Source organism: Miniopterus natalensis, chromosome 13, assembly GCF_054644295.1.
Source record: "Miniopterus natalensis isolate mMinNat1 chromosome 13, mMinNat1.hap1, whole genome shotgun sequence".
Classification (NCBI taxonomy): Eukaryota; Metazoa; Chordata; class Mammalia; order Chiroptera; family Miniopteridae; genus Miniopterus; species Miniopterus natalensis.
The window spans coordinates 39,324,762-39,451,461 of NC_142093.1; the positions used below are offsets into that span (position 1 = coordinate 39,324,762).

The 126,700-nt window shown below is 49.9% G+C and overlaps 7 protein-coding genes across 7 annotated transcripts in view; 4 read left to right on the forward strand and 3 right to left on the reverse strand.

Moving 5' to 3' along the window:
• The window catches only part of CLEC4F (C-type lectin domain family 4 member F), a 9,035-nt gene extending 5,967 nt beyond the window's left edge, over positions 1-3,068 (reverse strand). The window contains exons 1-4 of the mRNA XM_016202524.2: positions 2,993-3,068; positions 2,068-2,184; positions 1,756-1,851; positions 1-415 (exon numbers count right to left, since the gene is read on the reverse strand). The exon at positions 1-415 is cut by the window's left edge and continues 704 nt beyond it. Coding sequence (XP_016058010.2) covers positions 1-415; positions 1,756-1,851; positions 2,068-2,184; positions 2,993-3,068 — 704 coding nt within the window. The remainder of the gene's footprint in view (positions 416-1,755; positions 1,852-2,067; positions 2,185-2,992) is intronic.
• Positions 3,069-7,585: 4,517 nt separating this feature from the next.
• CD207 (CD207 molecule) lies at positions 7,586-12,327 on the reverse strand. The gene is made up of 6 exons (XM_016202523.2): positions 12,252-12,327; positions 12,039-12,155; positions 10,070-10,444; positions 9,333-9,484; positions 8,220-8,338; positions 7,586-7,736 (listed from the first exon to the last, which is right to left on the reverse strand). The coding sequence occupies exons 1-6, from the start codon at positions 12,325-12,327 to the stop codon at positions 7,586-7,588; spliced, it is 990 nt and encodes a 329-aa protein (XP_016058009.2).
• Positions 12,328-48,034: 35,707 nt separating this feature from the next.
• VAX2 (ventral anterior homeobox 2) lies at positions 48,035-72,406 on the forward strand. The gene is made up of 3 exons (XM_016202503.2): positions 48,035-48,260; positions 65,458-65,645; positions 71,927-72,406. Exons 1-3 carry the CDS (start codon positions 48,035-48,037, stop codon positions 72,404-72,406), a joined length of 894 nt encoding a protein of 297 aa, XP_016057989.2.
• Positions 72,407-74,574: 2,168 nt separating this feature from the next.
• Positions 74,575-97,583, forward strand: ATP6V1B1 (ATPase H+ transporting V1 subunit B1). Its single transcript, XM_087823850.1, has 14 exons — positions 74,575-74,692; positions 81,517-81,572; positions 90,586-90,684; positions 90,888-90,981; positions 91,575-91,652; positions 92,564-92,703; positions 93,674-93,775; positions 94,313-94,410; positions 95,427-95,550; positions 95,717-95,867; positions 96,081-96,163; positions 96,879-96,983; positions 97,190-97,319; positions 97,420-97,583. The coding sequence occupies exons 1-14, from the start codon at positions 74,575-74,577 to the stop codon at positions 97,581-97,583; spliced, it is 1,542 nt and encodes a 513-aa protein (XP_087679976.1).
• Positions 97,584-100,669: 3,086 nt separating this feature from the next.
• On the forward strand, positions 100,670-105,404 carry LOC107529207 (ankyrin repeat domain-containing protein 53). The gene is given in 7 exon segments (XM_087823752.1): positions 100,670-100,854; positions 101,071-101,281; positions 101,620-101,819; positions 103,091-103,255; positions 103,684-103,804; positions 105,243-105,275; positions 105,277-105,404. Coding segments are annotated over 7 exon segments (1,038 nt in total). The 3' UTR covers positions 105,400-105,404.
• A 7-nt stretch (positions 105,405-105,411) lies between these two features.
• LOC148091657 (ankyrin repeat domain-containing protein 53-like) lies at positions 105,412-107,043 on the forward strand. Its single transcript, XM_087823625.1, has one exon. It carries the CDS (start codon positions 105,705-105,707, stop codon positions 106,395-106,397), a length of 693 nt encoding a protein of 230 aa, XP_087679751.1. The 5' UTR covers positions 105,412-105,704; the 3' UTR covers positions 106,398-107,043.
• TEX261 (testis expressed 261) lies at positions 107,030-115,092 on the reverse strand. The gene is made up of 6 exons (XM_087823626.1): positions 115,014-115,092; positions 113,995-114,074; positions 112,697-112,850; positions 110,793-110,860; positions 109,958-110,060; positions 107,030-109,788 (listed from the first exon to the last, which is right to left on the reverse strand). Exons 1-6 carry the CDS (start codon positions 115,081-115,083, stop codon positions 109,673-109,675), a joined length of 591 nt encoding a protein of 196 aa, XP_087679752.1. The 5' UTR covers positions 115,084-115,092; the 3' UTR covers positions 107,030-109,672.
• Positions 115,093-126,700: the final 11,608 nt, after the last annotated feature.

The window sequence follows — 126,700 nt, forward strand, 5'->3', positions numbered from 1 at the left end:
ACCTGAATTTCAGTGTTGGTATTTTCTAAGCTTCTGCTCAACATGTTGAGTTCAAAGCTGGTGTTTTCTAAACTGGTTTTTAAGAAACTCTGGGCCTGGGAATTTAAAGCATTTGCCTTTTCCAGATCTCCCTTTTGTCTCTGGATCTCAGCACTGGCCCTCTCCAAGGAACTTTTTAACATCTGGGTCTGGAAACTCAAGGTATTTGCATCCTTTAGAACTCCTTTTACCATTTGGATGTCAGCACTGGTATTTTGCAGATCACTGCCGAGCGTCTGGATCTGAGAACTGACATTGTCCACTCTGCACATCAACATCTGGATCTCCATGGTCCAGGTGCTGGAGTTCTCCACATGGTCTTTAAACATCTGGAGGGTCTCTTGTAACTCTGCCACCCTTTCAAAGTGGCAGGAATCTGGAGGGAGGAGTTGGAGAAGGCAGCCAAAGAGGCCTGTTGCATAGGTAAACGTTAATTATATGAGCCAACCAGAGTGTTCTTAAAATTTCCAAGGGGAATGACTACGACACAGCCCTGAGTACTCCTCAAGCGACCTGCTGCTCACTGCAGCCACCGAGACCCTGAGGATGGGCCACCTGAGAATGTGGGCCAAAAAATGAAATAAATATCCCACATGAACTGAGGGGCAGAAAGAGTGAAATACTTGCCTACTGTAAACTAGCTACCATCCAGAGTCATGCTGATAGACAAATAGATCAATGGAACAGAATAGAGAATCCAGAAATAGACCCACACATATATGAACAATTGATTTCAATGAAGATACAAAGTAATTCATGGAGAAAGGACAATATTTTCAACAAATGGTGCTGAAACAATGGTATGTCCATATGCCAAAACAAAATTTAACTCAAAATTAATCATAGAGCCCCAGGTGTGGCCCAGTGGCTGACCGTTGACCTAGGATGTAGGCGATCAGGATTCGATTCCTGGTCAGGGCACATGCCCAGGTTGTGGGCTTGGGCTTCATCCCCAGTTGGGGGCGTGCAGGAGGCAGCCGATCAATGACTCTCTCATCATTGATGTTTCTCTTTCTCTCCCTCTCCTTTCCTCTCTCTGAAATCAATAAAGTTTTTTTTTTTTTTAATTATAGACCTAAATGTAAAACCCAAAACTATCACATTTCCAGAAGGAAACATAGGAGAGTATCTTTGTGACTTGGCATAGGCAAAGATTTCTCAGATATGAAACCAAAAGCATGACCAGTAAAAGAAAAAATTGATAAATTAGACTTTATCAAAATTCAAATCTTGTTAGGAGAATGAAGCCATGGACTGGGAGAAAATATTTGCAAATCATATGACTAATAAAAGACAAAAAAGAGAGTACACACGATATGATCCCTTTTATATGAAACTCTAGAAAAAGCCAAGCGCTGTATATTACAGCAAGTAGATCAGTGGTCACCTGGGGATGAAGGGTGAGGAGAGGGAGGGTGACAAAGGCCACAAGTAAACTTATGGGGAGGAGGATGAATACGTTCATTATCTTGATTGTGGTGATGGTTTCACATATATCAAAAGTTCTTAGATCGTATGCTTTAAATATGTGTACTTTATTATGTGTCAATTATACTTCAATAAAGCTGTTTTCTAAAACAAAAATCATGCTTTTCTGTGAAGATAGTGACGCTCATTCAAGAGCATGGAAGTGTTAAGGGAGAAGCTCACCCTAGGGTCTGGGCACCCAAATGCCCCAGCTCCCTCCCACCCATCGGCCCCACTATGGTTACTCACTGTCGGTTTCCACAGGTAACTGCCCAGTAGCGTTGTCTCCCAGAAACTTCTGGGAGTAGGCATAGGCCTCCGGTTCAGGTCTTGGTTTCTGTAGAACTGAGACACCCCATTCCTGGGTCAGCACAATCCCTCAGCATTGAACCTGGGGAACAGGCTGCCCCACCCCCGAGTCAGGGTTCCAGAAGGAGGGAGGTGGCACCAAGTACCCCTCTGCTTTTCCCTCATGAGCCTCTGCTTTTGGAGGCTCCCCTTGGTCAGTGACCTCTATGCAGGAAAGAGAGCCAGTGGGATTCAGATTACCGAGGAGCTTACCCACAAAAAAGAGAGCTATGAGAGAGGTGACAATGGTGATGACCATAAGTGCCAGGGTGACCCGAACAAGCTTTGACGTCTTCGGGGCTGCTGGAGCCAGGGCCGAGGAGTCCAGGCCTGCAGGGGAGATACCAATGTCCAGGAGGAGAGTGGGGGCTGGGCAGAGTCAGCTGCTTAGGCTCAGTCTCCTGGCCTGTCTGACCAGGGTGAGAACACCTGCCACGCTTACCACAGAGAAAGGAAACGAAGCCCTTTGAATAGTTCACCAGAGCGCACTGGGGGCCGTGGTGGCAACGCAAAGGCTGGAGAGGATGCACAGGACACAGAATGTGGCCCCGACAAGGAGAGCAGAAGTGTGGTTTGAATGAAAGAAGAGAGAAGGGGCGAGGAGAGGGACAGAGCAGGAACCCTGACCATGGAGTCCCAGGGCCAGTCTTGCTCATGAACCCTGAACAGAGCAAGACTAGCAGGCCTTTGGGGCTGCTGCCTCCTCCACAAACTGACACGGATCAGTCCTGGAGACTCCCTGCCTGGGTCAGAAGGTCCCCTGTCAGTGTCCTAAGAAGGGCTGTGCCTGGGAGTCTGGGGGCTGAGCCCCTGAGACCTCATGGGTCATCCCAGTTCACGGAGACAAGATTCAAAACCAGGTCCCTCTGAATTCAAAGGTCACCCTTTTTCTTGCCAGGTTGCCGTTCTCAAGAAAACGGTCTGGGGAGATTTCATGCCGAGACTGGAGGTGTGCCCCAGGCTCTCTGTCCTAGCCGGACCCACCTTCCGCCCTCACCTATTTGTTCTGGAGGCTGAGACAGCAATGGGCCGAGGGAGCTCTGGCCTGCCCAGGGGGTGCTAAGAAACATGGCTGAGGGCTGGGGGACAAGCAGGCCAGCCCCTGACTGAGGATGGGCTCAGGCCCCAGTTTCCTCACCTTGGGGGTGCAGGGCGACAGCCTGGTTATCTGTGAAGAAGTAGACCATTTCACGGTTCATCTCTGCCTCCTGCATCCGCCAGTGCTGCTCCACGCCTTAGCCCCTGAAGGGTTGTGCTGTGGGCCAGTGGTGGTGGGAGGGAGGCTGAGACACCCTGGGCTTTTATGCTCCTGAGTAGGCCCTGACCACACTTAAGCTCTGCCTCCCCAGCCAGCTGACTGTGCAGAAGCGCCCCAGGCACCCAGGCGCCGGCCTGCCCAGGCCCTCTCCTCTTCCTCTTCCCGTCAGCACCCCTTGCTCCCCCCTCAGGCCCATCACCCCAACATCTGCACTCCAGCATAGCCCCCAGACACTAGCCTCTGCACCAAATCACAAACACTTTCATCAGCAACTTAGGAGGAGGTCAGAGGCTCCTCCTCAGCTTTGCAGAAAAAAATCCTGTGACTCATGGATGACTTAATCCCAGCCCCAGCCCCTGCCCCAGCCCCAGCCCCAGCCCCAGCCCCAGCCCCAGCCCCAGCCCCTGCCCCAGCCCCAGCCGCTCTCTGGGTCTCACTGCCCACTCAGGACCTCACAGCTGGCATAGCAGGTGCAGGTCTGGGTAGATAAAAAATATATTGGTCTCTGTCCCAGTTCATAGAACAGAGCTCCTAAGCTCCATGAAATTTCCTGAGCAATAGGAGTGTGTATTTTTTTAAATATGTTTTTATTAATTTTAGAGAGAGAGAGGAAGGGAGAGGGAGAGAGAGAGAGAAACATCAGTATTGATTGGCTGTCTCCTGCAACCCCTCCCAGCGGGGATCAAGCCCACAACCCAGGCACGTGCCCTGACTGGGAATCAAACTGGCAACCTGTTAGGGCAATGGGAGGATACCCAACCACTGAGCCACACTAGCTGGGCAATAGGAGTGTTTTTTGTTATTCATAACAAACCCCTTTCAACCACACTTGAGTTTATGCTAATGAGGTGACTCAGGGTAGACCCCTAGATGACTTCAGAAGGGGAGCTGGTCCCAGAAAGACCAAACTACCACCTTGGCAATCCCACCCCAACCCTTGACCTCCAGGTAGGAGATGGAGTCTGGAAATCAAGTTATAAAAGCTCACAAACAGTGAAAGAGATTTGAGGGGCTTTCAAGGAATTTCCTGGTAGGTGAACACATCCATGTGCCAGGAGGTTATTGTTCCCAATTTCATGGGGACAGAAGCTCTTGTGCTCTGGACCCTTCCTGACCACACCCTATGTACCTCTTCGTCTGTTCGTATCCTTCATCATAAACTGCAATAGTAACTATAGTGTTTTCCTGAGTTCTGTGAGTCATTCTAGTAAATTATTGAACCCGAGGGGGGCCATGGGAGCCCCCAGATTTGCAGTCAGCTAGGCAGAAGTGTGAGTTTCTTAGAGACGTCATATGCAGTTAGCATCTGAAGTTGGGCGGGCCTTGTGGGACTGAGCCTTTAACCTGTGGCATCTGCACTAACTCCTGGAGTTAGTGTCAAAATTGAATTGTAGGACACTCAGCTGGTATCAGAGAATTGGCTGCTGTCAGAAAACACCACACGACTGGTGTCAGAAATGATGTCAGAAAATACCAAATAGGACCTACCCAGATCCAAGATCTCTCCTCTAGCTGATTGGCTTCGTGAGCCCCTGAGTTGATCAGGTTGGGACAAACTCAAAAGGAACTGATGGACAAGCAAATGTGCTGGTTTTAATGAGAACTTCCAGGAGAAACAAATACTGCTTCAGGGGGTTCCTGCTGCTTGTGGACCTAGACTAAGAAGCCAGGGAAGTGAGGCGTCCCACTGGAGCTGTGTGAGCCTGAGTCTCCATCCCTCTAGGCAGGTAACCAGCTAAACAGAATCAGTATTCCCACTGGCTGGTCAAGGTACCGCTTCCAAAGTCAGTTCTGAGGATACTAGCAGGTTCTCATTCCCATTACATCGGATAATTGCAATCTTATCAAAATTGATCACATTTTCTTTAACTCATAGAAATCTAATTACATATTTTTCCCCCTAGCTCGCCAGCAACCCATTTACAAGATGTCAGTTGCAACCTTGCAAATGGCTTGTTCTACCCATATTGTGTTGCTTTTTCCTACGTTCATTTTCAGTTCCTACATCCTGTTCCCATGGCTTTTCCTCAAATCTTGGAGTCAACCTCCAGTAGGTCCCCTGAGCACTAACTAAGAAGCTGGCAGCCCACTCCCATGGTAAAGCCCTCCTGAAAGTGCCTCCTCCTGAGGTTGGGCTGGGAGAGCAGCTGCGGTCCAGAGCCTGTGTTGTGGATGGCCACGTCAACTCAGCCTGCAACTAGCCGAGTACACACTGATCTGCAGGCTAAGAAAGGGGGTGGTTGTCTACACCCAGTTCATGATGCCATGGCTTTGACTGTGTGTGTGCATGCGCGTGAGCGTGTGTGTAGTACAGAGCCACCATCCATTGACCAGTTACCGCCTGTCCATGAAAGCTGACCTGAGAGGAAAGGAGTAGGAGGAATGTGAGCGCACCCATTGCTGGAGTAGTCAACAGCTCTGCCTGAGACCCCGGAGCATCTGCCAAGCCCCTTTCCCTCCATATGGGAGGGGAGCTGCTGAAGGTATCTCCCGGAGGCCCATAAGAGGCCCCGGGGTGGTGGCAGAAAAGAAAGGACGTGTCTTGGTTTCTATTTCCCCACGCACAGGAAGGGCCCAGGCCTGACCCACTCAGGAGCTACTTCCTCCTAGGACCTGAGAAGCTGAGGGAGCCTCAAAGCAGATCTTTGGGGATCTCTTGTCCAACTGAAAGGGTGGAGTCTGGGCCAGGAGAGAGCATAGTCCTCCAGATGTGGTGGCCTCAGAGGCATGATCAGCAGGACTCCTCTGGCCCCCTCTTCCCTGTCCCCATTCCCCCCAACTCCTGGCTCCCAGCACTTACTTCTCCCATAAGAACAACACCTGCCAACAGGAAAGAAATGCCAGGAGGTCTCTTTGCTCTCTGGCCAGAAAAAAATCAAGTGGTTATTTTATACATTAACATCAGAACCACTCATTGGCCGGGACCTCTTACACATTGGCTTTTCCTGTGCCTACTAAAGGGTATGGGCCATGCTCCTAGAGGTGCAGACCCCAGAAGTTTTTCAGTCATCCACGTAAACCCCTAACAACACAGGGTGGTCAGCTGTCTTCCAGAGAGTGCCTAGATCCAGCTGACAGCTGACAATGTCTCTTCTTCAGGCATCTCTCCTGGGACTTGTCTTGAGGACCACCCTTCTCTCATGCTCAGTCTGCCTGGTAGGGCAAGGTTGAACCCATACCCAATTCCCAGCCCTTGCGGCTCTGTCAACATAACCACTTCCCTGTGAACAGGGTCTCTGGGAAGAGTGGGAAATCTAAGGAGTCTCCCCCTTGGGAGTAAAGCCAGAGAATAGAAGACGGATCAGTGAACATCTGAGAGAAAGATCACCAAGAAAGTCATGACACTGCAGGCCTCGCTCTCCTTCGTTTTGATAAAACCAGGGGTAAGCGCTGCTCTTATTCTGTAGCTTTTCCAGAACTGGGATTTCCTTACTGCATGTTAATTTGGAACCCCTACTGGTTCCTGAGGATACCCCGGGACTTTTTGTCTAGCAAAACAGATGGCTTTTCCGGCACATCCACCAGTACACCCAGGAATAAAACGTGCACACAGAGGGAGGCCTTTACCCAGGCAGATTTTATTCTAATGTTCTTGGAGGTGAACTCTTCAGGTAGTGAGGGCCACACGGGGCGTGGGAAGACAGGACGTGCAGAAGTAAGAGGAGGTGCAGGGCGGTGAGGCAGAGGGGCTGGGCCTCAGAGTTACCGAGTGAAGGGAGGGGAGGGATCAACGGACGCCAGCCCCTGACCTGAACCAGTTGAGCCTGTCCCAGGGAAGAAGGGGTTCAGACCTCAGAGGATGTGGACAAGGAGGAGGATGGGAGCATGGCATGGACAGGATCCCCACGAGCAGAACTCTTCCTAGAGAACACTGCCGTCTAAGCAGGTAACTGGGAATTTAGGGGGTCAACTGGAATAGCGCTGAGTATCAGTATCAGGAGAAGCACTTGCATGTCTGGAGCAGCTTTCCTGGATAAAACTGAGGCTTCTCTGGAGGGCCTTAGTCTTCCAGTGGTTCTCCCTGCCTCTAGTCTTACCTCCCTCAAGTCCTGTCACCATATTGCAGGCAGAATGCTCTTTTCAAAAAATAATTAGTTATACACACATCATTACTAGCTCAGCCAAGAAGAAGCAGCAACACCCCAACAGCAGCGGCACCCAGATCTTGGCAAAAACCCCAGAGTGTTGCCCCACATTATGGGTCCTGATCCATCTAATGAGGCAATTTGAATTTCGAAATTCTCCCTACCCCACCCCCTCCCATTTTAACCCAAGATCTCCTTTCCATTCCAGCTGCTTCTTGGGGTCTCAGAACTTCCAGCCAAGGCAGACAGACTCCAGATGCCTTTGGGACAATTTTGAAGCAAGGAAAATTAAGGTGCAAAATCACCCTGGAGCATGGAGAAGGAAGTGGCACATCCTTGAGTTTGACAAGCACTGGAGCTCTAAGTGCCAGCTTGGAGACCAGTCCTGTCATGGTTCTGATGGAATATAAGGACGTTTACAGATGAAAAGGTACTTATTGTCACAGGAGGCATCATTCCATGACTGAATTGAGGAGGCCTTTATATTGGCACAGTGTTCATTGTTCCCATAATTATTGGGTTCACCTGGAATCCAGAACCTACCAAAAGAAAACACAAAGAAAAACTTATTTCCAATGAAGAAATGAGTAACTTCAACCCCAGCGTTGGTCCTAGGTGATAATGTCACAAGATTTTGCTCCCAGGCCCAAGAAAAGGAAATTGGTGAGCTGTCCACCTCTCAGGCCGCAATCACCCCCAAATTAGGACCGAACCAGCCCACCTCTCTCAAGGCTCTACACAAGCCCACAGTACAACACCTAGAATAGACCAGGCCCCCTGCCGGAGCTGGCTGGACAGCCATGCTGCCAAACGCCAGAGGGTACAGGGAGGCCACAAATTTGTCCCCGATCCCACAACCAATTAGTGGCAGAGCTGAGCTGGATTTTGGTTTAGTGCTCCTGCCACTCGTGGACAGGGAAGAATCAAAACCCTGTAGTCAGAGGGAAATATCACCTCATACTTCTGCCCTGGCCCTGAGCCAAAAAAGTCAGACTGGGAAGGGGGGCTTTGGGGGGCCTTACCTCATACTCCGGACCTTGTCGAATGGAGTGTCATCCACCCAGTGCCAGTCCGCATCACTCCCTGCTTTGGTCAGGCCGATCCAGTAGAAAAGTCCACCTGCTGTCTTGTACAGAAACTCCTGTAGGGAAGACAGGATGAGCAGAGACGCTGCCATCACTCGGAGTTAGAGCACCTGTCTCTCTGGGTGTTTCTCACCTGTCCTCAGTGACAACCTCTGAACCCACAGATACGCCTGCACACTGACTTTTCTCAAGCTTCTTCCTGTCCCTGCTCAGAGCCCAGAGTCCATCTTCCAAATTCTGATTTGTCTTTGCTCTGCAACTAACAGACTCGGGACTCGGGCCTTTCTGCCCCTCAGGAAGCAGATGCTGGAGCACAAGCAAAAAATCAGCTAAACCCTAGAGCAGGGACCCCAGGAGAGTGGCTCAAATAATAATATCTAAGTTTAGTGAGCGCTTAATATGTACAAGGCACTATACATTTATATGCCCTTACTTGGGTATGGTTGTTTTTTGAGACAGGTACTATTACTACTTGTGTTTCATCTGGGACTAGTTAGAGGCAGGGTTGGGACTCTAGACTCTGACCCCAGAGCCCATGCTCTTGCCTGCACTAGCACACCACCCAGATGGAAGGGGTTTGTTCAATTTTCTGTCTCACCAGGTAGAAGACTTCTTGGGTTCTGCAGTGTCATTAATGCTGTTTACAAATATTTCTGTTTTCTGGGCACCCAGAAAGATGGTACCCCCCCTTCCCTGTTTGAAGCTAAGAGTGTTACATCATTTGCTTTGCAAAGGAAATGTGAGTAGAGGAGATGTCTGTTATTTCCAGGAAGAGCCAGCACACAATTTGTCATGCTTCCTTTTGCTGCTTCAGCAACTGTGGAAACATACATGAGATTAAGTCTCCTTTGGCCTAGATCCTTGAGTAACCACAATGAGCAAAACCCCTTGTCAGCCCTTGTTGGAAACATAGTATAAGTGAGAAGTAATCCTTCATTGTTAGGTCACTGATATTTGGGGATTTTTGTCACTGCAGCATAACCTTGCCCATCCTGCCTAATACAGCTACTATTCCACCTCCTTCCTAGAACCTGTAGTAACAGCACTCACCTGTTCACTGTCCGAGGTCACTGAGGTCAGTTGTGAATTCCTGGACGTGCAGTACTGATGGGCACTGTACCAGGTCTTTGGGACACGAGAAAAGTAATAGAAATTGTTCTTGAAGTACTTCCAGCCTTGAGAAACCATCTGTAGAATGTCATCTGGAGAACAAGGGTGAAAGGTGAGCGCTGGTATTCCTGCTTCCTCTGGGTGCTGGCTAGGTGGGGGCACTTGAGTGGGATCCCATAGACAGCAATAAACGGGGCTGGGCTCTGGGGTCCTTGTTTCCTTGTGTAGGGTTTGGGGACACTCTCGCATCCTGAAAGTCTGACTGAGATTAGTGGAGTCTCTGGGCTCAGAGAGCGGAGAGTGAGGGGGGGATGGATCAAGAATCTGGCTCCATGAGAGAAGCAGTTATCCACTGTCCATCACAAGTGGCTGAGACTCTGGGCTCTAGGTAAGAAACTTCGTGGAAAATAGCTAGGTTTGGGCCAGGACAGAGACTCCCTATATTCTGTGCTTTTGTGTGGGAGCCCGAGCTGGTTCCTGGTCCCCTGTCTTTTGAAAAGCTCCTAAGTCTTCCCCAGCCCCCATGCTGAGCCCCCTTGTCTTAGCTCTCCAGCCACACCTGCCCTGCTTCTCTCCCACTTCCCTCCACACGCACCAGCCCAACGGCCTCAGGCCTAAGAACGGCAGGGTCCCACGGGCCACCATCAGCCTGCAATATTCTTTTCTGGGCCACTTACTTTGCTGTTTGAGTAACTTGCTGATATTCTCCAAACTGCTCTGGAGTCCACGGACCTTTACATTTAAAGCACTGGCTTTATCCAAATCTCTTTTTAATTCTGGGATCTGGGTATTTAAATTATAAACTTCCTCCCAGCTTCTCGTTAATGTGTGAATCTGTGCATTGGCTTCCTTCACACCGGTTTCCAGCCTCCGGATCTGAGAACGCACATGATCCAGGCTAACATTCACCATCCGGACCTGAATGCCAGCTGCCTCCACACCTCCTCTATTCCTCTTGATTTCAGAACTCAGGGTGCTGGTGTTGTCCACACGACCTTTCAGCAACTGTGCATTGGTCTTTACATCTGATAGTGTGCCCATAAACCAGGGATCTGGATTTGAGAAAGTCAAGAGGTCAATCAAGGGGATCCCTGGGAATGGGAGTGGGGGTGTCATCAGAGTGATAAAAGGGAAGGAAGAGAAGGGAAAGGAAAGGAAAGGAAAGGGAAGGGAAGGGAAGGGAAGGGAAGGGAAGGGAAGGGAAGGGAAGGGAAGGGAAGGAAAGGAAAGGAAAGGAAAGGAAAGGAAAGGAAAGGAAAGGAAAGGAAAGGAAAGGAAAGGAAAGGAAAGGAAAGGAAAGGAAAGGAAAGGAAAGGAAAGGAAAGGAAAGGAACAGACTCAAGCTTCTCAAGGACCCAACCCAAAGAGCTGTTTGTAATCTATTTATTCAACAAACATGTGATGGCACCTGCCATGTGCCAGGAACTATGGTAGATGCAGGTAATACAAAGATTGATAAATATGGGCTCTCTATTAGAACACCTCACAGACAAACAGAAGCAGGGATTGGAACCCAGTCCTAAAGTTTCTTTGAGTGTTCAGGGCACATTTTGTAAAGGGATGCCCCTCAACCACCCTTTGGCACCCTCCCCACATCCTTTTAGGCCCTATCACTTGATTCCCAGCCCTCTCCTTTCAGAGACTCCTGCAGTGGCCATCAGGGAGGACAGCACCACCTGTCCCACACCTGTCCACTGGCTCTTCCTGACCATAGGAGGAGCCATGCAGACTTCTAACCTGGAAGTGACTTCTCCAGAGAACACAGAAAGGGACAATCATGAAACCATTTGTCTCCTTCCCTTATCCCTTCTACTGTCACACTCTGATCGGGCCACAGGTTTGGTGCCAGAGAGGAGACCAAAAGTAAACCAAGAGGGCTCCAAGCAGAGGAGACTCTGCTCAGAGGCTCCAAATCTGAGATGAAATATGTCCTGAAGCCACGAAGGAAGATGATAGACATCCCCTCCCTCTGCTTTCTGTAGAGCTGGTGGAAGATGAAGGCTCTGCTAGCAGCAGAGGCCAAGGGCCTCAGCAAAGAAGAAAGATAAGTCACACATTCAGTAAGTCACACATCCAATAGTCACACATCCAATAGTCACACATCCTTGACATGATCTTCACAGGAACAGAATGAAGAGAGCACGAAGGGGTCCTGGGGAGGGGAGGAACCTTGGAGATTTGTTGGCTTGTTGGGCAGGTTCTCCATCTAGTCAGCTGGGGCTGAGGATGAAGTTAGGACTCCTTCCCTTGTGGGGTTGGGAAACATCTCGCTCACTGTTGGGGGCATCTCATAAGGCTCTGGATCGAAGGGATACAGAGCTAGAGAGGGAGGAGAAAAATGACATGGGATAAAGAAATAGGTGAACATTTCCTGGGAACAAAAGAGTATATCTTTGAGCACAAGTATGCAAGTGCTTATTCCATTCAGAAAAATCTCCCTGGATTTGGGAAGGAAAGAGTGGCAGCTCATTCTACTGAGGCCAGGGACCCTGTGACTGCACACGGAAAGAGGCAAATGAAAGGAGGCACACGAAAAAGCCACAGGAGGGAGAGACCACTGGAGAACAGGGAGAAAGGTCTGGATGCCGTGGAAGCTGACTGGCCCTGGAGAGGAGCAGGCCCCCATGATGGAGCCAGAGGACTTACAGACAATGGCCTGCAGCAGGATGGACGCGAGCAGGACCAGCGTCAGGATGACCACTGCGGCGCGGACTGTGCAAGGGTTCCTCAGAACAGGCGATGAACCCACCTTGGGCGGAGGCTCTGTTGGAAGAAGAGGGGAACATCTGTTGAAAGACCAGCAAAAGCGGGTTTGGGCACAGAGCACTGAGCAGGTCCTGAGCAGGGACTGGTGCTTACCTCGGGGCCAGAGGGAGATGTTTTGTTTATCGACAGTGAAGTGAGCATCGGGGACCTCGCTCTCTCCAGCCTTCATCCTGCACGCTCACCCCTGCAGCACAGGTGCTTCTGGCTGCCTGGTTCCCCAAGGAGCTTATATCTAGAGGAAAAGGGAAGTGAGTCCCACGAAAGGTCATCATGTAAGTCCCAAATTCCCCATGCCTGACTTGGACACCTCGCCTGGCCTAAGCCACAGTTCCGGGCTTCCCTCAAAGGTCTGAGCTTCCAGGAAGGGCCGTCTGTCTCCTTCTTTGGGGGTCTGTTACATGGACACTAACCATCTTGTGCCCAGACTATCTTCCTTCTTTAATCTCCTCCCCTATCGTCCATCCGCCCCTCCGTTCATCCCACAAATACATACTTACTGCCTTCTAAGTACCAGGCACTGTACTAGGACTGGGCCACAAAGATGAATAAGTAACTCAGCCCTAGCCGATTTGGTCAGAGTTGGCCTGCAGACTGAAGGGTCCCAGATTCGATTCCAGCCAAGGGCACAGACCTTGGTTGCAGGTTTGATCCCTGGCCTGGTCAGGGTGCATGTGGGAAGCAACCAGTTCATGTGTCTCTCCCACATCGATGTTTCTCTCTCTCTCCCTTCCACTCTCTCTGAAAAGCAATGGAAAAAATATCCTCAGGTGAGGATTAAAAATAATTCTTTTTTTAAATGAGTAACTCAGAGCCTTTGCACTCAAGCACCTTACAGTCTGGAAGGAAAGACAGACCCGAGCAAATAAATTACAACGCAGGGTGATGATTAAAAATAGAAGAATATGCACAACTGAAAGAAAGTACAGAGAATGGAGTAATGGTAAGGAGTTCCAGATAAAAGGATTGGCACATTTAAAAGTATAGACCGGGTGGAACGGGCCATTGGGGAGAAAAAGGGACATCTGTACTATTTTAAACAAAAATAAAATTTAAAAATATTTTTAAAAATAAAAAAATTTAATTTAATTTAAAAAAGTATAAAGGCATGCCCAGCAGGCATGGCCCAGTGGTAAAGCATCAACCCATGAACCAGGAGATCTCAGTTTGATTCCTGGTCAGGGCATATGCCCAGGTTGTGGGCTCGATTCCCAGTGGGGGCCATGCAGGAGAGATCAGTGACTCTCTCATCATTGACGTTTCTATCTCTCTCCCCCTCTCCCTTCCTCTCTCTGAAACCAATAAAAATATATTTTTTAAAAATAAAAATAAAAGTATAGAGGCATAAAACAGCATAGACTGCCTGGCCAACTGTATGTAATTTGGTGGTGTTGGAGTGTAAAGCATATGACAAGAGAGGGGAGAGCATGGGGGCTAAAGAGACACCTGGGGTGAGATCGTGAAGATCCTTGTGGATCATGTTAAGAAAATTGAACTCTGGCTTATGGGTGACATGCAGCCAATGAAGGACTTCAGGCAGGAAAGAGAGAAAGACAGGGACATTGTGGAAAGATTGCTCTGTGGTGGGAAGCATAAATTGGGGGGTAGAAAGCCTGGAAGCAGGGAGACCAGTAAGGAAACCACTGCAATAAAATATTTTAGCTTCTGTTATCAAGGCCTCTTAGATGATACAGAGTTCCTTTATAAAATGGAGATGGCTTGGAGATTCAAAATGTAAATGTAAGACTTGGGTTCTCTTCCGTGCTTCCTGCACTTGTGAGCTTCTCAAACTGGGGAGACTCAGCAACATCAGACCAGGAACTGTTTTTTCATATATAGGAGTTCCTCAGCACAGAGAGAGACTGATTTGGGGCTCAATGAAGGACTAAGAGTTCTCCTGGGTAGCTTCTCGTGTTTTGAAGAAGTCTTCCAAATCTGAGAAACCTTATACATAACAGATTCTAAACAAATATTTCTTGGAAGGTAGGAAAGAGGTGAGGGAAGAAGGGGAGGGAGAGAGGAAAGGGGGAAAAAGGAAGTCAGTCCAGATAATTGGATAGATGGATGGATGGATGGATGGATGGATGGATGGATGGATGGATGGATGGATGGATGGATGGATGGATGGATAGATGAATGTGTGAATGGATGGATGTACCCATTCATTGATTATACACCTATCAATGGATGGGTACATGAAAAATAAATGAATGGAAGAATTGATGGCTAATCATTTCTCAAGTCTGAAATCTATAGCCTGTGGACAGGGATCTGTCTTCCAGAAGCTACTGCTTCTTCCCACTGCCTCCGGAAGTTCCCATTCATTTCCACAGCAAAGGCTTAAGTGTGCTTGATACCTTATCCAAAATGCAAAAAAAAAAAAAAAAAAAAAAAAAAAACCCTAGAAAGCTAACCCAGCCTTGCTGAGGCTGAACCAGTGGAGCTGGATGGCAGAGTAGTGTCAAGGACCAGTGTTGGAAGCCAAATGAGTAGGGTCAAGGAAAGACTTACCTACACTTTCAGGGGATATTTGAGAGGATCCTAATTCCCTGCTCAGCCCAGCCCTGTCTGGCCAGCCCATTTTTCTCACAGGCCCTTGCTGCTCTCTCTCCAGCTGGCTAGGCCTCAGACTGGAGCTGCGTCTCTGACTGGATGAGGGAACTCGGCACCACACTGCTCAAGTGCTGAGAAGGAAGCTGGGAGTGCAAGGATGGTGTCCCGTTCATCCTATCTCACATCCTCCCTACCCACATTCTGTCTACAGCTTCCAGAACTGCTATCTGTTCTAGCCTTTGACATTAGCTAACCCACAAAACTGAAGACCTCACGCTAACTCACTGCCTGCCTCTGAACATTTGTAACTATACCCATTTCTTCAGGCTGTTCATCTAGTTGCAGAGCCTTGGTTCCCCGGTTAGAATGTTTTGCTCCTGGACTCTCATGCTTGGTACACAGTCTAACCCCAGAGTCATCTAACCCCTGGCTCCTGGCCCTGCATTCCCAATCTGTCATAGTTCAGGGCCTAGGGGTGGAAAAGAATCCAAGTTACTCAAGACCCTGGTAGAAGGTGCCCTTGGGGTCCAGGTTTCCTCCTAAGGCATTTGAAGGTGAGAAGCTGACACATAACAGAACTTGGGAGGGTCTGGCCCCTTCCCTCTCTGCCAAAAAGTTGACTTTCCCCAAACCTCTGCTGGCTAGTAGTAGGAGCCACTAATGGCACATTCATATACCCTCTCAGTGGTCCCAGGAAAGGATCAAGAGCTTCAATATGCTGGCACCCCCTGTGGAAAAGGGGCTGGGGTTGGGGAGCATTTACCCAAGTGATAGACATGGAGGCCTCAGCTAGATATTCTACTTATCACTGAGCAAAAGTTTAATCCAGTAGGAGGAAGTTAAACGTAAAGCAACCAGAAATCTGGGCTGTGGGTCCTGTGGGATTTCAGAGGCAGAGGGAGTAAAAGTCCCGGAAAGAGTTTCATTTCCCACTTACAGAGAAAGAGTGAGTCACATGCTATTTTCCTATGGCCATGCTCACCTGTAGGTGTTCACTAAGCGCCAGCACCTCTCCTGTGCCTCCCTCTGGGTGCTCTATGGCCCCTGGCCTGACAGCCTGGGAGAAAGGACAGAGTAGGAGACAAGTGCTCAGCCATGCTTTCCAGCCAGCAATGCAGGCAGTTCTCCTGGACACTCAGGAGATGCCAGCTCTTCCAAAAGGAAGAACTTCGGACTAGACCAGAAGTGACAAAAAAATCACTGCTGTCATGAGAGAAAGAAAGTCCATGCTCATCTTTCTGTTTCCTTCTTGGCCATGCTCCTGAGGTTCTAAGACCTTCTCTGAATAAGGGTGGAGGAAGGAAGCAGTTTGGCCACTTTTCCCCCTTCTCTGGTTGGGACCCACCTTATGCTTAAAGGTGGACCATGGACATAATCAATGGTAGTGGAAAAGAGACCAAGCAACGAGAGTGGACAACTAACCAGGGAGAGGGGAAGGGGAGGAGCAGAGACACAAAGAGGGGAAGAGAGGGAAGAATAACTATGAAATGAGAAAGGAGCTGTTACCACTTGTCAGGTGGTCCACAGGTCCCAGAGAGGACTTCTGCCTACAATGTGATGAGGGAATTTGACAGGCAGACCCCAGATAATGTAAAAATTCCATAGCACACTCTGGATGTGTGCCTTGGGAAGTAGGACAGAGACACCAAGAAGAGTGGTAGGTGGGATGATTCACCCATCCATTCCTCTAGAATGCCTGCTCTGCCCCAGGTATGAGGAGAAAGACAGCCATAGACCTTACCTTCAGAAACAGGCTTCCTCTTGTTGGAAAAAAGTTCTTATTTTGTTAATTCTGGGATGAAGGGAAGACTCTCCCAAGATGGAAAGGGGCCACAGATACCGTAGGGGGTTTCCCCACGTCTCGCTTGAACCTGGGAATGGGTTCCTCTTTTCAAGGGCATTATGTGGAGGCAGGTTTCTCTGGAACAGTGACAATGGGCCAGACCTCAGGGAACAGGCCTACATCTGGTGCCATCATAAGCAGTGGCCTGGATGTGGGTGGGGGGCCTGGCTGCATGGAAAGGTGGCTGAGTCCCAGGTAGAGGAGGCTGCTCTGAACCATCCAATGCAAAGAGCACTTGCCTGTGGTCTTAGTGCGAAGGGCAAATTCATGTTAGAAAAGTAACAAAGGGTTCTTGGAAAAAGTATGTATACTTGCTTTTTTTTATGTCTTTTGTTTCTTTATTATGTAAATAATAATATTCATTATAGAGAAAAAAATCCAGCCCGGCTAGCCTGGCTCAGTGGTTGAGCATTGACCTATGATCCAGGAGATCGATGCTCGATTCCTTGTCAGGGCACATGCCTGGGGTTTGTGCTCGATCCCCAGTGGGGGGCATGCAGGAGGCAACCAATCAATGACTCTCTCATCACTGATGTTTCTCTCTCTCTCTCTCTCTCTCTCTCTCTCTCCTCTCTCTCTCTCTTTCTCCCTTCTTCTCTCTGAAATCTATAAAAATATATATATTTTTAAATTCCAGGTAAGCAAAAAAATAAAATAAAATACTACCTGCCATACAGGAAAAAAACAGCTATATATACCAGTTCATTCTTCCTATTTTCATGTATTTGCATATACATCTACATTTATATTCATAGCTGTATTTAACTAATACTGTGTATAGCTTTTTATAAGTATCAAATGGGACAACTCCTGTTTATTTTCCCCAACATCCTTCCCGAGCTCATTTCTGACACCAAGAACCCCCTTCCTTCGAGAAACCACTCCTCCTTGTCAACCCCCGTACTCCTTGGCTCACAGGCAGCATCAGCAGGTTGAGTTTTGATCCCATCCCATCACTGATGCTGAGCCTTCTGCCGCCTGCTTCCACTCCAAGGGCTCTTACATTGGGCCCACCCAATTAATCCAGGATAATTCCCCTAACTGAAAGTCAGCTGATTGGCAGCCTTCATTCCACTTTGCCATGCAACTCAATATACTCCCAGGTTCTGGGGATTCGGACGTGGACATCTTGGTGGCCATTATTCTGCCTAAAACACTTCCTCACCATATTGAGTTTGAGTGGCCTTAATGGAATCATCTAAAAAGTTTGGTATGTGGCCTTGGAATTTGAGAGACATAGAGTCTGGTACTTGACACATGGATGAAAAGTCTAAGGCCTTCGGCAGGTAAATGGAAAAATAAATAGAGGTATATTTAGACAAAGGAATATTATTAAGTGCTAAAAAGAAATGAGCTGTCAAGCCATGAAAAGATGCAGAGGTACCTTAAATATACTAAGTGAAAGAAGCCATCTGAAAAGGCTACATACTATATGTCTCTAACTATATAACGTTCTGGAAAAGGCAAAACTATGGACACAATAAAAAGATCAATGTTTGCCAGGGGTTTTAGGGGAGGGCGGAATAAATAAATGGAGCATGGGGGGTTTTTAGGGCAGTGAAACTATTCTGTATGATACTGTAATGACGGATACGTGTCATTTTACATTTGTAAAATATATAGAATGTATACCACGAGGAGTGAACCCTAATGTGAACTATGGACTTTGGGTGATAATGATGTGTCAATGGAGGTTCATCAGCTTTAACAAATGTACCATTCTGATGTGGAAGGTTGATAGTGGAGGAGTCTGGGGGGCGGGGCAGGGAATATATGAGAATTCTCTCTACTTTCTGCTCAATTTTGCTGTGAACTGGAAGCTGCTCTAAAAAACAGTCTATTTCAAAGGGGGAATGCAGGGAAATCTTAAGGCAGGAAGCTTTAACTAGCTACCGCCTTGGGACAGCAGAGTGGGGAAGAAAGGCAAAATCTGCTCTTCCAGAGTTTGGTGGGGAAAAGACGTGTGTCAATGGACCAGACTTGGGCTTTCCCCAGGAGGAAGCTATTCTTAATTGATTAAGAGGAACTGTGCCAATAAGGACCACTTGGAGGAGTGTGTGGTGAGACCACAGGAAAGCAGGGGCTGAGGTGAGGCCATAAGCAGGCAGCCAGAGGAGGCATCGCCTGTGCCGAGAGAACGGCCAGTGAGAGATCCCCACAATGCAGGTCTCCTAAAAACCCCAAAAGCATACCTAAGAAAATGAATTGGCATTTAGAATATGCTCCACCTAGACACTGTAAATACCAGATTTCAAATCTTCCAAGCAAGGCTGACTTTTCTGCCACCTGGAGCAAGGTACAGTTGCGGGGGTGGAGGGTAGGGGTGAGAAGAAGAGAAGGGAGGGGAATGAGTCAAAAAGTCAAGCCCTCCCTCCACCATCTCATACTTCCAAGACTGAGCCTCTCTGGGGAAGGGCAGGCAGGGATTGCATTAGATCTGCATGTTGCTTTAGGTAATATGGCCTTTTAACTCTGTGGATTCTTCCAATCCATGAACACGGAATATCTTTCCATTTCTTTGTGTCTTCTTACATTTCTTTCAACAATCTTGTTGTTTTCAGTGTATAGGTCTTTTACATCTTTGTTACATTTATTCCTAGGTATTTTATACTTTTTATTGCAACAGTGGCTGTTTGGGGCCTCCTGTTCTCCTTTTGAATTGGCCTGTTTATTGGGTGGCCCTGTCCCTACTCTGCATGTTGGAGATGAGTGGTGGCAAGGGAAGGGACACAGACAGTCTCTCCTTTGTTCCACAGGTCTCCAGAGTAAGAGGAGCTTTATCCAGATCTGACTAGAATATGCGATTCTAGAACTGTAGCTTGATGCCCTGACTGGGTGCCTAGGGCAGGAGTGAATGTATTTTGCAAGTGGAGGAGTCTTGAATAATTGTGTCCAAGAGGGCCAATCTGTGTTAGATGAAGGAATGGATAAGCAAAAGGTGATATATACAAACAATGGAGTGTTATTCAGCCTTACAAATGAAGACAGTTTTGACACATGCTACTGCGTGGATAAATTTTGAGGACATTATTCTAAGTGATGAAAGTCAGTCACAAAAGGAAAGTTACTGTCTGATTCCACATATGTGAGATACGTAGAGTGGTAAAATTCATAGAGAGAGAAAGCATAATGGTGGTTAGCAGGGGGTGAGAGGAGGGAGAAGGGGAAGTTACTGTTTAATGTGTATAGAGTTTCAGTTTCTAAGACAAAGAGACTTCTGGATATGAATGGTGATGGTGAATATACTCAGTGTCAATGAACTGTATACTTAAAATAGCTGAGATATTTGTTTTCAGTGAACCCACCAGCCCTGGCTGGTGTGACTCAGTTGGTTGGTCACCATTGCTTCCTGGCACATGCCCAGGTTTCGGGCTCCATCCCCAGTCAGGGGGGGGTGCAGGAGGCAGCCAATCGATGTTTCTCTCATTGATGTTTCTCTCCCTCTCTCTCTAAAATCAGTAATAACATATTTTAAAATACATAACTACGATAGTAAATTTTATGTGTATTTTACCACAATTAAAAAAAAGGTGATTGAGGGGGAAAAAATATATCCATGTCCAAATCCCTGGAAACTGGAATGCTACCTTATATGGCAAATAAATAAATAACTTTGCAGACCTCATTAGGTTAAGGATCTTGACATGGGGAGATTGTCCTGGATTATTATCCAAGTGGGCCTGATATGCAATCAATGTGTTTCCTTATAAGAGGTAGGAAAAGGGAGGTTTGAACACAGAAATAGAGGAGAAGGCAGTCACATTAGGGAAACAGATATTGGAGTGATATAGTCACAAGCAAAAGAATGCTGGTAGCCGCCAGAAGCTAGAAGGGGCAAGGAACGGAGGTGCCCCTAGGGTCTCCAGAGAGAGCATGACTTTGCAGCACTTTGAATGTTGGTCCATTGAAATTAATTATGGCCTCCAGGACTGGGAGAGAATACATTTCCTTTATTTTAAACTTCCAAATTTGTGGTAACCGTTACCACAGTCATGGGATGCTAATACAGTGACATTTACTATAGTGGGGGAAACTAAAGTAGAAAGAGGTTTCAGTGTGAGATGGAAATAAAATTTTTTATTTAGACATTATTTCTGAGGTGCTTATTTCTGAGATACATAGGAGACATTTGGTAATTTGCATCAAATAAACATGGACAGCAGTGAAGCTAGATGTGATTCCTTAGGAAGACAGTAAAGCATGGAGGAGAGCAGGCCCTGGCTTGTGCCCACATTATGGAAATATATTGTATATAAATGCACACGTAGGAAATAAAGCATACCCAAGCCCTCCAATGAGAATGAGTGTTTGTTTTAGCATGGACTAACATGTGGAAGCAATTAATAATACCCCCTCCAAAACACATAGACAACCAGATTGCTTTGCTCCTGGGAAATCCCGGGGAGAGAAGAAAAGAAATTTCTACTTGATATAAGAGATGCTTCCTGGGACGTTCACACATGTAACTAGAAACAGATTGACAACCTTGTCATCACAGAACTCTCAGGGCAGGGAGCTGGGCTGTGCTTGGATGGGCTCTGTGTCTGTAACACAAGTTACATAAAGAGCTGTGCCAGCTTTTCCTCCACGACATAGTTTCTTCTTGCTCCAGTAGGTGTCACCAGCACTTCCATACAAGCTGTAAGAGTCAATAAAACATGAAAAAATCTCGAGTTGTTATAAGATTTCTTTTCGTTTACTTGCCCTTTCTGCTTTTGGTTTGTTTTTTGCTGTGATATTTCAATTCCTATGGAAAGAAAAAAAAAATTTAGGTACAGAAGCTGTCATAGAAGCTTTTGAGTGGCGAAGTTTCTTGGAAAAATGTTAAGCCCAGGGCACTATCAAGGGCAGATAGACAATTGCATTTTACATCAAAAGCTCACTGATATCTCATGAATTGTGAGGAGAGAAAAAGCACAATGGGACAGCCCAGTTAGAAACACAGTGGATCTTGAAACAGAGCAAATAACCTCAGACTCTGCTCATGAAACTCCTTCAAGTGGGAAAGTGAGGGGAAGGAGGAAAGGGAGCCGGCAGGGGCTCAGGCCCTTGGAGCAGCCGAGCACAGGCCGAGAGAAAGCAAGCACCCCCAGAGGAGACCAGTGAGGGTTTGGAAGGGAACTAGGCCAGTAAGTGTAAGGCCGCACCACGCAATCTAGTGTCACCCAGGAAGGTCAGACAGCTAGAAGCCAGACACAGTTAGTCGTTTCTGAGGCAAGGTTTTCAGCATTGTTTTAGGAATGTAAAGCTTGGTGTGAAATAAGATGATAAGATAAAGTGGAACAGAACAGGGAACGTGCAGAAAATGTCAAAATCAAAACTTCATTTAGTGCAGAATAGTATAAAGTAGATGCCTACTTTGGGCTGAATAGGTAGGCTTTAAAATTATATTGAAATAATGTTTTATTAATATCTGATAGAACGGCACAATAGTTCATCCCAGAGTTGTCTGCTGTTGATTAATTATTCAAATTCCTGAAATTATTTTGATCATTTGGTGTTTACCAAAAAGTAGCATATACCCCACCTGGTGGCAGCGGCTGGAGTTATGCTTTTAGAATGAATTTCCATGAACAAGCACTGCTTATCCAGTTCGGCCCCTTTTGGTAATACCGAACCATACAAGCATGGAGAAGAAGGAGGGGCTGGGGGCAGGGCAGTGGAGTCCCCCTTGTCCCCCCTGCCCTTCCTTCTCCATGGAGGATCCCCTTTCCCCCTGCCCTGCCTTCTCCAAGAGGGTTCCGTCTCCCCTGACCTTTCCCCTCTCAGGGTCCTTGTCCTCCCTGTCCTGCCCCCTCCATAGATGGTCCCCTTTCACTTCTGCCCTGTCCCCCCCTCCTTGGAGGGTCTTCTGTTTCCTTGCCCTGTCCCCTCATTCCCAAGCCTCTGAGGGGCGTGTGCTCCAGTCTCTGGTCTTCATCTGTCCTGTCTCCAGGCACGTGCCCACCCTTTGTACCTGAAGCACATCTCACCCTCTTCATCTGTCTAAATGAGCAATTTTCAGCTGGTGCTTCATGGCACACTGGTGTGCTGCGAGGACTTTTTCTTTTTTAATCTTCACCCAAGAGTATTTTTTCCATTGCCTTTCAGAGAGTGGAAGAGAGAGAGAGAGAGAGAGGGAGACATCAGTGTGAGAGAGACGTCGATTGGTTGTCTCCCACATGCACCCGGACCAGGGCCCGGCATGGAACCTGCAACAGAGGTATGTGCCCTTGACCGGTATTGAACCCAAGACTTTTCAGTCCACAGGCCGATGCTCTAACCACTGAGTAAAACTGGCTAGGGCACTGCAAGAATTTTTAAAACATGCAATACACCCCCTGCCCCCAGCCAGGTAGCTCAGTTGGTTAGAACATAGTCCCCATATGCCAAGGTTGCGGGTTCGATCCCTAGTCAGGGCACATACAGGAATCAACCAAGGAATTCATAGATAAGTGGAACATTAAATCAATGTTTCTCTCTCTCTCCCCTTCTCTCTCTCTAAAATCAATCAATAAATTAAAAATTTTTTTAAAATATGCAATGCCTGACTATTTAGTTGGGGCACTGACCTCTTTTGCCTTAGATTGTCAAATATAAAAATGACTACAGCTTTGAAAAGAGGTGAGTGCTCCTGAATAAATAGTCAGGTATTGCATATTTTAAAAATCCTTGCAGCATGCCAGTGTGCCAAAGCACACTGGTTGAAAATTGATGGTCTAGGGGGCTGGATGGAGGTGGAAGAGGGGATAGAGGGGATAAATGGTGATGAAAAAGTAACATAAAAATAAATTTTAAAAATAAAATCGCTGGTCTAAATCTTACCTGTGCTCTCAAGACACATCTCAAATATTTCAAATGTCAAATCACAGAATAATCTCCAAAAGGGGAAGGGGGGCAGAAGAGGGTATAGGGGAAATAAATGGTGATGGGAGGAGAAGCCCATCCACCCCATTGAGAACAATGCACTACTACTCCATAACATTTAAAAAATAATTCCTAAAAGCCAATTAGCTCTATTGATTTTCTCAGTAAAACTTTAAAACTGCTTTTGAATTATGTACTGTAATATCAAAATTTTTGAATTAAAAAGAACCTACAAATGCAGCCAAATTTAAATGTTTTTTTAAAAACTTACAGATTAAGCGTGTTGGCTGAATAAAAACATTTGGTACTTCATAGTTGCCAAAGCTTAAGACCTGAGACAGCGAAGAGGCTCAGTTTTTGCCGAAACACAGTTTGATCTCAACTATTGTTATAAGTTAGAGAAGAAAGTTGCATTATTATTATTATAACCTTGCTGGGGGGGCGGGTTTAAATCCTCACACTCGCAGACCTGGGATTGAACCCACAACCTAGGTATATGCCCTGACCAGGAATCAAACCTGCAACTTTTGGTGTATGGGATGACGCTCCGACCAACTGAGCCACCTGGCCAAGGCTAAACTTGTTGTTTTTAATTAAAGTAGAAGTTACTGATAATTTAATTAGCAAAAAAAACTAGTACATTAGAAACAAAATTAAGTTTATAAACTAATTTTGTGTTTAAGATTGAAAAATAAAATGAAGGATGAGAATATTAATATTGTCAGGTAACATTTCTTAAACTTTGTTCTGCAAAATCGGCACTCATATCCCAAGGAGAATAAACTGTTCCTCTTCCATGACCACAAGAGGCCTGGCCACCCCAAAGCCACAAGTCCTTGACGTGGACATGGCTCCTCTTCCTGGCTGTGGTCATCTTCTAAGGAGTGTATGACCTGATGGGAAACCCCTGGTTCCTGGGTACTTTCCCTGGAGCAAGAACCAGCAGGTCCACAAAGGTCCCATGTTTGGCCACAAGAGAGGTGGGTGGAGGAAACAACAATGTGCAAAAATTTTTTCCATACCATATGAAAGTAAATTACAGCATAGTAGATTATTGGATATTTTAGCATTTATCTTCTAAAAGCAAGAACATTCTCCTCCATAATCATACCATTACCACACCCAAGAAATTTAATGTGGATACAATATCTATATTGTACATAGATGTCTAAAAAAAAATTAGTTCCTTATCCCTGGGGGTGGGGGGGGAGGTTCCTGACTCTAGGATCCAATGAATGTTCGTACATTTCATGTTATTGGCAGGACCCCTTAGTGCTCTATAACCTAGAACAGTGTTACTTCCTCCACCATATTCACACACATACCTGTTTTTATCTTTCAAGCCATTGACATTTTAGAGAGTCCAGGCCAGTTGTTTGTAGAATATTCCCAATTCTGAATTTGTCGGTTTCCTCAGGATTAGTCTTAAGTTATGGTTGTTGTTTTTTTAAAAAAGAAATGCTGTTAGTATAGCTTGACGGCCTCTCATGGTCTGGGTGCTGAGTGGTGATTGAGCTGGGAACCCAGCAGGTATGCACCGTTCATGGCGCAGTCTGGCTTCCATGTGTCCCCTGGGCTCCACAGCCCTGATGCTGGTCGGGTTGGAAGCCCTCCCCAGTTAAAACCACAATAAAAAATTTTCTGGGCCAGCAAATGCTCTGGAGCTCCTGGGACCAAGTGTTGCCTTCTGATGGCAATACCTGAACCCTTAGGGCAAACATGTCTTGATGGAAAACATGGAAATTAGGAAGTAACTATTCAGAAACTCATATCCCACGGACTCCTGGTCAATGTCAAGAAGATGCCCCACTAGGCAGAGAGACTATTTCCTGCCAGTATTGGAAATACATCCCTGAAGACTCACTATGGGACCACAGAATAGGACAGGTCACACACCTATAATTCCACCCACACACAGCTGGTGCATGGACAAACAATGCCTTCGCGATGTAAACCCTGAGAACACAGGCTGGGCCCAAATCTACTGAGATGCACTGGGACTCTTCTAGTGGTGTCTCCAAGGACACACACACACACACACACACCCCAAAAAAGTTTTCATTAAATTTGGCTTGGCCTAGTAACTTAAAACTAATGTGATCAAATAAAGACTTCTACTTCTGGCCAAGATGGAGTGACAGAAACCATGTTTACTCCCTTTCAAGCCAGGGGTGGAGGGGGGGTGTATAACATTTCAGGAATAATGGTCTTTAAGACACTGGACATCAGGCAATGAAGGGCGTGATTCCTGAAATTAAGGAAACAAGTGAAGTGAGCCCTGCCACTTCCCCAGCTTACTGTCTTGAGAGTTTCTACTGCAAAGAACAGGCAGATCCAGGCAGACTCCCTGAGCTGAGGGAACAGAGCTGAGAGTCCAGGGAGACATAGAGGGAGTAGGACGGAGCCCCTGAGAGGAGAGAGCTGCATGGATAGAGAACTCCAGAGATCTGTGGAGGTCCCCTCCAGCACCTAGCAGAGTACTGACGGTGCGTGTGGATGAGGGAAGCACGCGAAACTGGGGAGAGGACTCTCTAAAAGGTTAAAAGGAAGAGTGGCTGGCGCTCACACAAAGCTGTGGCTGGGGCATGTTCCTGCTGGCCAGACTAGAGAAACTCGTCATTCACAAGGCACTGGGTAGAGTCCTCAGGGAGGTATTATCTCAACTGTGAAGGATAGTTAGCCCTGGACCGGGCACTTCTCTGGACCCGCCTCACATACAATAACAGCTAGACCTGAAAGGACCTAACTATCGCCCAGGAACTTCACTGCACCCAGAATAAAGCAAAGAAGACTCATAAATATACAAACATACAGTGTCCCACAGGGAAAATGTATAATGTCTAGCATCTTATCAAAGATCAACAAGTATGCAAGGAAGCAGGAAAGCAAGACCCATAATGAGGAGAATAGTCAGTCAGCCCACTTAAATCAACCCAGAACTGATATGAATGTTAGAATTAACAGTGAAGATGAAAGCAGACATTTAACTATATTGCATGTGTTCAAAAAGTGAAGTAGAGGCATGAAAGATTTAAAAAAGACCCAAATAGAACTTCTATAGATGAAAACTATAATGTCTAAGATTTTGAAAACAAAACACAGGATGGGATTAACAGCAGATTAGACATTGCAAAAGAAAGGATTAGTAAACTTGAAAGCATAGCAATAAAAACTATTTCAAATAAAATACAGAGGAAAAAAAGAATTTAAGAAGTGAAAAGAAGAAGAAAAAAGGAAGTGAAAAGAGCATCAGTGAGCTGTTGGACAACTCTAAGCAGTCAACTGGATTTCCTGAGGTGAGAGAACTGACAAATTTTTGAAGGAAAATAGCTGAGAACTTGTCAGATTTAAACAAAACTATAACCCACAGATTCAAGTTCAACAAAACGGAAGCACAAGAAACATGAAGAAAACTACACCAAGACACATCAGAGTCAAATTGCTCAAATTAACATGGTCATTATTAAGGACCTTAAATACATCTTAACCAAGCTAGAAGGTGAAGACCCTTTCAAGATAGTTGTCAGGACGGCCAAAGAAAACATGGGGAGAAGTGAAAGAGACAATACTAGCATCTATGGAGACACCAGCGAGGCCACCACCGGGTAACAGTGCAGTCAGCCCACTCCCTGGTTTGGCTGGGGCCCTTACCACGACTGCCCCAGCCCATCTGACAGTCTGATGTGACCCCCACCCCCACTCCCAGGCCTGTGCCCCGGTTGTACTTTGTCATGAAAAGTCAGCTTTCAGTTCTATGTACTATTTAGGGGGTGTCCTGTTTTGCATCTAGAGCATATCATGCATTATTATGTGGCCTCATACCATCCACAACACCCTCTCTGAGCTGGACCGACTTAGCCTCCTTGAGCAGGTGAGAAAATGGGAGAAAGAGAGCCACTATGGTCTGCCTGGAATAAGAAACAGTATATGACAGAGCAAGGGTTCAAGCCCAGCCTGACTCTGAAATCAACGACATTCCTGGCAGAGACAGTTGGTGAAGCACAGTAAGGCCTTGACTATAAGCTCTACAAGGTCAAGAATCTCTGTCTGTTTTGCTCTCTGTTGCATCCCAAGTGCTCAGAACAATGTTAGGCGTTAGTGTAAATATCTGCTGACTGAATAAGGAGCTCTGAAGTCAGACTTTAGTTCAGATCTCAGATCCACTGTTTCCTAGCTTTGTGTCCTCAGAGCAAGTCATCTGAGCCAAACTGGCTTAATAATTGTACCGACTTCCCAGAGTTGTAAAGAATGACTATGGAGACTCATAAAAGTGACTAGCAGTGTCTATCACAATAAACATTCAGTAAATGTTTAAAAATGAAATAAGTAAATAAAGGAACCTGGTGAAGGCTCCCTGGCCACCTAAATTGACTTTATTCTTGTGGGAGAATTTCTTCCTTTGCAGTTCTTTGCTTTTCTGAATCCGAGGTTACTTGGGCCTGTCATTTTCTGGTAGGCCTCCAAAAGGGAGGCTGACTATGGGTAAGGAGAGGGCTGGGAAGGAGTACAGACACCACTGGAAGCTCCTCACTGTCTTACTTACCCACCACCCAAAATGAGGCAATTTGGGAAAATGACTGAAGTCAAAGAGCAGTGAATGAGGGGAGGAAAGCAGACAGAGTGCAGGGCATCGGGGTCCTCCATCCACAGCCATGGCCACAACAGACCAGCTGCCTCCCTCAGCACAGGATCTTCTGGCTTTGGAGGTCCCGAAAATGGAGACTGGAGGGCAAGCCTCTGTTCGGAGAGTACCAAGCAAGTCCTCTGCTCCCTATCACCCCTCACTCCCAGCAACTCAGCAAAGGGGGGGCTGTGCATTAGCACCCAAAGGAGGCTCCCATTCTTGAGCAAAGGGGGTGTGTTCATCCAAATCCTCCAAGAAACAGATGCCGAGATAGAATGAAACTTGCAGTACATTTATTGGGGAATTGCCCGGGGTGGTGGGGATCTGGAGGAAGCTGGAAGGGGCTGGGGAGCCATCAGTCTGTGATGCAAGTCTGACCCCAGTGAAGGAGAGAGGAGGGGAGGTTGGGTGAAAGCATCCAAGGCTGATGGTCATCTAAGGAGCGTTGCACAAGACCAATGGGAAGTTCTGGAGCCAGTGACCCATCAGAGGAATCTCCCATCTCCCAGGCATCCCCTTGGTATCATGCCTTAGTATCCCCACCTCTGCCTTTGCCTGAGAGCAGTTGTGGGAAGCGTGGCCTCGGCACCAAGGAGGCGACGGGTTTCAGAGGGAGCAGCTGAAGTCCTCTGTCAATACACTGTCTGAAGCTGGAGATCTGACAGGAGCATTCTCATGATCACCACAGGGCGGATCTAGCAAAGAGCAGAGACTAAGGACAAGAAGTGAGTAAAAGGGTCCTTGCAGAAACCCCAAAGGTCGTGAAATTTCTCTGAAGGTCGCTGTGAGCTTCTCCTCAAGCTGGTGGCTCAAATCTTTCTGCCAAATAAGTGCACCTCCTCCTCGCTCTTGGAGGCCTCACTTGTTTCAGATTCATGCCGCACACAACAAAATGAGAGAGAGAAATAAGATGACCATTCCAGAAAGAACCTACAGGTCATCTCATCTAGCCTTCTGCCTGTGGCCAGCAAACTGTTGCTATGGTTATGGGGGTTTGGGGGTGGGCAAAACAGACCTCTCCATGTGTGGGGAAAATATACCTCCCTGAGGAGACCACAGCACTTGGCGATGGAGCTCATGTCTCCCACCCCCCCCCCACCCCACCTTCAATGAGGGCTCTGCACCCAGGACAGGGAGAACTGACCTCTCAAGAAATTCTGCAAAAGAGCCTTTCCTCCAAATCTACCTTTAACTGCTGCTAGATCCTTCTTGAGGTCAGCAACATCTCCCTTCTCACAATCTTCCCCTCTCTGCACTTTTTTAAAAAACAAGTTTTTATTGATTTTTAGGGAGAGAGGAAGGGAGATTGAGAGAGAGAGAGAAACATTGATGTAAGGGAGAAACATCAATCAACTGACCTCGTGCACACCCCAACCCAAGATCAAACCTGCAACCCAGTTATGTGCCCTGATCAGGAGTCGAACCAGTGACGTGCACAGGATGACATTCAACCAACTGAGCCACACCGACCAGGGGCCTTCTCTGCACTTCCAAACTCCTGCCCTCCTCCTCTCCGTGTCCCCAGCTGAACCCGGTGCTAGAATGGCAGCTGCTAAGCTGCTTAAGCACAAGGCCTAAATTGTCCCCAGTGGACTTCCTAGACAAATACCAAAGCAGAAAGGGGTCGAGAAAGGAAAGCTGTGTCCAGAAGGCACCCCAAGGGAGGACCATGCCTGAGAGTACTTCAAGAAAGGAGGGGAAAGAGGCAGTGCCTGGCCAGACTCCCCCTCCTGAGTGTAGTCCTTTCCTGGTCCCCTGGGCCTTGGACCAGCCTGCTCTGAGGAGTCCCCCCTCATAGTTCCCATCCCAAGATTGCTGGAGAAACCAGCAGGGCTATTTGTGTGGGGCTCTGTGCTCTCTTAAAGGCTTGGCAGAGCACCTGAAAGTCTAGGAGGTAAGGCACTCTCCAGGGTACACAGCCCTGACAGCTGGATCTGCCCCATCAGGCAGGCACAGCCCCACCCTACATCTCCAGTCAGTAGTGCCAGGGTAACCCAGGTGGAATGTGGTGTCTCCATTGCGCAGGATGTCACTGGAGTCCCCCATTCCCACTCACCTAGTACCCAGCCCTTATTCCAGTGAAGCAAGATGGAGCAAGGACAAAGGCCAGTGGCCAGACAAGACAGGTGGCATTGTCTTCTGGAGCACTGTGGCAGGACATAGTTACCTCGGGAGGCACTGAAGGCAGAGAACAGGGTGGGAGAGAAGGTATCTGACCCCAACTCACCTGGGTCTTCCAAACCTCTTCTCCCCACTCACAAACCCCCTAAACCAGTCCCCTGAAGCCAGGCCAGGAGACCATAGCTGTAAGGGCTCTGGCTTCACAGTCATTGCCAGGTCTCCATGTCCATTACCCTTGTAGAAACCTAAATCAGTTTCTAAAGCCTAAATTGGACTGTGTCTCTTCCCTGCTTAAAAGGTTTCCAGAGCTTTCCATTCCTATAAAGTAAAGTCTATTAAAAGTAGACTCCAGAGCCCTGAATGAGCTGGCAGCTAAGGGCTGCTTCCCAGCAGCCCTGACTCCAGTGTTGTTAGTGCAGTTAGGGTGATGGACATTTTCATCCAAAACATCAATAAATGCTTATTTTACTTCCCTCACACTCCATTTTAAAAGTCAGGGGACATGTAATTCATTTTGGAAGGTATCTGACCCCAGATGATAGTGGAGATGGTGGTAGCAGATGTCAGAGAAGCAGGACAGTGCAGTGGTTCAGACCTGGGCTCCGGAGCCCGACTGCCTGAGTTACAGTCTTGGTGTCCCCATGCTGTGTGGCCTTGAGCAAGTTACCTAACCTCCCTGTGTCTTGGTTTCCTTACCTACAAAATGGGGTTAAGTCTCTACCTCACAGGACTGTTGTGAGGATTAATGAGTGTTTTGAAATGCTTAGGAGAATGTTTGGCTCCTAGTAAGCCAGTGTTAAGTATTAATAAATAAAATTTATGTATTTATTAAATTAATAAATAGATACAGACGACTTCCTAAGCTATATTTGATTGCATCCAGCCCTAAGCTTGTCCCACCCTGTGACCCACTGCCTCTCCCCATGTGAACACATACCCCACCCCACCACTCTTTGATTCTGGAAAGGAAGCCTTGAGCACTGCTTCTGTAGGACACACATCTGCAAGCTTGATCTTTCCCCTCCCTAATGCACAACCAGGCTCACACATTGGTCCATCCATCTCTTGTGTTACTTTCAAATACTGAGTTGTTAAACAAAGATCAAGTTCACTTTTCATTAATCAACAGGAAGAGAGTGGAACCCATTCCTGAATGGCCTGCTATCACAATGCGGTTATCACAATGACACCCATGCGCTCTCCTTCACTAACCCATAGATGGCACCATTTCCTCTGGGCACAGAGGGACTTTCAGTGGTTTAGAGTAATGGGTTTACTACATGTGTGAATCTGGACCTCCTTGAAATGTCGTAGGACTGGGTGATAGTTATAATAGAATCCTGGTCTTCCAGGGACTCCAGACCCCTCAATAAATGGAGCTAGTCATCCTAGTAATCTCATCTCTGTCCCTTACTCCCTAGGCCAGGGCTCATGAGACCTCAGTAAACATATAAAGTTGCCAGCTTCTTTCAACAGAGAGGGACAAGTGATGGCTTCACAGAAGGCAGACAACTGGGGGCCTTGTCCCCAAGGAGCTGACGCAGATGATCAGCCTTGGTCTTCAGGACCTAGGCAGAGTGGAGGTGGCCTCTCTCCCACCAGCTGGTGACTGTTAAATACACCAAACTCTGCCAAGTTCAGTCCTGAGAGTCTACTTAGTGAACTCCTATAGCTCCTACCAAGCTTTACTCAGGGGCAACCTCTTGGTGACCTCTGGCCCTCCTGGTACCAGGCTTATGCCCACAGTTATTCTTGTGCTCATTCCCCTGTGCCATTTGCTTCTATGTTTGTCTCTCCTGTCAGACATTCAAAATAACCTCTCATCACTAAAAAGAGGCAGGCAGTGACGCCAGGCCACCGGGCAGCCTGGGGTGGGGACAGCCAATGTTCGCTACATCAGGGTGGGTGTTTCCTTGCATCCTCAGTACTCAAAACGTACTTCAGGACCGAATTTAGGGTTTCCGCTTGATTCTGGACTCTCAGCCCTAGAGAGGCCCTCATCCCGCCCCCTTCACGCCTCTCGGAGATACTGGGCCAGGGAGGAAAATGAGACACGGGATTAACTTTCCGGTCCAACCCACCCCTACCCTTGACCCTGGGCGGGGGCAGAGGCCTCGGGAACCAAGAGGGCATGAGCGGGGAGGGCGGCTGGTCGGGACCAGCAGGGGGCAGCACGAGGTCGCTTTAGGTGGAGGCAGCCGGCAAACGAGCCGCTTGGGCTGGCTGGCTGGCTGGCTGGCTGGCTGGCTGGCTGGCCCGGGTTTGAGGGCTCCTGGAGCAGAGAAAAGAGGCCCAGCCTCCCGTTGAAATTAACAGAAAGCTGGACGGGGCATTAGTGCGCATACCTGGCGCATATACCAGCTCTCTGACACCCCGGACAGGGGCAGAGTAGTCACATGCTTGCTCCTCTGTAAGTTCGTATGGCAAGGGGTCTTGGGGTGCGGTGGTCAAGGAAACTAGCTTTGCCCTGAGACCAAGAATTTCAGTCTCACTCTTTACTGTGTGACTTTAGGCAAGTTATTGAATCTGTCTGGGCATTGGTTCCCCATCTATTAAATGAGGGTAGCAGAGTCCACCTCGTTGGGCGAGTGTGGAGCTCATAAGCACAGAAGAAAGTGCTTAATAAATGTGAGTCCTTATCAGCACTTTTCTTATTGCATCGTAATTGCCTGTCTGTACATTTCCTTTCTCCCAAACCCCAACCCGCCACAGGAGCTCCCTGCGTAAATAAAGGGAGTCAGTCATCTTGGCACTTACTAGTGCCCAGCACCAGCCCTGATAAAAAGAACTGTTCAGGGAGCGCATGAGACTCCATGGAGTTGAGATGAGATGAAGTTGTGGAGGTTCCACGCAGGGCCCTACAGAGTCTCTGCTCGGACCTCAGTTCAAATCAGCCACTGGGACCCACAGAGTCCAGTCCCACAGAGTCCAATGGCTTTGCTCCATCCCGGCAACCTGACCTGGAAAAATGATTCAGAACATTTTAAGCGAGTGGGAAAAGCTAGAGAACAATAACAGTCAGATCCATTTTAGCTTTTAAGAGAATATAGTACTAACATAGCGAAATGCAGAGGAACAGACCAAAAGGCCAACAAGCACTTGGGGAGATCCTGAAGGTGATTGGTAATCAGAGACATAAGCAGTAAAACAACAAAATATCCCTGATGCCTAGGAACTGGCTAAAGATAGAGAGTGGGAAACACAAAGTTGGGGGCAGAGGGACGTGTGGGCACAGAAACTCATGTGCACTGCTGGTGAGTGTGGACTGCAGCAGTCCCCTGGACAGCAAACTGGCAGTGTTTAGGCAAGTTAGACATTTTCATACCATGCGACCCAGAAATTTCACTCCTGGGTATACCTCCCGAAGATATTCCTACAGGGGCTTAAGGAAACCTGTACAAGAATGTTCATTGTGGCGTTATTTGAGGTGGTAGGGAGTTGGAGCCACCTTGGTGTCTTTCTCTGGAAAAGCAGACAAGTACAACGAGATAGTCACCTCATGGAGCAGCAAACAGTCTGCAGCAAACAAATTAGGTGTGAGCAGAGCAACAGGGATGGATCTGAAAGACATAATGTTGCTCCTTCTTGAAAACTCCACCTAAAAGCCATTAGGTGGGGCCCAGCAAGGCAATCATCCACATCAGGGAAGGTATATACCTAAGAGAAATGAAAACATACGCCCACAGAAAAACTTTTACAAGAACATTTATAACAACATTATTCACAATAGCCAAAAAGTGGAAACAACCCATATGTCCATCAACTGATGAATGGATACACTAGATGGGGTATGTTCATACAATGGAATATTATTCAACATTCAAAAGGAATGAAGTACTGCTACACACTACAACATGGATAAACCTTGACAACATTGCTAATAGAAAGAAGCCAGTCACAAAAGACTGTACATATTTATACAATTCTATTTATATGAAATGTCCAGAATAAGCAAAGCTATAGAGACAGAAAGTAGATTAATAGTTGCCTGGGGCCTGGGGGTATGAAAAATTGGAAGTAGATAGCTAACAATTATGAAGCTTCTTTTCGGAATGATGAAAATGTTTTAAAATTGATTGTAGGAGTGGTTGCACAATTCTGAATATACTATAAATCACTGAACTGTTTACTTTAAATAGGTGAATTGTCTGGTATGTGACTTATATCTCAATAAAGCTGTTACCAAAAAAATGACATAAAGGTCAGCTCGAAGGGACTCCCACTGACTATGTTTGGGACAATTTGTCAATTAAGTAAATAATGATAGTAACAACCCACTGAATACAATAGGAATCCACTGAATGTATTGATATAAACAGTGCATAGAGAATTTGATGAGTAACAGGATATGTACATAGTCTCAAAGTTCCTCCCCAAAATATTTATTAATAACAAAGGGAAAAATAATAACAGGGAGAAACTTGGCAGACACCACCTTGCTGAAATTATTCAAGTTCACATCACAGTAATGGGATAAATCAGAGTCCTGCCCCACCTAATAAGATACAATGAGAGGAATTTCTCATCACTTCAGTGTTATTCCTACCAAAGATGCATAATCTGCATTGAACCCTGAGGAAACATCAGACATACCCAACTGATGGCCATTCTCCATAAGAACTGGCTGTGGAAGTCAAGGAAAGGCTGGAACTGTTCCAGATTGAAGGGGTCAATCTGGACATTGCAGAAAATGGCAATTCAATGCAACACATAGTCTCAGCTGAATCCTTTTGCTACAGGGATATTGTCAGGACAATGGACAAAATTTAATGAGGTCTAAGTAGTTGATGGCAATAATGTTAATTTTATGATTTTGGTAACTGTATTGTGATTATGAGGGGAAATGTCCTTGTTTGTTGGAAATACCGAATGGAATAATGCAGCAGATTATGCTCCAGTGGGTTTGCAGCAGGGTGATTTCTTTACACTTGACAACTTTTCTGTAATATAAAACAAGAAACCATATGTGTATAAAATAACTGGCTCATATCCTTCAAAAATGTCTGTGTTACAAAAGTTGATGAACTGTTTCCAGCTAAAGGAGATTAATAAGAACTTGAAAACTAAATGCAATGAATGGTATTGGATTGGCGATTTTCAACCAGTGTGCCAAAAGAATTTTTAAAGCATGCAATACCTTACTATTTAGTCAGGGGCACTGACCTCTTTTCCCTTAAATTGTCAAATTAAAAACTGGTAACAGCCAACAGAACAATAGTTGTCCAGTGTGAAGGAATCAAAATTACTTTTTTTTTGTCAGATTAGCAAAAAATATATTTTTGGTGTGCCACAGAATTTTAGTAATTAGTTTATGTGCACCATGAGATGAAAGGGATTAGATCCTAAACTGGGGAAAATATAAAGAACATTATTGGGACAACTGGCAAATTTTGAATAAGACCTGAAGATTATATGATACCACTATATCAATGTTAAATTTCCTGATTTTGATCATTGCACTGTGGTCATGGAGGTGAAGGTCTTCCTTCTTAAAAAACACACACTCAGTATTTAAGCACAGAAAGGCACAGCGTCTGCCACCAATTCGCAAATGCTTCAATAACAATTTTACAAATAGATAGGGAAAAAGAAAGAAAAACAGATATACTGGAGTTATTTGTACTATTATTGCAACCTTTCCATAAACTTGAAATAATTTTAAAGTTTTTAAGTGTAAAAAACAAAATGAAACATAAAATCCAATGTACATGAATGAAAAACACATGCACACAAAACGATGCACATTCTATGAGAACATGTAACGGTAGAGATACACACTGTGAACACAACCCAATGGCTCTTCGTTGGGTCGGGGGAGGAGAATGGGAATGTGTGGGCTAAAGAGGAAAGTAAAACAGTGTGTTTACAGACTGCAGAGTGGGCTAGAGTGACAACCGCCAAATCTCTCACCTCACACTTCTGAGGAGTGGGGTGTGATGGGAGTGGAGGCGAACATGAAGAGGGGGAATGTCAGAAAAACCTACAGTTTCATGTTTTATCTTCATGTTTTGACATTATTTGAATTGGTTTATGGTATAAATAAAATACATTCGTGTGCTATTTATGTGATGTTTAAAATAGAGGTAAAATGGTGGAACATCAATTTAATGTTACCTAAACAGCTATTAAAAATGAGATAGAGCTCCATCCACTGACATATTAGAATGCCATGGCCTTTTAAATGTTTTTAATAGCAATTTGCTCAGTAGCAGGGATAGTCTGAATAGCTGTTGCAGAAGACATATAAATAGTTCCCATATGCATCATTGTAACTATTAGCCATGATCCCTCTGGAAGGAAGATTAAGAAGAGGGACTTGTATACACTTCAGTCTGGTTATTTTACAATGAATTTGTTAACTTATAATTTTTAATTAACCATCTAATGTATGAATACAATCTCATTATGGAAAAAATCAAATATGTATTGCTTTTATGATTTAAGATACATATTAGTGTGGTAACAGAAGAAATTGTTTCTTGAAGAACAATTGACTTAAAAATTTTTTTTTTATTGACTGAGTTGAGAGAGAGAGAGAGGAAGGGAGAGAGAGAAACATCCATTTGTTGTCCCACCTATTTATGCATTTATTGGCTGGAACCCACAACTTTGGCTATGGGGACAACGCTAAAACCAATTGAGTTACCGGGCCAGGGTAGAACAATTGATATTTTTAAATAAGGAAATGTAAGCTCCTTTTCAACAAAACACAATTTTAAACAATAATGATTATGTAATTATGCCTTTATTGATATAGCAACGGGCTAATGTGGTGCAAATGCCCAAAGGTGAGATTGTCGGGTTTTCAATTCTCTTGGATGGGATGGTGAGTCTCACCTTCCTCACCTTTCCCACCCACACTCGACACTCCCGCCTAGTATAAGCCATTAGTGCCTCTCCAAGCTCAGAGTTCTCAGCTGCCCAGCCTGTGTGCCTGAAGGTGCCTATGTCTCTCCCTCTGTTTCTACCTGACACACCCCTTCCTGAGACTGTCGGGGCACTTCCACCGTGAAGCCTTACCTGACTTTCCCTGGGCAAGGTAAGGAACCCCGGCCTTCACCCTATCCTAGTGCTCCACTTACCAGGACTTCCCTCTCCCTGGAGCCTTACCTTGTTTCAAAATAAGTCTAGCTTGGCGACCAGTCACAGCAGAGGCTGGGGAGGTTGGGGGGAGCCAGGGAGGGAGAGGGGAGGAAGCTTTAAGGCCTGACTGGGGGAATCATGCCCGCCACATAATGGCCCGAAAATAAATGCCTGCACAAATTGCGTTGGAAAGCAGTTCAGCAATACAGGGGTGGGCAAAAGTAGGTTAATAATAATAATAAATAATACAATAATAAATAAAATGGACCTATCTTAACTCAAGACCCTGAAGAAATAATCCTCCCCAAAAGAGCTATATATGTGACCATTTTGTTTTGAGTATTATTTTAATGCTGAAAAACTCAGCACATCGGAATATCTAACAATTGAATGGTTAAGAAGATTACACTGTAACATGAAAGAATATTACTCAGCCATTGAAAAGTGTTCTTATAAAGGCCATAACACATGGCAAATATTTAGGTCAGCCCTCAAGGAGAAACGGTTGAATACAAAACTGCAGATTTACTGTGACTAAAATGATGCAAATTATGCAGTTTTTAAAAAGAAAGAATGTCTTTTTTAAAGGAAAGAGGGTCATGAATTTAGGCTTGGATACTGGGGGGAGGGTCCTTTCGATTGCATTATCATTGTCCTAACCTATGAAGAGTGTGCAGAGGTTGGAAGCGGTGTTAAGAAGAATCTCAACGCTGTTCACACGATTTAAAAGCTGAGAGAAGAGGTGTTTTCAACCAGAGGGATGCATTTCTAATGACGAAGGGACTCCGGCAAAGGGACGGGCCAGTGGGGACTAGGGTCCGGAATGAGCTTCCCGGGCGTTTCAGAGCAAAGCTGCCGCCACCGACTGCACTGACGATCGCGCAGGAAAGGGGCCCCTCGCCCACCGCGCTCCCCTCGGCGCCCGCTCCAGGGCCGGGCTGGGAGGAGCTGGATGCTGGTTGGCTGCGTGAATGGGATCTCCAGCCGTCGGTCCCCGCGCCCCGGCTTTCCCATCAGCAACCTTCAATCCCCGCCCAGACCAGCCGGCAGCTTACCGAGGGTTCGAGAGAAATTGGGGAAAAGGCAGATCCCTGTCCGCGGAGACCGGGCTGCGCTTTGTTTGGGTGGCGCGCGGCCCCCGATTTCCGGCCCCGCCCCTTCCCACTCTCCCACCCGGCTCTTTCCCGCCCTTGCCCACTCTCCCACCCCCTCTCCGGGCCCCTGCCCTGGCTCCTGGGATCCTGAGACCCAGCTTTCGCGGCTCCCCACGCTTCCCCGGCCTCCTCTGCCCCCTCTCCCACCCCTGTTCTCTTTCCCTTTCTGCCGGCTTCACACACGCACCGGGGCCCCGCAACACCACGACCTCCAGCGCAGCACCACCGCCGTCACCCCAAGGATTTGCCAACTTTACCCCTTGGAGCGGACTCTTCCGCAGGGTTCTCCGCGGAGTATCAGCAGGACCCACTCAGGTGAACGCAGCCTGAGCATCCCGCTCCCGCGCTCCAGCCGCACCGGCCTCGCCCACGGGGGAGGGAAGGCGAAGGGCCGAGGCCGGGAGGGCCGACGCCGGTCCCTGGGGCAGGAAACACCGAGCCGGGGGACACTGGAGACGGCGACCGCGGCGAGGCCACCTCCACCCAGGGACGCGGAGCGCTATCTGCCCTCTGCCAGTCTGTTTATTGGGGTTTGGGGGTGACCTACCAAGACCAGGATTTCTGGGTGGAGCGCCCACCTCGCATTTCTCAGTATGCCCAAGTTTGTTCTCCAAGAGAGACTATTCGAGTAGGATGTGACATTCTTCCTAATAAATAAATAAATAAAGTCAGGGGCTCACAGAATGACGCACTCCCCTCTCCTCCCCCCCCCCCGCCCCCAACTGACTTTTTTGGGGGAAGAGCGGTCTTGCTGAGCGGTCCTTCCCGCTCTTCCTCCAGGCAGTACAGGGCTCAAGTGTGGCATGTGGGTCGTGACAAATTGCGTGACACTCCGCGATGGTTCCGCGTCCGCCGGAGGCTGCGGGTGTCTGCCGCGGGAACGGAGGCTGGCTCTTGGCAAGAAATTCCTTTGCACGGTTCCGTGCGGTTCGTTGAACTATTTGTTTGCCTAAGAAATGTTCTACCTTGCCAGAAATAACATGTTTAAGAAAAGGAAATGGGATTAAAATCTAAAAGAAAAGTAGTGACGCCCCGATCCGCAGATCCACGAGCGGGTATCGGGCGCGCAGACACATGTATTCGCTGAAATTGTCTCGGACTCGCGTTCGGGTTCATCGCGCCGCCGCTCGGTCTCCACGGCCGAGGCCCAGAATGGCGGTGCCCTGGTCCCTCCCGGCCGCCAGAAGACGCGGCCTTCCGTGTGGATAGCGCCTGGGGAGCCCCCCACGCGCCGGGACCTGGGGCTTCCCGGGGCAGCCTCCCAGCGACCGCAATCCCGGCTCCGCGGTTGCCCAGCCCAGCCCGGAGCCCGCCTCCCCCGAGGACCTTGACCTCGCGCGCCGACCAGTCCCGGCGTTCAGCCCTCGCTGACCCGCTTCTGAACCTGCTAATCCCGTCTCGAACTCTCGCCGGAGGGGATCCCTGGCCTTGGCCCTGGGCGCTAATTCCCGCTGACCCTGCAGCCCCGGCGCTCTCCGCCAGCCGGGCTTTGGGGGACAGGGCTTCGGGCCTCCGGGTGCCGGGCCATCTGGTTCGCACGCTGGGACCGCCCGGCGTCGCCCCAGCCCACGCTCACACGCCCTCGGACCCAAACAAGCAGGCTCGTTTCCAACATTGTTTCCTTTCTTGCTGTCTCTCGTTCTCCCGAGCACAGAACAGAATCTTAGGTAACATACTAAGCTGGGGACGCCGTGTGGGAGCCGGCGATGCAAGGAGGGCGCGGAAGGGGGGAGCCAGGGACCCAGCGCTGGCGCAGGCGAAAGAGGTAGGACGGAGGACAGAGGACCCTGCGACTTCATTCCTATTTTCAAGTGGGGGTGGGGGAGGGGGGTTGTAAATATGTGTCCGGGGCCGGGCAGCGTCTGAAGAGACACCTTGTACTCCTCTGCGCTGTTTAGAATTTTCCCTCAACTGTTTTCCTTTTTAAAAAGCTTAAATTGTTTTAAAAGTAAATGAAATTAGTGCATGCCATACACACTTACAAACTAAAGCCCCCCCCCCCACACACACACACCTCCAAGGCATGGGTTCACGTGTTTGTTTAGGGTTTTTATTTGTATTTCTGTTTTGTTTTGTTAGCCAACTGAACATGAGGCACCCTGGTTCCCTTTCTTGGCCCTTCCTTTATTACAGGGCTGCTGAGGCTGCACAAAAGCACCACTTTTAATTTTTATTCGTTTCTTGATTTTAGAGGGAGAGAGGAAGGGAGAGAGAGATTTGTTGTTCCACTTATTTATGCGTTCATTGGTTGATTTCTCTATGTGCTCTGACTGGGGATTAAACCTGCAACCTTAGTGTTTCAGCACCACGCCCTAACCAACTGAGCTGCCCAGCCAGGGCCAAAAGCATGGCTTTTAAAGGAGTTATTTTCAGAGGCGTTTGTTTGGCCAGGAAAACAAATCTGCACTTAGTCACCAGCTGGTGCCTGTATCTCTGTGAGCCACCAGGTGGAGGGGCCCCAGAGAGATCCATCTCAGAGGTCCCCTGCCTTGAACCCACATTGGGTTTCCTTGTCCAAGGGAAGGTTAGCTGTCCCTGGGATCTAGACTCCATCACTGAAGGGATTCAAGTGTGTTGGGTTCACAACGGTTCCCCAGTGCCTGGCACCGCATCTGTCATGTAGTAGCAGCTCAATAAATATTTATTGGGTGAGGAATGTTCCAAAGCATGTGCAGCAGCTCCTGGAGAATCATTCCCAGCAGGTACAAATTCCCCGGCGACATCTGGAGAAAGGGATAGGCTCCCCATGCAAGGACCTCGAGGGTGCCTGGGCTAGTGGTCAGGGCATCTCCAGCATTACGACAGGGGCCCGACACTCACCCAGCCCCGCTGCCTGCTGGCCTCTCACCCTTCCATTTTGGAAGTCCTTTTCCAGGGTGATGGAGAATTCCCCCAGGCTTGCCCCACTCTCGTACCTGGGTAACCTCCTGTCTTTCTTCCATGGCCCGGGGCCACACCTTGGAGATGCCTCAGATGCTGGAATCTGGACCAACCTGACCTAGAGAGCAAGGAAGCTTCAGCCCAGAGGCGGGGCGACCCTGGAAGGGGCAACAGCCACCCCCTCCTTTACTTCCCTTCGTGAGCTCAGTGTACAACCCGCCTTCTGGTGACACTGATCTCAAATGATCACTTCTTGGGGCGGCAGCACCCAAGACTGGCAGGCTCCCTGATGCTGGGGACTAGGGACAGGGGTGGTTGCTTGACCTTGAATGCACAGTGCTGCGGCGGGTACCACACAGACAATAAGGAGATGCTTTTACACAGGAAGTCTCTGTGGGTAAGCCCTCGGGGCAGAGAGTCAAGGAGGAAAGTGAGCAATAGCCCTTGATGGAACAGAAACAAAATGCCTCTTCAAACATATTCTAACATTTGAAGTTATTTTACTAGATTTGTTTGAATTCTGACGCCCTACAAATTTAAAAAGTATCGAAGGATACACAAGCCATCGGTGCTGGCCTCCAGGCTGCTCTACCAGGCAGCCTGAGCACCCCTGATCTCCCCAGGGCGCCCTGTGGGAAGAGTCCGGAGGCCAAGATACTGCCCGCGGGGATCCCCCTGCTTCCTGGCCACCCGACTCTTCTTGGGCTCGAGTTGCTATTCCTGCCTGGCCACATCCCTCAGAAAAGGCAAAGGGTTGGCTGGGGGTCTGGGTCTGGAAAGGAGAGAAGCTGGCTTGGGGACAAAGGCATTCGAGGCAATGTAAACATGAAAATTTCAGTAATGTCCACGCCAGGGCCCTGAGTTGGATGATTGAAAGCAGTGTTGGACTCCGGGCCTCACAGCACAGTGTCTTCTCTGAGCTCAATGTCCCTCTGCTTTTGAGAAACGGGGGTTGGGGAGGCCAGCAGATTTGCTGTTTGTGTCTCCCCTGCCCCCGCTTTAGCAGTATGAGTCCAGCACAGCTTTGGGCAGTTAACCATATATCCCTTGCTAGAAAACAAATCAATATAGGAGATGATATACATAAAATCAGAATATGGTAGAAGTGGATTTTGTTAAGAAGGAAAATTTTTAGATGATTCTGTTGCATCTCTGGCACCCCTTCCTTAGTTTATTATTTTTTAAATGTATTTTTTTTTATTGATTTTAGAGAATGAGGAAAGGAGAGGGATAGGAAAGAAACATCGGATCAGCTGCCTCCTGCATGTCCCCCACTGGGGACCGAGCCTGCAACCTGGGCACATGCCTGACTGGGAATCGAACTGGAACTACTGAGCCACACCAGCCAGCCGGGCCCTTCCTTAGTTTAAACAGCATGCCTGGGTTGGATGGTAATTTCCAAAGAAAAACAAGTGAAAGAGGGCACTCCTGCTCCATGGGGAGAGGGCTGTGAGAAGAGGGGAAATAGGGTGTGAGCGAGGGCCCAGGAGAGAGAGAAGATGGGGAGAGGAGGTGGAGGGAGACTGCCATGGAGGCTCCAGAGGCCGGGAGAGGAAGACAGCACAGGCAAGGGGTGGCCCAGAGGAGGAAGGAGAAAGGAGGCAAACGGGAGAAAGACTGAGGACAAAGGACAAAGGAAAGGGTGGCAAAAATCATCTTGAGGGAGGGGACAAAGGAAGATTCACAGAGAACTACCTGGAAAGAGTAGGAGGAAGTCCAGAAAGCTTTCAGGGGAATCTGGAGGACAGCAGATGGGAAGAGAAGATCACCAAATTGGGAGTCCCCAGCCCCTTCCTAGAACTGGGGACACCCATTCCAGGGCTGAGCTGTTTGCTGACTTGACCTCTGGCCTGGCCCCACCCCTGGGCATCCTGTCCCCAGGAGAATCCTGAGTCCTATGGGTGGGGAGAGCTTTTCGGATCAGGGTAAACACTTACTGGCTGGGTCCAGTTGTGTTCTGGCCAGGACTGTTTACCTTCTCTGCCCTCCTACCCCCAAACTGCCCCCACCTTCCAGGTCCCATCACTGCTGGCTTCTTCCTCCCCCACCCTACTCCAAAAGTCCCCTTTAACACTACCATTTCTCAGTCCCTAAATCACCACTTACTGACCACTCCAGACCTTTGTTCCTGCCTTTCTCTCATCCAGCAATGTCTGCTTTCCCCACTCTTGGTCCAATTTAGTGGTTTCCTGGAAGCCTTTTAAATATAGGATCCCACTGGGAAGCAGACTTAAAGCCATTTGGTCTGCTGCTGAGCACTGGTAACTTTCTAAATACTCTGGGTGATTTAATATGTAGCAGGTATAGAGAACTCCTTTGCCCCTGCTTTAAGCCTTCTGGGTCCTAGTACAAAGCCAGAGTCAAGGTGGGAGCTGCCTGCTGGTACCAGTTGGGTAGTAGGTACCTGGAAGATTTCATCAGACCTGTCCTGCTGGTGACACTCACTCCTGTGTGGCCCTCTTTACAATGAGGCCTTAGACCCACAGGCTCCATTGGGCATTCCTCCTAGGGGCCCCCAAGATTCATAGGCTCAAGAAGGCGCCAGCAGGTTGTACCAGGACTGGCGCTAGTGGCAGATCTTGGTGGCCCTAGAGCTCCATAGCCTGTCTAGGATCCCTGCCCAAGAGGAGGAGGGGACAAAGCAAAGCAGGGGAGTGCTGTCTGGGGGAGGAGGAGCCAGGCTGCACCTGGGAGTTGGCTCCAGGAGTCTAGGCTCACACAATAGGACCCTCAACTGTTGAGTGTGGGGGAAAGGACAGCAGCAGCTGAGGCTACCTGTCCTGAGCCCAGAGAGCACAAGGCAAACTGGAAACAACTGGATGCCAGAGAGGGTAAATGACAGCTAGTAGGACTGACAGCCTTCCCCATCTCCTGCCCCGGCCACCCCGTCCCAACCAACTTGGGTTCCCTGCCCTATCACCCAGTGGTAACCTATGCTCTCATGGTGGGCCTGATGTGTCTGCCAGAGCACCCAAGAAATACGGAAGAGAGAACAACCAGACCCAGGACTGAGCCTCCTATGTTCCAGGTTCTGAGCATTTGAAGGGGATCCTGAACGCTCCAGCCAGAGCCTCAGGATCACTGGTCATGGAGGACCTGAGGGTTCTGTTGAGGCAAACCCAGGCTCCAACTCCAACCCAACCACATACACACCTTGGCTCCTCTAGAACCCAGGACAGGACACACATTTCCCACCCTAGAGGGTCTACTTTGAGTTATGGGGGTGGGGGTCTATTTACCTGAAGGCTGCTGGGACCCAGTCCTCAGCAACACCAAGGGTTGGGAAGTCAGTCCCACCCACTGAGCACCAAAAGGCATAGAGAAGGTGAGTGGGGAGAAACTGGAGGGTTTCTGGAGAGACTGGTTCAGGCCCACACCCTGAAAAAGTGACCAGAGGGAGGAGGGCCTCTTTCCCCAACTCAGGCTGATCCTTGTAGAAACCCTCAGGAGATCTAGTCCTAAGGAGCATCTGAGTGGAGCTGGAGTTGGTGGCACCCTTTCCTGACCTGCCCTCAACCCACTCCTTCTGCTGTGAGTGGAGGACCTAGACCACCATGTGGCAGAGTGTCAGCCCACTCTAGCCCAGGACAAAATAGCTCTCTGTGCTCAGACCTGCTGGTTGGGCCAAGTCAAAGCCCACTAGTTCCTGGGGACCTAGGAGAAGCAGGGTAGGTTCTCTGGGTTCCTAGGATCTTGGCCCGGTTGAAATGACAGTGAGACTGCCGGTGTAAACTGGCGGTGGGAGCAAGGGCAGCAGGCATAAGACTCTGGCCTTCCCCACCTGCTACCAGATGAGGAATCCCAGATCCTATGGAACTGGTGACAGGCGTACTCAAAACATCCGGAGCTCTTCCTCCAGATTACCCTGGTTGGGAGGGTCCGCTAGAACCAAATGGCGTCCCACCATGCATGGAGACCTGGAGCACCCACACACACACTCAGCACTGCAGAGGTCCTACACATCCCTGCCACTTGGCCGTACTGGGCACAGCGCACCCAGCCCCACATGACCAGCTTCCAGGGAGGGGAAGCTAGGCCTCCCTGGCAGTGTGCTCCAGGAGGTACGGAGGGAGGGACATGAGGAGGCCTGGGGCTTGGTGAAGAGATCCGACCCCCCCCCCCCCCACACACACACCCCAAGCCTTGAGTTTCTCCCTGGATCCTGCCCACTGTCACCGAGGCCAGGGCCCCATTTCCCAGGCCTGAGTCAAGGAGAGAGCTGGGACCAGTGCAGGGCCACTCACTCCTTGCAGCCCGGGGAGAATGTGAGGAAAGGGAAAAGGGCGAGATAAAGGGGACGACTGGGAACACTTTGGAGTCAACCTGTGCTAGCCTGAAGTTCCCTCCAGAGTTCCCGCTGGCTTCCCAGTCCTGGCTCTGCTGGGTTCTGCGGGAGGCCACTCCCTTCTCCCCGCAGGGCAGGCTCAGTGATGAGTGTGCACCCACTAGGACCCAGACCTGAGTTACCCGCACAGAATGACATCACTCGTGAAATGAAAATTTAAAAGTATGAAAACAAACAAAACCCCGCAGGGTTCAGGTGCTGCTCCATTTTTCTTTGAACAGAAGCAGGGGCCTCGCGTGTGGCAAAAGGAACAGGATTGGGGGCTGCAAAGACCTGAGTCGAGTGCCTGCTTTCTGCTTAGAATTATTCTATACTAGACATGTCTTGCTTGAATAATAAAAATAAACTTGAGAGAGTCAGAGAAGAGAAAGACTGAAGTGTGACTCAAAGATGACAGGCTAGGTCAAGTGACTAGCGTCCTACGTGGCCAGGGTGGAGGGAGCACTGTTTCAGTGGGGGTTGCTGTTCAGTTTGCTGTTCAGCAAACTCCTGTTCAGTTTGCTCCTCCAGGGGCCAGGCTCCAAGGGATCATGTGCAAAGCTCACCGCCCCCGTCCCCGCCCCGCCCCGCCCTGCCGCACACACGAAGCTTGGGTCCTTCCAGCAAATCTGCGTCCCTCTGAGTCTCATTCTCCAAGAGGGATTAAGAGCCCTCCTGTAACTATAAATCTCCTTTCTCCCAGGTTCCTGGGTGCCACAAACTCTCAGCACCAGCAGCTGGTCCACACTGCTCTCCCCCTGCACACTCTGCCCCACACGGTGCACGAAATACTGCTGCTCCCCTCCCACACCCAAATTACCTTGTGGGCAAGTTTCTTTCCTTCCTTCTTTCCCATTGGTAAGGAGCAGCAAGGCTCCTCCCCTGCCCTCTCCACTCTTCCCTTTCCCAGAGTCCCAAACCCTGCACTGAGGCACAGTCAAGCAATTAAATAATTGGCTACCCCCTCCCACATACCTTAGGCTGGGGATGGTTGAGATTGGACACATACACACACTCAACTGTACACATGCACACCGGACAAACACTAAGGCACTGACACACGCACACTCCTATACCTGCTCACATGCTCATTAGAGTCATGGAGGCTGCCCCAGCACCACACTGAGCCATGCCACAGCCACAGCCACAGCCACTTACACCGGCACATCCACGGGCCCTGCCCACTCTCAATCAGACGCCGACGACGAAAGCATCCTCTCCCACCCTAGCACTAGGGCCAAAAAAGGGAAACAAAGTCTGCTCTTACAGCGCTTTAGGGAAAGGGGTCTTGGGCGCTTCTGCGCACACACATCTTTGCTGGGCTCTTTCAATCTTTCTTCTAAGCTCCTTTCTGAGTCAAAGGAAGGGAAATCACGACCTGGCCTGTCCTGGCGCTGTGGAAGAAGCTAAACTCGGGTGAGCTCGGGCTCCTCAAAAAGTGCTGGGGACCTGGAGGCCTCGGAGGGCCGAGCAACGCCCAGGGACACTGCTCGGCTCCACATCCCGCCCCGGCCTCCAGCCCAGCTCACCTTGGTCCTTGCCTCTCCCCAGCCAAGCAAAGACGAGACGTGGAACCCAGGACTGGGGGGGGGGGGGGGGGGGGGGCGGTTTCAACGGGTCTGGGGTTGACACAAGGAAATGCCCACCTTCTATCCCCGTCTGAGACTACGGTCCCCTGTGTGAAGGCCTCAGAGCCTGTCAGTCGCGGCCTCACTGTACCCTCTCGGCTCCTGAACCCGGTTATCTGTTTGCACCCCGGTTTTCTTTCCTCTGGAGAGTGTGGGTCGCGCCGTCAGTCCCCTAGCCTCACTCTCTCCCGGCTCCTTTACTGCATTCTCAGCCTCGCTCTCCCTGGGGCGCTGGGAGGGGTCTTCGGTCTGGGTTCTCTAGTGTGGCTGGAGGTTTGAATCTGAGGGCGAGGATGGAGGGCTGAACCCTAAACCTGAGCCCCCGCCTCCAGCCCCCACCCCGCCAAGCCCACAAGCAAGGCCAACCTCCAGGTTTTGATCCAGCTGAAAAGCCGGAGCGCTGAGGCTGCGTACTTCCCTGCGGACGAGGGGAGCAGGACCCTGGGAGTGGAGGGGGCGTTCCCTGGCGGTCGGGGGAGGGAGTTGATAAACTCCAGGAGAAGATGTAGGGCACTCCTCAGTGCCCAGAGCCACCCCAGCCTCTGTGGGCCAGGGGAGTAGGGCTGGAAGAGGGGTGGAGGGGTGGGGCCCCCGCGCCGCCGTCCCCGCCCCGCCGCCAGCGCCCACTGCGCCTTAGTGCGCCACTGCGAGTAGGACCCACGGGGCGCCGGCCGCGTCAGCAGAAAGGGGCGGAGCAAGGGGCGGGGGCGGGGCCAGAGGCGGAGTGGGGGTGGGAGTGGGCGGGGCGCGCCAGGGCCCGGAGCCCCGGGCTTGGCCAGCCCAGGCTCGCCGGGCAGTGGCACAGGCGGCGGTGACGGCCGGTATGGGCGATGGGGGCGCGGAGCGCGACCGTGGCCCCGCACGCGGGGAGTCGCGCGGCGGGCGCGGCAGAGCGGAGGACTCGAGGGCTGACGCCGGCGGCCGCAGCCCAGGGGAGGTTGCCAGGACCTCTGCCTCCAGCCCCGCGGGTTCCAGGGAGAGCGGCGCCGACAGCGACGGGCAGCCGGGGCTCGGAGAGACAGACCACTGCCGCCGCATCCTGGTGCGAGGTAAGAGGACGGCTCGCGGCCCTGGACCGCGGGACCCGCACCCTACCTCAACTGGGGTCTCGGACCTTCCCGCCACCCCCAATTCGTATATTCGTTCCCTCGGCCGTCGTTCAGTCATTCATTCGGTCACTATTGTTTTGAGCGTCTATTGTGTGCTGGACATTGACATGAGTGCAAGGGACAAAGAGGCGAATGGGGCCAACGAGATCCCCATTTCACCGTCTTACGGCTCTCAGCCCCTCAGGCGGCGCTCGCCCTCGGCTCACCCGGCGGGTGACCGCGGCAGGGGCAGAGGTGCGAGTGCGCGACTCCGCCCTGCGTCCCTCGCGCTGGGCGCGGAGAAAAGCATCGCGAGCGCTCGGCGGGGTCCGGACGAGGAGGGGCCAGGGCCGGGAACCGCGGGGCGGCGGAGAAAGGCCGGGGCTCCGCTCCGCTGCCGGGAGCTTTCCCCCCACTGCCCAGCCTCGCGTCCCAGTCCCAGCGACGCAGACCGCGCGGGTTGCCCTCGGGAGAGGCTCGAGGACGCGGGGAATGGCCCGCAGGGCGCTTGCCCACCTGCGCTTCGCTTTCTCGGTGCCCACTCCCTCGCAGCGCCTGGGCCCAGGCGGCCGTCGGTGAGGCCTGTTCCGGGCCTGCTCGCCCCCTTTCTCCCTCGCCTTTCTCCTGCCTCCCTTCTCCCCGGGCCGTGTCTCTCCGCCGAGCTGGCCTTCTTATCGCTTTCTTCCTGCCAGCGGCTCTGGACTGCGCCCGAGTAACCCAGCTCTCCCCAGCTTTCTCCCCGCGAGAATGAGGCTCTTCTGACCCCCCAAGCCAGCCTCTAGGGAAGGTCTAGGCTCAGTTTTCGCAGGACCCGGGCCTCGCCCAGAGAGATGCGGGGAGAAAGGGGATTCTGGCGTCTTGCTCTCAGCCCGTTTCTAGGCCGCGGCCGGAGCCTGAGGTCTGTTTTCCCCATCATCCCAGGGCCCCCGGACCGGGAGACCCAGAGCCCAGAAGAGGCCACTCGCTGGTAGTGGTTGCCCTGGCCCCCTTCTCCAACTACTCGCCCGCTTCCCCCTGCTGCTTTTTCCCAGCCTCTTCTTTCTTAAGCGCCTGTCCTGCTTACCATGGCCCTGAGTGTTTTCTGGCCCACCGCCTGGGCAAAGGGAACCAGCCTGATGCTGGCTAGATCAAGGTCGCTCCAGCGCCAGCATCCCGAGTTTTGTCTGATCTGAGCTGGGCTACTCACACACAGACAGGGTCACCTTGGCCTGGTCGAACTTGTCCTCCCCACAGCTGCTGGGTTTGAGTGGTTCTGGGAATGGGGGACAGGGCTAGGGTAGAGCATGGAGGCAGCCCTGTGTGAACTTGACTGGTGACTGTTTTGCACATAGACTCAGGGACCCTGGCTTGGGAAACACTCCTGGTGTCAGGTGTGGTGACCTAGAGATAGGGTACCCAGGGCTGTTCTGGGGGCAGACTTGAGATACAGGACAGGACATGGGGGGGGGGGTATTCCCCACCCAGCAGAGATTCCAAGAGGTGTATGCACCTGTTGACACCTGGGATTAAATTAGATGCCATTCCATAGACTGTGGGGTGTCCTGGGTATAAGATGTTAGCAGATCGCTTGGAGTTCCATTAAGGAAACCTGCAGGGTTTACAGAAATGGAGAAATTGGTCTTCAAAACCCATACTACCAGATTAAGGCCCTCAAGTGCCTGTGACACTCACTACCTCACACTCCATCTATGGGTGGGCATTTCCTTCTGCCTGGACAATTGTGAATTCTGTGGGGTGTGAGTCACCCAAGCCAGGAATAATCCACAGCCAGGCAGAGATGGACTTGTGTGCATTGGCAGGAGGTGTACTCTTACAAATGCATGTATGCACATACAGCGATGCCTTACATTTGTACAATATAATGGAAATATAGCATAGAAGGTGTATTTATGCACCTAAAAGAAATAAAAGGTAAACAGAGCCCTCATAAATCCTTCTGTCCTTTCCCTTTTAATAACAAGGAGGTTATTATAGGCCTGAGATACTTGGGATGTCATTTACCACTAATCCCTTCCAGCCAGGGTCACCTGAGTCACTCCAGGCCCCTACTGGGGCCCAGAGCAAAGGCTCTGACAAATGAAAGGCTCAGCATTGGTGAAGGGAAGTCAGCAGTGCCTTAGCCCCAAGACGAATATCCCTCCAGTATGCTCTAAGCAGAGGGTACATTTTGCCCTTAACCTCTGAGGACACATCCTAAGTATCTATGGAGGAAACAAACAAAAAAAACGGTGAATGAGGCATTTGCCATCATAGCCTTCAGGATGCTGGTGGGGTAAGGATTCTGGGAAAGAGGCCCACTCTCTCTCTGGATCTCTGCCCTTCTTTCTGCCTCTTTTCCACGCTGAACTTGCTCCCCTGAGGCCACCATCCCAAGGTAGCAGATCTTTAGGGGTGTCCCATGGCACAGTGGAGTAAGAGGAAAGCTTGGGCGCTGGAATTACGTGGAGTTTATTTGGAACACTGGCTTTACAGCCTTTTTGAACTTGAACCAGTTTCTTTGCCCCCTCCATGCTTCAGGTTCCTCAACTGTACCTCTGACCTTGAAGGGCTGTGCCAAGAGTCAAAACTCGTGTCCATAAAACTGCGAACACCCAGCAGAATTTTCAGAAATATTCTATTGAATGTAAACAGGGGAACTCCAAGGTGACCCACAAGCCACTTCTGGGAGTGGGCCTCCTTCCACAGAGGCCTTCCCCCAACTCACCCCCCTGTTGGGAACATGGTGGCCTTTGTGCCCCCAGGCCCAACAGGATTTGGAGGTGAGCAGCCAAGGGGTGAAGAACCTGCGGATGAAAAGAGGATTCCCGACACCTTTCAGACCACATTTGCAGGCCCCCGACAATTCCCTTCGGGAACCCTGGCTCAACCAATCACTCAAGTTTCTGGCTGCCTCTGGGAAATGCAGGTCAGGGAACCAAGGAGACTGATCTTTCTGCTTCCCCCGCCTCAAAATGGTGGCTGCTTTATGCCACACACGGCACAAACAAGGCTACTGGGATAACAAGCCTGTGCACACAACAGGAACCTGGCACACCCCACTGCAGACACAGCTAGGCTTCCCCGGGGACCATACAGCTGTGTAGGCCTCCCCACACCTCTGCTTGAACTGCCCTCTGGCTGGTGAGGGGTAGGGATGGGGAATCCTTTTGTTTCATATTTTTAAAAAACTTGGGCAGGAGGCAGTGGGGAACAGGCCACCTCCCTGCTGTGGCTTTAACCGCACAGGGCAGCCCCGGTGCAAAGGCCTCTTCGGTGGACCTGGGATCCCCGCGGTCACAGGAGCTGGGGCAACTCTCACCCCAAACTCTCTGCAACCTCACAATCCTGGCTCGAACCGACACACTCAGATGCGCCCATGTGATTTCCAGATCAATCCCGAGGCGAATTCAACAACCCCTCTGGATAGAGCCTGGAATGGCCATCTGCCAGTGTCACCGAAACAGTGCATGGTCCTGGTCCCTACTCACCTGAAGCGGTACTTGGGCCTGTGAGACTCAAAACCCCATTCAGACCACACCCTCTGCCCCCAACTTGGTGCTGCCACCTTGGCCCAGTTGAGGCAGGACTCAGAGGCTACCTTAAGAGTGCTCCCGCGGCCTGAGACCTGAGGAGCTCTGTTCCTGACTCAGCACCCTGTCTGGGAGTAGGAGTATAGGAAAATTGCCAGATCCCTTGACTGAGTGAATGGCTCCTGGTCCCCTACCCCACCCCCAACACCACCACCCACTAGCCAGCAGAACTGCTTTCACTTGGGAGCCTGATGGAAGTGCTCCACGGCTGGGGACATGGGAGAACGTAGGAAGGCAGGGGTCTCTGGCTGCCGCTGGACAATTTCTCCTGTGGATGTTGGTGCAGGGAAAGGGGGCATTGAATTTAGTGAGGTCCGACCCCGCTGAGAATCCAGGGACAGTGCTGGACCCACGCTCCAGAAACACACACGGGAACATTTATGAACAGCAGAATGGCAGACACCATCCCTCCCCCCCCTCCGGCGGAACACTGGATGCCCCAGATGCCTCTGAAGAAGACTGGAAGAAGCCTGGCAAGGTGCCACGGCTTGGGGGGCTTGCACTGGGAGTGGCCTGTGGGAACAGACTCCCTCCATCAGCAGCCAAGCCTGTACTAAGCTTGCCCCATGTCCCCTTGCTTTGTGCTTGGATTTACAACAGCCACTGATCCTAGGGGGGCTGCCCCAGGAACATGCCCCAGGACTCCCCCGCAGGTCTCAGCAGCCCCAACTAGGGCACACCCCGCGGGTGTTTCCTCAATTCCTATACAGTGTTGTATAGGAATTAGCACTGGATTTCGAGTCTCAGCTGCTGCCCTCCATGGCCGGTGGGACCACTGCCTCAATATCAGAGTTTGTTCATAGATGCGATAAGCCAGGACCAGCATTCCAAGGCAGTGGCTGAAAAGTTTAAATGGTCCCTGCAGGGGACTGCACTTTGGGTTTTATTTTCATTTTTAGTGTTAGGGTTTATTGCACTTTGGGTTTTTATTTTAATTTTTAGTTTTGGGGTTTGTGAGAATATTAGGTTTCTTTTTTATTTTCCTGGGATTGTTTTTGTTTTGTCTTTCCTTTTGCTTTGTTTGCTTTTGGCAGAAGGGTGCACATCCTCATGGCAGGTGTGTGCTGGGCCCTATCATTTTGGTCTTTGTTTTTCCCTTACATGCATGCCCTCCTTATTCCCCACCCCGAAAACATACTGAAACAGGCTAGCAACCGAAAGTGTCCTCTTGTGTGGTGTGCCTGTGTGGATGGAGTGCTTTCATTTTCAAGGAACTGTGCGGGGTGGGACATTGGTCGGCTCCTTCTGTTCTGGGCCCTGTGTAGATGCTTGGACTCAAGTGGCCATGGGCCCACTGCCACATCTCTCTCTCTCAGCGCACACACACACACACACACACACACACACAGGATTGGAGCATACAGGTGTGGCTCCCAGGTGAACTGGTGGGCTGGGAGACTGAGTCTTTTGATAGTTGAGGCAGTGAGTACTTGGGACTGGAGGGGACCACCGGAGATGTGTGTCCCCCGGCCTAAGCTGGCAAAGAAATTGGAGTCTTTACCCACTGCCCATCATCTGTAGGGAGAGAGAAGTCTAAGGGTCTTAATGGCTCTATGCTGTTTCTTTTGTTACCCTTTATGAGCCTGGGGCCTTACTAGCCCTAAGCTCCCGGCTCTGTTTGCCAAGTTTCCTTGATTTGTATTTTAAATGGGTGAGGGCATAAGGGAGCATATGAATTTCGCCTTCTACTTCCTGTTTGCTTGACATAAAATAAAGATTGGCCTTGCTCTCCTCCAAAAGCCTGTGGGGGCTTCATGGCAGTGTGTCCAGGGAGTTCCTACTTCAGTTTGAAAAACTCTGAGAGAGAACACCGAGGCTGAGTGGGCCCCGCCCAGGAGTCTTTGGCACCTAGGGTAGTCTAGGCGCCTGGTTTGACCTCCCCCCCAACCCAAGAGAGAGGTTGGAGGGTCTCCAGCGTGAATACCAGGGCGGCATTCTGCACTGCTGAAATGGTGACAGCGTTGGGACCCGGCGGGATCTGGCCTACATCGCCAAGGGGTGGGTCGACCCAGAACAGCCCTGGCTGCAAGCACAGAAGGGGTGGTGGGGGTGAAGCCGGCTATAAGGTGCTCCTGGGGCGCTTAAGGCTCCTCCAATCGTCTCTCCCACTTTCTCCCTCCGACCCCCACCCTGGGCCTTGCCCTTTGCTTGCTGGCTCGCTCTTTGATTCACTGCACAGACATTAAAGCCTACGCGTTGGGCCCCGGCTTGCCAACCAACCGACAGACTAACTCCTGCAGGGTCGTTTGGGCTCCTGACCAGCGCCTGCGGCCGGGCCGGGCGACCAGGGGGCCCTGTGCGCGCTCAGTTAGAGGGAGGCAGTTGCCCAGAGCCAGGAGCCCTTGGTGCAGCGGGGGGACCACGTAGGAGGTTGTCACCGTGCCGCCAAATCCCTGCAGCCGCACAGACGCGTTCCTAGCACCCAGTGGGCGCTCAGTAAGCATTTGTGGAATGAATGAAAGGAGACATCGCCTGTTTCACTAAATAGAAGGCTCTAACGCCCTTCCCGGGAGGAACCTCTGTTCCAAGATGACCTTATTTTTCGACATGAAAATGTCGTTCCTCCTATGAAATGGCGATGATGCCAGAACACAGAATAATTTAAAATATAAAGCTGACAACGCCATATTTTTGGAATTTTCTACAATCCTCAACTTTGGAAACCACCGAAATATAAAACTTGAAAAACCTCAAATGTGGTTCTTTTACTGGTAGCTGGATCCCCAGGGCGGAGAGGCCGCCTGGAGGCCCGCGGGGCTGCAGCAGAAGGTCCGGGGAGGCTCAGGGCAACAAGGTCGGTGGTGAGTCTCCCGGCTCTCTTGGCTGCTTCGTGTGCGGTTCCACCCGCACAGCCAGCCAGTGCGGTGAGAATATCTGCGTGCCCCTTCCTCGCCGCAATCATACACCTCCAGTCCTTCGCGGGGATTTGAAATTACCGGGGTAAATTAAAGCCAGGGTCTGTTCTTAATATTGCTACTCCTGCGGGCTCCACCGCCTGCACGCGGGGGCTGCGGGGAGCGGGCGGGGGCGTGGAGGACGCTCCGGAGGTCCCAGCCTCCCGCAGGGCCGCGCTTGCGGGTCGAGGGGATTGAAAAACAAAGAGTAAAACCGAAGCGGGCGAAGGCTCCCGGAAACACCCCCTTTCCCAGTTTCAGGTGTATTCTTCCCATGTGCATATACAAACATTAGCAAAAGCGGAACCATTTTACATAAACTGTTTTTGCAGTTTACCTTTTTAAAGACTTTAATCCGCGGAGGTTGTCTTTTCAGGCTCAGCGCTTTCACACTGTTCCTTTGGGTGGGGAAAGCCAAATTCCCCTTGCCTCTGGTGGATGTTCTGGTTGTTTTCCCCAAATGTAAACACTGAAATAAATTCACAAGGCACAGGTCTTTGCCGCACTTCTTTGACTATTTCCAAGGGATAATTCCTAGCAGTGGAATTGCTGCTTGAAAAAGGTTACAGAAACTAAAATTTTTTTAAAATTAAAAACGTGTTTCCTTTCATTTAAAAACAGTAATCCTTGTGATTCCAAATTCAAAAAGTTGTTTAAAATGCACAGTGAAAAACCTCTCTCCCAGCCCTGTCCTCACCAGGTTCTCACCAGGCTCAAAGGCACCCTCTTTTTTTTAATGCTTTCTAATATGTCCTTTCAAATAATTGTTATGCTTATGCACGTCACTGCAGATATAGTCTTTTTTCTTGCTTTTATTTTTTACTCAGATGGTAACATCTATATATTTTTCTGCACTTTACTATTTTCACTTACCAATATATCTTGGGATGTAAATAATTTCTTGCTCATTTTTTTTACAGATGCATAGTATTCCATTTATATAGGTTGGATGGGCCATAATGTACGTTATAAAACCGATGCCCTCTTGGTAGACATGTAGCTTTTTTCTTATCTGTTGCTGCTATATACAGTGCTGCAATAAATAAATTTGTTCCTTAGTCATTTCCACCGGTATAGGTATATCTGTTAGAGAAATTCCTAGAAGTATGTTACTGGGTCAAAGAGTGTCTATATTTGTAATTTGGAAGATAATGCCCTTTACAGATGGTACACCCACCCCCTAAAAGCAGTGCTTGTATCTCCAAACCTGGCCAACACAGTTTATACTTTATATCTTCATAGCTATTGTCAAATTGTTCAAGAAAAAAATGTTTAGCAATTTATACCCCTACCTGTGCCCTCTCCCCACATTGGACATGGAGATAGATTAGATAGATAGATATAGATAGTACCTCACTGGCATTTTAATATTTATTTATTTATTTGATTATTAATGACGTTTATTTTCTTTTCATGTTTATTGGCCAGTTGTATTTCTTCTGCTGTTACCTATTAATTCATTTCCTTTGACCAGTTTTAATTTTCAAATATCCCCTCTTTATTAATTTGTAGAGACTCTGTATTATGGATAGCAGCTCATTGCTTTCAATATGTGTTGCAATTTTTTTCAGTTTATAATTTCTCTAATTTTTTCTGATGTACTTTATTTCTGAAGTATAAAGTAACTTTCTAATTACAAAACCAATCTATGCTGTTTTGCTATATCATGTAAAGGTTGAAATTCTTTATTTTTCCCATATCATACACTCCCAAGATGTAACCTTCCTAACTTTCCCTAGTAACTGAAAAACATAATTATGAAAGTTATGTATTACAGAAGTGGGATTTTTTTCAACCTGCTTTTTTTTTTCATTTACTAAGCATTTGTGGAAATCTTTCTATATAGAACTGCCTTGTTTTTTAAAAATACCTGCACAGTATTCCATTATGCAGATTTATTTAAACAGTTCCCTATTGATGAATATTTAGGCTGATTCTACTCTTTCACTGTTACAAACAGTGCTCCAGTGAACATCTTTGTATCCCAGTTTGAACAGATGGTTGTTAAAAGCCTCATTTATAGACAATCTGAAAGATGTGAAAACGGTAGGACTTTTATATTAAGGAATTATTGTTAATTTTGGATTGTGGTATTAGTATTGTGGTTGTTTATTTTTAAAGGAACCTTAATTTTAAGAGATACATACAGAAATTTTCTAGATGGCATGACATAATGTCTGGGAGTTGCTTAAAATTACGGCATAGAGAAGAAATAGGATTGTTCCTGAGTTTGTAATTGTTGAAGTCAAAAGAGAGGTATATCAGGGCTCATTATACTGTTCTCTCTATAATTTTGTATATGTTTCAAATTTTCCATAGTAAAATGTTTTAAATAAACATCATTTCATATATATCTGGTATGAGTATAATTACAGGACAAATTCCTAGAAGTGAACATTTGAAATCCAAGTATATACACTTAAAATTGTGACAGATTTTTCCAAATGCCAAATATGTACTAATTTATACCCCCAGCAATTGTGTATAAATGTGCCACTTATCCACATCCTCCCATCCCAGGATATGCTCAATCTTTTAGAGTAAAATCTTTTCAAGTGAAAAAACACACAAAAATCACATTTTTATTAGTGTTTTGAATTACTAGTGAGGTTAAGCATATTTTCATAGACTTATTCTTTGTTTTTATTTTCTATATTCTGTGAATCTTTTATTTATGAACTTAGCCATTTCTGTATTGGTTTGCTCATTGTTTTCTTATAGTTGTAAACACTTTTTATACACTAAGGAAATGATCCTTTTTTCAGTGATGTTTTGCAGATCTCTCTTTTTAAAAACTTGCTATGAATTTTTTCTCCTTTTTAAAAAACTGCTATAAATTTTTTTTAACTTTGCTATGAATTTTTTTTTTTTCTGAATCAAAATTTAAACTGTAATCACATCTAATGGTCATTTCCTTTTGGGCTTCTACATTTTAGTTCTCAATTAGAAAGTTTTTCTCCAACCAAAAATAAACATATTACATATACCTATATAATATTACATATATTATATATATCTCAAATTTTTGTTGCAAAATTATTTTTGTTAGTCCTTGCAACAAACCAAATAATAATGAAGTACACAAAGTAAGAAGGGAGAAATCTTCCCCCTCTGACCAGCTTCCACTCTCTAGAGCAAACGGAAGAGAGAGGTGTTTATCCTGAGACTTGATCCTAAGTAGGTATAAGCGCGCGCACACACACACACACTTAATAGTTTTACTTTTGCTCTTTGTAAAAGTTGGTTTATACATACTTGCTGTTTTTATGTAGCAGCATATAATGAACAGCCATCCAGGTCAGAATATGGAGATGGTCCTCTTTCTTGTTAATGTCTATTAATATACCAGCAAAAGGCATGATTACACTGTGATTTTATCAGCATATTCCTACTGATAAACATCTAGCTTTCCCCTTTTTTTCTCTTACAAACTATGCTACAAACAGCTGATTTGTCTTTATCAAAGTATATTAATATTTCCCTGGGGTAGAAACCTCTATAAAATTTCTAGGACAAAGAATTTATGCATTTTTAATTGAGCTAGGCATTGTGAAATTGTCCTCCAAAAAATCCTCACATTGAATTAAATTGTATTCATACTAACAGAGGTTCAGAGAACCTATATTTTTCCTCACCTTTGCCAGCACCATTTTCCCAGCCTGAGAGATAAAATATGGCATCTGAAAGAAATTGTATCTCGTTGCTGTTCTTTCACTTTCTCTGATTCCCCTGAGCTTGAGTATTTTTTATATCTATTAGCTGCTTGCATTTCTCTTCTCTGAATAACCCGTCATATAATTTCCTCAGCTTCCCGCTGGACTGCGTGGCTTTACTTCTTGGTCTGTAGAGACTGTGCGTGTACTGGAAATTAGACTCTGGTATGCATGCATTACGAATATTTTATCCCAATCTGTCATTTGTTTTTTAACCGTCTCTCATCCTGCAGAAACTTCTAGGTACTCAAAACTGTAATTGGTTTTCCTTTTAAAGAATATCTTTTAAGGTGTTTTTCAATATTTAGAGCTTCATGTTTTACATTTAAAGTTTTAATCTGTCTTGTGTTTATTTCTTTTTGTATGCAGTGTGAGACAATTACTTTAGTCCAAATAATGAGCTAATTGTGCAAAAGCCACATGCTTACCAATTCTGTCTTTTCTCCAGCTAATTTGAAATGTCAGCTTTATAACATACCGAATCCTCACTTCTGCGTGGGTTTGGTTCATAACTCTTGTGCCAGCATCGTACCGTTTTAGTCGCTATAGATTTGTAATCTGTTTTGCTATGTGATAAGGGAGTATTTTATCTTCATTCTTAAATGCTTTTTCCTAACTATTCTTTCATTTTCAATTTTCCCAATAAACTTTAGAGTGAATTTTTCATAAGGAATTTTAATAGTAATCATGTTATATTTGCAGATTAAGGCTGGAAAGCCCTTGTCACACTTGAAAAATCAGCACATTAGCAGCTTGTCATGCGAAGGAACTTCCTGAGTGCTGCAGGATGAAGTCAGGAGGGACTTTGAGGGGATCTCCTGGGAGAGGTTCCAGAAGGGGTATTATTTGGTCCTGGGGTCAGGAGCATTGTCAGGCAGGGGTCACTACCTCTCCTGGGGCAGAAGCTCCTTGGACAGAATCACTCTCCCCAGTACCTTAGGGTTCACCCCTTTTTGAGAATCCCTAAAGGGCAATAAAACTCAAGACTCATTCCATTTAGACCCATGCATTTCACCCTAACAAGCACCTCTCTGCAGAGGGACCCTGGAATTAAAGCTGTTCCTACTTCCTAGTGCTTCCCCCAAACTCTATCCAGAGAAGGAATGATTCTGGGAAGGAGGCTTGTCCCTAAGGATGGGCCAGATTTTGGTGCAGAGACAACCAAAGTCTCAGAGGTTTAACAAAACACAATTGTATTTCTTGCTCCTATGATAAGTCCATCACAGGTGAGCCAGGGCTCATCTTGGTACCAGAAACCCAGGCTGATGAAACTCCATCTTTGCTCCAGATCAAGGACCATCACCACAGGGGGCAGGGGGTGTGGCAGGTAAACCAGCTTTTCAAGTGTTCACCTGAAAGTGCCGGCATCCTTTCCTCTTGGCTAAAACAAGTCATGTTGTCATATCTCATTTCAAAGGGCAGAAAATTAGTGCAACCTTACCATGTGCCAGAAAGGAGTTAGAAACCCTGGTGAACAGCATTCATGGTTTATTCACTAACTTGACTTTGATGAGTGGCTTTCTCTGACCATCCTAGCTAAAATAGCAAACGCACACACCACACACAAACACACACATATGCACATGCACAAGCATATATATATATATATATATATATATATATACACACACACACACACACACACACACATGCTATGGTTACTGAGTTTTGGTTATTTGGAGAGAGTCAGTAATATCACCTTATCTTGTTTTATTGTCTTCCTATCATTTATCATTACTTTACATATTAGTTTTTTAAATTTATTTTCTGTCTTTCTCCCCAATACAAGGTCTATGGGAATATGAGACCTTATTTATTTTGCTCATTTCTTTTTTTTTTTTTTTTTTTAATGTCTTTATTGATTTCAGAGAGAGGAAGGGAGAGAGAGAGAAACATCAATGATGAGAGTCATTGATCGATTGACTCCTGCACGCCCCCTACTGGGGATTGAGCCCACAACCCAGGCACGTGATAAATCCTCTGACCAGGATTCCAACATCGATCTCCTGGATCATATAACAGTATTTGGGACACAGTAGGTGCTTATTAAGTATATGTTGAATAGTTGGATATATTATATATAGTTGTAAATAAAATGTTACTCAATAGCTTTCTTTCACTTAATGTCAGTTCATATAGACATTGCCTTATTCTTTTTAATTACACTATAGTAATTTATAGTGTGAATTATTATAATTTGTTCAGCCATTTGCCTTGTGGAGAAGATCGAGGCTGCTTTCTAATTTTTAACATTTTGAACAATGCTGCAGCAGACATCCTTATATAGCCCTTGGAGCACATGAACCTGTGACTTTTCTGATAAGTACCTACTAAAATAAAAGTGTCCAGGCATCTTTAATCTGGACAAATGCAGCCTTAAAACATCGTGACAGTTTATGGTACTACCAACAGTGAATGAAGGGGTGGATTTTCCTATGGTGCATCACTGCTTTGTTACCCATCTTTCAGTGCCTTTCCAATCTTAGGGGAGGTAAATGATTTTGCATTGTTGCTTGAACTTGAATTATCCTGACTTCTGCGAAGCTGTGCTTGTCCTTCCATATGTTTATTGGCCATTTGGCATCTTTTTCTGAGAATGGCCCAGATAAATTACTTGAGCGTTTTTCCTACTAGACTATTTTTCTTTTTAAAAAAACATTTACCTGTAATTGCATTTTATATATTCTGGATTTTATATATATATATATATATATTTGCCTTTTAAAAGAGTATTCTCTTCTATTCTGTTTTTTTGGGTTTTTTTTTTTTTTTGTATTTTACCTTGGTTTTGGTACTTTTGTTATGCAAAACTTCTCAGTTTTAATGTATTCAAATACATCCTTTGTTGACTTTTCAGCTATAGTTTTGTATTTTGCTTAAAAAGCTCTTTGCAAGCTTAGGATTATAAAAATACTCTCCTATATTTCTTTTAGTGCTTTTATCATTTTATAGTCTATGATTTGCTCTTTAATTCATTTGAAATGTATTGTTACATATGGTATGAGGCTGAAATATAATTTAATTTTTTTCCAAACAGATAATTTATAGACATCAATCTACTTAACTCTACTTTTTGACTAGATCAAACTCTCCCCGTTTAGAATGCTCCCTTGATCATAAACTCTATCATTATATGTACATGGGTCTAATTGTGTACTCTTGATTCATTGTTTCCCGATATCCAGTCATTTTCATACTGTTTCCATCATTTCTGTTATATTCATGTTCCACTTATTTACTTAATATTTTAGCATAATACATTTTAAAAACAAATACCTACTTTAGCCTCATCCTAAGCACATAAAATCATAGGTTTAACTTTTTTTCTAGCAAACATTAGAATAAGTGCTTAACTATTGAAATGACAAATGTTTATCTATGTGCCATTTAAAATCATCTTACAAATCATGGGTAGAATGCAGAGGCACTGTGGGGAAACACTATTGCGTTCTTTCCTCTATAGGATTTGTCCATTTCTGTGACAGAACATCATTATAGCTTCATGACATGCTTTGTTGTTGTTATTGCTAATATCTTATTTTGAAATAATTTCAGACTCGCAGATGGTAAAAATAGTACCAAGAGCTCTTGTATATCCATCACCTAGCTTTTCCCAATGGTGACATCTTACATATCTGTAATACAGTATCAAACTCAGGGAATTGACATGGCACAATAGAATTCGCTAGACTACAGACCCTCCTCAGATTTTACCAGTTTTTGCATGTACTTACATTTTGTCTTTATACATAGATAGTCCAATGATATTTTATTACATTTATAGATCCATATAACTACCACCACAGTCAAGATACAGAACCATTCATCGTCATTAAGAAGCTTCCTCACAGGCCCCTTTCTGGTCATACCCTCCCTCACCTAACCCCTGGCAACCATGGATCTGTGCTCCACCTCTGTAACTTTGTCATTTTAATAATGTTGTAGAAATGGAATCATACAGTACAGAATCTTGAGGACTCACTTTGGGTTGTTTGTGTGTTTTTTCACTTAGCATAATGACCTGGAGATTTGTCCAATTGTCATGTCAACCAATGGTCATTTCTTTCACTTGCTGAGTAGCGTCCCATAGTGTAGCTACACCACATTTTGTTTAACCACTCACCCACTGAAGGACATCTGGGCTTTTTCCATTTGGAGGCTATTACAACTAAAACTGCTATGAATGTTCATATGCTGGTGTGTTTTTTTAATCCTGACCCAAGGATATATATATTTATTTATTTATTTATTTATTTATTTATTTTAGAGAGAGAGAGGAAGGGGGAAAGAGAGAGAGAAACATCGATGTGAGAAACATAGATCAGTTGCCTCCCTTAGGCCCCCCAACTGAGAATTGGACCTGAAACCTTTTGGTGAATGGGAGGACCCTCCAACTAACTGAGCCACCCAGCCAAGGCATCATATGCAGATTGTGATGTGAATTTAAGATTTTGTTTCTCCTGGATAAATGCCCAAGGGTGTGAGCACTGGATTCTATGGTAAGTGTATGTTTAACTCTTTAAGAAACTGCCAGATAGGTTTCCAGAGTGGCTGAACCATTTACATTCCTACCAGCAATGTCTGAGAGATCCAGTTTCTCTGCGTCCTCACCAGCATTTGGCACTCTCCGTGTTGTTTATTTTATCTATTTTGATATGTTTCTCGTGGTTTGACTCATCTTTCCCTAAGGGCTAGCGATGTGGAGCATCTTGTCCCGTGCTTATTTGTAAGGCATGTTTTGGTATCTGACAGGAGAGCTGACCTTGGCTTCTGATTGAGGTGGGGATGCTCCTCTCAGCTCTGCCACAAGGAAGAAAGGGGTGGTGGTGATTGTGGGTGGTTTGACCTCGGTGGTTAGGAGCACAGGCTCAGGGCCTCAGGTAAGCGCTGGGGGGGCTCACTGGGGAGAGGGTGTGAAGCTTCCAGCACCCTACCCCCAAGACACTTTTAATAAAAATTAATGCCTTTGGAGATGAAATCACTTAGGTGTTGTGAGGAAGTTCTCAGACTGGGCTCACAATTGGAAATAGTGGGACCCAGTCACAACAGGGCCACAAATATTACCCCATCTTTTTGGAATGTGGAAAGAATTGGAGGGGAAGCTTGAGTTGTCCCAAAAGCCTGTGGTTCCCACCAACACTCCAAGAGCAGGACCCACATCCATTTGTCGTGTTCTGCCCAGCATCCCCGAGAAAGATCTGTCTAGTAGTGGGGAGAGGGCCACCTCTGAGCAGTGACTGTGTCCCCCCATGCAGACTCACCTTCTCCCTGAGGCTTGACTGTGAACACGAAGGTGCTTGAGAACCTCTGAGATCCAAGACAGGACCTATGAGCCAGAGCCCATGAGGAGCTACAGCGCATCCTGGAGGAGTGAGCTGACCCTGGCAGGAGCAAGGAGGAACCAGTTTCAAAAACACTATGGGGGGTGGGGTAGATTTGGAGGGAGAGGTCTCAGGTTCACCCTCTAGAGCAGGGATTCTAAGGGTAGGCTCTGCAGTCCTGTGGCTGACGAGGAGCCTCTTGACAAACGCACATCCCAAATGCAGGTCCTTTCCTGTGTCTTCCAGGGCAATGACGCACCCGTCCAGAAAGTTCTATTTTTATCCACGGCCAAAGTCCCCTTCATTATAACCTATGAATTGAATCATTAAGGCTTACTAAGCGAGAGTATTTATAAAGTAAAATGAGGGTGTTTCTAGAACTTACTAAACAATGTCAGTGTGACCTTACATTTTGTTTATTTCTCTGTCTGTAAAATGGGGAAAATAATAGTTCCACCTTCATTGAGACATTGGAATGGTTAAAGCGCTTAACGCAATGCCTGACTTAGAGCAAGCATTGCGAGGAGGCGGCAGCTGTTATTATGACTAAAGCATAAGCGGGGGACACCACACCTGCTATTGGGGGTTGGAGTTCCTGCCACTGTGGAGGGTGTCTTGATCGGGGCTGGGGCTGCCTGTGCTTGATCAGGGCTGCCTGGAGTTGGTGAGTTTTCCCATTGACGCTCATCTTCCTAGGAAATTGTAAATTTCTGTTAGTTTAGCTTTATTATTATCGCCTTCGTGTGCTGGGAGTGGTTTGGTAAATCCTACAGAATACAGTGCTGCATATTCCACACTCTAATTTTTGACATACAATTTTCTAATAACTAGATTCCAAGCCATCCATGTGTATGGTTCAAACATGAATCATCTGTGTCTTGTAGTTAAAGCTGATGCATATATAAATAGCACCCCCATGTGACGTTTGCTGACCACATTGTCACTGTTACTGTGTTCTCTAAGCAGGACTATTTGGTGAGTGTGGGCTGCAGGGTTTTCAACCTCTCCTAAGTAGGCTCCAGAATATTGGAGGCGCCGTGCATGGAGGGCCTGGGAGGGTGGCCCTGCTATTTAGAACCAGGTTCATAGGGAGTGGCAACAGCCCCCCTCTGGAAGGCATCCCAGCTTGATGTAGTAGCAAGGGTTCTTGGGCTCCTCCTGGGGACCCCAGCTTCCCAGGGTGTCCTCTACCTCACACCTCTGCCTCTGCATGGACCCCAGGAGCGTCTGTGCAGAGTGCTCACCCATGTGCACACACACAGGGCTCAGGACCTGGCTCTGGACATCTCCTCCAGTAGCCTTACCTGATTGATCACACCTAATGCTGACGAATGCTTTCCTCTGCACTTGAAGACTTGCTATATCTCTTTCCATTTTTCCCTTACTCTGCTGAGGGAACAGAACCCTCGCTGAGTCAGAGTGAGTCCTTTCTGCCCAGGCTATGAAAGTATTTGTACTGAGGCCCATTCACATACATATACCTATTAGATATGACACACTGCATTGGTGATTAAGGAAGCTAGGTCCAGAGAGGGTAAGCCACTTGTCAGAGGTCACACAGTCACGCCCAACCCAAGGAGTTCCCCTGTAATTAATATGCTTGTTGGTGGCCCAACTCCTTAACTAGTGAACTAACCTGCCTCCTTTCATGGCCCCTGCAGATGCCAAAGGGACCATCCGGGAAATTGTCCTACCCAAGGGCCTGGACCTGGACCGGCCCAAGCGGACCCGCACATCCTTCACGGCTGAGCAGCTGTACCGCCTAGAGATGGAGTTCCAGCGCTGCCAGTATGTGGTGGGCCGGGAGCGCACTGAGCTGGCCCACCAGCTGAACCTCTCAGAGACCCAGGTAAGACGACATCCGAGCCACCCCACCCCTGTCCCGGCAGCCTGGGAAATCCTTTGGTGTGAGAACCAACTTTGGAGGAGTTCAGACATGCATTAGGGACAGGCTTAACGCCACAGGGCCTTCTGGATGCATCAGGCAATTTGGATGGAACAGGAGGAAAGGCCAGAGAAACCTGGGGGGAAGGACACTCAGGATGCAGGGAGTGGCTTAGGGGGATGTTGGCAAGTGAAAGGAGATTGCAGAGAGGACTGGTGAAAGGTTGGATTTGGGCAGAGATGAGGCTTTACACAATTGGGACCCCATTTCCCCATTCAGGGCCTTTTCCTACCCTCAGTCACCTTCCCTTCATCCCAGGGTGGCTCAGAACCTCTTGTGAGAGAGAAGGGCTCTGAACACCCACTTTACCCCAAAAAGCTTAGCATTTTAACAATAGTATGCTTAACCCAAAGGAAAAGCTTTTGTAAATTAAGCCCCTATCCTGTGTGGATGGGGGCATTTCAAGCTGGCAATAGAGCTATGTCGTGATAGCAACAACAATAATTATAATACTTACTTGGTACTTACTTGTGTCAAGGCACTGTTCTAAGTGCTTTGGGTATGGGTTTTTGCTGTTGGTGGTGGGGTTTTTTTGTTTTGGTTTTTTGGGTTTTTTTTGTTGCTGTTTTTTTGCAGCCAAGAAAGTAATGCTTTATTAAGGAGAAGGAGCCATGCTGACTCACAGGTAGCTCATGCTCAAAGACCTAGCTCTCTGGTGGCTTCTAGGGGATGGATTATACAGGGGGGAAAAATCATTAATCATGGTGACTGATAGAGTTGGGGTCATGTTCTCTGCTGACCGGTTGGTGCTAGAGTAGGGGGTAACTGATCACTGCATCTGGTCCTGATGGCAGCCATGCAGCTGTTCTGTTCAATTTCACAAGAATTTGTTCTGTGGGATCATTCTGCTTTCCTGGGTCCAGAGCTAAAACACAACTGAAGCCCAAGATATTATGTTTAGTTTGATTGAAAACTTTGTCTCAGTATTGTTGACCAGAGCCTCCTTGTCCTGAGGACTTAATGTTAAGCAGGAGAGAGGGAGGTGGGTGAGTTAGGGTGCTAGGCGAGGCCAGTTTGAGTCAAAGGAAAGTATCACAATAAAGGGCCAGATTAAAGAAAATAAGGTTATAATTCTGGATATGTTAATTCACCAATCCCTTCCAACAACCCTTTGATGTAGTAGCAGTATTATCCCATTTTACAGATGAAGAAAGATTATACCCAGAGTCATACAACTAATAAGCCCCAGAGCTGGGGTTTGGAGAAGCATCTTTATGCTGCCTGTAAAGTGGGCAATCAACCTGGAGCTTGTCAAAGAGTTTGTTTAGCAACAGCTCTAGTATTTTAATCTCATAGATGAGGGAGATCAGTCAACAGATGTATTGCAAACAAGGGCAAAACAGGATTTATACGAGGAAGGAGAGGAGTAAGGAAGCAGGTAGGCTGGAAGGGTGCGCCTGCTGGGGGAGGCTGCGGGAGGATGGGTGAGGCTCCTCCCTGTACTGTGGCTCCTGTCCTACCCCTGGCACCCCAGGTGCTGCGGTTAAGTCTGGGTCGCACCACTTGCCTGATCAGAATTCCTCCAGCTCCTCCAGTCACACTAACAGAATGCTGTCCAGTCCACCCCTCGTGATGGGGCGGTCAGATATGCCTGGACTGCCCCGCCCTCCCGAGGTAAACCCTGAGTGGGGCAGAGAGAGAGGTGAGAAGGGGCGAGAGGAGGAGGAGAGGTGGGGAGGATGGGGCCTGCCGGGCAAGGGCCGATGTCCTGCAGACATCAGTCAGTCCTCTGCACCTGGACCTGTCTTCCTCCAGAGGCCTCTGTAGAGTCCCAAACAACCCAGCACATGGCCCACGGTAGCTGGGTCCTCCCTAGAGCTGGGCTCCCTCCGGGGCTAGAAAGCCAGGCTGTGCTCACAGAGGGAGCTTCAGTGGCTCCTGGAGGATGTCAGGGAGATACCCTAAAACCCTGAAGTCTAGGCACAGAGTCACCCCTCAATACCTGCCCCTCCTCTTTGCCCTGACTACCCTCTGCCTCACCTAATTTTGCCCCCAAACACTCCCCCAAAACTTTGCTTTCCAAGGCCACCTCAAATGCCGAGAACTCATCCTTCCCCTACCCTGCCCCACACACTCTACATTTACCTGCCTTTGAAGGTCAAAGCTGAGCCCCTCCTCTTCCAGGAAGCCTTTCCTAAGGCATCTTGGTCTCCTCCCAAGAGAGCTTTTCCACATGGCTGGATCTGTAAAGTGTGTGTGTGTGTGTGTGTGTGTGTGTGTGTAGTGTGGTGGGCACCAACCAGCAAGCACTTCCCAAGGACAGGAATGTGTTTGAAGGCCATGTCTCCTCAGGCCTCCTTGAAGAGCCCAGCACAGAACTGGGTACACAGCGAGCCCTCAAGGAATCCTTGCCTTACTGATTATTGCTTACCACCCTCTTTTCTCTTTCCCAATCCTGGGGTTTTGCAGATAAGATAAAGTATAGCTAACATTTATTGAGAGCTTCCTATGCACCAGGCACTGTTCTGAGTGTTTGACACGTTCTATCTCCTTTAGTTCTCACCACAGCCTTGTGCAGTAGTTGTGAGGTTTCTCTTCTGACACTACTTCCGATACTAAATGTGTGGTGTTTTCCAACACCAACAGCAACCAATTCTTCAACATCAACTGGATGCCCCATCGTTCAATTCAATTTAATTCTTACACAAACCCCTGAAGTTAGCACAGACTCTACAAGTTAAGGGCTCAGTCTCACAAGACATTCCCACATCAGATGCCAGTCACAAGTCCCAGGGCTCCCAGCACTTCTGATCAGCTCTCAATTTGGGGGTGCCCACACCCCCTCTTTAGGTTTGATAACTCACTAGAATGACTCACAGAACTCAGGAAAACACTTTACATTTACTGGTTTATTATATATAAAGGATACAAGTCTGCAATTTATTATAAAGGATACAATTCCGAAATAGCCACATGGGAAAGATGCACAGAGCAAGGCGAGGGAGCAGTTCAGGGAGCTCCCGTACCTTTTCTGGATGTGCTACCTCCCCAGCATTTCCATGAAGCTCTTTGGGGGAAAGAATAAGGGATTTCTTCAAGTGTGTCCAGATAATGGATGGGCTCCTAAGGGATAAAAAGGAGGCACAGCCATGTGCAAATCCACAAACAGGAGCCATGGTATAACCAGGCCTATAGAGATTGGAAGCCGAAGGCTGTTGTGGACCCAAGTCTCCAGCTCCAGGTACTCACAGACCTTCTCTATGGTGCGCCATTGAATACATGGCCCAACTGCTCTCCAAGTGCCTGCTTCTCTCTGTATCTGCCTGTTTCTCTTCTCTTCTCTTCCTGCTGCCAACCAGAATGCTGACCCTCCTCGCCTGGATACCAGGAGGGCCCAGGAGTGGTCCTAATTCAACAGAGAAAGCACAGGGCTTTCCAGCGCCCATTCAGATTTCTAGTCTCCTCCTTAAGTTCTGTGTGCCCAACTGAGTCGAGTTGTCTAAACATTTAAATGGGAAGCCCATGTACAGGACTGGGTGGACAGAACAGTGAAGACCTTTCCTCCCCACCCCACCACCCACAGAGGTCTGCAGGAGGAAGGGCCCTTCTGATGTGGGAACAGTGAACAAGACAGAGCGTGGCTGCTTTCCACCCGTGGCCTTGCCCAGAACCTGACATTGTGCAGTGAAGAAGGCCCTGGAGAGCAGGAGGTGGGGATCTCAAAGGGATCTCTCTCTTGGAACCATCAGAAGACTCTCCTACCACCCCCATTCCCCCAGGGTGCCTGCACTGAAAGCACCTCTCCTGTCAGAGAAAAAAGAGGGTCCCGAGTACTCTAGTTCCCCTTATTTTCATAAACACCTAATACATTTTGTCACTATGCTTTGTTTCAAGGAGAATGTTTGGTGTTTGATTAAAGCATCGTTTCTCAAGGACTGGTGTGCAGACCACCTACATGTAGAAACCCTTAGGTTCTCATTAAAACACAGATTCCTGGCTCAGATTCCACATTCAGCCCACATGTTTCAAGTCAAAATTTCTAGAGAAGACCCAACAACTATATATATTTTTCAGCTGATGTGATCACCACACTGTTTAAAAGACTTCAGTATCTGCCAGCACTAGATTAAGTCCATATTGTTAGCTCAGTGAGCCATCACAACAAACTGATGAGGAGGCACTATTACAATCCCCATTTTACAGATGAGGAAACTGAGGCACAGAGAGGTTAAGTAACTTGTCCTATGTCATCCAACTAATTAAGGGAAGAACCAGAATTGAATCCAGGCTGTCTGACCTCAGGGTCTTTTTCACCATACCATTTGCTACTCTACCAGTGATTCTTTTAAGCCTCCTGACTTGCCTTCTGCGGGGGAGCACCCTCTCCTTCTCAGAGATGGAAGGAAGTCTCCTGTCACCATCAGGGGTCCCCATAAGGACTGACCACTGAACTTCCCTCCTAGCCTTTCTTTACTTCTACAGATGAGGGCCATGGTAGAAGGCTAGATCTCCTCTCATAGGCCTTGAAAAAGGGTCTCTCTCTGTGCTTCTGTTAGTGGTTCCATTTAGGATGTGGGATACTTGACACCTCTTTGTCCCAGGTTTGAGTATGTGGCCACTGGGAGGCCCCCTGGACATCATGCCACACCCTCTCACTTGGTATCATGTTGGGAAGCCCAGACTTTACAGGTTATGGGATAGGAGGGGGCTATGATGGGTTCGAACAGGGGGATGGTCAGATTGGGTTAGAGCGCTCACTTCAGAGGCGGGCAGAGTCCAGACCGGAGAGGTAGGACCGTCCTCAGACTAGGCAACTGGCCCATGCCGTAGGCCCCATGCCGTAGAGGGCTGCACTTTGGCCCTCCGCTGGTCATGCCCCTTCGTGGGGTGAAGATTCTGCAAGGCCAAGGGGTCCTGCCCACCACCAGAAGCCTGTACCTACCTTCTAGACCACACCCTTGATGTCCAAGATGCCAGAATTCCCTGCCAAATGGCCCAAACCCACTTCTGGCACCTGCCTGGGCCTCTCTCCACGTCAGTATTCCCGAGGGCAGGCCATGCAGCCATTATTCAGAAGCTTAAGCCCATAGAGTGGCCAATGAGGGCTGTTTGCAAAGTGAGAACAGGCTGGCACAGAGAGGCTCTGCAAGTCAGAGCCAGGGCAGGCCATGAGCCAGAGCCTTGTAGTTTCCTCTTGTTCCCAGCCCTGCAAATGTTAAGGTGTAAATGTGAGGCACAGGGATCCTTAAACAGTGGTTCTCTCAGCTTGGGATCACCTGGTGAGCTTTAGAAGCTCCTGGTGTCAGGGACCCAGCCACCCCATTCGAGTGGAATGATTTGAGGTTAAGTGTGAGTTAGGTTCCCCAGGTGGCTCTCCTGAGTGACCAGAGCAAGGGAAGAGAGGAGGGCTTGTGCTAGGGAATGGGGAGGGGACCTCCAGAGCTCTCCTGAGGTTTCTGCTGGGTAGATGGAGGTGCTCCTCATGGAAGACAGAAGGTGGGGAGGGGCCCCTCTGTGGGGGAGTGGGGAGTGGATCTGAGCTGGGTCTGTACATGTGGAGTTTATTTTTTTTACTTTTTAGAAGACTTTTTATTGATTTTTACAGAGAGAGGAAGGGATAAGGAGAGAGAGAAATGATGTGAGAGTGAAACACTGATCAGCTGCCTCCTGCACACCCCCTACCAGGGATAGAGCCCAAAACCCAGGCATGTGCCCTGACCTGGAATCGAACCAGCAACCTTTCAGGTGCATAGGATGACACCCAACCAACTGGCATGGGAGCCACACCAGCCAGGGCTGTACAAGTGGAGTTTACCGGGCAGTTGGATAATGGCCTGGATCTCAAGTTGGGAATTACTAGCAAATAAATAGTGACTGAAACCATGAACTTGACTAACAGTGGAAGATATGTTCAGCCAAGAGGGGCACTTCATTTGTGCGTCCAAGCTCCACCCTCCATCTGCCAATTCATTCTTCCATTCTAGGCCAGGGTCAGCTTAGCAGTGGAAGGGGGTCCATGATTTGGGGGGGCCAGGGTCCCTTATCAGTTCACCCACAGCAGGCTGGTTGGAGGAAGACCTTAATGACAATCAGAATGTTCTTCTTTCCCCTCTCACTCCACCCTTGCTCCCCCACTCCCATACCCCTGCACCCCCATACCCCTCCACTCCTTTTCTCCTCCCACCTGCCCCTTTGCCTTGCCTGTCCCATTTCCCTTCCTGACACCTTGCCCCGTCTACCCCAAGGTGAAGGTCTGGTTCCAGAACCGACGCACCAAACAGAAGAAAGACCAGAGCAGAGACCTGGAGAAACAGGCGACCTCCTCGGCCTCTGAAGCCTTCGCCACCTCCAACATCCTGCGGCTGCTGGAGCAGGGCCGGCTCCTGTCCGTGCCCAGGGCCCCCAGCCTCCTGGCACTGACACCTGGCCTGCCGGGCCTGCCTGCGGGCCACAGGGGCACCTCCTTGGTTGACCCCAGGAACTCCTCCCCACGCCTCAACCCGCTGGCCTCGGCCTCGACCTTGGCCTCGGCGTCCCCTCCGCTGCGGCCCCTGCCTCCTGCGCTCTGCTTTTCCGCTGCCCAGCTCCTGGACCTGCCTGCCGGCTATGAACTGGGGTCCTCGGCCTTCGAGCCCTACAGCTCGCCCTACAGCCGGCTAGCGCGGAGAGAAGGCAGCCCCGGGGGCCCCAAGAAAGCTAACGCCTCAGCCTCCACCCCGATGTGACACTGTCCCCAGGCACAGCACCACCCCCGCCCCCAGGCCCCGTGGAGATGGGCAGCCACTCGTCCTGCCCCACCTGCCCCCCAGCTCAGAGACTCTGGGCCAGGACCAGAGGGCCTTGGTCGCTCAGTTTGTGTGTGTGAGTGTGGCGTGCGTGAGCCTCTCACTGAAATAAAAGTAAAGCAATGACGAAAGGAAACGGAGTCCCCCCAGCACCACCCCTGCCCCTCCACCCCTCTTTCCCTCTCCTCACTGGGAAGGAAAATGGGCTAAGGTGAGGGGGATCTCTCATGGGAGGGGGCAGAAACTGGGCCCCTTCACAGTTATGGGGGGGTCATTGGCTACCTGGCTTCCACTCCCAGCTAGAGCTCCCACATGGGCATTCCCAGGCCCATGGTAACATCGACACTTTTATGGGTTAAGCATCGCCTTTAGAGAGCTCCTCTTTCAAACATAAAAATACTTGAGTGGGGGGCTGGGAGGATGTTAAGTCCTTTGAGAGGGTGGATCCAGAGAGCCTGAGAGAAGGCATTAAAGGTAAGCCCAGGTGAGACCCCACCTGCTTTAGCAGGCCCCCCAATCACAGACACAGCAATATGAAGCACTTAAAACACCTTTTTGCTCAAATAAGAAACTTCAACTTTTTACTTTGCAATAATTGTAGATGCATAGGAAATTGCAAAGACAGTCCAGAAAATTCCATGTACCCTTCACTCATTTTCCCCCAATGGTCACATCTTCTGTAACTATGGTAAAACATCAAAACCAGGAAATTGACATCAATACCATGTGTGCACAGTTCCATGTGATTTCATCACTCGTGTGAGATTCATGGACCACTGCAGCAATCAACAATCAGAACTGTCCATCACCACAAAGACCTCCTGTGCCAGTCCTTCATAGTCACACCCACCCCTGCCTCAGCCCAAGAGGGTTCTCTGAAAGAAGGGGAACTGTAAGAGAGGGGCCAGAGACCTGAAATGAGTCCTTAGGCCGGAGGATGGGGGGTAAGATTTGGATTCTGTGGGGAGCAACAGTCTGCTCCAGTCAGAAACACGTATTTGGTTTAAAATTGGCAGCCCTGAGTCACCCAGAGTGGGGTGCTGGGAGAGGAATCCTGAGTCTGTAATGAGACATACCGGTGACGGGCAGAGCTTGGGTTGGGCCGGTCCAGCTGCCACCCAGTGCCCACTCTGTCTTTCCCAGCAGACCTGTGTCGCCAGCCTAGGGGAAACCACCCAGCACAAAAAGTGTTCCTCCATTTGTACTTGCTGCCCTGGGCTAGATATGTCAGGGGAGGCTGGCTGCATGGGACCCTGGAGGGCTCTAGGATCAGAAAGGGAGACCTGCCCTGGTTCTCAGGGTGCTGTCAATATTACGAGATAGAAAGGCTTAAGGACCCCAAGTCTGATGGAGGAGACACGGGTTCAACTTGGGGGGCTCACAGACCAGTGACGGCAGCAAAAGAACTCTCCAAAAGAGTGTGGGGGCTAAAAAATAATACCTTTCCTCCCATCTTCTAGCTAGGCTAATAACCAAATTAATGAGATCAACAGGACAAAGTGGAATTTTAATACATGCACACCGGGAATTCATATGAGCATGTCTAGTCCAAAGACAGTGAGGCAAAATTTGGACAAAGGAGAAAGGACAAAGAATGACCCTCCATAGGTGTGGTTTTTTAAAAAGCTGATAATGGAATTGTGCAGGGGAAGAAGTCCCCGGCGTGGTTGGGGCAGGGGTGCAGAGGAGGGCAGGCTGTGGGTGGGGACAGTGAAGAGAAGACCTGAGGGGGAAGACCAGGGAGAGAAGTGATGAGGGGCATGGGGCTGTGAGAGCACCTGAAGTTCCAGGTGGGGGAAATGGGTTCACACTGGGTGCAGGTTGGGGTGGAGGAACAGCCAAGGACAGAGGTGAGAGAAGCCAGCCGGACCCCTCTGCCCTCCCTTCCCCCATCCTCCTGCTTCAGGTGGCCTAGGGCACCTCCCAGATCTGAAATTGCTCCAGGAAACCAAGTTTCCCTGTTTACAGTTGACTAGGGGGAGGAGGGGAGGGGAGGGGAGGGGTAGTCTCAGGGGCAGGCCGGTCAGCTTTCTCCAGCTCCAGCTGGGCCTGGAGTGTTGGACCTGCGTCAGCAGGCTCAGACACTGCTCCCAGCTCCACACCTCACCATGGCCACAGAGGTAGACAGCAGGCCTGGGGGGCTCCCCAGCAGTGGTTGCGACCTGGGCGCAGCTCGGGAGCACATGCAGGCGGTCACCCGAAACTACATTACCCACCCCCGTGTCAGTGAGTATGACCCCCAGTGGGTGAGGTTTGGGTGGGTTGCTGGGTCCTCAGGCACTGCTTTTTAGCTTCAGGGAAAGAGGAGGACCAGAGAGCTGGGGTGACATGGGGGGCTTTTGGTCCAGTGGAGTGATGCCATGGGCTACCTGGACAAGGAGCCACCTCTGCAGGTGGAGAGATGGGAACCCAGGTCACCCCCGAGGAGAGGGCAGGGGAGTAGCTGCAGGGACCTTCCAGTCATCTCAAGTACAGAGAGTTCCCAACTGCCCCTGAGAGTGTGTGTGTTTGGGGTATGTGAACACGCAGCATGAGGAAACGTATGATCGAGTGTTCCTGGGGATGTGTACCGGATGGGGAACTACGTGACGCTGTGTGTGTCACATCAATGGGTGCATGCCGTCCGTGTGTGTGTTCTGGGGGAGGGTGTCTGTGTGTACGACCAGGGAAAGGCATGTGCCTGGATGTGTGTGTTCCCATCTTTACTCAGGTGAGGATATGTGTGGATGCGTGTGACAGCTTGAGAGTGTGTGTGATCAGAATGAAGAAATGTGGGTGTATATGTCATTTTGGATAAAGGGGAAAAAGAAGAGACTGCATGTGCACCCTTGTATACTTAGGGTATGTGTATGTGTGCATGTATGTGCTCAAGCATGCGTGATCATGGGGAGAACACGGGAGTGTGTGGTCAGATGGCATCACATGTCTGTGTGTGTGCAGTGGGGGGGTGAGCACCTGGCATCCAGGTGTACAGGTATGTGTGCTGGAGTGTACCTTTGCAGCCTTCAGAGGGTGTCACCCTGGAGGTTTGAGTGTTTGTCCTGCAGGGGTGCCCCGAGTCCAGATGTCTGGACCCGAGAACTTGGTAAGACCCCGTGGACCAAAGGGAGCCCTCTGCCCCTGCCATCTCTCCTAGTCCAAGGTCACACTTCTTGGCCTGGCAAATTCTAGAATTCTCAGGCAGCCCAGCCCACTGGAGTAAACCGGCCTGGCCAGCACCAGCTAAGCTGAGCCAGAGGCTGCTAACAGGGTGTGTATGGGGAGAAGCTGGCCCAGCACAGCCAGCCCTCCCTCCCTCTCCAGTTACATTCCAGCGAAGGAGAAACTGAGAGGAGTTGTGTCAGGTTGGTCAAGGTGGCCCCCAGGCCCTGCCAGCTCTGCCCTTGGGGGTGCAGAGGATGGAGGCCCAGATCCTCCCCTGGGGCAGAGAGAAGGTCCCCAAGGCCCAGAAATATGCAGTGACTGGACCTCCCTTGGGTCCAGAGTCCAGACCTGGAGACCTGTGAAGAGCTGACTGACTCTTTTCCAGTCCCTTGTGATGGCCTACCCTGCAGGATCCTCCCGTCATCCCTTCTCCCTGTGGGAACAGGAGAGCTGCCAGGGTCCTGAGTGGGCTGTGGGGTATGGAGTTTGGACCTACATGCTTTGCTTTCCTTCTCCCTGGAATGTACCCTCCCAGGAACCCTGCAGGCTGCACCCCCACACCACCAGTCAGTTCCCTCCCTGCCAGTCCCTTATTTATAGTCAATAAGCCCTGAGTCAAGTTTGATCCAGGCTGGAACCTAGGGGTGGCAGCAAGTCCCCGGCCCCACCCGGGTTTGTAAGGGTGTTGTTCCATGCGGTCCCCACCCAGACAAATGTGTTCACACACAACAGCTGACCCAGAGGCAGGGGTTAGTGCAGGGGGAGCCCCTTCAGGCTCCACAGCTGTGTTAAAGATGTTATTGCAACAACAAAGACCACCACCTTTGGTCTGCGGCACACCAGTGTCCTCACAGGATACACCCAGGGGCCAGCCCTAGCCTGGCCTTGACAGCCACCCCTCCTCCCCCCAGGGCAGGCAGGATTCCCCAGTGTGCTCTGCACCTCGGCTTTTACCAGTTTCCTCCTTTCCCCTTCAGGTGCCTGAGGGGTTTTTCTCCCTGGGGGGCTTGGACAGGCACAAAACCCAGAGCTGCTGCCCTCCATAGGCTGGGCAGGACTCCTGTGTCCCTCTCTGCCCCCCTCCTCCACTCTGGCTCTCTACCGGGCACCTGCTAAGCACTTCCAGGCAGGAGAACATTTGTGTAGAGAAAGATCCTAGGAGGACGGCAGCTGGCTCCCAGCCCCAGGGCTCCCTGGGCCAATGGGTGGGGTGGGCCCAGGAGGCTTCCTGGAGGAGGAGGTGACCTGAGGCACTGCAGTGGCTGGGGAGGGAGTGGGCCAGAAAGGGGAGGGTGGAGTCAGGATAGGGAGTGAACCCTCCCACTGTCCACTCCAGGAATGAAGGGACCCCTTTGCCACCCTCAGACTATAATTGTTCCCCCAGGGGAGGGGGTGGCATGGAGTTTTATCTGGTCGAGTGGGGCAGAAGTTGCTAGGCTGATAGGGTGAGGGGTGGGGGACACAGCATGAGCAACAGTGATGATAGCCAGGCTGGCAGCCCGGCTGGAGGGATGGAGCCAGGCCAGATTGCCCACTTAAGTGCCACACCACTGGCTGCCTCAGTTTCCTCAACTGAAAGGGCAGGGAAGTTACACCGAGAGAATTCCACCCAGCAGGGTCTGGGGCTGATTCTAAGAATCCTCTGCTTCCAGCCCCTGCCCCCCCCACCCTAATCCCTCCAGCGGGATCAAGGAGGAGGTGAGGGACCCGCTGCCCCCGGCTTGCCCCCACCCTGGCCTCACTCGGGGTCGCCGCCTCAGCCAGCTCCCAGGACACTGCAGGTGTGAGGCTGGGCCGCCCTAATTAGTGGGCTGCCCGAGCCCCCTGCTGAGCCTTTGACAGGAAAGGCCGGGAGGAGAAAGGGTCAGGGAGGGGCTCCACCAGCCCGCAGCCCAAAGTGCAACCCAAAGTGTCAGCTCCGACAATGGAGAGGGGGTGGGCAGAGCGGCGGGAGGGAGGGAGAGTCTGCAAAGTCTCAGGAAGGCCATTGAGGAAGTGCCCTCCTAGGTCTCTGGTTCAGCCCCCGCCTTAGCATTCCCCCAGTCTTCACCTCTCCAGGGTCAAGGGTGTGTCCCAGGGCTGGAGTAGTGGCCATTTCCTTGGGTGCCACAGGATACTGTCCTGATCTGTGCTGTGCCCCAAGAGAAACCAGCCAACTTTCTAGGCCTCAGTTTGCCTCCCCATGCAATGGACACAATGGGCAGAGTTGGGGGTGGGTACAAACCAAAGGCCTGGCCTCCAGTCAAGGGCATCATTATTGCTCAGCCACCGCCTTGGCTATGTCCAAACCAGCCAGCCTCTGAGAAAAGATGTAGACCAGGCTGACAGGGGACACCTTAGGCTGAGGGGAGAGACAGTCTATCTATGTTGTCAAGGAACAGACAACCTGGTGAACAGGATACCCGCTGGGGTGCCAGCCTGGAACCCTGTGGACTTCAGAGGGGAGAGGACCCAGTGGGCTGCAGTCAAGGGTAGAGCCTCAAAAGATGTGAAAATCCGGATGCTGAACAGAAATAGCCACATAACTGATTATCTGCAGCTAAGAGCCAGGCTAGGAGCCATGTTTTCATCCAGCAACCATCTATGAGGCCCACCTGGGGCCAGGCACAGTGCCTGCTGGGAGCCTGGGGAGGCAGCTTACAGACCAGGCTGGTGGCCTGAGATAGATGAGAGACCTCATGCTGGTCAGCCAAGTGCCTGGGCTGGGGGAGGCACAGAACTGAAAGGCGGCTGGCAGCCCCAGGGCCTGGCTCAGCTGCAGGCAGGCACTTGCCCCAGCCCCTAGGCTCCCCCAAACCAGCCCCTCCTCCTTGAGGGCTGAGGGTGGGAGCAGCAGATCTGCTCCCCTCTTTGTGCCATCACCACCACCACTTCCCCCTCCTTGGATGCTCCACCCGCCAAGGTAGAGCTGCTGGATGTGGGGCTTGGTGAGGGTTTCACATGACAGCAGCTGTGAAGTGGGGACGCTGGCTGTGAACATGGGAAGGAAGCTGAAAGGCTTGTCTTCCTGGCAGAGCTGGAAATGGATCCCTGGGGCTTTCTGGACCTTGGGCCTTTCCCCTCCCTCACCCACCCCCCACCCCCGCCTCCCACTGGATACTTTTTCTAGCATTCTCACAGTCCACGTCTTCCTCCAAGCCTCTCCCCCTGCTGGGCTCACCTACTCCTCTGCCTCAAGTAGTTCTAACAATCCAGAGATTTGCATCAAAATGCCAGGGGCCAGAGGGGTACTAGGGACTGTTTGGCAAATTTCATTCTTGATGGGGAAGATGATGCCACAGCCTCTGCCCTGCCCCCTCATTGGGGTCTTCCTATGCCCCCCTTAGCTCTGTGCATCCTCTCTTGTCCCTTCCACCCTCTGTCTTCACAGGAGTGGTAGGGGCCAGGGCCTTGGACTGTGTAACAGGCCCCTCATGTGGTCTGGGGCTGGGAAAGTGATGGGGGGGCCACACGTGGGCTTTGATGTGGGAAATATGGGGATGAGCTGGTGGGACCAGGTAACACCTTCCATAATTCATCCAGTGACTATTTTCTGGGTGTCTACCATATGCCTACACTCTTCTAGGATGTAGGGACTCAGCAGTGACCACTGCACACACCCTTGCTCTCTCATGTGTCATGGGGCTCTGTCCTCCTGCACCCCAGAAGTGAGCCTGTGCAAGCCCTCCTTTCTGCTCCCCAAAGCACAGAGTTCTCTCTCCCTTCTGGGCCTCCTCACCTCTGCCAGGTGTGCCCTTGCCCAGCTCTCGGGGGGCTGGCTGATGACCACTTGACCCTAGAAGGCTCAGCTCAGGTGGCCCTTCCTGCAAGGTGCTTCCTCGTGAGCACCCAGTCTTCCCACACATTCCCACTCACCCACCCTGTTCCTCCCCTTCATAGTACCTACCGCAGTTTGTAATTGAATTGTTTTATGTTTATCCCCTCTTTTTAATTGTAAGCTCCCTATTTTATTTGCCACCTATACTTGCCTAGCCCAGTACCTACAGGACATCTGATAGATATGCTTGAAGGAAGGAAGAGTGGTAGGAAGGGAAGCAGGTCATCCTGGGGCAGGAGAGTGAGAAGTCAAGAGCCAGGTCCCAGCCTGAGGCCCTCCAACATCCAAAGGTCCTCCAATAGGTTGGGGGGCAGCAGGGGGGTGTGGAAGAGCAGTCAGAGAGGAGGGGGCGCATGCAAGGACAGGCCTCCCGGGAGCTGCAGGGAGACAGGGCATCCAGGATCTGGTCCCTTTGAATTTAGCAATCCATAAGCCAGAGGTGGCCTAGAAAGCAGCCGGATTGGAGAGGGCGAGGGGGGGGGGGGGTGAAGGTAGAAAGGAAGAGCGCAAGGAGTCCTGCTTGTGAGAAGCTGGGCTGTGAGGGCAGCAGCTGGAGAAGGACTGGGGCTGAGGGAGCAGTTTTTAAGATGGGAGATGCCAGAGCTGGCTGGATGGAGTGACTGACTGCAAAGGGGGAGGCGCTGGCCCTTCACTCCAGGGAGCAGTCATCTCTAGGGTCTGGCCTATGGAAGGTGGACCCTCCCCCAGGGGAAAAGAGAGGGTGGCTCAGTGGATTGGTAGTTCGAAGGCAGGAAGGTGAGGAGCCCCTGCTCCGGGGCCAAGCCCAAGAAGGACTCATCTTCTGGTGCCGTCCTCCCTGTTCTTAAGTTTTCCCAACAGTCTTTAAGCTCAGAAAGGCCTTGCAGTTGTTTGTGCGAAAATACCCTCTCCCAGCCTGTCTTCCTAGACCAAGTCCCAGTGAAAGGAACTTATATCCAACAAAAGTAAGGAGTTTGACCACCAGGAAGGGCATGGACAAGGGGCATCGAGTTTCCCTAGGTGTGGGGTGGCTGGGCACCGGGTGGCCTACAAGCAGAGGGCAAGTGGCGGAGAACCAATGTGGTCTGATGAGAACAAAGAGAGGGTCCCAGCCCCTCCCCTGCCACAAGCACGCTGTGTGACTGGGGGCCAGACTGCTCAGCCTTCTGTGCCCTAAATTCCTCACCTCTTAAAAGGACAGTCCTGGGCCCTTCTTCTAGTCCATGAGTGAACCAGCGACCTCACAGACCCTGCCCTCCTGTCCTGCCAACTTCCTTCATGGCAGTTGTCTCACTGGCACTTCACAAGGACCCCAGCGAGGGCTACGGTGTCCCAAGGGGGTGGGCAAGGGAGGGCCTCAGGGTCCCTCAGGCCAAAGTAGGCTTCCTGCCTGCAGCAGGGCTGCTTCCCCTGGGGCCCCAACACTGGAGTCAGAAAGTATTTCTGATGTGTAACCCAATCGTTTCCTGTAAGAGGAGCTCATTTCCCCATTTGCGGGTCTCTGCAGCCACAAGGACTGGGACATTCTTGGCTTCCTCCTTCCTTGTCGCTTTATTCCCTCCCCCATGGGCACCCAGTGAGCCTAGGGAGTCCAGGAGCCTCCCTGGCTGGTTTTTCTCACTGATGCCGGCACTCCCTACACACAGTGTTCAGTCAGTGTGGGTGATGGAGAGAAATGTGGTCCTGGTGAGGGGCAGGGGAGAGCAGTTCTCTGCCAGGACTAGGGGCCAGGAGCTTCTGGAAAACACCGTGGGTCAAAGAGGAGGGAGCGGGTGAGGTGGGGGCTGAGGCCAGAGGGGAAGCAGCCATGGGGATGAGAAAGGCCTCTCTGTATGGCTGGGGTGGGGAGGACTCTGGGGCCTCTGCCCTTGCCCCAGCCCTCCCCCAGCCTCCTGCAGGTGTCCGAGGCAGCAGGGGCCCTGCAGGCAGGGGCATGACCCTTACAGCAATGGTGGCTGGCTCTGTCACAGCTAATGACCCTGATGGCCCAGGCTGGGGAGGGGATGGAGCTGGTGCTTAGAGGGAGGGAAGGGAAGGCTGAGGGTGTGTGTGTGTGTGTGTGTGTGTGTGTGTCTGGGTGTGAGACCCTCACCCACACCCCCTCCCCCAGCCTACAGGACTGTGTGCAGTGTCAACGGGCCCTTGGTGGTGCTGGACCAGGTCAAGGTAAGACTCCCGCCTCTTCCCCAGCACTCAGGCCAAATCCCAGGACTCCCTAGTCCTGGTGCAGGATTTGCAGGATTTCTTCTAAATTGCCCTGGCCCTAGATAGCCCCCTGGTCACCCACTCCCACACCTTCCTCCTCAGCTGTCTCCCAGCCCCTCCCCCCCTCAGGTTTCCCCTTCCTGCCTTTTCAGTGGAGGCCCCACCCTGGGCCTTGGGCGGTCTGCTTCTCTCACCAGGGAGCTGAGGGATCCAGGCACTTGGGCTTCTCTTCATCAGGAGATGGCCACGTCTAACTGCCTCGTAGGGTGGGACTCTCCCACCTGCCGCTCTCCTGGCTCTTTCTGTAAACGGAGGAGAAAGAGGCGCAGAGCGCTGCCGTGGGCTCTCCTCCAGAGCCTGAGGCTTTCAGAGGCCTTTGGAATATCTGGGCCTGGGAATCTGCACCTTGCGTGGGAAGCGAAGGGGGCCTTCCAGAAGGAATGGGATGCGGGCTGCTCTGTGTCCCCTGCGGAACTGCAGGACCGTGGCAGGCACTGGCAGGATTTAGTCCTGTGGTTGGGATTCTTGAGGCATAAGGAGCCTGCAGTGGTGTGGGCCCTCCACCTGTCAGTTGCACGCCCCAGCCTCCCTCCTCACTCCCTGCTTGAGCAAACTGGAAACCTGAGGGCTACCCCCTTTTTTTTTGTTAATCCTCACCTGAGGATATTTTTTCCATTGATTTTTAGAGAGAGTGGAAGGAAGGGTGGGAGACAGAGAGAGAAACATCGATGTGATAGAGACACATCGATTGGTTGCCTCCCGCATGCTCCCCAACAGGGGCTGGGAATCGAACCTGCAATTCAGGTGCAGGCCCTTGACCCGGAATTGAACCTGAGACCCTTCAGTGTGTGGGCCAACACTCTAACCACTGAGCCACACTGGGCAGGGCCTGAGTGCCACCCTTGACTCCTCCCTTCCTCCCTTCCCAATCTGTCAGGGCACATGATCTGTCAGCAACCTCCCACCCCACCACTACCTTATTATGGCCATGGCCTCTGGGCCCCTAGCCCTGCACCCTCTCACCCTCCACCCAGCTGCCATGCAGCCCAGACCCCTTCACTCCCGGCTTCAAACTCCCTTAGAGCTCCCCGGTGCCTTCATCTCATGGTGTGCAGGAACCCTTTTGGTCCTATGTTCCAAAAGGGTTCCTGCACACCTTTCCACTCTCATGTCTCATCACTCTCCCTTCTCCACTTCAACCCACACTGTCTCTGTAGCTGCCTTTTGATGTCTCAGGGCCTTTGCATATATGTTTCCCTCTGCCTCCTTGACTACCTTCCCCCCATGCCCTCCATCTGACTCATCCCTGGGGCCAGCCAAGAGCTTACCTTCTCTTCGAAGCCTCTCCCAGCCCCCTGAGCAGTGAGCCTGTCCCTCCTCTCAACTTTGTGTACTGTCTCATTGTCAGCATCCCATCCATTGAGGCATTTGGTTACCACCTGGCCACATGTCGCCTCCCTGTCCCCTTCCCCCACACTGTGGCCTCCTAACGGGCATGAATGGTGTATTATTAATCCTGAGCTCCCAGAGCCCCACACTGCACTGTCAGTGAACACCAGCCCACCATAGGTACTTGGTTTGTTCAAAGGAAGGGTGAGTAAGTGAATGAGATGAATGAATGAATGAATGAATGAATGAATGAATGAATGAATGAATGAAAAGTGTTAGCATAACTAAATATGGACCTTTCAAAACCTGAGCCAACCTATATTAAAGAAATCAGACCCACTCATTTCTGGAAAACAGATTCCACATTCAACAGACATCACTGTTGACCCACTAATGTTGGGGACACCCTGGGAGGAAGTGTGGTGGAGTAGTTAGTTATGTGTGTGTGCACTGGGGTCAGACAGTCTGACTCTGGCTTCTTGACTTTTAATGCCAGCTCCATCTCACTCTTTCTGCTGGCTACCTGTCCATTCTAGATCAGCAGCATCAGCACCATCTGGGAACTTGTTAGAAATACAGATTCCCAGGCTCCACTCCCAACTGACAGAATTGGAAACTCTAAGTGTGAGGCCCAGAAGTCTGTTTTTAAAAGCCCTCCGGGTGATCTGATGCTCCCTGAAGTGCAAGAACCATCTATCTAGGACTGTAAATCCCAGTTTCCTCATCTATCAAACCATCATATCGCTGTTGTAAGGATTAAATCAGATAAATGTATAATTACTGTTCCTCCTTGAGATCAGCCAGGAATAGCTCTGCCTGGAAGGCAGAAGTGCTAATACGCCTGATTAAACAGGTGGCGCCATCTCCTGCCCCTCGCTCACCTCCACCACACTCCCTACTATACCTGTCAGTCTATAGGACCCACTGCCAAACGGAGAGTCAGTACCTACGCAGACACCCATTTTCTCAACTGTAAAATGGGGCTGGACTAGGAAACTGGAAATAGATCCCCAGACCTGTGGTTCTATGATGATCGCATGCATCTGGAACTCTTGCAGAACAGAATAACTGGGTGATGGAGATACCCAGAGAACCCTGGGCTTGCAAGGGGAAGGAAAGGAAATGGCAGTTTTAGTAGAAGTTCAGAAGGCACTTTCATGCACCCCTCTTCCCCGGCTCACACTCCTTTCCCTGCTCTAGAGTTGCTTGGGCAAAATACCCCAATTCCTCCTCTACAGCACCATCTTCTGTCCGCATTGAATCACACAGGCAATTAACTTCCTGCCTCCATCCTCAAATGGGAAAATATTGCAGGAAGAATTCTGTGTAGATCAGAGGCTCTTGGCCCAGGGAATAAGGGCCTTAAAATTGTATGCAAACTTTTGAAGGTATGTATTCATGTGCCTGTGCATTTTCCGGAGGTAGTTTCCACAGTTTCATCTGATTTTCTGAGGTGCAAGTTCCTGCCAGTCTTCCTAAGGACTCCCCGACCCCCCGAGTGTGTCCAGTAGCTCGCCTGTGCTTGAGCAGGGCCTGGCTGAGAACTCGGTTGAATCTCCAGCAGAGGAGATGGGCTGCGCTGTCCCTTCCCCACTCCCTGCGATGCTCTTACTAACCAACAGTGAGAGCTGAGAGAATCAGGCTTGCTCAGCACGTGGCTGGGAAAAGGGGCTCCTTTGGGTAAAAGCTCGTTGTTGCACACTGGAATTCTCCCCCGAACTCACTGCTCTAAGCTGCTATGACCACCACTCCCTAAAAACGCACATCCAACACAGCAGCACACAGAGCCTGGCGCTCTCTTCTTAAAGGATTCCAGACTGCGCCTTCCGTGCCCCGGTGTGATGGCTCTGACAGTTCTTCTGACCGTCTGACTGTAATCTCTCTATTTAATCTTCCTTTTCTCTGATTTCATTTTTCAGGGACACACAGTGTGCCACTTGCTTTCCACTCTCCTTTCCTCCCACCCTCCCTCACCCACATAAACCCACTAAAAAGGATTTTTTTTTTTTTTTAATCTCCCTGCTGCCTGGTTTCTATGGGGCCTAATGTCTGATTTCTCTTGGGCCCACTCTGGTCTGTGCTCTGTCCAGCAGTTTTCCTCCTGAGGTCAGCAACCCACCGTCTGCCGTGCAGACCGTGAGGCCCGTGGCCGGTTAGACCGGGAGGTCCCAGCAGAGCTGCGGAGGAAAGAGCCTGGACGCTTCGTGGAACTCGGTTCCCAGCCCCGCGGTCCTTGCTCTCGGGCTCCCTCTTGTGGTTGAGAAGCCAGAGCCGGCTGGGCGTGAGCAGCGCTGCGGCCCTCCGAGCCTTCCCCCAGGACCCCCCTTCCACAGGGCCGGAGGGGGTTTGGGGGGGAATCAGCTCCCCTTCCAGGCAACCTCTTCACAGGACTGGGAGGGGCCCCAGCCAGAGCTTCCCTCAGCGCCTCTCAGGACTGCAAACCCTCCTGTCTCAGGTTCGGCCCCAGGCCCCAAGCAGGGGTGCCCTGGGGGGTGGACCCCACGCTGGTCACACCCGGTTGGCAAACCGCCCGGCCTCCCTGGCCATTAAGGTCACTAATTTGTGGAGAGAAAGGGACATAATGATATAGTGATGGTGAATCACCCCTTGAACAGGTTCCAAATTTTGATTACATTTTAATTTTTTTTAAATGCTCCTTGGAACTAATGAAACAAAGAAAAGACACATAAAGTTAACTATCTGCCCCTAACCTATTGAGATGACTGATGTAAATATCCTGCTATATATGGGCAAATATAGGCATGCCAGAAAACAGATACACACTCTAACCATTCTTTTTAATAGCAGCATAAAAGGGGGACAGTATGGATGTCCTGTGACTTTAGCTCCACTATTAATATATTCAGCATGTTTCCAGGTTTTGCTGTTACAAATAGTACAGCAATATATATCCCTTTTATACTGATGCCTTTATTCCTGCTAAAGGATAGATGCCCTGTAGTGAATCGCTGCTTCAAAGTGTATATTTATTTTTAAATAGACATTGACAGTTTGGGGCTTATCCCAACAAGATTGAGGTAACTCACATTCCTACCAAATCTGTAGGAGAGGTCTCGCTTCTCAACACCCTTGCAGCCCTGAATATGTTCTCTCCTTTCATTTTGTCTGTCAAATAGGTGACAGTTATCACTGTCTTGCTTTTATGTGCTTTTCCTTGATGACAGGAGAGTTGAGCATCTTTTTATCTGTTTAGATTTCACTCCCTCCTCTGTGAGTCTTCGGTTTGAATCCTGGGAGCTCTTTGTTTATTGTTTACATTCGTGTGTATGGTATCTTTACCATATGGAAATTTCGAATGCTTATATAATCCAACATTTCTAATTTTTCATCTGTGGCTTTCTTTCTTTCTTTCTTTCTTTCTTTCTTTCTTTCTTTCTTTCTTTCTTTCTTTCTTTCTTTCTTTCTTTCTTTCTTTCTTTCTTTCTTTCTTTCTTTCTTTCTTTTTTAAATATATCTTTACTGATTTCAGAGGGAGGAAGGGAGAGGGAGAGAGAGATAGAAACATCAATGATGAGTCATTGATCGGCTGCCTCCTGCACACCCCGACTGGGGATGGAGTCCGCAACCCGGGCGTGTGCCCTGACCGGGAATTGAACCCTGATCTCCTGGATACTAGGTCGACGCTCAACCGCTGAGCCACGCCCGGCCGGGCATGGATTTCTTGTCTTACTTAAAAACAGCTCGCTCGTCCTGCTTTTAACTGCGCTATTCAGAAAGAAAGGAAAGAAGAGAAGCTCTTCTAGGATTTTTGTTTGTTTTAGCTTGATATTTAAATTTTTTATATGCCTGGAATGTATTTGTGTTTCTGATGCAGGCATCTTCTGAGTAGATACCCAGTTATATTAACACCATTTGTTCAATAAATTCTTTTTTTCCTATGAACTAATCTGCTGTATTTAGTCCCCTAAAACCTGGCTCCCGTGTCTGTACTCTCTAGTCTGGCCCACTGATCCGTTTGTCTCACCACTTGCTTCGGGAGCTTCAGAGCATGTTTTAATATCTGATAAGGCAAGTCCTCCACCCCGATCTTTTCTGTAATGGTTTTTGGATAGTCTCAGGCATTTATATGAATTTTAAGATCATTTTAAGTTCCAGGAGAAACAATAATCTGTTGGGAAGGCATCCAATCTATACACTCTTGAAAGGATTTATAATTTTATGGTGGCGAGTCATTCTGTCTGGAAAAACAATGTGTTCTCCACTTATTCGGGGGCTGTTTTATGCTCTTCTGTAACATTTTATTATTTTTCCCTTAGCCTTCTTGGTAAATTTATTTCCAGTATTTTATGAGCTTGGGCCCTATTGTAGGTGGAATGTTTTTCTCCATTTCCTCTTCTGTTCGTTGCTAGAATAGGAAGAAAAGAAGTTTAATTTTTATATATTTATTTCATAGACAGCCAAATTCTCTTACTAATCCCGGGGTTCATTTTTCTTGTCTTAAGCAGAGCCTCTTGGGTTTGTGTAGCTATATAATATCACGTGCAAGTAAAGAGAACTGTCTTTTTCTTTCGGTGTTGCATGTAGTCATTTTTTCTGCTTAGCCTCCGATAACCTGGGACATTTCCAGAGAGAATTTCTTTGACATTTTTGAAGAATACAGCTCCTCCCCTCACCACTTTTTTTTTTCTTTAATAGAACACTCTCCGTTGATGTTTTTGGCATTTTTTTTGTTTTTATTTATTTATTGCTTGGTCTTGCTGTATAAACTAAAATTTCCGGGACAAAATTAAGTAACAACAATGACACAGGCGTTTCTGTGTTGCTGATTTCACTGGAAATGAAAATGGGCTTAGCATTTCACCATTTACCAGGACTTTAATGTTGTCTCCCATTAACAGTCTCCCATTCAAGGAGTTGCCTCCGCTCCTGTTTTACATGAAATTGTGTTAGAAACAGCTGCCGACCTTTATCAAACACCTTTTAAGCTCCTATTTACATAAGCCTGTGGAGTTTTTCATTTATGTTGACAAACTCCCTGTTCCTGTGAATTAGGCAGTTGGTTGTGGACAGATTCCCTAATGTTGAGGACCTAGGCCTGCAGTCACTGGAACAAACCCTGCTTGTTGTTTATGGCATACACTGATTGATTTACTGAGGAGCACTTTATAATTTCTGCATCTGTATAAGAAATTGGTCCATAGTTTTTTGAGGGCTGTGCTCTTTATCGGTTTAGGGTTGGGGGTGGTTTTCACTTCGCAGTTTTGTTTCCGTCTGATCTTTATTTTCTGTTCCCCTTAGTCCCCTGGCTAGTTCCTCCGGGGCTCGCTGACCTGCATGATGAAAGCAGGCATTGAGGTCTTGCTCCTAATTTTAAAGGGAATGTTTTATAATTATACCATTGCGTATAATATTTCAGTAGGTTTTGGGGGGATACTTTTGGGAGTTAAGGAATTTCCCTTTTATTCTGTTTTCAGGGAGTAATCTTGTTCTTGCCCTTTTAAAAATTAAATTTATTGGGGCGACATTGGTTAATACATTATATAAATTTCAAATGTATAATTCTATAAAACCATCAGTATATTGCATTGTGTACTTGCCACCAAAACCTAGTTTCCTTTCTCACCGTATAGTTCACCCCTTTACCCTCTTCAGCCTCTCCTGACCTTAAAATATTTTTATCCACTAACAAGGAAATTGCATGAATAGACTTTCTAATATTAGACTAATCTTGAATTTCTGGAAAAATCCCAGCTTGGCTTTTAGTATTTTTGTTTGTGTGTGTTTATCTCCACCTTTTTTCTTTTATTATTTGGTTTGTTTGTAACTTGGTCTTTTTTATGCATTGCTGAGCTTGGTTCTCTGAAATTTGGTTTAGGACTTTTGTATCTATGTTCATAAGCAAGATTGCCTATAGTTTTCCCACAATTCTCATTTTAGCATCAAAGTTACACTTGCCTCATAAAATGAACGAAAAGCCATATTTTTTCTTCCAGTCTTTTGAAAAGCTTGAATAAGTTTCAAACTATTTGTTCTTTAATTGTTGGAATTTTCTGGTAAAACAACCTGGGACTGGTGTTTTCTTCATGGAAAAATTTAAACTATTTATATAACACCTTAAGGGTTGTAGGAATGTTCTGACTTCCTGTTTTGCTTTTCATTGGTTTTGGTTTGGGTTCAATTTTGCTAGGGCTTTACTCATTTCATCTAAGTTCTGAAATATATTGTATAAAGTTGTTCATAATTCCTTGTATCTTTTAAATATTATTAGTATAGCTACTTTTCACTTTTTTATTCCAGCAATTATTTATTCATGCCTTTTCTCTGTTTTTTTCAACCAGTGCTGCCAGGGATCTATTTCATTAGGCTGTCAAAGAACCCACTGGCTTTGCTGATCTCTATTACACATTTGCTTTCTGTGTTAATAATTCTGCCCTTTTATTGTTTCTTCTATGTTCGTGGGGTTTTAATGCTGTTCTTTTTTCTTTTTAGCTTCCTCAACCTTTTATCTTTTTAATATAAGCATAAAGCTTTAGATGCATCATATCTATGTTGCTATATAGTTCTCACTATTTTTTAGTACTGTTTTCTAATTCTGATAAGTTCTTCTACATTTAGAATGCTTTTAAATGTCCAAACGAATGAAGCTTTTCTGTCTTTTGCTATTAATTTCTATCTTCCTCTGGTTATGATCAGAAAACATGGCCCAGCTTGATGTGTTGTATGGGTCATGGCACAAGCGATGACTTTTCGATCTGTCATTTCAGTTTTATTTCCTGTAATGTCCAAGGAGTCTTTTAAAAAGTACTTTGATTTTCTAGAATATTAGAAACTTTGTGGGAAGGGATGTTGTCTTTTTACCATTTATTTTTATTGGATTAAGATGATGACTTAATCCCTGTTCAGCAATCTGGGGAGCAAGGTGAGGGAGCCTGGCCGATGCTCTGCAGTGTTTCCCCTGGGAAGAAAGTACAGGTACAGGGATTAGCTGTCTTGGTGCTGATGAGAGCTGAGGACCAGTGTCAGTGTGGAGGGTCTGCTTTCCCAGCCCAGCTTCCCTGACCCAGCTCACAGCCTCCTCTAGACGTGAGTAAAGATTGGGAACCTGGTCCCTCGCGTGTGCACAGTGTGTTCACTATTAGTCCCCAGGGGCAGGAACCACTGTGCTGTCCAAGAGACCTAAATAGCCACAATATCTGCTAAATTTTATTGAGCTGGCACGAGGTGCTGGGCACCAGTTAATGTTTTTACATATATTATCTCTTTTTCTTCCCATAGCAGCCCTGTGAAGTAGGTATTATTATTATTACTGTTATTATTATCATCCCCATTTTAAAGATGAGAAAACTAAGGCTCAGAGACATTATGTAACTGCCAAAGGTCACACAGCTTCCAAGCATCAGAGCTTTGATTCTAACTCTGAAGTTGGTGCTCCACTCACCAGGTACACTGCCTCCTGAAAAGAGTTCAAACTTGCCCCTTCCTGGCCCTTCAAGTTTGCTTCCAAGAGCATCTGAGCACAAGAGGGGAGAAAGAAGCTTGGGACTGGGTGCAGGAGGGACGGGCGGGGACAGGAACTTCGCCTCTGGTCTCAGTGTTGCTCTGGGCTGCTCTCCCTTCCTGCCAGTTCGCCCAGTATGCTGAGATCGTCAACTTCACCCTCCCCGATGGGACTCAGAGGAGCGGGCAGGTGCTCGAGGTGTCTGGGACAAAGGCAATTGTGCAGGTGAGTGGTGTCAACGAGAGGTTGGCTGGCTGAATAAATGCATAAACCCACAAAGTTCCCACATTATCAAATAAGCTCCAAAGGCAGGAAATGCCCCATTTTCCTGGGAGCACCTTGCCCAGAGATGGGTATAAATGGGAGAAAGGAGGCCTCATTCTCTCCAGCAAGCCCCTTATTGGAGTCACTGACCTCTTGTCCCATAGGTGTTTGAAGGGACCTCTGGGATTGATGCTCGGAAGACCACCTGCGAATTCACTGGGGACATCCTGCGGTCTCCAGTGTCAGAGGACATGCTGGGTGAGGGGTGGGGTGGGACAAGGGTGGGTGCGCTCCTCTGTCCTGCCATCCAATGTCTCAACCAAGCGTTTAGCACGCTGCATTGTCACTGCCTGTTTGCATGTCAGCCTCACCTGTGAACTCTGAGATCAGGGGTTGTGTTTCCTCTCTTTGACCTTCGCCCCCAGCTCAGGGCCTGACTTATATTCAGCAGGGGTTCAATAAATGAGGAAAGCAGCCTCAATAAACTAGAAGCACAGTAGGTGGCCATCTCCCGGGGATCAGCCTGAAATGGACTGCACATCCCCTAATTTTCTCCCGAGATCTGCTCCACCTGGCCCTCTCCTCTTTCGAGCATCCAAATCACCCCATTAGAGTAGTTGTTCTGGGCCAGGACCTTGCTTATGAAGATTTCCAGGAAAGAAAGGAAGACTCCCAAGCAGACAGTCACTGTAGCCAGCTCCGGGGGTAACCAAGGGTTGAGAGGGAAGGAGACACCGGGCATTTGGGATGTGGGGGGCAGGTGGGAGCTGGTGGTGCTGTGGAGGCTGAGCAGCAGTGGGAGACCCAGGGCTGGCCCTGGGCATTCTTCAACACCCGCTGTCCGCCCCCAGGTCGGGTTTTCAATGGTTCTGGCAAACCCATTGACAAGGGACCGACAGTCATGGCGGAGGATTTCCTGGATATCAATGGTGAGTGACCGGAGGCTCTGGATGGCTTTCAGGGTCCAGCCCTCAGCCACCTTCCCCATCCCCAGTCATCACTTCTGCCACCTTGCCCTGGGAAATCCTGCACCAAACACAAGCCAGGGCTCACCTCCAGGGCTGATCACGTGTGACATGAGAGCAGCAAAGGCCTCTCTGTCCCCAAGAGACACAGAGCCAGAAACACTGCTATCAGTACTCCATGTCCAGTTCCTGTAAAATGCCATCATCGTTGTGCAGGATTCCATGTGTGTCCCAAGACCACCACTCTCCTGCCTTCCAGTTCCCTGTCCCCACCCTTGAGAGCTGGCTTGGGTGGCTTGTGCAAGTAGACACAGCCCCTCCCAGGCTCTCAGCCATTCAAAGTGGGGCTGGGCTGTCCTGAGTCCTCCAACCCTGTCATATCAGTTTACCGAGGATGTGATGGAGGTCCATGGGAGTCCTTGGCTGGCTCAAGGGCACACAGCAAGTCAGAGGCAGAGCACAGGACACATATACACTCAAACAGGAGGTCTCTGAGCCACCTCAGATCATTCTGACCCTGCCTAGCACCTGCAAGTCGTGAGGAGGGCCCTGGCTCTGACTGCGAGGCCCTCAGCCTGCCCTCCCACCTGCCTGCCACTTCCAATGCACCAGGGCAGCGTGTCCAAGGGGGCATTGGACATGTGGCTACTTCAGTACAAATTCATAAATGCAATAAAATGTCATTTCAAAACCACATTTCATGTGCTCAATAGCCCCATGTGCCTAGGGCTATGTATTAGGCCGTGCAGTTAGAGCCCATTTCCATCAAGGCGGAGAATACTGTTCATAGTGTTGCTCAGGAGGCAGAGGAGGGTTGGGGCGGGCAGGGGAGGACTTGAACCCTTGAGCATAGGTCTATGGTTGCCATCTCCCAGGCCAGCCCATCAACCCCTACGACCGCATCTACCCTGAAGAGATGATCCAGACGGGCATCTCTCCCATCGATGTCATGAACAGCATTGCCCGTGGTCAGAAGATTCCCATCTTCTCAGCAGCTGGGCTCCCCCACAATGAGGTAAGGCCTGTGGGCACCTGCAGGCACTGCCAAGGGCAAGGGACAGAGCAGAGCCTGGCTGGTGGGTGAGGGGGGAGAGCTCCTCTGCTGAGTAGGCAAGGGTCGGCCAAGCTGGGGTCATCAGCATACAGATTGGCAGTTGTCCTCTGCCAACTCAGGGACTCAGGGCTGCACAGGACCTCCTCCTTGTCCCCAAGCAGATCTTCAAGCCTCTGCCCAAGTGAGTGGGGTACTCACCAGCTCATGAGAGAGCCCATGGGTAGCCCCAGTGTTGACAGTCCTGCTCAGGTGACAGCTCTACCCACTGGTCTTTGTCATGGGCTTTACTTCCTGCACAAATGAACCCCTCTCATGCCAGTCCCATGGCCATCTGAAGCCTCCCTGTGCAGGTTCTTGCCCCACTCCTGCCACCACAAGTGCAGAGCCCTGTTCCTCTCAGAGTAGCTGGGGTGACAAAGTTTCTTCCCCTGACCATCTCCCCACCTGACAACTCCTGGATGTGCCCCAGCTCACCCTCAAAGTGGCCTGGGTGATCAGAAGACATAAGCATCCCCGTTCTCCACCCTACACACACACACACACACACACACACACACACCCCCCAATCTGTGTGCTGACTCCACACAGTGAGGCCTAGGGCAAGTCTGTGCCCAGATAAACCCCAGCAGGTTGGGGGGAGGTGCAGGGGTTGTGAGGGCCTAGCTGCCCCAAACCCCTGCTGAGGCCCTTGCCCTTTGGAACTGCTATTCCACTTGCTGCCCTTGACAGGCACCTTCGGCCCTTTAGCAGCCACAGAACAGGGCAGTGTCCCCCGTGAGAAAAGCTGTAGGCCCTGGGGTGGCCCTTTCATCCCCGTGGGCCCCTCCCACTAAAGGCCCTGGCAGGAGAGCAGACTGGGAACAGCCCATCCTCTTCAACGGCTCTGGGTGTAGGGCTCTGACATCCCTCCTCCTAACCCCGTGCACCCCAGATTGCTGCCCAGATCTGCCGCCAGGCTGGGCTGGTGAAGAAATCCAAGGCCGTGCTGGATTATCACGACGACAACTTTGCCATTGTCTTTGCGGCCATGGGGGTAAGAGGGGCTGGCCAGGTGGGCAAGTTCTGGAAGCTGTGGGTGAGTGGCCTCGTCTCCCTAGGCCCCTAGGGAGTGTGACTGAAGGGATGCGGTGGCACCCCTTCATGACTAGAGCAGTGTGTCCCTCAAGACACCCCAAAGACCATGGAAGCTATAAGACGAGCCCAGGGTGGCCTGGAGGAAGGGAAACTAGAAAATTTGAGGAGACAAGACAGCTTTAGGAGGCAGATACAAAAGCCCAAGGTGTGGGGGGTGGTCAGGAAGTTAATGGGAAGCAGCTGGCCAAGGAAGGGGAGGAATGGGACTGAGCAGGGCTCAGCCTGGAGGAGCTGAATCTCTCTGGGCATCGAATGAGACCCTACCTGGGGCTGGGCAGCAAACCAGCACTGCCCTCTCAAGCTCCAAGGTCACCCCGGTGACCATGGCACCTTCATGCCCAGTCCATAGGCTTTGCTGAGAAGAGATAGGAGGGGCCTGGGCCCCTGTCCTCAGGCCACAGGGCCCCGCCTCCCGCCCTCCCTGTTGTGTGTCCAGGTGAACATGGAGACAGCCAGGTTCTTCAAGTCCGACTTTGAGCAGAATGGTAGCATGGGGAACGTCTGTCTGTTCCTGAACCTGGCCAACGACCCCACGTGAGTCCTCCCCTGGTGCCCATGCTGCCTTGTCCCCTGCAAAGACCCAGAGTATCGGGGCTCACAGACTTCCCAGAGCTGCAGCCATGGGCCAGGGCTGGGAGAACAACCCCTTGTTGTGCAGGTGGGGAAACTGAGGCTGGTAAGGGGTAGGAATAGCCCACAGAGAGACAGAGGGAGCCGGACCACCATCCCGCCTGCTGCCTGCAGTCCTGCTCTTCCCACAACCTGCGCTCGCTCAACCACTGTCCCAAGTCAGGGCTCCTCATCCTCAAGTCGCCTCCACAAAGTCACCACTAAAGAGATATTTCCCTAAAGCATTTGTTTAGAAAAACTGCTATTTTAAAGTTTAGAAAATGTGAGTTTAAATCTGGGGGTCAAGTGGATGGAAAAAAACAACTCTAATAAACTGTCCTGGGTGTGGAGTGTACTCCAAAAACTAAGTAACAGAATTCTGGAGGCCGCAATGACATCACCAAAGGAGAGACCCACAGGCATCTTGCCCAGGGACTCAGGAATGCTCAAAATGGGGCGGGGCAGCCAGGGCAGAACAGTCACGCTAAGTGTGCTCGGGAACCGTGAGAGGACCTGTAAGGAAAGAATCCTGGAGACAACAGAGTGACAGTGCTCTGGCTGACCCAAGGGCGGCTGCCCTGGGGAAAGCGGGAGCTGGAGCAGAAGCCCCGACCACCTCCCCCTGATATGCCAGAGTCTGTCACCTTCAGGCCACAGATTGGGCACTGTCATCCTCATCAGACACTCCTAGTCCTTCCTGTCCCACTCTCATCCAGTTCCCCCACGTCTGTTTCTTTCCTAAGGTGGACCACAGGGCCAGAGTGTGGGACCTGGTTGAGTGCCCACTCCCAGGAACCACAGCCCTGACCTGGGGGCTGGGAGCAGGGGCTCATCATAGCCACTCCTCTGCTGCTATGCACATTCCCAGCTTCCCAGTTCCCTTTCCACTCGATACTGGAGCTAAACAGAGCACAGGCACTCTAACCATTGACTGTCTCCAGGATCGAGAGGATTATCACCCCTCGCCTGGCACTGACAGCGGCTGAATTCCTCGCCTACCAGTGTGAGAAGCACGTGCTGGTCATACTGACTGACATGAGTTCCTACGCCGAGGCCTTGCGGGAGGTGAGGTGGCTGGTGAGGGGGTGTCAGGTCATCCCAGCCCCTGCACCCCAGAGCTCACCCAGGCCTGTCCCCAGTCCATTTCTCATAGTCACTGAGCCTCCCATTCACCATTCCTTGTCTCAGCCTCTCAACCTCCTTCTCACCCCAATGCCCATGTATGTTGCAGGTCTCAGCTGCCAGAGAGGAGGTGCCTGGGCGCCGGGGCTTCCCTGGATACATGTACACAGACCTGGCCACCATCTACGAGCGGGCAGGCCGAGTGCTGGGGCGGGGTGGATCCATTACTCAGATCCCCATCCTCACCATGCCCAATGACGGTGAGCCCCCTCACTGCCCACTGCTCTCCGCACCCCCTGCCCTCCCTTCCCACCCGGACGCTTAAAGGGCCCATGCTTCTTCGCATAGGTGTGCAGTAGCTCGGTTGCCCCCACCTACTCCTATCACCCCCATGATGGGAAAAGAACCCAGATGCCCTGAGTGAGTGGAGACCTGGGCCCCATCTACACTGACACCAGCGAATTTCCTCATAGATATCACTCACCCGATCCCAGACCTGACAGGCTTCATCACAGAAGGACAGATCTATGTGGACAGACAGCTCCATAACAGACAGGTACTGTCCCCTCCCCACCCACCATCTGCTCTCTCCACCACGCCCGTGCTTCATGTCTCGGTGCATTAGGAATGGCCAAGCAAGGCTAACCCCAAGCAGGAGATAACCCCCAGGAGGACTGTATGGTTCACAGACGGAGAAGACAGGTCTGGGTAGAGTCCAGCCTACCTGGCCACGGGGACCGGAGAGGATAATTCACCTCTCTGATCATAGGTTTCCTCTTCTCTAAAATGGGAATAAAAACACTTATCAGTTACATTTTGGAGGGTAAAAGAAGTTGGCATACAGAGCACATCTGGCGGATAGTAGATACTGAAGAAATATCACCTCTCTTCCCTTTCCAGTAACTTGCTCTGGTGGACAGGAAACCATGGGTAACTGACACAGTAGATGGCGGATCATGTGCCAATGGTTAGAAAATGTGCCTGTGCCCCCTGAGGTTAAAGGCAACCCCTGTGACTTGTTCCCCCTTTGCTTGGCAGGTTCTCTCTTTCTAGCTATTGAGCTTCAACATGGTTTTGTCCAGCAATCAAAGGTTTTGAAATAGTGCTGCTTTCATTAACTGACACCAGGTCATCTCCCCCCACACATGCAGACACCTACACACCCAGAGATGAATGAGGACCCCTGACAACCAGGGGGTGGGGGAACAAGCAGGGTGGGAAGGAAAGGAAAGCCTGGACCCTGCCTTCTGCCACACCTTCTGCTCCCCCAGATCTACCCCCCCATCAACGTGCTCCCTTCCCTGTCGCGACTGATGAAGTCGGCCATAGGCGAGGGGATGACAAGAAAGGACCACGGAGATGTCTCTAACCAGCTGGTGAGAGGGAGCGGGCCGGGGGGCTGGGGGGGGGGGTGGCTGCCGCTGGTTTCAGATGCTGGAGGTCTGAGACCTGTCTAGACCATGAGCTTTTCTCCTGGCAAAAATCCCTGCCCCCAAAGCGGTTCCCCCAGCGCAGCCGTAGGGGAGGCCCCGGGCTCGGGCGATAAGCCCGCGGCGACCACCCCCCCTCTGCCCCGCCGCAGTACGCCTGCTACGCCATCGGCAAGGACGTGCAGGCCATGAAGGCCGTGGTGGGGGAAGAGGCGCTCACTCCCGAGGACCTGCTCTACCTGGAATTCCTGCAGAAGTTCGAAAAGAATTTCATTAACCAGGGTGAGGCGCGGGGGGGGGGGGGGGGGGGCGTCCTGCGGTAACCCCCTTACCCCGAGGCCCACGCACGCGCGCGCACCTGACACTCGCGCTCTGTCCCCAGGCCCCTATGAGAACCGCTCGGTGTTCGAGTCGCTGGACCTGGGCTGGAAGCTGCTGCGCATCTTCCCCAAGGAGATGCTGAAGCGCATCCCGCAGAGCGTGGTCGATGAGTTCTACTCCCGCGAGGGGGCGCCGCCGGACACCGCGACGGACACTGCATTCTAGCCCCGCCCGCAGCCGCCCCGACGGCGCCTGGGGCCCCTGCCCTCCGGAGCCTGTCCGCGCGCCCCACCCCGCCCCCCGTGTTCCACACACCCCGGCCAGCCGCTTCTGCGCCCACCCTCAGCCCCCCTGGCTATGGGGGGCCGGCGTGATCCACCCCTCCCCCTGGCTCCTGGCGCTGGGAGAGAACAGATTGTCAAGCATGTATTCTAGGTCTCGTTCTGATAGGAGCTTTTGTATTTTTATTTTAAAAGCCCCCCAAGTGAGAAGTAATTGAGATGAAGAATTTATCTTATGTGAAAACAAGAGTAGCAAAACGTTGATAATTGTTAAAGCTGGAGATGGTGAGGTTCGTTAAACTATTCTCTCCACTTAAAAACAAAACAAACCAAAAAAACCCCCAGCCACATGGAAGATATTTAACTTTGCTAAGAAACATCTTGATAAATTTCTTGGGTGGAAGTTGAGCTCAGAGGTCATGTAAAGGACAATCTAGGCCACAGAAGATTTGTCTGACTGGCCAGCTCTGAGAGATGCCAGGAAGGAATTTGGTGTGTTCCAGACAGGAAGGGAGGGGAATTCCTGGAGAGAGAGCCTGAGGGACATGGGGAGGGGGTGAAAGGCTGAGGAGAAGCCCCAATTAAGAATGGCTGAAAGACACCCTAAAACCCAGGATACTGGATGTTGCTTTGAAAGCTGCCTGCCCCTCTGTAATGTCATCCTCCTGTCTCCTCTTCTTCATCTACAATGCAGTCATGAACACTTCCTAAGAGGCAGGGCGGGTTGGAGGGATGGAACTTCAGAAAAAAGGCTGAGTTCCATTTCTGGGTCAATGTGTTGTGGAACCAGCCAGAATTCTTGGATCAAGAACTGACATCAAAGGAGACCCTGAGAATAAAAGTCCCACCCCCATGACAATTCAGCCATTTGGGGAAAGCCTATAGATGTCTACAAGGCATAGGGTTGTTTTTATTTAATAACAATTTTATTGAGATATAATTTGCATGCCCTATAATTTACCTATTTATAATTGTATAATTCAACAACTTCTAGTATATTCACAGAGTTGTGCAACCATCACCACAATCAGTTTTAGAACATTTTCATTGCCTCATAAAGAAACCCTGCACTGCTAGCCATCGCCCCTCAAACCCTTCCCAGCCCTAGGCTTTGCCTATTCTGAACATTTCATATAAATGGAATCATACAATATGTGGTCTTTTGTGACTGGCTTCTTTCACTTAGCTTCTTTTCAAAGTTCAAGCACTATAGTACATATCAGTACTTCATTTTTTTTATTGCCAAATAATATTCCACAGCATGGATATACCACCTTTTGTTTATCCACTTATCAGTTTATGGGCATGTGGTTGTTTCCACACTCATGTACAAGTTTTTGTGTGGACATATGTTTTCATTTCTCTTGGGTATGTACTTAGGAGTGAAATGACTGGGTGTCAGATGGTGACTTTATGTGTAATGTTTTTGAGGGACTGCCTGGTTGCAAATCCACTTACAGAGTGGCTATCCCATTGTACATTCCCACCAGTAGTGAATGAGGGTTCCAATTTCTCCACACCCTGGACAACACCTATTATCTGTGTTTTTTATTTTAGCCATTCTAATGGGTGTGAAATATCTCAGTATGATTTTGATTTTGATTTCCCTTATGATTAATGTTGAGCTTCTTTTCATGTGCTTATTGGCCATTTGTAAATCTTCTTTGGATTAATGTCTATTCAGGTTCTTTGCCCATTTTTAATTAAGAAGGTGTGAGAACATAAATAGTTCAGTAACAACACTGATTCAAGCAACACTGTTGACTACTATATATTGTAAAAAGTTAAAAGGCAAACTGAGGAAAATATTGACAACAAAAATGCATAAAGGGTTACTATGTTAATAAGTTTTACAAATCAATAACACACACTAAGGCCCTCAATGAACAACGTGAATAAGCAGCTAACTCCCGGAAGAGAGAAAAAACCTGATAATCAATTGTTTAACCCTTGCTGGTAATCAAAGAGTCAAATTAGAACACCATAGCCACTTCCAAATTAGCGAACATTTATTTAAAATCATAATACCCAGTGCTGGTGATGGCTGGAATAGTTCCTTTTGTTTTTTAAAAATATATTTTTTTATTGATTTCAGAGAGAGAAAAGGAGAGATAGAAACATCAATGAGGAGTCATTGATCTGCCGCCTCCTGCACGCCCCCTGCTGGGGAGCCCCCGAAACCCGGGCGTGTGCCCTGAACCTCGATCTCCTGGGTCACAGGTCCTGGATCAGATAGGTCCACGCTGAACCACTGAGCCACACAGGCAGGGCGGAATAGTTCCTTTTAATTATAGCAAATTACTCAGCCAGCCTCCTCTCATCGCTTGCATCCCTTCCCTCCTTGTGAAGTAGGTACAATTATCCCCGTTTTGCTGATGCAGAAACTGAGATACAGAAGTCAAGTAACTTGCCCGAAGCAACTTGTCACACCCCTGATGTGTAGAACCTGCTTCACTGCAGGTGGATGTGTAAGTGAAAATAAAACCTTGCTGGAGGGCAATTTGGAAACATATCAACAGCTTAAAAAAATGTTCATTCCCTGTCACGGAGTAATTCTACTTACAGAAATCCGTGCCAGTGAGCTGCCCGCAGCACGTGTGAAACGGCAGCGCAGCCACCCGGCGCGGGGCCAGGGTTACGTCACGTGGGCTAGGGTTGCGTCACACTGCGCGTTTGTCGTAAGGAATGTCGATGGCAGTTAGCTCATAATATAACGCTAAGTGAAAAGAGGTACAAACTCTCTATACGATATGCAACATATCGTGACAGATGGTGATTTCTGATTGGTGGGATTGTGGGTTTTTTCTTTCTTCATTGTCTTTTTCCGTTTTTACAATGGGCACTTAATTACTTTTATAATCAGAAACAAAAGCTAAGGCCTTTCAGCGCGCTGTGCGTGTGTCTGAGGCTGTTTCCAGGATGAGTGGGCCGGGGCAAGTAGGGGGTCCGGGTAGGCAGGGGGCGGGGTCCTCGCAGGGGCTCGGTCCCTCCGCCGGCTCCTGGTGGCCCGGCTCCCGCGCCCAGCGCAGCATGAGCTCGCTGCACCCTCGGCTGGAGGACTGCGCGCTGGGGATTCAGCGGTGCCACTCGGTGACCGGGAGCTGGGAGAGGAGGGGCACGCAGGCCCCGCCCACAACGCCCGCCTCCTTGAAGCTGGCAGACAAAGTCTCCTGGAAGAAGTTCTTCTGGAGCAACTCCGAGTCCATGCTGCCCGGGTGAGCGGGGGCGTAGGTGGCGGGCTGCAGCCGGGCACGCGCTCAGCGCCTCCCTGGAGGGGCAGCGCCTGGAGCGGAGCCGGGGGGTGGGGGTGCTGAGAAGCCGGGAAAGTTGATCTGGGGCCCTGGCTGGCCTCCTGAAGGGGGTCGGGGACGCTCGGGGACTGCTGCTTCCCCGACTTGCTGGCCAGCCTCAGTAAACGTCTCGTGAGCAAGTGACAGCCTGGCCCACGTGGGACTGGCACCTGCCGCTGCTTCCTCCATCTCTCCTTCCTCCCTCCCCCACCCCCGCGCTGACTCCAGCGATAAGAGGAACCAGGGGGCGATTGGCAGCTATTCCGAGTGGTTCGCTGCCGCCTTGGGCAACCTGAAATGGTTGCGGTTCTGTCTGGATCCGGACCTTGAGGAAATCCCCACCGATAACAAGGTAAGGCCTCGGAGTGCAGGAGCAAGGATCGAGATCCTCCCCTCCCACCAAGAGCTCCTCACATAGTGCTCACCTGGCAGAGAGCATCCAGAGGAGCCCGCTTCTGGGAAGATGATCCTAATTCACCTCCCATTGTGGGAGGGCCAATGGGAGCATCAAGTAAATGAGCACATCATACCAAAGTGGGAAAGGAGTGAGTGACTCTGGAGGGGTGGGGGTGTGGAGGTCAGAGGGAAGAAGGGAAGGAGAACCCCAAGGAACTGCTGCCTAGGTTAGGTTTTGGACCCTGGGGTCCCCATCCTGCTCAGCCTCTTCCTGCCCTCCTCTGGCCACCACAGGGTTTCTCTGCCATCCACTTTGCAGCCCAAAGCTGCCAGCTAGAATGCCTGCAGGTCTTGGTAGAGGAGTACAAGTTTCCCGTGGACCTGCCCACCAACAATGGCCAGACACCACTGCACCTCGTCATCCACAAGGAAAACAAGAACATGGTCCTCCCCTGCATTCACTATCTTCTGGAGCACGGGGCGTCCCTCAACACGTGAGTCCAGCCCGCATCAGCAGAGTGGCTTGGAGGCTGGGAAGATAGGAACCCACCTCCGGCAGGCAGATCCATGCAGGACAGGCAGAGGGGCTGTGGGGTGAACTGGGTCCCACATAAAGCAGTTAGAGAGCCCACATGAAGAAATTGGGCTCTGGGAGAGGACAGAACTAATTTATGTCCCAGCTTTTCCACCTGCTAGCAAACATCAAGATCTCAGGCAAGTCACTGAACCCTAAGCCTCAGTGCTCTTCAGTACATCGGAATCCCTTGGGGAACTTCAAAAAGCCCAATGCCTGTGTCCCAATCCAGAGGTTGTAATTTAATTAGTTGGGGGTGTGGCCTGGGCTTTGCTAAGTCTTAAAAGATACACGTATGTTTCTAATTTGCCGCAAAGTTTGGGGACTGCTTACTGCTTCGGTGTCTTCAAATGAAATTTGGGAGGATGACAGTATCTATCACATGAGACTATTGTGATAATTCAGAAAATGCATGGAAAGTGCATGGATGGCACATAGGAGACTGCATTCACTCAATATTTATCTAGCATGTACTATGTGCTAAGCGCTGTGCCGGAGGTGAGGGATACAGCAGTGAACACACAGGAATGGTCCCTGCCCTCATGAAGCTGATATCCTCATAGTGCAGCAGATAGTAAATCAGCATAATAAGTAAATTAAGGACTAGAGTGTGGTATTTATGAAGGGAACAAATGGTGGTGGGGAGTAAAGGGGGTAGGGAGAGGATCTATTTTGGACGGGGCAGTCACCTCTAAAATGGTGACATTTAAAGTACCACCTGAAGATGGTGAGCCAGCCATGCAAAGAGCCAGAGAAAAGTGTCCCAGGCAGAGTGAACATCATGTGCAAAGGCCATGTGTTGGGAATGAGTGCTGCAAGGTCAGAGGATGAGGTGGAGGACGAGGCAGGGCCCAGGGCACACAGGCTTGTGGGCCATGGCCAGGCACGGGAAGGGGCAGGAGGGCTGGCTGATTTCAGAGGGTGAGTTTAGTGGTCTCAGCTTCAGCCCACCCAGCTCTCGTCCCAGAAGTTCTTCACTGTCCCATACCCCCATAACCAGAACAACTGCTCATTTAGTCCAAATCCTCCTTCTATAGCCGAGGACACTGAGGGACAGAGAAGGGACTTGCCAGTGTCACCCAGTGGGCTGGTGACAGAGCAGGCCTGGAAGCTGGTTTTCCAACCTACCTGATAGGTAGATGCCCTTTGTCCTTCCTTATTGCCTTCTTCCCCTTGGCGGGGCCTCCACAGTCAGACATGCAAGGGCTCCACACCGCTGCACCTGGCAGCCCGGGAGGGGCTGCTGAGCTGTGTGAAGGTCCTGGTGAAGAGTGGTGCCAATGTCCATGCCCAAGATGCCATGGGCTGCAAGCCCATCGACTATTGCAAAATATGGAACCGCCGCATCTGTGCTCGGTGAGGGTGGAAGAACCACCTCCAGCCTGCCACCCCTTCCCTCTCCCAGCCTTGCCCCTGGGGCCCTCACCCTAGGTGGAGCCTTTATGAGGAGGGTCTGGGAAGCCAGTGGCTAGGGGATAAGTCTGAAGAGTTGGCCCCTTCCCAGGATATTATTCCTTGGGCCTTTCCAGAGGCCTCACCCCTTTGGGTTTAGCACTGCCCTCCTGCCCTGGCTCCTTACCAGGAGGGTAGTGATCAGACCATCAGACACTTTCCTCTCTCACCTCACAGGAAGTAGTTAGCCAGAGGGGCCTTGGCAGTGGGATGGGTCATCTTGTTCATCTCGTCTCTGGCAGCCCCTCCCATGCCCACCCAGGCCCTCAGCAGCAGCCAGTCTTCCCAGGTTGAAGCCCAGTCACTGGGGGATGTCCTCACCTTGGCACCAGGTTCTTGAAGGATGCCATGTGGAAACGGGACAAGAAGGACTTTGCCTGTGAGATGGGGAAACTGAAGAGGCTCAAAGGACAGCTGGCCCTCATGGAGCAGGACCACCTGACTGAGTGTCAAGTAAGGGGCAGGGCTGCCGGAGCCCTGTACATCAGCTACTATCAAGGCATGTGAGCAGAGGCAGTGACTCACATGTGCGGTTAGAGTGGCTAGAAGCAGTCCCATCCAGAGAGAGCCTCCCTCTCCCCCTCCTCTGACTAAAATTCTACCCTTAGAAGCCACTCCTTTAGGTCAAAAGTCTTGTCTTGTGTCAGAAAGCAAAAGTAGCTTAAATTAGCAAGTATTTATGAAGCCCCTCCTAGTGCAGTGCCTCCTTTTGGTGAGGAAAATCTCTAATGAGACCCAGGTCCTGCCTTATTGGAAAGTACACTGGTTAAAAAGACCCATCTTCCAACAGACACTGAGCACACACCTCTGCTAGGCACCTGCTAGACCCTGCGGCTCCAAAGACCAATGAGAGATGGTCCTCTCACTCAGGGAGCTTAGAGTTTAGTATGGGAGGTAGATTATATTCCCACAGAAAAAGGGGTCCAGGTGGTGCCAGAGGGATAATGCTTAAGAGGAGTCTTTAAAGATGGGCAGCAGTTGGCCATATGAAGAAGCAGGGAAGGGCTGACCAGGCAGAAGGAACAGACAGCCCTGTGGGGAGACAGAAGCACATGGATTCGTGATGTATACCGAGAAGTGCAAATTCAGGACAGCCAGGGGGTCTGATGTGAGTTGGAGTTTGACAAGCTAGAGATTAGGCAGGGGCCCTGGTCAATGACAGACCTTGGCTGGGGAAGAAGAGAGTCACTAAAGGAGCTGAAGCAGGTATAATTACATAGGATGCAAGAATCAGAAAACCCAGAAAGAATATGCTGGGGATCGTAACTGGATCCAGAAGCAGGGAAGGCTTTGGGGCTGGCAAATCTAGGACTCTGGCTGTTCCAGCGGCACATCTCTCCAGTTTTCTCAGCCCTGCCCTCCTCTGTTGTCAGTGCTACCCAGTCTTCACAGTTGAGGAGGCAAAGCCCATCTGTTCCTGTGGCTGTAAACTTTCCCAGAAGCCCCTTGCAGGTTTCCCCTCATCTCTTATTGACCTCAGTTGGATCATTTGTCCATTCTTGTTCCAATCCCTAAAGCTAAAGTAAAGCCATGTGCTGACTGACCTAGGTCTGGGGAAAGGCTGATGGAATTATTATGAGAGGCTTAGCCTAATCAGAGCCTACCTCCAGAGCTGGGTCAATCTCCAAACCACCTGATGGCTTAGCACCAGTCTGGGAAGTGTGACACTGAGATAGGGGCAGGGAGGGGACAGTTCTGTGACATGTTGAAGGTTCAACTATAGTGGAGGCAAGAACAGGCAGCTAGACCAAATTATCACCACCCAGCCAGGAGGGTCAGCCAACTGTATCCCCTTACATGACTGCTCGAGACCAGCCCCTTCTAAGAAACCTGCCCAGATTAGCTCCACCCAGCTCCAGGCCTTCCAAACCTTTCTGCTTTCTCCTTCCAGGGTCAAGGATACAGCTTGCACTTCTCATGGGCCTTTCCCTCCCATCAAACCAGAGATTCTCTTAGGACAGGACATGTCTCCACTATCAAAATGGGTTGCTCCCTTCAGACTCAAGGTTTTCTGTAGGGCAGAGATTGTGTCTTCCCTCTCAAGTTGAAGACCTCACCTAGGGTGGAGGCTGGGTCTCCATCAGACTGGAGGTCTCCTATGAGAGAGACTCTGTCTGCCCCATCAGTCCAGGGCTCCCTTCAGGCAATAGTTGTTTCCCCATCAGAACAAGGGCTGCCATAAGGCAGGGGATTCTCCCATCAGACTCAGGGCTCCCTGGGTGGGACAGTGTCCGACCAATCACACCTGAGGTTTTCAAGGGCTATAGCCACAGGGTCTCCTTCCACAGAAGCACAGAGGGAGCAGCCCTCCTCAACTGCCTTGTGCTCTCTGACACTGCAGAAAGAACACCAAATGCTGAAAGAGGCTGATTTCAAGAAGTGGCTCCATCACAAGCTACTGCCCCGAGGCCAATCTCTGATCCACAACACTAAGCAAGAGTCCCGAGCCCCACCCTGGGCCATCTCCCTCTCCAAGATCCCCAAGCCTCCCAAGAGCTTCCACCCCTTCCCACTGGTGCACCTGCAACAGACACCACAGCCCGTGCCGCAGCCCTTGGGGGCATTCACACCCATCTACGAGCAGCACAGAGTCAGGCAGCCCAAGTCGTGGAATCCTAACAACAACCCGGCCAGATCCCCCACCACCCAGATCAGCTACCCGCAGGGCATCCGCCTGGGTGTGCATCCAGACCCCAGCTCCGAGCATGACTTCTGCAGATTCCTCAAGATCAGGTCTGATGGGCATGGTGGTGCGCAGTTGCGCACGGTGACTGGCAACCAGGTGGCACCTGTGCCTCGGCTGCCTTTGGAGGTGATAGTCCGGGAGCTGTACCCTCAGGTGCGGCCGTGCAGGATGAAGGTGCCCCAGGGCCTCCACTCTGTCAGCATAAGGGACATAGATCGGAAGAGGTACTTGGGCGACAACACCTTCTGGACAGACACTCTAGCCATGAGCCTGCGTGAGACATTTGACGAAGCCTTCCTGGCAGCAGTGCGAGCTCATCAAGGGCTCCCCATTCTGCCCTCCCCCCAACCCCCCCCATAAACTTATTTTTGTAGCCTCTCGACCTGAGGCAGGCCAATGAAGGCCGAGGTATGGCCATTCATGCTGCGGACAGGGAAGAAGGGGAGGAGTGCCCACAGGATTCCCATTCCCAAGATCAAGGGTCAGAGCCCCTGCCCCTCAACAAAAGCCCAGATCCCAGGTCTCCCTTCTCTCTAAAAAGAAATCTCTTGGACACCCCCCAAGAGATTCAAATTAGGACAGCAGCCCAAAGCTCAGAGTGGCAGTCTCTATCCTAGGCCTTAGCATTGTAAAAGTAACACTCTGGTGTCCCCTTTGCTCCCCCTCCCCCTAAACAGCCCATCAGGGACAGGCTTTCAGGGTGAGGCAGCACTGGCAAATCTGCCTCCTGTTCAGATTAAGTCCTATTGCAGGCTCCGGGCCTCATGCTTCACCTCCACATTCAGAGTAGGGTGGGAGACAGCCAATGTGTCACCCTGCCATGGGCTTCCCTGCCACTGTGGTTTCTGCAGGTCAGGGGGGCACAGGTGGCATATCTAGGGGGAGGAAGGAAGGACCTATGGCTTTAGTTTGAGACTATGAAAGCATCTGGACTTCCTCCAGGAAGCTAGCCTGCATCCCTTGCTATCCGCTGTACACATCACTACAAATCATTCAGTAAACAAACATTTATTGAGTGCTTTCTATGTGCCACGCACCAAGCCAGGTGCTGTTGATACAAAAATTGAAGGACAGTCCTTGCCCTCAAGGAGCTTACAGTCTAGTGAGGAGACAGACGAGCACGCAGGCGAGTAAGCCCAGAGTGATCAGTGTGGTATGCTGGGGGGGCGGGGGGGGGGAGGAGAGGGGACAGTCAAAGCTCCTTGGATGAAGTAAAATCTTGAGAACTAACAGAGAAGATGCCCGGGTGAAAAGAAAGGGGACTCAACATGGCATCTTGATACATGAGGCCAGGACCCAGAGTGCTAGTGATAAGGCCAGAGAGGCGAGCAGGAAGCAGGATACAAGTCTCAGCCACGCTAAGGGCCTGGATTTTGTCCTGAAGGAAGAGGGGAGCCATGGAAAGTTGTAGGCCAGGAAGTGACTTGCTATGCATTTTAGAAAGACAACTCTGGCTGTGTGACAGAGAAACAGGAGGAGGCTGTCACAATAATCCAGGTGACAGCTGATGACAGTGGGAGTGGCTCTACTCTAACCAAGAGATGTTAAGAAGGCAAACTTGACAATTTTCAGAGATTGGATGTGGGGGGTAAAAAGTAAGCAGGGATAGAAAGCAGGTTTCTGGTCTGGCTCCTGAGTGATATTGGGGCCACAGCAGGTACCCGAAAGAGACAGGTTTGCAGGGGACAGCAGATGCCATCTGGGCTACGAAAGTTGTTTGTGCACTCAAAGGCAGCAGAACCGCAGTTCAGAAGCCCAGGAGGGATGTGGGGGCTGGAGGTCAACTATCACTTCCTTGGCAAAGAGTCAAAGCCATAAGCATGGAAGGGCTCCCCGGGAGCCCACAACAGGACCCTGAGAAACCCCACTGTGCATGGGGCGAGTGGAGAAGCCTGCAGAGGACACCAGAAGGAGAAGCCACAGAGGTAGGAAGAGAAACGGCCGCAGAAGTGCAATTCAAGAAGCTGGGGGTGATCAGCCCTGTCAGATGCAGAGACCCAGTAAGATATGAAAAGGGTTCAGTGGGTTTAGCACAAAAAGTCCACTGGCAACCCCCGAGAGCACTGGCAATGGAGTAAATGGAGGGGTGAAGCCACATCATCAGGGTGAGGAACAAAGAAGTGGACAGCAAGGAAGGGCAGGGCCCAGCAGTGAGGATGATGTCGGTCCCCAGTGTCCTCTACCTCGTCCCCCCTTGTCTGCATAGGATGAAAGGGCCTTGCCATCTCATTCCCATTGAGAGATGATAATGTGCTGCTGCTCCCAGGGAGAGGAAGGCTGGTGCTGCTGAGAACAGGAAATGCTAAAGCCAAGGAAATGAAGGGCTACACTGGGACTTGAGGCAGGACGTGGAACAAAAATTTTCAAGCACGGGTCTTCCCAGGAGCTTAAAGATACTACATGTGTGCAGTCCATCTCTGCACCTGCTACCCTCTCTCTGAGGTATAAGACATGGCCAGTAACGGCTCTCACAGGGACTTCATTCTTGTATGTACTGCTGAGTATCTGCAAGGCACTGTAGTTGGAGTGCAAGGTTAACAAATGCTGGTCTGTGCCTGGGACCTGGCCTGCCTGTCTTAGAAGCCTGAGGTCATCTCCCCAGGAGCGGAGCACACAGCAAAGAGGGCCAGCCTGTGTACTCTTAGAGTGACAGATGGCTTCTCTCACCAGTCCCATTTCTTTAAAAACAGGCTGCAGCCCAGATTGCTGGAAGCCAAGTTTACTTTGTTTCTCCTTGAGCCTGACAAAGAATTCTGCCAGAAACCACTCCTTTTTCTCCAGGGGAAGACTTATAAATAGGATATTGTAGATGCTGCTCTGAAAATCTAACCCAGTCCCAAACTGTCCCTTCTCCGCCCCTGGCTTGACAGTCATGAAGCCTTGGGGAAAGGAGAGAGAAGAAAAGGGGGGGTATAAGAAAGGCTGCCTCCACCTGCCACGCCCCATCCCCTGACCAGGCTCAGCTAGCTCATCTCTGCCCCCTTCCCACTAAGGGCCATAAGAGCAGTCCCTTCAGAAAGGTAAGACCCAATCCCAGAAAAGAAACCCCTGGAGCAGAAAAGCCCATCCAGTCCAGGGCAGAAGGTCAGCAGGAAGAAAGGAAGATGAACTTTCAGGGTATTAAGGCAACAGTGCCACCTAGAATCTTTATTCAAACAGGAATCAGACTTGGACAGAAATCACAGTTCAACAGCAAAAACTATTTCTCTGGGAATTGCCAAGCCATGGCCCCGCCCCATGGCCATCTGCCCAAAGAACTTATCACTTTCTGCTCTCCAGCTTCATGGCCCCTGCCCTGCCTGCCCTGCCTGAGCCAGAACCTCCTGACCCAGCATGGAAGGGGTGGGGAGGGCCACAGGGAGCTCAGCTTCTACACAACCAGGTGGACCACGGCCTCTAGCTAAGAAGGCTCTGCTCCCTCCCTGGTGCCTCTGAGGTCATGACCTCTAGCAGTGTCAGATCCGAGCCAAGCTGAGCATCCTGAGGAATGTGGGGATGGGGGCTTCAGGGGGAGTTGCAGGAAGTCAGGCCAGGGCTGGGGGAAGGTACCTTCCAGGCTCACAGCCCCTACCTAGTACAGAGGCCCAGGGGCCTGACACTCCAGATCTTGCCCCCACATCCCCTCCCCAAGGGGGTCAGTACATCTTCTGACGACTGGGTAGAATGGCCTCTTTGATGAAGGAGAAGACAACCAGGATCCCTAAGCGTTTGCCCCGCTTGCCTTTGGTGAAGTAATTGGAGACCACGTCATCTGTGGAGACACAGGCAAGAAGATGAGTGTGTGTGTGTCTGAAAGTGAGCACAGCTCTCCCCACCTGAAACCCAAGTGTGTCCATCACAGGGCTGGGCTCTGGCTCCCCCAGCCGGCTCAGGCCTTGCTGGCGTCCTCCCACCGTGACCCCTCACAAACCCCTTCTCACCTCCTGGCTGCATGGTGGAGGGCAGGACGTTCTCCCCAGCCGACAGTGACACAAAGAATGCAAACGGGATTATCCACAGACAGAAAGTGAAATAGGCCAGGACCTAGCAACAAGAGACACTAAGAAGAGGGTGCCCCTGGAGGTGCCAAGGGTGGGCTGGGCATGGTCATCCTGTATCTTAGAGAGGTGGTCAAGAGTGCACAGAAGCCCCACACCTGATCTCTGAAGGGGGCCAGGGCCTGGGAAGCAGAGACAGGACATCCTCAGACATGGAGATAGTACAGTGGGGAATGGTGGAGGCTGGAAGTGACTGAGTGTGGCCACAATCCCCAAGTCTTGGTCGCTAGGAAAAGGAACTCCTCTAAACTGAAGGAGATGGAGGGCAAAAGCATGACTGACCCACACTCCCCAGAGAAGTGGCCTTGTCCTTCCCCAGGGGCAGACTGGAGTGGCAGGGTGTGAAGGAATGCTGAGAGGAGAAGGCCTTGGCAGGGCACTGGGAGGAGCGGGGGTTTGGGGCTGCAGCTCACAGCAGCCCTGTGAAGTCTGCATCAGACAAGGCTGTCCCACTGACCCTGACTTCAGGGTGTTAGGCCAGGACCCTTGGAGACCCAAAGGACTCACTAGGGAAGGCAGTGTCTGCCCCATCTCAGCCGAAAGGGTCCCGGCTCCTCACCCACACTGCTTTCTAAAATCATCTGTACTAAGTTTTTAAAAATGTGTTATCCCTCAATGGACTCAGTTTCAAATCCTAGCTAGGTTCACAGAGAAAATCATGCAAGTTCCCTTTATCCTCTGTTCCTGTTAGTAGTTTCATGTACTAAACACTTCTTACCTCTGAGAAAGGATAATATTCCTCCGCAAAAAACTGAAATGCTAGGTAATGATTCACCACCACTAGTCCTGTCGAGGGAATGAAGAGTCAGTTAGTCTGGGGGGAACAACATAAAAGCTGAACTTTCAACCTTCAAAAGGTTCCTGGGAGTTGGGATCCCTGAGTTTTAGTCCTAACTTTACACCTGACTCAGAGTATGGGCTAAGTACACCACCCTCCAGGTCTCAGTTTCCCATCTGTTAAAATGGGTGAGTTAGGCCCCAACTTCCCACTGCAGAGGGCATTTATGAGTAAAATTAGAAGGCAGGTAAAGCCCTTGGAATGTTATAAAAAAGAGACTTCAGTGTTACATCCTCTGAAGCACCACGACAATTAGCCTGGTTTTTAGCGGATGTGAGTCCTGAAGAGAGCTCTCCCATAGGTAGTGGATGGATGAAGTCATGGGTGTGCAGGTCACATACTCCCAAGAAATTCCACTCCAACCTGGGCAGCAGGGAGGGCGCCACAAATAAAGAGCACTCCACAAGTATAAAAGGGCACAGTTTGCTAGACACTTTGGGGGTGCATCTTAGGGTTCCTCAAAATTCTGGGGGAGAGGATCTTTCCTTATCCTGCTCTAGGGTAATGCCCACTGGTCTGAACTAATATGCTCTGGACCCCACACACCTCCTTAATGTGCAGGCAAATTTATGGGAGAGAATGAACGAGCAGATCCTGGGGACAGGCTGCTCAGAGACAGGCACTCCCGCCTGTCCTGACGGTGAGGTCAAGGGCAGGCACCAGAACAAAGCATCCCGCGTGAACACCTATCACACACACCTCTCAGCCAACTGCCATGTCTCTTTTCTCCTCTTGCCTCTCCCTTCTAGGGCAGAGACCACAGCTCCACCATGCTGAAGCACACTCTAGCACTAGGAGATACTGCAAGATAGGATGGTGCCTTATGGCTACAAAATCTTTCGGAAAAACTCAGGCATCTGAAGAGCAAGTCAGGGGAGCCTGCTGCTGGCGGTGGGGGTGGGGGTGGATGGAGGGGCCTCTTCCCTGAAAAGATGCAAAAGGGGCCTAGTTTCCAGGGAAGGACTCCCCAACCAGAGAGGAGACCAGGTCTAGCTTTAACACTACACCCTCCTTGTGGATAATAATCTTCTTCCCAGGTTCTCCCACAGAAATAGAAAAGTAGCTCTATAAAATCCCCAATCTGATATCCTGACCAAAGGTTAGGATGACCAGTGATAATTAATGGGAGAAAATGCAATCCTGGTAATCAAATACTTTCCAGAATCTTTTTTGTGAATGTCTGCAAATATCTCTAAGTACCTACTTGTGCCAACTCAGTCTCCTAAACATAATTTTCGAACAAATGGAGAGACGAAGGCCCAGAGAGGGGAAATGTCTCCCTAGGGTCAGAGTGGTGGCAGGGCAAAGGAAGGAAGGCCAGGGTCCTCCAAACACATTCATCAACCTCAAGGCAGCTGTCTACAGAGGGCCCTCAGCCCCATGAAACTCCAATCTTAATCTTGACACTGGGCCACAGGATTGGAGGGGAGCTGCCTGCCTGCCTGCCTGCCTGCCAGAGAAGGGCTTTGGGCTTTTCCTGGACAAGTGGTTTCTTAGGGCCTCTTACTACTCAGCCAGCCCACCTCTTCTCTCTCCCCAAAACTTCTTCATACTTACCTCCCTCAGAAAGCCCTCCCTGAGTACCCCACTCTCACCAAATTTTAGTCACTGAGCCAAGGTGGGCTCTAGGTTCCTCACATGTGAGAAGCCTGTCCTCCCAATCAGCCTGGCCTCCTGAAGGACCTCAGTGGTTTGCCTCTTTTCTCTATAACCCCTTCAGTCCATGGACTGAGCTGGGCACATCCAACCACCTCAGCTGCCTCCTCAATTCTGCCCCCTCTCACCGCAAGACAGGATGAAGTTAGGCGAGGTCAGCATGATGAAGGGGAAGGTCTGGAGGAGGCCAAAGTAGACGAGGTTGGTGAAGAGGCCCACGCCAATCATGCAGGTGGGGAAGCGCTCAAAAACGTAGAGGCCAATCAGCACAGCTGTGGAGAACTGAAACAACCAGAAGCACACAGTGCAGAGAGCCTCTTCCAGGCAGTCTTCCAGGACTCATTAACCCCCGGCCCACTTGGGGAAACACTAGGTTCACGCTTCAGTCTCGCCTCATTTCAGTCACATATCTGATCTCCCCAACTGGCCTCTTGGCTCCCAAAAGGTAGCATCTTTAAATGCCATTCTCAAATTATCTGACAGCAACCCATAGTAAGAAAATGTTCACAGTGACCCCAACACACGCATACACATATATGATCAAAGTTCAAATTTCAATTCTAGTCTTTTCTATTCCATTTTTTTATACTAATCATGACCTAATGAACTGATAATACAACCCAATAATGAATCATACCTGAAGTTTGAAAACACTGTTCCAAGGACTTAGTTTTCAGTGCTCAACAAATGACAACTGGTTAAATGGAGGTCAATTTCTTGTACCAACACCCATGAGCTGGACCTCTAAACCCAGAGCTGAGAGCCACCACTTGTCTCCATCACTAACTCCCTACTTCAGGTCAAGCCCAGAGTAGAAGTGGCTGCTGACACATGGTGACCTGAGAGGAACTGGACTCATGTCCACATGCTCCTACCCATATCCCCAGCCTTTCCTGCAGCTGGCAGAAATCCATCCACCAACGGCCACTCCTGGGGCTTTGACATCAATGGCAAGGATTGTGTCTTCAGAAAGAGAAGCCTTCCATGAGACCTAGGGAGGGCAGGGCCTGGGACGAGTCACTTGATCCAGTGAAAAAGAGGGCAATGAGCAAGTACTCAAAACTGTCCTTAAGATTCCTCTAACTTCTAAATGCTGTGAGCAGAGCAAGGGGCTAAAGACAGTGGAAGACAGCCAAGCAAAGGCAAAGCCACGGTCCTGTCAACAGAGAATGTGCACTCAGCTGTTACCTTAAGGAACTGAGAATGGGGTCTGCAGTGAAGCAATGCCATTTAGGGAAGGAGGCAAAGACCTGGGCCCAGGAGAGCAGACCCAGAGAACAAAGTACAGGGCAGGGAGGCAGGGGTGGCACCCTTGGGGAAACAGCAGCGACAGAGGTCTCATCATCCATGCCACACTTTCCCCACTTGTTCCTTTTGAGGCGGGGCAAAAGAGGGAGGGCAAACCTTTCGGGAAGTGCCCACTTACCCAGATCATGTATTTTATGATTCTGCTGGTGGCCACTGTATATTCTTCTATCAGTTCTGCCAGGTAATAGAGTCCAGCCGCTGGGGGGACAGGACAAAGAACAAACAGAAAGAACATTAGCCAGGGTCACTCCCACAATCATGGTCATTCCTTTCTCTGCAGCTGGGTTCCCATTACCCCTCACAGACTCCAGAAGGCAAGGGACAAACCAAACAACCCATGTGTTGCCCTCCAAAGTCTGAAGAAGTAAAACTTAATCAGGGCAACCTAGGAGAGATTTCATAAAAGTGGAAACCTGTACCTGACCCTCAGCATTCTGCTAACCTCTGACCCTGTAAAGGGGAGTTTCATTCGCTTATTCAATAAATAAGGACCCATGTTGGGTCCTTAATATGGGCCAGTTGCTGGACTGAGTGCTGAGAATACAGTCAAGACAGATAAGGTCCCTTCTCTGACCCAGTTAGGGGTGGGCATGGGGGGTAAGGGAGGAGGAGGAAGGGGAATCAGACGATTCCAGTGTGACAAGTGCTATTTCAGGGAAAGGAGGGGTACAGCTGAACCATCAAACCCCACACGGAGGACTTCCCGGAGGAGGTGAGATCGCAACAGATCCACAGTAGCACTAGCCAGAAGAGGGAAGTGTGTCAGAGTTAGAAGTTCGAAGGGCCCCCAGGCAAAAGGGCGGCGGTAGTAACGGGGGGGGGGGGGGGGGAGCAGGGCGCGGTTGGCCCCCCAGGGTGGGCGCTGCCGCGGTAGGCGGTGCGCAGGTGCCGGGCACTTGAGAGCCACTCCCAGGCACTTCTGGGGCGGACTTTGTGACACCTGGAAGGACCCGCGATCAGGCTGGGCTGCTGGGGTCAGCAGGAGGGGCAAGACCAGGTGGGCCAGGAGGGGGGATGCGAAGGTCAGGAGCACCGGGCAGGGGTCTCTGGGTCGCTCCGGCGCCCTAGTGGTGCGACCCCCAGCACAGATGCCGCGGTGGGAGGGAGCCCGCGCGGGCTGGGGTCGCGCACTCTCACCGACTGCCAGCGTGATGAAGGACACCTGGATGAAGAGCGACAGCCAGCTCAGCAAGTACATGAACCACATGGCGCCCCCGCCCCGCCCGGCCCCCGACCGCCGGGGGGGGCCTGCGCGCTCCGGATCGGACCGTACGGAGCCGCCGCCACCGCTGCGGAGTCCCCGCCCCTCGGACGGCGGGACCGCCGTGCGCCGCGGCCGAGAGGAGCCGGGCCCGAGAACCGCCCTGGCCGGGTCTAGACTAGCGCCTCCCGCCGGCGCGGAGGGCCAACCGCCGCTGCCTCGTGAGGCGAACGCTGGTAGATGGCCAGGCTCCGATGGCAACACCGAGGGGAAGGTTCGCGATGCAGCTGGCGCAGGCAGCACTGTCCAGAGCGGCGAAGGTGCGGCTCCGGTACAGCGGCTCGGAAGGCAACCTCCGGACCCACCCCGTGCACTCCCGCGCCAGCCTGGAGAGGTGCAGGACTGGGGAGGGCCCCCGGACCCGCCTCCAGCAACATGGGCCAGAAGCCTCCAGGTTTTTACAGGACTTTCTCTTGGCCTGCAGGTAACAGGGACGGAACTGTTGAGCGCCTCACGTGTACCAGGCACTGTGCTAAAGGCAGGCAGTATGTACGTGACGGATATTGATTCGTGATGTAGATCATGTCATGGATGGGCAAGCTGGGGCCAAGGAAGGTTACCTTGGCTCAGGTTATACATCTGGGAAGCGGCGCAGGAAGGAGTCGGGGCGCTTTGATCAGTCCGCCTCAAGCCTAACTCTCCCTCTGGCTGAGTTCCTTTGGGGTACAGCCTGCACCTGTGTAGCACCTACAACTCGCCCAATACAGCGCCCGCAAGGCGCCCACTAGGCGCGGAACGCATTTACTACACCCCTGGGAGAGTTGTGAAGCCGCACAAGGAGTCAGAACGTCCTTGTCAAGAAGTCCCCCCTCTAGTGGCCGAGACAGGCTTGCAAAAATAGAGTGTGTGTAACGGGAGTCTGGTATGCTTCTCATCTCAGAATATTTTTCATGCATAAAATAAATACATATTCCTCAAAAAACTAAACACAGAATTACCAGCAATTCCCCTCCTGGGTATATATCAACAAGTATTGAAAGCAGGGACTCGAGGTGTTTGTACACCAATGTTCGTAACAGCATTATTTACAGTAGTCAAAAAGTAGAAACAACTCAAACGTCCACCAACAGATGAATGGATGAGCAAAATGTGGTGAGTAAATCTAATGAAATATTATTCAGCCTTAAAAAGACATGCAATTCTGACACCTGATACAACATGGATGAACCTTGAAGACATTTTACTAAGTGAAATAAGCCAGACACAAAAGGACAAATAGTATACGATTCCACTCATTTGAGGCATCTAGAGTAATCAAATTCATAGAGACAGGAGGTAAAATGGTGGTTGGGTGGGGGAGAGGGCTATGAGGAATTAGTGTTCAATGGGAAGATGAGAAGTTCTGGAGGTGGGTGGTGGTGATGGTTGCACAACAGTGTGAATGCACTCAGTGTCACTAAACTGTACGCTTAAAATGTTAAAATGGCAATTTTATGTATAGTTTACCATGATTTTAAAAATACATAAGACAAGCCCTGGCCGGGTGGCTCAATTGGTTAGAGAGTCATTCTGATTCACCAGGGTTGCAGGTTCCATCTCTGATCTCCAGTTGGGGCACATACGAGGATCAACCAATGAATGCATAATCTCTCTCTCTCTCTCTCTCTCTCTCCCTCTCTCTCCCCCTTCCTCTCTCTCAAAAATCAATGATTTTTTTTAAAAAATACATAAGACAAAAATTATATTGAAATACAGATATTAAAATATTTCCAAAACTAAATGTGTGATGTCATAATATATGTGCTTCTTTATTAATGCATCATATAAACCAGATCTAATGGAAAATCTAATAAGTATCTACCTGTGGTATAATAAGAAATGTATATAATTTGGTTTCTGCCCCTAGTTCCTGACACAGAGCTCCTAAAACCCTTGTAATTTTCTCAGTGATGGAAGTGTTAGGAGTGTCTCATGCAGTCCTCCTTAAAACCCCTGGAATTTTCTGGGTGACAGGAGCATCTTTTGTTCTAATGAAGTGACTCTTAGTGGGCTCCTGGATAACATCAAGATGGGGTCTGGTCACTGGAAAGACCAAGCCATGATTAGAAGCTTGGAATTTTCCATCTCACCCCCATCCTCCAGGGAGGGACAAGGGACTGGAGACTGAGTTAATAACCAGTCATGCCTACATGATGTAGCCTCCATATAAATCCCTAAACTATGAGGTTCAGAGACCTTGGTTGGTGAATGCATATATGTACTGAAAGGGTGGCACACCCCAACTCCATGGGAACAGAAGCTTCTGTGCTCAAGACCCTCCTATACCTCACCCTATGTGTCTCTTTACCTGGCTGTTCAACTTTACTCTTTATCATGTCCTTTAATAAACTGGTAAATGTGAGTAAGTGTTTCTGAGTTTTGTGAGCCATTCTAGCAAATTATTGAGCCCTGGGGGGGGGGGGGGGACACACCTCTGATTTGTAGCCAAGTCAGACAGAAGCATAGGTACCCCAGGGACCCATGACTGTGACTGGCATTTGGGGTGAAGGCAGTCTTGTGGGACTGAGCCTTTAAACTTGTGGAGTCTGATGCTAATCCCCAGGTAGTTATTGTCAGAAATGAATATAATTACAGGACTCCTAGTTGGTGTCAAGAGAGTTGGAAAACTGGTTGATATGGAAGGAAAATGCACACATTTGGTGTAAGAAGTCTTGTGAGTAAAGAAACAGTTTTCCTTTACTACCACAATGACAAAGTAGGGATGAGAGTAAATATTTCAAAATATCTTCTATCATATAAGATGAGAGAGCCATAGATACTGCCAACTACTGTGAATTTATTGCCTGTATTCATAATGGAAGGAAATGTTGAACTTCACTTAGAGGTTAGTGCAGATAAAGATGGAAGATTTTTCCCATCAGGGTCATTCAATTTGTCTCCCTGAATTCTCTCTCTGCTGACTTCTAAGGGGTCCCAAGGCCCTGGTTAAGAGTCCCTGAGGAATATGTATAAGGAGCAGTAGCACCTTGTGTGCTCATTTACAAGAATCTTCATTATAGCACCAGGACAGGCTGAAAACAATCTAAATGCCCATTCATGGGAAACTGGATAAGTACATTTGGGTACATTATATAGCAGAGCCATAAAAACAATTGAGAATGTTCTTTATGTACCCAAATAGGAGGATCCCCTTTTGAGAAAGGCAAATGCATGGGGGGAAAGCAGCTACATAAGTATTACTTTATATAGAATATCTCTGGAAGGATCCATTAGAAAAGGGTGAGTTTGCTTGCTTCCTAGGAAGAGAAAGTGGTGTTCCAGTGTAAGAGAGAGCATTTCCACTGTATTTCTTTTTATATCCATAAAACATTGAACTATGGAAATATATGTGAATGTATTACCTATTTATAAGTTAAGTTTAAAAGGAAAAGTTTTGGGCCCTGGCCGGGTAGCTCAGTTGGTTAGAGCATCATCCCGATACACCAAGGTTTCAGGGTTGATCCCTGGTCAGGACACATACAAGAATCAACCAACGAATGCATAACTAAATGGAAAAACAAAACTTTCCTCTTTCCCTCTCCTTCTCTCTCTCTCTCTCATACACACACACACACACAAATCAATTTAAAAAATTAAAAGTTTTATGGTATGCTGGACCAGCTAGGGTGCCTCAAATTTCCTGCTGTTACTTAGACCCTTTGTGAGAAAAGCACGGTGTGGTGCCTTACAGATAAATTGGCTAACCTTGGATCACATGACCTGGTGATCATCCCCTGTTTGGCTCCAAGCGCACACAAACACACATTACACACAGTTGGAAACAGGGTCCACATCAGCATCTGGACCTCTGCTGACCCTGCCTGGCCTGGCTACAGACAATGGTTGTTGCACGAGACACCATGAAGTCAGAGACAGGCAGACACAGGCCTGGAGACCCAGGCCCCTCTTCTCTCCTCCCCTGTGTAGCACTTTCCCTGCCAGCTCCCCAGCCCCAAAAGAAGCAGTGTTGGGGTAGGAAGATTTAAGGACATGTTACCTCACCCCACTCCACCTCTAACACATACACTGTTACCACATGGTGTCCCCTCTTTAAGGTGTCCACATCCTAGGGGGCATTTTTCCTGTGACAATCCATGTAGTCAGCAGGCTAGTTTGGCATCCTACCTCTCAGGTCTTGGTTCTGCAGCAAATTAGCAGAGCAAAGTTCTAGTAGGAAACCACAGTGAAAACAACGACCACTGCTATGTCCACATAATCTATTTGTCCTTGTGATCTAGGCCTCCCAGCCCTGATTCTCTGCTATGCCTCTGCTCCCCACCCAAGCTGCTGCCCTGGTGTTCCTGGCTCCGCTCCCCCATCCTTGTCACATGCCTGGGGCCCCAACTCAGGTGGCTGAGTTAAAGAGCTTTCTAGTGACAAGTCCTCAAAGGGCTCTGTTAATTGCCTCAGCATTGTTGTTATCGAAGCTGCTAAGCTTGAGGGGGTAGAGGTGAGGAGAGGGGGTGAGGCTGGGGACCAAGAAGAAAGAAGGAGGTGGGGGAAGGGAAGCAGTCTGGGACTTTGCACACATCACATGAAACCCTTGCAAAGCTAGTGCCCCCTCCCTCCCTCTCTCTTTCTCAATCTCTCTCTCTCTCACTCTCTCTCTCTTTCACACACACACACACACACACACTCCCCCCCCAAGTCCTCTCCTGTAGCCAGCCATTCCTCATATGGAAGACTGTCACATCCCTTTGCCCGTCTCCTCCTGCTTTTGCAAACTTCCTTGGACAGCCTGCCCATCGCTTCTTCCCTGCGCTCCGTGGTGTCCGAGGCGGGTGCTTACATAAAGGGGAATGAACGTGTGTAGGCGGAGGGGCTTCCGCTGAATCCCCTCTTCTCCTTCCTTCCTAACAGAACCTCTACTTTGTTTAGAGCAGCAATGGGCCCTGCTTTTCAAAAAAAATTTAAAAAGCAACAAAAGTCTCTGTCATCAGCCTCAGCCCAATCATTGGAGGGATGGGTGGGAGCAGTGGAAGTATGACGCATATCAAATGCAAAAAAACTCCTTAGCACTCTGCCCTGTTGGAGCCCCTCTCGCCTTGGCATTCTCCCTGTGTACACAGAGACAGAGTTGGCCAGTTCCTTCTCTTTCTGTGGTGTTCTTGCCTCAAATCCAGACTCCACAGCCTTGCTCATTGCACCCTTCCCTGTCTTTCCACCCAGCCAACTCCTTCTCATTCTTCAAGACCCAGCTCAAATATTTCCTGAGAAGGCCATGGGAAGTTGCTCGTTTCTGTGTCCCCAGTGTCCAGCACAGGGCCTGGCATGCAAGAACCATCCCATCTATAGGGTTGACCCCTGCAGCCATATTTCTGCTGGATCACACTACACCCCTTGGAGAGGTGGAGCCTTGACCTCAGCTGGCCAAACAGATTCTCTTTCCTCTCTTCCTGGAAAGAGAGCCAGAGAGAGCTGCATAAGCTTGTGTGCAGTATGTGACACTTAGCCATTAAGATGTCAACTTGTGCCCTGGCCGGTGTTGCTCAGTGGTTAGAGCATTGGCCCATGAACCAAAGGATTGAGGGTTCTATTCCAGATCCTGGTCGAGGCACGTGTGGGACACAACCAATCAATGCTTGCAACTCAAGAGTCCTAACTGCCTCAGGGGAGGAAGTTTCCAGGGTCTGACCTGAAGTTTGAGCTCCACCTGTCTCACTCCCTACTCCTCCAACTCCAACATGAGTGGCTCTGGGTCTTGGCTGCACAATGTAATGACCTCAGATTAACTGAATTAGAGTTTCTGGGCTGGGACCCAGGCAGCAACATTTTTTTAAGTGTCTCGTTTGCACAGGACGGCCCCTATTTGTGCAAGGTGTCCATAGGGCAGCCAGGATGGCAGCCACTGCCTGACAGGGAAAAAAGAGAGCTCAGGAGAGCATGGAGTCACTGGAGTCCTGAGTGCCCATACCCAGTTCCTCCACCAGGTAGAGCTGCAGAGACATTGGCAGTAGAGGGGCCTGCATGTGTAGTCATCCCTGCCCAACCTACCCTTCTTCCTCCCCTGCCTTCCAGCCCCTATCCAGCCAAGGGCGACTCCCCGGAGCTTTCCCGGCCCTACCTCCCATGCAAGACACTCTGAATTATGAGTCTGAAACCCTAAAGAACCCTGCTCATCTGACCCCCTGCCCTACACAGACCCACCTCCCCCAATCCTTGCTTCACTCACAGTGCTCTCCCTGTCCCTTCTCTCTGCTAATCCAGTTCCTGCCAGTCTTTCAAGACCCACTTAACATTCCTCCTCCAGGAAGCCTACCTGAGTGCTCCAGCTCATTCTAACCCCTGTCTTCTCTGTTTGCACCCAGAGTCCACAGTCCTCATCATACTCAACTGCCTCCTCATGACTTCTGGGCTTCTTACTGAACTCTCCTAGAGTTAACACCTTACCTCCCAGCTGGTCTGTGAGACCCCATGTGTGCCCACCCTCAGCATGGCCAAACCCTGGGCTAGGCATGTGTAGATGCTCAGAAACTGGCACACTGGGTGCTGCTTCCAGCCCCTCTCTCTCACCTCCCCACTCCTGGGTTTCAGAGAGGGGCCCATCCTCAGGAGGGTCCTGAGAGAGTCAGGTTTGGTGGGAGCAGGTGCTCTCTCTCACACAAAGATGCAGCTGTGGCCGCTGGCAAGGATTAGTTGGAGAAGGGGGCTAGATTACTTCTTAGTTTCCTCCCAAAGCTGAAATCTCTGAGCCCAACACACCAGGTGAGCTGCCTGCCCTAGTCACACTGCCTGTCCCAGCTGACCTGCATGCCTCTCCTTACCGCCACCTTCCAGACCCCTTCCGGGTGGGCAGCGGCGGTGACGAGGGTCTGAACCCACAGCCAGAGGTCATTAAGAGGCCAGGATCAGCATGTGCTGGTTTCAGGGCCAGTCCGGCTAGCTGGACAGCAGTGGGGCTGAGTGTGTGTGTGGATGGTGACCGAAGACAAAGCTAAGTGCAAATCTCTGCCAACAAACAGCAGCAGAATCACATCTCCCGAGAGCAGCTCCGTCTCCTTGCCAACTCCATCTGCAGCCTTGATGAGAGTGGAACAGGCAGTTTCTCCTTAGAGAGCCTCAGAGTCAGGCTCGAGAACAGGGTGTTACAGACTTCAGAGGCTGACAGGAGACCAACCTCAGGCTACCTCGTGCACGCACACCCAGAAAGGCATGTGCACAGAGAGGCCCCACACAGCCCTCATGTGCAGGGCCACGGAGAGGCCCACAGGCAGACACAGGCATAGAGGCACATGGGACTCACTCACAGACACGTAGACAATCGGGTAGCCATCAGATTGATCTAGACGCCAAATACACTGCCCCAGACGGCAAATACACAGACCCACAGGTGCAGGTTCCCAGGGAGGCCCACAGACACAGGTATCGTGCCTGAGACACCTAAATCAATCTTCCCCAGTCAAAGGAAGCCTTTGGGTGGTTTGGCGTGGTGACGTTTTTCCCACCCACCTGCCTCCCTTTGCTTTTATCCAACCAATTTCTCCTGAAGGACTCCTGAGGCAGGCCAGCTTTGGTACCCCTCCTGCGCCTACGGGACTGTCCTAGGGCTGTGTGGTTTGGGAAACGAAGGCAAAATTTGAAGCTGGCTTTTAGCACTTTCACCAGGGTCTGCAGCCTGCCCCTTTCAGGGAGAGGAAATGGTCAGGGCAGTCAGGGCAGTTAAGGTCTCCCGCTGTCCCAAGGCCCTGTCCTGCCTGTTGTACCACGCCAGGTGTCCCAAAAGAAAGTCCAGAGGGAGCCTAGTCCTGGGTGTCCAGTGTTCCCCTCTGGTCTTTCAGCAGTCCCATCATACCATCTGCCAGCAGGTCCCACGTGTCAGAGTATCCACAGGCAGCCTTGCCCCAGGCCACCACGACACAGCATCGAGGACAGTTCCGGGCTCCAGTCTCATGGTCCAGGCTGGCTGTCGGAGTTTTGTTCTTACTCCCAGTGGCTCTCTTGTTGCTGGCTGCTATGTGGACACAGCTGGATTGGCAGAGCTGAGGTTGTCCACCTGGGGATGGCCCCAGGCCCTGCACTAGCAGGGGAGGCCTCAGTGTGCTGGACTGTGGGATTGGATCTGGGGAGGGGTCAGAGCTGCCCCTCAGAGCTGAGCTGGGCATGTAGGTTCTTATTGAGGGCTGTCGTGCTATCTGGACCATCAGCTGTAACTTCAGCTGTGGCATTGCCCTTTTCCTCTGTCCACACCATATACGCCAGCAGAATGGTAGAATTCCACTTCTTCCCCCCAGTCTCCAGCCCTCCTCCTCCTGATATTCAGCAGGCTGCCTTCTCATTGTCTAGGTTAAGGTGACCTCCTCAGAGGGGCCCTCCTTGATCATATTCTAAAATAGCAACCCCACCCCATTTTCTCTTTTACCTTTCCTCATAGCACTTTCCACTATGTGTCAATATAGTAGATGTTATTTGTTTCTTTTCTGTCTCTCCCACTAGAACATAAGCCCCATGAGGGCAGGGACTTTGGCCTGTGTGGTCCCAGAATTCCTAGCGCATACAAAGTAGACATGAAGTAGACACAAAGTTTGCACTAAACATGCTGAATGAGCATGAGCAGGCATGCACATGCCTATGACACACGAGTCCTAAATGATGAACGTGTGCATGAACACATGCACTACACACGTGCACACGCACACAGCTTGCAGGCAGAGGCGTGCATTTTCACGTGTCTCACTTGGCCCAGCTCCCCAGAGCCCAGGGGGAAGCGTTATCGCCCATGTTCCCCCACCCGGGCAGCCTCCAGCTGGACTCCACTCAGTCCTCCTGGTGCTAAATCGTCCTGACATGCCGGTTTCACGTGGGGCTTCCTGTGGAAGCTGCAGCAAGCCCATCACCACTGTGGTGGCTGCTAATTGGCTCTGTGTTGGGCCCTGGGTCACAGCTCGGTCAGCCATGGCTGATACCTTCTTTCCACTTGTCTCAGGAAAGGCGCTGCTGTCCCCTCTGCTTAGGCCTCAGCTGGCCACTGAACCGCACATGCCTGGCCACATGGGACTGACGGTGCCAATGAACCCCTCTGATGGTGGTCCCCACCCCACTCACTCTCGGGAGAGAGCAGAGATAGCTCAGCAAACAGGACTGGCCTTGGGGTGGGCATTTACCTAAGCAGTATGGTGTGATAACAAGGGTATGAAGGCCCCTAGCCCAAATATCTGTCAGAGCCTGTTACAGTGCCTGAAATGCCACCGTTAGGCCAGTCTTCTGGGTCAATCCTTGGTGTCTCTCAGGGTTTCTCTTAAAGTGCACATCGCCTAATTTGGGGGGAGAACTTGAATGGGGAAGAGGAAACACCACTGACTGGAATATTACAATCAATCCTTGCTTATACTATCTGCCAGGGCTCTGACCTTGATGTCGTTATGCCCCGACACCCCATTTCCAGGCATTTTCAGTGGATTGCTGTCAGAGGAGAGGCAGCTGCCCCAGCGTACTGATATCATACACCCATATCTGAGAAATTAGGGCTCTGGGGAAGGTTAAGTGGCTTTTCCTTAGCCAAATGGGATCCTCAGTGGATGCTGGTTTATCTGACTTCCTTTTCAGAGGGGCTTGAGGGTGGAGAGTGGGCCAGTGCCTGGGCCACAAGAATACTCAAGATTTGGTTTCCTATGGGAGATTGCTTAACCTGCTCTCACTTTTCATGTCTCCAGAGCCTAACGTGTACCCCTTCACAGCTTTGCCAGGGCCCAAGCCTCTTCTCAGTTTGAGATTAGAATATTTCTCACTCTCCAAGCCTTCCTCAAATCCTGCCTCCTCCAGGAAGGCTCCCCCACTGCTGCTCAGCCCTGGTCTTGCAACCTGTGGCTACATTCTTGTCTCATCTGCCCCATTCAGGGGACTACAGAGGTCGGGGCAGATTTGGGTATCTTGCCTCTCTTGCCTGTCTTCCCTCAGTGTCCCAGCTGGGGGTGGGGGGTGGGGAGGGACCATGGCTGCAAAAAAACCCATCTGCTCAATAACTCTGCTGGCCTCCGTTTATATATTCTACCACTCAGAGGCAGGATGCTGGGGAAGGCTCAGAGAAGCTCTGGGCAACACCCCCTGGCTGGGTCTGTCACCTGCTCTGGATCTGGAGAGCTGAAAGCCACCTTGTCCTTCCTCCTTAGAGGCCAGAAAAGGCTGGGCAGGCCAAGGTCTGCATGACCCAGAATCTGGGGGAGAATCTGGGCTGCTCAGGGAAAGGAGGGAGGAGGGAGGAGGAGTGGAGGAATGCCAGCCCCATCCTCCCCCGGGAGGGCACAGCTCTGTCCATCTTCCTCGGGCTTGGGCCTCCAGCAGACATGATCTGGGTCCACAGAATGATCCAAGGCTGCTGGTGGTTCCAACTGGGAGGGAAACAAAGCCCAGGCCTGAGGCCTGAGAGTGAGGTATCTTGGAAAGGTGGAAAGTCCAGCATTTAAAAGCCAGTGGATTATTTTAAAAAGAAAGAAAGGAAAGAGAGAAAGTGAACAAGAATAGAAATTACACTTCCAACTGGGTTATCCTTAAAGTCCGCTCATGGGATTATCATTATAGGTCCCCTAGGACAATAAAGCAGGTGACCCTGTAGATCTATATTCTCTTCCAGAGTCTTCCAAACTGGAATTAAGAGAAAATTTGGTGTATGTTGGGGGCATGTTGGTGGGGACCTCTATTGGGAACTTAATACCTCTTGAGAGGTAGACTCTCTCTTTGTGCAAATAACCTTGTTTATTGTGCCAGTTAATGGGACGAAACAGGTTTCTCTCCTTTGGGACTTTTCTGAGCCTGAATGTACTGATGGGCAGCAGGACTTCCATGATTAGGGCGGGACAGAGTGGACTGTAGAGGACTCTGTGTTCCCAAGGATCACAGAAACCCTTTGTTCTGGAAGCACCAATTACCATCTCCTAAGGGAACAGTGGGAAACACTGTGGTTGATCTGGGGAGTAATGCTCTGCTCTGTCGTCTGCCATCACATAAATCTTGCTCTCCTGAATTACTGGAAGATGATTTTATAGCACTGAAAACTGAACATTTCTTCTCCTAAAAACACATGTCATATTATCCATCATAGGTCTTTTTGGTGACTCCCTCATTTGTGCCCCAGGACCCTTCTCCAGAAGGGTCCAACTTCTCATAGGGTGACCAACTCCTCCCATTTTTACAACTGGAAGCCCTACATCATAGGAACTCCCTCAGCCCTGAGTGAATCACACCGCTGGTCTTGCTATTTCCTAGCAGGGACTGAAACAGCAGGGATGGGCTCCAAGGAGTCCTAGGAGCCCTGAGATCTATGGGACACCCGACACGGGGACTGCTTTACCTGATAAAGCTCCAGGCCAGCCCTTCCTCTCCCTTCTGCCTCATTTCCTGCCTGGCAGGTCACACTGGCCAGGTCTCTTGAACAGGTAGAGAACAGAAGGAAAGATACCTGGCCCTACTCACCACCCTCACCCACGCAAGACACTGAGTCATGGCTCTGGAACCCTAAAGAACCCTGTTCATCCTGGCCCCTGCCCAACATAGACCCTCCTCGCCCAGCCCTTGCTTCACTCACAGTGCTCTTCCTGGTCCTTCCCTCTGCTGATCCAGTGCCTGCCACAGATCCTTGGTCTTGTAGACT

What these genes read in the sequence shown, in the direction of transcription:
- LOC148091657 (XM_087823625.1), top strand. Translation starts at nt 105,705, where the DNA reads ATGCTGAAAGAGGCTGATTTCAAGAAGTGGCTCCATCACAAGCTACTG.
- VAX2 (XM_016202503.2), top strand. Translation starts at nt 48,035, where the DNA reads ATGGGCGATGGGGGCGCGGAGCGCGACCGTGGCCCCGCACGCGGGGAG. An exon ending in CCGCCGCATCCTGGTGCGAG is followed by an intron (nt 48,261 to 65,457) that starts GTAAGAGGACGG and finishes TGGCCCCTGCAG; the next exon opens with ATGCCAAAGGGACCATCCGG. An exon ending in TGAACCTCTCAGAGACCCAG is followed by an intron (nt 65,646 to 71,926) that starts GTAAGACGACAT and finishes GTCTACCCCAAG; the next exon opens with GTGAAGGTCTGGTTCCAGAA.
- ATP6V1B1 (XM_087823850.1), top strand. Translation starts at nt 74,575, where the DNA reads ATGGCCACAGAGGTAGACAGCAGGCCTGGGGGGCTCCCCAGCAGTGGT. An exon ending in CATTACCCACCCCCGTGTCA is followed by an intron (nt 74,693 to 81,516) that starts GTGAGTATGACC and finishes CCCCTCCCCCAG; the next exon opens with CCTACAGGACTGTGTGCAGT. An exon ending in AGTGTCAGAGGACATGCTGG is followed by an intron (nt 90,982 to 91,574) that starts GTGAGGGGTGGG and finishes GTCCGCCCCCAG; the next exon opens with GTCGGGTTTTCAATGGTTCT.
- CD207 (XM_016202523.2), bottom strand. Translation starts at nt 12,327, where the DNA reads ATGAAGGCTGGAGAGAGCGAGGTCCCCGATGCTCACTTCACTGTCGAT. An exon ending in CAAGTTACTCAAACAGCAAA is followed by an intron (nt 9,485 to 10,069) that starts GTAAGTGGCCCA and finishes CTTGTTCTCCAG; the next exon opens with ATGACATTCTACAGATGGTT. An exon ending in GACAAGGTCCGGAGTATGAG is followed by an intron (nt 7,737 to 8,219) that starts GTAAGGCCCCCC and finishes TTCTTTTGGTAG; the next exon opens with GTTCTGGATTCCAGGTGAAC.
- TEX261 (XM_087823626.1), bottom strand. Translation starts at nt 115,083, where the DNA reads ATGTGGTTCATGTACTTGCTGAGCTGGCTGTCGCTCTTCATCCAGGTG. An exon ending in TCATAAAATACATGATCTGG is followed by an intron (nt 112,851 to 113,994) that starts GTAAGTGGGCAC and finishes TGGTTGTTTCAG; the next exon opens with TTCTCCACAGCTGTGCTGAT. An exon ending in TAACTTCATCCTGTCTTGCG is followed by an intron (nt 110,861 to 112,696) that starts GTGAGAGGGGGC and finishes TTCCCTCGACAG; the next exon opens with GACTAGTGGTGGTGAATCAT.